Raw genomic sequence first — 144,179 nt, forward strand, 5'->3', positions numbered from 1 at the left:
GTGCTTTCTAACTGGATGACGAAACCACCTTCACATTGGAACCAATCCCTAGGTTAAACCATTGGGCACTTGTAATTAGGTTGATGAACCACTTAGTGCTTGTTAAGTTCTTGCTTCCTAGATGAAAAACCACCTTCATAGTGGAATCAATCCTTAGGTTAAACCATTGGGTGCTTGCATTTAGGTTAATGAAGAATTTAGTGCTTATTAAGTGTTTGCTAAGTGGTTGATGAATCATCTTCATGGTGTAATTCAATTCTCAGAAACTAAACAACACACTCCCCTCTATAATTTGGGTGAAGCCCCTGTTTTTTCAATCCATAGAGTAAGTGGGTCACCAAGGTGCTAACTGCCAAAGAGTAGTTGCTGAACAACCTAGAGAGTGGATTCCTTCTCCTAAGTCCATGACCAAATCATTAGTGTGAATTTTCCTTTGTGCAAGCATCCCCTAAAACTCTAGATCTGGCTTATGGTTGGTCAGCTACAAGAAAGTTACAATGTAGTTTTCCTATGGTTGTATGGAGAGTGGAAGTCCATCCTCCAGTTGGCAACTAATTTAACTCATTCAAATAAGTATAAATATTTATGTATAGTTTATTAGTGAATGATAATTTATGCTTAATATGATAACAAGTTGATATACATTTTTGTATGATTCATGAATGAATGCTTAAATCTTTATGTATCCATGGTTTACAATTTCTTGATATGTTCATTGTTAGGTGAATATCTAGTATTGTTAATTCTATTCTAGAGCTCATAAATTATAGACTATGTCATTTGTTGGGTGTTATATAAATGTCTAGTTAATGTTGAGAATGCTTAGTCTATGAATGACAAGATAATCTTGAGATTTTATGCATACTTTTACATATTTATGTGTGTTCTAAGATTCATTGTTTAAAGTCGCACTTGTAGGCTTCTTGTGTAAGCATGTAACTTGCATGCCCCCTTCATATGGAATTGAGAAATTCCTATCTCATTGAAGAAATTGTTTAATCTAAAATAGCTAGTAAGGGATAGAATGCTTGGACTTGTATAATCAACCTTTTGGGTTGTGTCTTTCTTATTTAGGATCATGCGCTAGCCTCCTAACCCTGCATAGGATTGTCGTGCATTCCTAACACCTTAAAATATGGAAGCATCCCCTAAAGTTCTTCTCAGACTTTTGTGAACCTTATGTTCTCCTCATTAGTCTCAAGATCGAGAGAGAGACCGTATATGCTGAGAAAATTATCATCAATCAAGTCTGTTTAGTGATGAAACTGTTCACCGTCGGTCGGTGTTTCCAGAGTGTTGTGCTTTAAAATCTAGCGGTGGGCGAATTCGATTGAAAAACATTCATCATCAGGCCTCTTAGTTAATGGATCAGCCACTCGATATTTTCTCAATGTAGTTAAACTCCCTAATAGTCCAAAGGTCGAGAATGAAGACAGAGATAGGAAATTATTTATCATTTGACAAAATTGTAAGGTATATTTTTCCAAATATACTATGTCTCATGTCAGAGTGATCATCATTAATGATTTCTCACCTTGAATGGTGTGATCATGGATCTGCAAGATTGATTTTTGTGATAGAGCCCCTGAACCTGTCAGTGCTTAATTCTTAGGCCCCATTAACAAGCGATCATTTTGAATGGTGTGATTGCATGAATGGGCTAGATCTATAACCCAGCAAAATCATGAGCTCCCCCTCGCCTATGGTATGTTATTGGGGGGTCACGAAGCAAACTGCCTGGGTTGATACCAATGTATGTGGACAACCTTGACCTATCGCAGGGCCCCCTACCCTATTTATTGAAATGGGTGTAAACCCTTTTTGAAACCACCTTAGGTTGTTGACTTTTGAAGAACCTCCCCTACGGAAACCACTATGATTTTCAAAATCTAGATTCAAAAATAACATTGAAACTTTGTATAACTTGAAGGTTCAGGTCTGGTGGAACCTGTGTACTGGGATTGATGTGGAAAGCACCATAGGTACCTAGTATCAGTCACATGGATGCCACATAGGGAGCCTAGGTGACATGGATCTGCCTCTAATGACGTGGCATATCCACGTGGATTACACATGGATGTCATGTGGGGATTACCTGCTAATGTAGCATTATCTAATTACTTAAACTTCAAATGGGCATAACTTTTAATCCAAGAGTTAGATTGAGATGAATTTTATGTCATCAAAAATATTCCGATGAGTTGGACATGATGGTAAGAATAAATTTTAATTCCACAACCTTTGGAAAAGTAGGATTTTTATAAACCCATCTTCAAGACGAACTTTAAGGTTTGGTCAATTCAATAAGAAACACTACCCGTAACCTAAGATAGTAAAAGGGGGTGGAAGGGATCATTACATAGTGGATCAAAGCTCAGATTCAACACTCAACCTGAAAATGCTCACGAATAGAATTTAATATAACATGTTAGTTATTGTATATGTTGACTTCCTTTAGATTTACAACTGATGTGTTTGATAACCTTGCTAATTTACTTACATATCTTTTACCTATGTGACTAACATGAATTCCAAGTTAGTGAACAACCTCATATCAGCAAGTTTAGTATTAACAAGCCAAGCAAATTAGTTACTATATCCATGTCAATATTAACTAATAGTTGTGTGTGTGACAACACATAAGAAAACACAAGTTCCAGTCAGAAAGAAAAGAATGACCAACATAATAGTGCAATATAGCACAGATAGATCCCAACATAATCAAACAGAGGAATCACTTGAGAAGAGGTTGAAGGAGAATTACCCTAAATGGATGGACACTCTCAAGATATTGAAGGATAAATTGAGAAGTTGTAAAGTATAAAATGAAAATATTGTCATAACACAAGAGAATCAAGAAGAAGTGAATGCAATAATTTTGTAGATTTTATCATATTTGTAAAGGAAAAAAAGCACGAGCTTAGTGCCAGCTATCTAGGAAAACAAAAATACAAGAAAAGTCCATCAAAAGTACAAAAAGATGGATTGGAGACTAATGGAGAAGAAAGAAGTAAGTCAAGGAAAGGACATAAACAAATGAGTGAAGGCACAATGAGTGAAAATGCCCCACTCACCACTCTAGGAAGGAAGTCCAACAACTATGACCAGATGTTTAGCACTGCAACTAAAAGACACCATCAGCAAAGGAGAAGTGAGATGCATGTGATGTTAGAGAAGTTCAAGAAGATAAAGACCCCCACCTTCGATGGAGAAAATAAGAAGGTTGAAGAGGTAGAATCCTAGCTGTTGAAAATGAAGTAATACTTTAAAGTACATGACTAATTTGAAAACATGAAAGACAAAGTAGCCACTTTTAGCTTGAAGGGAAAAGTTGATATTTGGTGGGAGGATTTACGAAATGTCAAGGGAATTAGAGAGAAGGAGTTGTCGTGGAGAAATTTTGAGGAATCTTTTCATGAGAAGTACATGTTTGAGAGATACCATGACAACAAGGTTAAATAGTTCCACATACATATGCTACGGAAAATTACCACGAATGAATACACCAATAGAATTTTAGAATTGTTACAGTATGTGCCATACATTAAGGATGAGAAGATGAAGATTCAAAGGTACCTCAATGGATTACGCAAGATTATCAAGACATGATTGAGTTTGATGATATAAGAACAATAGAAGATAACATCCATAAAACAAGTACTACTATGATTAGTATAAGCATAAGGCTAAAGTCCAGACAAATTGGAAGAAGAAGACAAGACCATAGCAAGTTCACTACCCTTTCCAACGGGGAATTCCAACAAAATTTCCCTGATGACAATAGAGATTGATCCACTAAACCAGCAAGAGAAGAGGTCGAGGGGCTCAAGAAAGGACCATTCCAATGTTGGGCATGTGGAGGAAACCACTTGCAAAGATATTGTCCTCATCAACAACAACAGAATGAAAAAAAAATTGTACAACATGCAAGAGGTAACAATAGTGAACGATGTCACTCAAAATATACCTTGAATTTATGTAGTGTTGGATAACCAACAAGGAAATCATCAAGCTTCAATGGTCGAAATGGAAGGTATGTTCATTGTAAACACACCCCTCCTAACCCAAAACCAGACCATAGTTAGAAAGAGGTGGTTACTCTGTTGACTTAACTCCCATAGTATAGTTATGGGAATGGGATTTAGAATTTTTTACTTTTACAACTTTTCCAAAAATTCAAATGGACAAGATCATTGCATTCATTTTGTCTAGACGATTCCAATGATATAAATTTCATCTCAATCTGACTTATGGATCCAAAGTTACGACCCTTTAAACATGGACCAATTCCACCCCACCAGGGCATCATGACCTCCACGTGGCAGCGCCATAGAGGCCCACGTGGCAGGTGATCAGTATGTACCCATTGTGATAGACCCACGTGGCACCTTACGCACAGAAAGTGTGGACAAAGTCCACGTGGCAAGCACGTATTCCAAGGGAAGTCGGTGTCATCCCTCCTTCCACCATGATGTGATTATTATTTAATAAAAATTCGGGCCCGACCTCCAACCTAGGTCAAGTTTAGCCCAACGTTCCATTCACTATAATTTATTGTGTTGGTTGTTATCGCCTAGATTGACCTCAGGCTGAAGGAAGGCAATTCTAGGGTAACCACAAACCAAGCTTAACCTGGTAGCTAGCCCTACCAGGTCGAGAGAGGGCTCTCTCCTGATGAATCTCAGTCAGGATGACTGGATTAGGTAAATATTTTAGGCTAGGTATAGTAGCTCGAAAGGTTTTTATTGAATTTTGTTGGTTTTTTCTGGATCAGATGGAGCTGGGCAATTTAGGTCTGGGAAATTAGGTCAGAATGCAGGGTGTTCTATGGGGCAAGGTAGGTATAGGCTTTACCACTTGAAATTAAGTGAGGTGAGGTGTCTAAGACTGGTGAGGAGCTAAGGAGGGCATGTGGCAATCATGGATCCTTCTCAAACAGCAGAAAACATAGAATACTGAATGATTTACCAAGGTAGAGCACTGCAAACAATGGATTCTACCTATCTATCTTGATATCATGCAATTAGAAGTAGTGAAATAGATGATGGCATACATAAAATATGTAAACAACTGATAACAAAAGAAGAAACTATTCTAAAACACCATACCAAAAGGATCCCATAAAAATAGCTGCAATTCCTGTTAATTTCCTTGCCAAACTGCTTACAATGGTGTATAATCAAACTCAGAGCATCCAAGTGAGAATAAACCCCTACAAATGAGAAAGAAAATACATAATAGAGACATTGCAATCCCTCATCCTAACCATCATGGGTCGAATCCATGAGAAGAGGGGGTGTTTCAACCATTTCCCAACAAAGAACTGGAATATAGGCAGTCAAACAACTTGCCTCTAAAAAAGGGGAAATTGATTCATTTACCTCAAAACCACCTCTAACTAATGAATCTACCCTATAACACTATTTTACCATTACATTTACATGCCATGTCATCAATTACATCAGTGAAATCATCCATGAAGAGAGAGAAATCAAATTCACAGTCAAAACAGGCGAATTTTAGTTCCCTGAGAAAAATGGCCCTAAGCGTGGCACCATTGTCCAGAAGCGTAGCGCCACTTTCAGGTCACTTTTGGAGGCCTTCAGCATCCAAATTGAGCCCATGATAGCTCATTGGAAAGGTCTTCAAGTCTAGTTTCTGGAACACCTATAATTTTTGAATTTGGAGGTCATTTGCCCCCTCAAAACTTGAATATCCCAAGACTGCTTTTGTGTGTCCAAAAAGAGGTAGAGAGGTCATTTTTTAGTGGTTTTTGGACCTTTTGGTGACCTAAATTTTCTCCAAAACTTTTGAAAATTTCCAGGGTGCATGTCCTCATCACCATGAATCCAAAAATGCAAACCTTTTCTCCATATGATGCTCCAGGAAAAATTCCTATGTTATAAATTTCAAAAATGCAAAAACTTCTCAAAATTTGCCCAAATTTGGCATGGGACACCACCATCAACTGCTTTGATGGGCTAGGGAGGCTTCAGCCAACATCTTCAAACTATCTTTCTCTTTCTTGCCCTCTAAGGCTCTCCTCAACCTAGCTTTTAGCTCTCTAATCCTCATATTATATATTTTCTTGCGGTTCATGTAATGGTAGGCCATGTGTCAGAGCATTTTCTTATCCCTGTTGGCCTTGTCAATGAGCCCTTCAAGATGTAGGTTGACTCTTTCAAGCCAAGATTCCCTATCTTGTTTAATTTCTTACTCAATAGGAGTCAAAGTGATATGAGCCTCTTTGTAACTTTACCTCTTTGTCTTTAGTAGCTCAAGTTCCATGAGGACCTGTTTATGACTTATTTGTTTGTTTTCTTGCTCCAGGGAAGTGATGACAAACTTATCTCTCTCTAAGTTGTCCGTCAAAGCTTGTATTTGGGTTTCTTTCTCTTGAATAATGACATCTTTGACATTTTCCCTCACTTGAGCCTCTAGATCAATTATCTCAGTGTCATGCTGCTCGGACTCATCATCATGCTTCTCCAACTGAAATTCCCTTTCTTGGTCATCATCCAAGTCATCTTCTTGTACCTTTTCCTTGCCTTTGCTCAGCTGCTCAACCTGTACCTGTTTTTTCGATGTAGAAGGCAAAGCCCCTTCCACACCTTGTGGAGATAACATTTTCCTATGGACTAATGAAGAAGACAAGGTCCCTTCCACTTCCCATGGAGCAAACACTTGCCTGGCAGCTGCAAACAACTTCCTTACCTCTCTATGATTGGTCAAGAACACCAGTATCTCAACAGTTCTAGTCTCTTTGGCCTTCTCATCTGTCTTCACCTGAGCACTGCTGGAAGGTATTCCTTGTCCATGTTTGCTAAGTTTTGAAGTTATGTACCCCTAGAGAAGGTATGGAAGGAGTGAGTATGGGTGATTTAGGAGTGAGGGGATGGGAGATGACCTTATGGGCTGGAAAATGAATGAGGGAGTAGGAATGATAAAAATGAAAGGGAGGGCTTGTTTTGTTTGAGAAATTTCCCTTTGGGAAGAGGGATAAAGGGATAGGAATGATATGGAATAAGGATAAAGGGATAGGGAAATATTTTAGAGTTGTAGTGATAGGTGATAGGAGGAACAATGAGGGTTTAGGGTTTTAGGCATACTAGGGGCAAATTTAGGGTTTCATATTTACCATGGGAAATGATGCTTAAAAGTTTGATTTGAAAACCAAAACTGAAGTGAGGGAGGTCAAATTACTTGCAATGAAGGTAAGAGAGAGAAATTTTGAAGTTTTGAGGGTTTTTAAGCTCTCCTACCAAAAGCGCAGTGCTACTGCCAAAAGCGCAACGCCATCTTCAAGACAACTTTTTACTGCCTTTCGGGTGTCCAAATTAGGCATGGGATAGCTAGTTGGAAATCTTGTCGAGTCTACTTTCCATATCATCTTGAATTTTTTAATTCGGAATTCATTTGCCCTGTCAAAAGCTCAATCTCCCAACACTGGTCAAAATGTGCAGAATGAGGCTGCCAAAATGCATAGTGTTGTTGCACTCAACTTTTGAAAGTCTTCCTCAACTCAAAATTGAGTTAATGATAGCTCATTGGAAATATATTTGTGTCTAATTATCATTTGACTCATCAAGAAAGTCATTTGGTCATTCCATATAGGAGAAAAATTGATTTTACCAAGGTCACTCTAGAGGTGCATCAACCCTCCTGAGGAAAATGATGTTTTCGACATTTCTCCCAAACCATGAAACCTGTGTAAAAAATGAAAGATTTTTTTCTTCTTGGGTAAATTATGGACAAAAACCTCTCTCACTTTTTTCAAATTCATCTTCTATTTCTCAAAAACATCATTTGAATAAAACCTATCCCAATATGTGGAACAGGGGATTTGTAGAAATGAAGGGAAATGAAGGGGATAAGGGGCTTCTAAATTCTTGAGAAAATTTTGGAAAATAGGGAGGGATGTTAGGAAGTAGGGGAAAGTGGAATTTCAAATATTGAGTGAGGGGAAGGGGTCCAAAAGGGAAAAACACAGGCCTAGCCTAGAAAATTGTCAAATTGTAGCAATAAGCTAGGGTTTGTGGGAAAATGATGAATTTGAGGGATATCAGTGATGGGAAGTGCTTAAGAAGGTATATTAAGGATAGGGGAAGGTGTATGAGCATCAAGATACAAGTTTTGTTGATGATTTTACCATCCAAGAAAAATTACCTTCAAAACCCTAGGAGAGGGAAATGAGCCTTACCCAAGTACAACTGAAGCACGAACAAGGTGTAAAATGACCCATTGGAACCTGAAATGATGATGACAAATTTTTGAATGATGGTACACTCAGCCGAATGGTGACATGGACTGACACTTGGAAAACTTTGGAAGGAGTGAAAACAAATCCTAGACCTAATACCTAGTGACCAAATTTTACTTGAAGACTCACTGAAATGACAAAATTTGACTTTGACACCCTAAGACCACTTTGTAAGAGCATGTTTGATCACTGGTGGAAGGCTTCAAAGACTGACACTAACATTGGTGTCGGCCCAAATTCCCCAGTGCTATAATGTATTGTGTTGGGATCAACCTGAATCCTAATCGCTAACATGCGGGTTGTGGAGAGCCAAGTCAGCCCGTTATAGGTCGGGGCAAAGCCCGCTGGAGGTCCTACCTCTTGGGTGACTACCTGACCCTTGAGCTAGCTGACCTACTAACAAAATTTGCAAATTTTAACTTGAATTTTACGAGTTTCCAATGCTTTAACAGAGTTGTAATTTTTCTATCTTTTCAAACTTTCTAAGCACTGCTCTTAGAACCTTATGACCATTAAATTCATAAGAAATTTATGAAAAAACTTTTGAAACAATAAAATATAAGAAAGGTAGTAAGTCAATAGCACTCTTAAGTACATTTTCTTCATAGATTTACAAATAGTTGTAACAACTCATTAACAGAGTAGGAAACTTATTTTATTGGCTCAATAACTCTAGCAATTGAGAAAATAGGTGAACCAAACTCATCTACTCATGCATGCTTAATTAAATGAAAAAATGAAAACACAAGGGATGGCATCAAGGTTCCTTCCCTTCAATCATGAATGTACCATTAGTATGCAACATGTCTACCAAAATTTGTGCAGCAATTTAAGCATGCAATAAACACAAGAATGCATTTTTTCCACAATGTCCACTGACACTACTGAGCAATCATTTCTACTGGTGCAACCCAGCGCCATCATAATGAAATAAACCCTACATCCAGGATGTTATTTTAATACCATGTATCTCATGCAATCATGTTTTCACATCTTCATGTAGCTTGCAATAAGCATTTTACACACAGTAAACATGCATAGTGCTAGTAGGAGCCTGTAATAGACAAAATCATATCACTGCATTAAAAAAATATTTTCAGGATGGTGAATGCATGAACATAACCATATTAACCACATGTTGTTTCAGTACCTTGAAACAATGACAAAAACACATTGGTCAATCGTAAATATAATGAAATCATAAACCTTGCCATCAATAAACACCATTTCAGACCAGCAATGTAAATAGGCACATATATATATATATATATAGATATATATATATATATATATATATATATATATATATATATATATATATATATATATATATATATATATATATCTATATATATATATATATATATAGATATATATATATATATATATATAGATATATATATAGATATATATATATATATATATCTATATATATATATATATATATATATATATATATATATATATATATATATATATATATATATATATATATATATATATATATAGATATAGATATATATATATTCATGATTTCATGAGAAATACTTATCTCAAAAACTAATGGGAAATGGAGTATGGGCTATGACTCTCAACCCAACCGTAGACAACACCAGCCAACTCTCACTTGCAGCTATCACCTCTGAGCCAGATTCTAGAGACTGAGGTATCTTTTGCTTCAAGGGTTAAACACAACCATTAGTTGAACCAAGGACTCTAGAGATTCATCTACCTCTACCCACTAATTTATTTGAAATCAGCAAAGTGCACAATGATTCTAGAGACTTGTTTTCTCCACCCTTCAAAACTAAACCACCCAAATCAGGGATTCTAGAACTCACAATAAAATCAAGATGTATCAAGGAAACATCCAGAAATACTCCAGGAATTTTCCAGGACTAATTCCTCCACCCCATCCCTTATGGATTTCATGAGAAACATCATCTCCACCCTCTTGGCCAATGGGGAAACGAGAGGTAATTAATTTCTCACCGGGTGATTTCTTCTGTCTCCCTTGCCAACCAAAAACTCATTCATTTTTGTTGTTCAACCTTCTCTTGGCATTCGATTTTCTCTCCATCCTATTGTTTCCTACGCTCTCCTCATATTCCCTACTATCCCCTTTTCCTCTACGTTTCTCCTTTTTTCTCTTGTTGTTTGAGTTTTTTTTTTTTTTTTCCAAAGATTTGACTTCCTCTCACTTCTATTGTCTTGTCGTTTTGACTGTTCGAATTCCCTGTTGAACTACTATTTTCCAGCAGTTCGATTTTCTTTCACTTTCTCTTGACTCCTTCTAACAGTAACTCATGCCAGTAAGATCTTGTCAACCAATGTCAAATGTGCCACTTGTCTAGTTGTTCCCAAGGTTGTTTAAATGCAATTTTTTTTATTGTAGTGAGTGGCTAGCATTTCTAGCTAGCTGGAAGTATGCCCATTTTTTTATTTTAAACTTCATGTACCTTAACATTATTTCCAACAAGTAATCACCCCATCAAGAAATCACCCCAACTCTTTAGAATTTGTGTCCCATTACTCATCCCATTTCATTTTTTATTAAAAATATTTACATTACATACATAAATGTAGATTAATTGGGGTTGTCACAAACCCCTCCCCCTTAGGGGAACATCAACCTCGGTGTTCAATGACACGTATACAACAAAAACACACTAGAAAAATAGTCATATTATTTGATAGAGCTTTATATACCCATATCTTTCCAGTATTTACAATATTATATGCATTTGCTTCAACCAGTGAACAAAAGATATGATAAACATCAAGTTATAATTCAACCATATTTCAGTGGTCCTCTTTGCAATATTTGGATGCTTTAATGTGTTCAATCCACTTTGGATTTGTCTTTATCCTTGGATTATTGTCTTCCTCCAATGTCCATTACTGCAATCCTTACATTCCTTGTTTCTTCAATGAACATTTATGAGCTCATTATATTCGAGCACACTCTCAATGTGCTTATGATCCCAACCAGAAATGTTAATGCCCAAAAAACAATTTATTCCTAGACATTCCCTCCTCTGCTTCCAAGTCCCTCTGGAAATATAGTCACCCCATTATGTGTAGTCACTCACCTTCCGAATTCAAGCATTTACTTCATTGTTTCCCATTCCCTCGGGTGATCCATTCCTTAGCAAGGTTTCCTCACATCGGAAGGTCTCAAAACCAAGGCATACTCCTACCTCAAAACCATCATACCAGTCATTGCATGCTTATGGAAATCAATGGACACTATTGGGTTCTAATGTCCCACAATGGCCATGTTCCTAAAGTCCTTTACCAACAGAATTTTGCCTGCTCCAATTCCTTTTATTGGTTGTGCTATCAACCTTGCAGCCAACTCCAACCACCCAAATCGGGCACTCTTCCATGCATTCCTACATCAAAGCACACAAATTTCCATTAGATTCACCATAAATAATTGTAATAAATTCAAGTCATACCTCATTGCTAACTTATCAATGAGGTGGCATTGTCATTCTATTTTGGTCCTTGTCACCACAAGTTAATTTAATCCATAGATCAAATCATCATGTATACAATATCACATTCAGTTAGCTCAAAACCCAATCATCATAAATTAGATTTTCATAATTAATAAATTCAAAATAAAAATGAATGAAATATTGATGCTTATCTTAATTTGTTTTCTATTGCTTGTTTGCCCCTCACTAAACAAACTGTGCAACCAACAAGCATCAAGTGGCCTTATCTATTCTTGTACTCACACTCAATCGATTACCAAACCTGGAAAACACCCATTGTCTTCTCTTCTCTTCGATTCCGTACACATACTAGATCAGTTGCTAGATCGGCAAGCATCTAGTGCCTTCTCGTCTCTTCTCTTCCATACGTAGGATCGGTTTCCCAAGGCAAGAAGGGAATCCAGAGACTCACCTCCACCCTCAATCATCAAGGGAATCCAGAGGCTCCCTCCACCCCATGATATATATATATATATATATATATATATATATATATATATATATATATATATATATATATATATATATATATATATATATAGCCCATTTTCTACCCTGGGAGTATGGGCACTACCAAACCAGGTAGTATTATTTCTTTAGAATATTATGAACAGGAATCCAAAGGCTCACCCACCTCTTCTCAATACATCACAGCACAGGGACCTAGACAATCCCATACTTGTTTACCCCAAACATGTAACATAACCTAACGTAACATAATTCATAACATGAACACATAGCACAAAACACGAGCACAGTGCCACATATATGTATACACACGATTAACACATTGTAACATAGAATCCAGAGACCACATTGACTCTATGTATGTGAACCAGATCTTACTACCTCTAGTTTATTTCCCGTGCTTCACCACGTGGATCAACAATGCAAATATAGGGTCTATGGTTTTTTTTTTAATTTTCCATACTTGTCCCAACATGCCACAGATCATACTGTTTTCCTTTTGTTGATATATCCTTTAACATTACTTGTTCATAATATAAACCTAGAATAATATAAGAATCATTTTTCTCATGATATTACAATCATAGATCATTCAGAGGTATTTCGCCCACTTGATTCCCGATAAAACTAGGAACCTTTTATGCCCTTCACATCTACATTAACCAAATTAAAACAATCATTCTTCCACAAGAATGACACCTGAAAACCCTGTCAGACAATGGAATTTTCATAAATATGTATATTTATCAACATGATCATGTATACAATATATGATTACATGTGTCCATAAGATCAAGGTTATGAGAATTGCCTTTATCCGTGCAAAACATGTACAAAATTGAGAACAACAGTTCCGAACTTGGCCAAGGCATGTGTTACCTCAATCCCATTTACTTTACATTTCCTTTTCTCTACTACCAACATTATCAGCTGATATTATTGTTGTTGCAATAACCAATAATTATATGAACTTCGTATTTCGTATTCACGATGTTCACACCTAGAACATCATTCCAAAGGAGTTTTCGGTAGTGGCCTTTCCTTCCCACTTTCCCAACAATGTTCCATGTTACCTCGAACCCATTAATTTACCACACCATTACTCAAATTACCTTTCTTGTTACCTTTTTCATGTTTGTCCTACCACTGTCCATTTATGCCTATGGACCCCAACTAGCCCAACTGGCTATCATATGTTTCTTTCTTGCCTTTCGCTGCCCTTTTTCATGCATTGGGCTTCATATGGGTCTTACATTGTCTATCGGGTTCCACTCAGCTCTTCCCCAGCTCCATTAGTTTTCCCCTTTCCGCAACAATTTCACAAGACCCCCAAAACATAGAAGGAAAGAGCAAGAAGAAAATGGAGGAAACATAGAATATCAAACAATAGTGAAAAACCATAAACAAAGTGGCATGGCCATGCACAAATAAATAGTCAAAATGACATATCAAACATAGTGGAAATAGAGGAGTATGAAACATCAAATGATCAACAACCATACCCACTCAACCCCATGAATTCCAGTTTTTCAATATTTCATGAATAAAAACTTATTCATATCCCTCTTCAAGATTTCATAGCGACCATTTTTCAAACTTGCACTTCCCTTCCAATTTCTCTCAGAAGGGGTCCTTCAATACTTATCAAATGGTCATGAGGGAAGGCCCCCTCTTTTTCCCTCTCTTATAGCAGTGAACCTTGTTTCCTCAATTTCTTTAGAGCTCTTGCCAGCTACTATTCTTTATTTTGCTAAAGACTCTTAATATGTTGCCATGCACACACAATTATTAGTGCATTGATAAATAAAACAATATACGAGTTGCCTTGCCCTATTGTACCAAGCACATTGCCCTACAACAGAACACATATCTCAAACTATATATTAGTCACATGTCTCAAAATCCAGGACATAAATAAGCATATTTTATCTTACATAAATTTTCAAAAAACTAGAATTGCTACATGCACATGCACATATTAGCTCTTAAAAATTTTCAATTCCCTTGACGAGTTCATATATAATTGGAAACCAACTACTATGTCCAAACTAGTTGTTATGTAACCAGATCACAAAATAGAAAAACAAGTAGATCAACAACTTCAAAATAAGCCTCTTCAAGGGGGAAACCTCCTTTTACATCATATAAATGAATAATTCTTGGATGCTACAAATGATAAGACCTCCTTGGTATATATAGGATTCTAAAGGGTCACAATATAATCAAAGCCTACATAACAAAAATAATGTAAGGGCACAATAATAACAATAGTGGGCTTCTATGGGGCACAATAATAACAATGTGGGGGCTACAAGGGAACAACGATAACAATAAGGGAGCTACAATTACAATAACAATAATGGGGCTACACTAATATTATAGGTATCTAACATGCCCCTCTCCTTCAAAAAGAGTGTTGTCCTCAATGCTTGAGCAGTTTTGGATGCTTTTGTATGCAATTATCATCCTCCCATGTGGAATCTTCATTGGGTAAGTCCTTCCACTTAATGAGACAATCTGAAATTGATCGATTTTATAGTTGCAAGGTTCTTGTTTCTGTGATAGCTTCCGACTCCAATATGATTTTTCCTTCCTTGTCAAGTTTTGGCAATATTGTTTGAACTAGGATCTTGTCACCAATAACCTTGTTTAAGCATGAAACATGGAAAACTGGGTGTACCCGAGAAGATGCAGGCAGATCCAATTTGTATGCCATAGTACCAATATTTTGCAACACCTTGTAAGGACCATAGTACTTGGGTGATAATTTATTATCCTTTTTAACTTGCTTAAGGGACATTTGTTTGTATGGTTGTAGTTGTAAAAATACCCAGTCAGCTACATCAAAACTTATTTCACTGTGAAATTGATCTTTGTATTGTTTCATTCAATTTTGCACCATAGTGAGGTTATCCTTTAAGAGTTGGAGACTTATTGTTGATGCTCGATGTGATCTTCCACTGATTGAACCTTATAATTTTCTCTTAAAGATGATGCGATGGATAGTGGATGATATCCATAAAGTGCCATAAATGGGGTCATTTTTGTTTCGATATGGAAAGAAGTGTTACAATACCATTCAGCAAGAGGTAACCACCTAAACCATTGTGTTTGTTTATGTTATGAAACCAGCTCAAGAAAAGATAGAAAAGATAGATCAACGCCTTAGAATTCAGCCTCTTCGAGGGGGCAACCTCCTTTTACATTACATAAATGAACAATTCTTCGATGATTCAAATGACAAAACCTCCTTTCTATATATAGGAGTCTAAGGAGTCACAATATAACCCAGCCGACCTAACAATAATAATATAAAGCCACAAAAATAACAATAGAGGGATTCTATGGGGCACAGTAATAACAATATGGGTATAATAGGGGCACAACAATATTAACAAGGGATGCAACTACAATAGTAATGGGGTAATTACTAGTATTATAGGGACCCAACATGCCCCTCTCCTTCAAAAAAGTGTTGTCCTCAATGCTTGAGTAGTTCTGGATGCTTCTGTATAAAATTTACATCCTTCCATGTGGAATCTTCAGCGGATAAGTTCTTCCACTTGATAAGATACTCTGAAATTGATCGACTTCGTAGCTGTCGAGTTCTTGTTTCTGTGGCTACTTCCGATTCCAATATAATTTTTCCTTCCTCGTCAAGTTCTGGAAATATTGTTTGAACTGGGAGCTTGTCTCCTATAACCTTCTTTAAACATGAAACATGGAAAACTGGGTGCAATCGAGAAGCTGCAGGAAGCTCCAATTTGTATGCCATAGTACCAATCTTTTGCAACACCTTGTACGGACCATAATACTTTGGTGATAATTTATTATCCTTCTTAGCTTGCTTTAGGGACATTTGCTTATATGGTTGTATCTGTAGGAATACCCAATCACCTACATCAAAACTTCTTTCGCTGCGATGTTGATCTGCATGTTGTTTCATTCTATTATGTGCCAACATGAGGTTATCCTTTAAGAGTTGGGGGACTTGTTGTTGATGTTCGATGTGATGTTCCACTGCTTGAACCTTAGAATTTTCTCTTAAATATGATGTGATGGATGGTGGCTGATATCCATAAAGTGCCATAAATGGGGTCATTTTTGTTGTTGTATGGAAGGAAGTGTTATACCACCATTCAGCCAGAGGCAACCATTTGACCCATTGTGTCTGTTTATCAGATACAAAGCAACGAAGATATCCTTCCAAACATTTGTTTACTATCTCAGTTTGCCCATCAGATTGAGGATGATAAGATGAGCTATGAGCTAACTGAGTACCAAGACAAGAAAATAATTTTGTCCAAAAATTTCCAGTGAAAATGGGATCTCTGTCACTTACAATAATCTTTGGGTTTCCATGTAGCTTTTGAATTGTTTCCATAAATGCAGTAGAAACTGTACTGGCTTTAAATGGATGTGATAATGCACAAAAGTGTGCATACTTGGTAAGTCTGTCAACTACCACCATGATGACACTCTTTCCCTCAGACTTGGGTAAACCTGTGATAAAATCCATTGAAACCTCCTCCCAACGTTGGCTTGGAATGGATAAAGGTTGTAATAGACCCGGTGTCTTAATTGTTTCAACTTTATTTTGTTGGAAAACCAAACATTCTGCCACAAATTTTTGAATATCCGATTTAAGGCCATCCCAAAAAAATTCCTTCTTAACCCTGTGGTAAGTTTTTAAAAATCCTGAGTGCCCTCCTAAGGGAGAAGTGTGCAATTCCATAAGAATCTTTTGTTTTAGTTGGGAATTCTTACAGAGGTATAAGCGATCTTTGTACCATAAAGAATCATTTTTCCAGCTAAATGTATCAAACGTACTGGAATCTTGTTGTAACTTTCGAATAAGTGCCCACACTTCTTCGTCATTCTTCCATTCCTCCCTTGCTTCGTTTATCCAATCTGGTTGGATAATAGAAATGGCACACAACAATGCTTCCACATCCTCATCCTTTCTTGAGAGTGCATCTGCCACCACATTTTGCTTCCCTTTTTTGTAGATGATTTCAAAGTCATAACCCAACATCTTTGTGACCCACTTTTTTTGCTCTTCAGAGGATAATCTTTGTTCTAAAAAGTATTTAAGGCTATCATGATCCGTTTTTACCTTGAAGTGTCTTCCCATTAGGTAGGGTCGCCATTTCTTAAGTGCATGGAGTATTGCCAACATTTCCTTCTCATAAATAGCTTTGTGTAAAAACTTTCCCTTGATTGGACGACTTTCAAAAGCAATGGGTCTTTCATCTTGCATTAAAACAGCAACAATTCCATTTCCTGAAGCATCACATTCCACAATAAAGGTTTTTGTGAAGTCCGGTGTAGCTAAGACCGGTGCTTGGCACATTGCCTCTTTAAGATGTTCGAAGGCCTTTGTTGCTTCTGGAGTCCATGAAAATGCATCTTTCTTCAATAATGTTGTTAGAGGTGCTGCTATTCTCCCATAATTCTTAACAAACTTGCGATAATACCCTGTCAACCTGAGAAATCCTCGCAGATGCTTTATGGATGTGGGGATTTTCCATTCCTTAATGGCTTTAATTTTGCTAGGGTCTACCTTAACTCCTTCATGAGATACAATATGACCCAGATATTCCACCTCTTGTACTCCAAAGAAACATTTGGATCTTTTTGCATATAATTGTTTCTCCTCCAATAGTTGTAGCACCCTGTCAACATGTTCAACATGATCCTTCCAAGACTTGTTGTAGATTAGTATATCATCAAAAAATACTAACACAAATTTTCTAAGGAATGGTTTGAAAATGGAATTCATCAAACCTTGAAATGTTGAAGGTGCATTGGTAAGGCCAAAAGGCATGACCAAAAATTCATAATGACCCTCATGAGTTCTAAATGTTGTTTTCGGAATGTCTTCCGTCTTCATTCTGATTTGATGATATCCTGAATGAAGATCCAACTTGGTGAAGTAAATTGATCCATGCAATTCATCCAGTAATTCATCAATGACAGGAATGGGAAACTTATCTTTAATAGTGAGCTTGTTGAGCTCCCTATAATCTGGACACATGCGCCATGATCCATCCTTCTTGTGCACCAATACTACTGGAGCAGAGAAAGAACTTTGACTCGGTTGAATTATACCAGCCTCTAGCATTTCTGCAACCATACGTTCAATTTCACTCTTTTGGGCATAGGGATATCTGTACGGCCTGATGTTTGGAGGAACACTTCCTGGAATCAGATGAATAGCATGATCATGATCACGAATAGGTGGGAGACCTTTGGGAGTCTCAAATACCTTGGAATGATTGTCCAAGACTTTTTGGAGATCTGGAGAAATAGATGATTCCAATGTGGAAACATCTAGCGAACATAATTGTGCAATTACACCTCTTTGTTCCTTTTTTAGAAGCTTTGTCATACCGTTAGAGCTGATTATCTTTCCCGGTTTCCCTGCAATACCCCTTAATTCAACTTCCTTTCCTTCCACAGAAAATTTCATGAAAAGTTCTTGAAAATTAAAAGCTATTGTACCCAAGGATTGTAGCCATTGGACTCCTAGTACAACATCAACACCTCCCATTGGAATGGAAAGCATTGGGCTAGTCAATACATATTCTCCCATGGATAGCTTGATATTATGGCACTTTCCTGAGCAATTTATTGTTCCTCCATTTGCAACCATCACTTGACACTCTGGTGCTGGATATAAGAAGCAATTCAATTCTTTTGCTACCTTACAATGAATAAAATTGTGGGTACTTCCTGAATCAATCAACACTATTACCTTTTTCTTCTTGATTTGTCCTTCTATCTTGATGGTTTGAGGAGTGGTAATTCCCGCCAATGCATTACAAGATATGGTCGGATTCATTTCTTCTTTATCTAGGCTTTGTTCCTGGAGTATATCCTCTTCTTTTGACCTTTCTTGCTCCTTTTCTTCTTCCTCTTCACAATCTATGTAGAATAATTTCTTCTCAGCACACTTATGACCTTTAGTGTATTTGCTATCACAACTGTAACAAAGCCCTTTTGCTCTTTTTTCTTCCAATTGTTGTGGTGTCAACCTTATAGGTTGTGGAAGACTAGGGGCAACAACACTTCCATCTTTATAGTTGTGAGTGGTATGCTTCCTGGTTGCCATAATTTTGCTTTCCATTTTTCTTGCTAACCTGAATGCCTTCTCTAATGAATCAGGTTCCCAAAGGCGAACATCATGTTGGATATTATCCTTTAAAGTCCCTATGAACACATCAATCCTATGCTCCTCTGGAATATTTTTTACCCTTATGTTCAATTTTTGGAACTCCTCAATGTGCTCCATTATTGAACCCTTTTGTTTGAGACTTATCAATTGGCTAAAAAAAGTGTTGCTTTTTGTATCCTCATAATGTGCTGTCAATTCTTCTGTAAAAATTGCCCAAGTGATAATTTGTTTACGAGATAAAAGCCATTGATACCATACAAACTGATTTGGTTCCAAATATAAAGTTGCAATACGTACCTTTTGTGTGTTTTGCACATTATTGAGATCGAAAAATTGCTCCATCTGTAATATCCATGTTGCGGGATCCTTGCCATCAAACTTCCTCATATCGATTTTTGGAATATGGTGGGTCTTTGATCCAACATTAGAGTCTATGAAATCATGATTAACATTTCTTTTGTTCGCATCATGAGTTTCCTTTACTACCTTTTCACCATTAGTAAGTATTTCTTGTAGAAAATTTGTCAAATCTGTCTTCAAATCTGCCATGTCTGTCTTCAAATCTACCATGTCTCTCTTCAAATATGTCTTCAAATCTATCTTCAAATCGTCCATCTTAGCTTCCACGCCCTTTATCTTAGATTCCACGCCATTTATCTTAGCTTCTATTAGCTTTTGTGAGAGTGACATTTGTTGCACTTGTTCTTGTAATTTTGATATATCATGTAGCATTTCTTCCTCTTCTTCATGAGTCATGCTAGAGCTTTCAGGTTGCTTACTAGGTGTTTGCATTTTCTTTCCTCAGGTTATCAGTTACCAATAATAAAGCTCTACTATGCCCTTTGAATTCCTTCAAAATAAATTTTCAAACCAAGCTTAAGCAAAAATTTAAAAAAATCTACACACCTTTTTTCACTTTGTAGGAGCTTGATATTGCCTCTGATGTATCTCTATACTTTCTGATCATCTAGTTCTAAAATTGCAGCTTGCAGTAGCCCTCTGTGTCCTCTTTCCAATGCCACCAGTCTGACCCAAATTGGATTCTCCAAGGAAGAGTTATGCCAAATCTCTCACAGTGACTTGATTATAGACTAGTTCAGTAGAGTGAACTTGTACGACGTGCCATGAGTCACTGTTTCGACCTTTGGCTCTGAAAAATATCTACAAGAAACTACAGTCTGTCCTCTTTCTGTAACTTCTTATGAAATTTAAATCCGATGCTCAGAGAGAATGTTATGACGATTTTCCCCAGGTCACCTGTTTGGAATGTAATTCAGGAGTCTGCAAAAAGACCAACTTCCTCATATCATATCTCCGCAAATATAGTGCGACAAGCTCTGAAATTCGGACACAAGGTTCAACGCGATGTCTTCTCAAATGGGTTTTTTTTTTCTTTTGAAACGTCGCAGAAAAAAAGTTATAGCGAAAATGCCATGATGACCTATTTGGAGCAGTGAAACCCTAGAATCCAAAGCTCTGATACCAAATGTTATGAAACCAGCTCAAGAAAAGATAGAAAAGATAGATCAACGCCTTAGAATTCAGCTTCTTCGAGGGGGAAACCTCCTTTACATTACATAAATGAACAATTCTTAGATGATTCAAATGACAAAACCTCCTTTCTATATATAGGAGTCTAAGGAGTCACAATATAACCCAGCCGACCTAACAATAATAATATAAAGGCACAAAAATAACAATAGAGGGATTCTATGGGGCACAGTAATAACAATATGGGGATAATAGGGGCACAACAATATTAACAAGGGATGCAACTACAATAGTAATGGGGTAATTACTAGTATTATAGGGACCCAACAGTTTATCGGATACAAAGAAACGAAGATATCCTTCCAAACATATGTTCACTATCTCAGTTTTCCCATCAGATTGAGGATGATAAGATGAGCTATGAGCTAATTGAGTACCAAGACAAGAAAAAAATTCCATCCAAAAATTTTCAATGAAAATGGGATCTTTTTCACTTACAATAATCTATGGGTTTCCATGTAGCTTTTGAATTGTTTCCATAAATACAATAGCAACTGTATTGGATTTAAAAGGATGAGATAATTCACAAAAGTGTGCATACTTGGTAATTCTATCAACTACCACCATGATGACACTCTTTCCTTCAAACTTGGGTGAACCTGTTATAAAATCCATTGAGACATCCTCCCAATGTTGACTTGGAATTGCTAAAGGTTGTAACAAACTTGTTGTCTTACTTGTCTCAACTTTATTTTGTTGGAAAACCAAAAATTCTGCTACAAACTTATGAATATCAGATTTAAGGCCATCCCAAAAAAAAATCCTTATTGACCCTATGGTATGTTTTTAAAAATATTGAGTGCCTTCCAAAAAGAGAGGTGTGCAATTGCAAAAGAATATTTTATTTGAGTTGGGAATTCTTACATAGAGATAAGTGATCTTTGTACCATAATGAGTCATTTTCCTAGATAAATGTATCAGATGTACTGGGATCTTGTTGCAACTTTTGAATGATTTTCCACACCTCTTTGTCATTATTCCATTCCTCCCTTGCTTCAGTTATCCAGTCAGTTTGGATAATGGAAATGGCATAGATCTATGCTTCCACATCCTCATCCCTTCTTGAGAGTGCATCTGCAGCAACATTTTTCTTCCCTTTTTTTAGATGATTTAAAAGCCATAACCCAACATCTTAGTTACCCACTTTTTTTTCTCTTCTGAAGATAAGCTTTGTTCCAAAAATAATTTAAGACTATCATGATATATTTTTACCTTGAAGTGTCTTCCCCTTATGTAAGGGCACAATTGCTTTAGGGCATGTAGTATTGCCAACATTTACTTCTCACAAATATGTTTTTGTAAATACTTTCCCTTCATTAGACGACTTTCAAAAGAAATGGGTCTTCCTTCTTGCATTAAAACAACATCAATTCCATTTCCTGAGGCATCACATTCTACCATAAAGATTTTTGTGGAGTCCGAAGTAGCTAAAACCGAAGCTTGGCACATTGCCTCTTTAAGATGTTCAAAGGACTCAGTTGTTTGTGGAGTACAAAAAAATACATCTTTCTTCAATAATGTTGTTAGAGGTGCAGCTATTTTCCCATAATTTTTAAAAAACTTGCGATAATATCATGTCAACCCGAGAAATCCTCGAAGATGTTTTAGGGTTGTGGGGATTTTCCATTCCTTGATGGCTTTAATTTTGTTATGATCTACCTTAGCACCCTCTTTAGATACAATATGACCCAAATATTCCACCTCTTGTACCCCAAAGAAACATATGGAGGATTTTTCATACAATTGTTTCTCTTCCAATAGTTTGAGCACCCTATCAACATGTTGAATGTGATCCTTCCAAGACTTGTTGTAGATTAGTATATCATCAAAAAATACTAACACAAATTTTCTAAGGAAGGGTTTGAAAATGGAATTCATCAAACCTTGAAATGTGGAAGGTGCATTAGTAAGGTCAAAAGGAATGATCAAAAAATCATAATGACCTTCACGAGTTCTAAATGTTGTTTTCAGAATGTCCTTTATCTTCATTCTAATTTGATGATATCCTAAACGAAGATCCAGCTTGGTGAAGTAAATTGCTCCATGTAATTCATCCAACGGTTTATCAATGATAGGAATGGTAAATTTATCTTTAATAGTGAGCTTGTTGAGCTCCATATAATCCAGACATATACACCATGATCCATCCTTCTTGTGTACCAATATTACTAGAGTATAGAAAGTACTTTGGCTAGGTTGAATTATACCTGCCCCTAGCATTTCTGCAACCATACATTAAATTGCACCCTTTTTGGCATAGGGATATATGTAAGGTTTGATGTTTGGAGGAACGCTTCCTGGAATCAAGTGAATAGCATGATCATGATAACGAATAGATGGGAGGACTTTGGGAGTCTCAAATACCTTAGAATGATTGTCCAAAATTCTTTAGAGATCTAGAGAAACAGATAATTTTTGTGTTTGAACATATAGTGAGCATAATTGTGCAATTATGTCTCGTTGTTTCTTCAAAATATTTTTCATGCCATTAGAGATGATTATCTTCCTTGGTTTCCCTAAAATTCTCCTTAATTCAATTTCCTTTCCTTCCCAGGAAAATTTCAAGAAAAGTTCTTGAAAATTAAAAGCTATCGTCCCCAAAGATTATAACCATTGGAATCATGATACAACATCGGCACCACTCATTGGAATGGAAGGCAATGGACTATGCAATACATATTCCTCCATGATTATATTGATATTATGACACTTCCCTCGGCAATTTATAGTTCCTCCATTTGTAACCTCACTTGACACTTTGGTGTTGGATATAGAAAGCAATTCAATTCCTTGTGGTTGCCTTATAATGAATAAAATTATGGGTACTACCATAATAGATCAGCACTATTACCCTTTTTTTTTGGATATATCCTTCTATCTTGAGAGTTTGAGAGGTAAATCCTGCCAATGCATTACAATATATGGTCGGATTCATTTCTTCTTTCTTATCCTCTTATTTTGATGCTTCTTGTTCCTTTTCTTCCTCCTCTTCATAATATATGTAAAATAATTTCTTCTCAACACACTTATGACCCTTAGTGTATTTTCTATCACAACTATAACAAAACCCTTTTTCTCTTTTTTCCTCTAGTTGTTGTGGTGTCAACTTTGTAGGTGGTAGGAGGCTAGGAGTAGCAACACTTCCATCTTTATAATTGTGAGGGTAATACTTCCTTGTTGCCATAATTTTGCTTTCAACTTTTCTTTCCACCTTGAATGTCATCTCCAATTAATTAGGTTCCCAAAGGCAAACCTCATTTTGGGTGTTATCCTTTAAATTCCCTATGAAGACATCAATACTATGCTCCTCTGGAATATCATTTACCTTGATATTCAATCTTTGGAAGTCCTCAATTTGTTATGCTATTGAACCCTTTTGTTTGAGATTTATCAGTTGGATAAAGAAGGTATTTCTCTTTATATCCTCGTAATGTGCTACCAATTCTTCTGAAAAAATTGTCCAAGTGACAATTGATTTACGAGAACAAAGCCATTGATACCACATAAACTGATTTTGTTCTAAATATAAATATGCAATGTGTACCATTTGTGTGTGCGGCGCATCATGTAGATCAAAGAATTTCTCCCTCTATAGTACCCATGTTACCAAATTCTTGCCATCAAACTTCCTCATATCTAACTTTGGAATGTGGTGGAACTTAAACCCAACATTGGAGTCTCTAAAATCATAATTCATAATCATTTTGTCCTCAACATGATTTTTATGGATTTCCTTGTCACCACTGGGAAGCCTTTCTTGTAGCAACTTTGTCAACCGTTCCAACTTGACATTTATTGCATCCATGGCTACATTAAAAACTCCCATGTTTTCTTTTAAACCATCCATCTTAGCCTCCAGTTCATTTTTGTTTACTCTTTGCGAGAGTGAAATTTGTTGCACTTGGTCTCGTAATTTTGATATATCATGTTGCATTTCTTCCTCTTCTTCATGCATTCTTCTTTCTTACTAGGTGTATCCATTTTTTGTTTCAAGGAATTTTAGAATCAAGCAATGATGTGCGTGTGTGTGTTTCCTTTGAATCACTTCAAACTAATTTTTCAAACGAAAGTTATGCAAAATTTTAAAAAATCACATATTTTTCCTGCTTTTAGGAGCTTGATCTTGAAACTATTGTATATCTGTAATTTGGGCCTCCCAAGGTATTAAATTTTTTCTTGTAGTGTCCCTATGAGTGTTCTTTCTAATGCCACAAGTCAGCAAATATTGGATTCTTCAATATAAAGTTATGCCCAATCTCCCTCGATGACCTAATTATGGACTAGTTCAGTGGAGCGAACTTGTACGAATTCCATGTGTCATTTTTCAGCCTTCAGCCCTTAAATTAATACACAAGAAACTATAGTCCATGTACTTTCAGTCACTTTTTACAAAATTCAAATCCTATGCTCGAAAAGGAAGTTATGATTATTTCCCATAAGTCACCCGTTTGAGACTGAATTTTGGAGTATGTAGAAACCCTAACTTCTTCAGACCATATCTCAAAAAAATAGTGAACCAAGATCTGAAATTTTTACAAAAAGTTCACCAAGATTTCAGCTTCACGTGGTCGAAATTTGAACATCTAAATCCTCATAAAAAAAATTATAGTGAAAATTCCAGGACAACCTATTTGAAGTAGTGAAACCCTAGAATACAAATTTATAATACCAAATGTTATGTAACCATATCACAAAATAGAAGAACAAATAGATCAACGACTTCAAAATAGTCCTCTTCAAGGGGGGCTCCTTTTACATCATATAAATGGACAATTCTTGGATGCTACAAATGACAAGACCTCCTTGGTAAATATAGGATTCTAAGGGGTCACAATATAATCTGAGCCTACATAAAAAAAAAAAATGTAAAGGCATGACAATAACAATAGTCGGCTTCTATGGGGCACAACAATAAAAATAAGGGACTGTAAGAGCATAAAAATAACTATAATGAGGCTACACTAGCAATAAAAATAAGGGGGCTACACTAGATTTATAGGGACCTGTTGACGGGCTAGAATTCTCTGCCAACAGCAAGGGGGACCTCCCCGGTGTAGGTTCCCAACTAGAGCCTGCACCGTTTGTGATAGGGGTCCCTTCCGGTATGTAGGCCCAGCTGCCATTTAGTTTTGTTGAGCTTGCTTCGGAAGGAGGTGAAATATAAACTCAATTGAAAGCATGTACCTCAATAAATACAAGGAAATAATTGACAAATATTTTATGCCACATAAACCATGAATAGCCAGACTATAAACAACATAAATCTTATGTAAAGTTACTATTAGCAGGCTTCAAATAAGACTCATGTTTGCCCAGATAAAATGCTTAGTAATTGTAAATTAGTTCACAATGATCAAACATTTATGAGCATAAACAAAGGTGCAATCAAATAGATTATACCAATACCAAAGAAATAGTTCACCGGCATGAGCATAGAGTTAGTGAATCAAATACCATTCATACGAAGCAACACAAATTTTGGAGTATGAGACAGCATATGATGAAACCGCACATCAAACAGCGTTCAGGAACATCCGATCCATCAAGTGAATAAAATACTCATGGCATTAGCACATAGAAGATCTGAAGAATCCAATAGTGGAAACGTACAAATACTCCTTGTATCAATTAGGACATAAATTCTCTTAAGTAATGTATATATATATATCTCCAAGAGAGTCCTTCTCAAAAGCCCCCTCCCACAATAAAAATGAGGCATGAGGGTATATTTATAGGGTGAGAGTGACTCTTGGCCTACCCTTGACACTTGAACTTCCTCGTGACTTTTCATCTACCTGGTGACTTTTGGTATTCCACATGACCTTTCATATTCACAAACATGTTCTATGCTACTACAGAAGATGGCAATATCTCTCTACCTTCCTTCTGCCTTGGAGCTAGCTTGACTTCAATATCTGTTGTTGACCAAGATCATGCATTTCCGCAACAACGATCCTTTGGGTCATTTTAGCAACAAATAGGCTCAAGTGTCTGCATAAATGACAGGGACTTGCCTTCGCCACTTCAATCCTACACATGTACAAAATCATAAATTAATCATCAAGAAAAAATGTACTTTGATGAAATATAAGATATAAATATCACAATTAATACGAGCCAGAATTCGTAGCCTTGACATCTCTTGCAATTTCATGGTCACAAATCTATGCATTGATACGTTCCATGTCTTGGCATCAATCGTTTCTTTCCTTGAGTGGTTAGATTATCATTGTTATATCACCTTTCACACTCCTTTTCATCCTCGTCGTACATGTTGGGCATTGTTGCATTGTGTTGTTTTTAAACATTTGCAAAGGTGCTAAGTAAATGGCCGGTTGAGGCCTATATTTATAGTCTTAGGTCACGCATGTGGGGTCGCATGGGTCACAGGGCCTGATATAGGTTAGTGTGTGATCTTTGTGACCCATGAGACCTATGCAACCTCTGAAACCTTTGTGACCTCTGTTATTTGTGCGACCTATGCTATCTGTGTGACCTATACGACCTGTGCAACCTTGCGACTTGTGTGACCTATGCGACCTATGCAACCTGCGACCTATGCAACCTATGTGACCTGCGACCTTGCGACATGTGCGACCTATGCGACCTTTGTGACTCGCGGAGTCACATAGTCGCACGAGGGACTAATGGTAATGAAGGTGACTTTGCGACTTTACCTATGCAACCTATGTGACCTGCGACCTTGCGACATGTGCGACCTATGCGACCTTTGCGAGTCGCGGAGTCGCATAGTCGCACAAGGGACTGACGGTAATGAAGGCGACTTTGAGAATTTATGACTTTGTGACTCGGAAGGTCGTCGGGTCACGGGGTCACATGATAGTTGAGCAGTTAGAGGTGTGACTACGCGACCTTGTGACCTATGCGACCTGTGCGACGTTTGCGACCTGTGCGACCTTTGCAACATGTGACCTGTGACCTATGCGACCTGCGATCTATGCGACCTTGCGACCTACAACCTATGCAATCTGCGACCTTTGCAATTCGTGGAGTCACATAGTCGCACGAGGGACTAATGGTAATGAAGGCGACTTTGCGACTTTGCGACTTGTGCGACCTTTGGGACCTGTGAAAATTTGCGACTTGTGCGACTTGGTTTGACTTATGAAAGAGGCATGAGTCTTTTCTAGACCTTTCAGGGGTTTCTCGGCTTCCGAATAGACTCTAAGGATGGGCAGTAGCTACAAAAAAGGTGAAGGGGATCTGAAATTTAGAAGAGTTGGAAATTTTTGGAGGGGTTGTTGCAGTGGCTACAATAGACCTAAGATCAACAATCGGCTATTATGCCCAAACCAACATCATTAATTCCATTCAACCTCTTATACCGAGACCAATCGGAAATTTAAATTCAGCCTTTATGTCAAGACTAGAAATCAAGGCATCTGTAACCTTGAGGGAATTAATTAGAAATAATTTATCATACCAACATTAGCTCATTCCTTTACTCATTAATTTTCATATTTACAAAATGTGTCATGCATGTGCATACAATCTCACACATAAAGCATGTTTGAAGTTTCTCAATCACAGTTCCAAACCCAGCACCTACTTACATAGGCGAGAAATCAACCTACCCTTTATCTTCGCGTTGCTACAATCAGTAGGAGTGAGAAACCACCAGTCTTGTCACTCTTCCAGTAGAGTTGTGATTCCTTTGTCCACAAGGTCTACACAAGACCTTTTCCTTTAAACTAATCCAATTCGAATATTGAACATGGATGCCCCATCTCATAGTGAGATAACAATCCTCTCAGACCTCAACCAACCATTTTCACATGCTACACCTTGTTCCTTAAAAATGAAGGTTTTAACCACAAGAACAATACTTCATAAGGTAAAACATAACATCAGCATGTGAACAACATTCAACCTCCACTAAGTTTCTTAGCATAAACAACATACAGACCATGGGATCTCCACATCCCAACTATCCTATAATACATATGTTTATCATTTGCTTAACTAGGCGGTGCTATGCAAAATACACCACACACAAGGATTTTCCCCAATTCCCCTATCACATAAACATTCTCATGAGTACTTGTTTGAAGTATGCAAGATCACATCACCCAAACAGTGGTGATTATATGTTACAATTAACCATATTCGTTGCCTTACTAGCAGTTCTGCACAATTATAGAAAATGACAATTCTCCAAGGTCACAACCACCAGTTGTCCAAACCTTTAGGATGCTAGCCCGCAAGCACATGCATTGCCAAGGCATTTATCACAATAACATGTTGAACATCATTGCCATTAATTTTCAATACAAATCAACATTATGAGTAGGATACCATCATACTCACATTCATATATGATAATTGGAGTTGAGCTCCACCCATAAACCAGGGATCCATGGATTATTATCATGCAAGTAGTAATTAAATTATATATCGTCTTTTAACACCTAACATTAGTTTAGTTAATTTACTAAAAATCATTATGAAAACCCTTTTGTGGTAATTTTGTTGTCACTTGCCCATGATAAAGCCCATCTAGCCCAAGTGTTGAACCTACATGCTGTAATACCACCTGTAAACACACCCCCCCTAACGCCAGAACCGAATCGAAGTTAGAAGGAGGCAGTTACTCTGTTGACTTAGCTCCCAAGGTTAAGTTAGGGGAATGGTATTCAAAATTTTCAACTCTTTCATAAGTTGAAATTTGCATTCATCTCGTCGAGACGATTCCAACGATATAAATTTCATCTTATCCTAACTTACAAATCCAGAGTTATGACACTTTAAAGATGGACCAATTCAACCATACCACATCATCATGACCTCCACATGGAAGCCCCACAGAGGCCCATGTGGCAAGTGATGAATCTGTACCCCACTGTGGCGGACCCATGTGGCACCTAATGCATGGCCACCATCGACAGGTCCACGTGGAAAGCACGTTTTCTAAGGTAAGTCGAGACTGACCCTCCTTCTACCGTGATGCAATTATTCTTTAACAAAAATCTAGTCCCGACCCCTGAACTCTTACCTCGGTCAAGGTCAACACAACTTCCCTGACACTATAATCTATTGAGTTGGGGTCGACCCGTCTCCCGATTTGGCCGACCTCTTGAAACCTCTAACCTTCGGCTTGTAGATCACAAAGAGATAGGTTGGCCCGCCATAGATCGGGGCAAAGCCCACCGGAGGTCCAGCCTCTTGGCCGACTTCCCAACGCTCGACCTAACCAACTTGTTAACAAAAGTTGCAAATTTTAACTTGAATTTTACCAGTTTTAAGCGCTTTAACAAAGCAATATTTTTATATATTTTCAAACTTTCAAAGTACTGGTCTCAACACCTAATTGCCATTAAATTCATAAGAAATTTATAAATAAATTTGTGAACAATCCATCATAATCATGGTAGCAAATCAATAACACTTTTAAGTACATTTTCTTCACAGAATTGTAAAGAGTTATAACATCTCATTAACAAAGCAAAAAATGTATTTCTTGGCTCAACAGCCCTAGCAGAGGAGAAAATAGGTGAACCAGACTCATCAGCTCATGCATGATTAGTTAAATGACATAATCCAAACAAAAGGGATAGCATCAAGACTCTTTCCCTTAAATCATGAATGTACCAATTAGTATGCAACACGTCTGTCAAAATTTATGCAGTAATTTAGGCATGCAATCAACACAAGAATACACATCTTTCCACAATGTCCATTGACACTACTGAGCAATCATTTCTACTAGTGCAACTCAACACCATAATAATGAAATAATCCCTGCATCCAGGATGTTAGTGTAACATCGTGAATCTCATGCAATCATGCTTTCACATCTTCATGTAGCTTCCAAGATGTTAGTGTAATATCGTGAATCTCATGCAATCATGCTTTCACATCTTCATGTAGCTTCCAGGATGTTAGTGTAATACCGTGCATCTCATGCAATTATGCTTTCACATCTTCATGTAGCTTGTAATAAGCATTTTACACACATAAAATAGGCATAGTGCTAGTAAGAGTCTATAATAGACAAAAATGATATCGTTGCATTAAAAAAATATTTCCAGGTTGTTGATTGCATGAACATAACCATTTCAACCACATGTTGTTCCAATCCCTTGAAACTGTGACAAAAACACATTGGTCAATCATAAAGACAATGAAATCATAAACCTTGTAATCAATAAACATAATTTTAGACCAGCAATATATATATATATATATATATATATATATATATATATATATATATATATATATATATATATATATATATACACACACACTTGATTTCATGAGAACATGAGAAATACTTATCCCAAAAATTAATGGGCAACTAAGTCTGGGACTATGACACTCCACCCAATTGTAGACAACTACAACCAAGTCTCACTTGTAGCTATCACCCTTGGTCCAAATTCTAGAGACCGGGAGATCTCTTGCTTTAGGTTTTAAACACAACCATCAATTGAACCAGGGACTCAAGAGATTCATCCACCTCCACCCACCAACTGAGTCTAAATCAACAAAGTACACAGGGGTTCTAAAGTCTAGTTGTCTCCACCCTTCAAAATTTAACATTGTGGTTCCACCCAAATCAGGGATTCCAAAACTCATAATAAAATCAAGATACAATAAGGAAACATCAAGAAATCCTCCAAGACTTTTCCAGTACTAATTCCTCCACCCCAACCCTTAATGATTTCCTAAGAAACACCATCTCCACCCTCTTGGCCAATAGTGACTCAAGTGGCAATTAATTCCTCACTTGGTGATTTCTTCCTGCTCCCTTGCCAACCTAAAACTCATTCATTTTTGTTGTTTAGCCTTCTTTTGGAATTTTATTTTCTCTCTCTCCTATTATTTCCTGCGCTCTCCTCCTTTTTCCTACTCTCCCCTTTTCCTTTGCATTTTTACTTATTTTTTCTCTTATTGTTTGAATTTTTTTTCTTCAACGATTTGACTTGCTCTCTCTTATGTTGTGTTGTCCCTTTAGTTGTTCAAATTACCTGTTGAACTACTCTTTTCTAGAAGTTGATTTTTTTTTCTCTTTCTCTTGCCTCCTCCTTACAGTAACTACTACCAGGAATATCTTGTCAACCAATGTAAAATGTGCCACCTTTCCAGTTGTTCCCTAGGTTGTTTAAATGCAATTTTTGTTTACTGTAGTAAGTGGCCAAAATTTCTTGCTAGTTGGCAACTTTCCCATTTTTTAATTTTAAACTTCATGTACCTTAATATTATTTCTAGCAAGTAATCACCCCATCAAGCAATCACCCCAGCTCTCTGAAATTTTTATCCCATTACTTAGACCATTTTCTTTTTCATTAAAAATATTTACATTGCATATATAAATGTAGATTAATTTGGGATGTCACAATCATTAACCAACTGGTTTCGATTTTAATTTACCCAACCTCAAATCCCAGTTAATATGACATCCCTAAAGTTGTAAAATATTGTGCCTTGCCACAAAGGACACATGTCAAGTCGTGGCTAGTCTAGCTAGCAACAAGAGCTAAGAAGAGGGTAACAACTGGACAACATGCCCACAACAACTAATCTCAACATACTTCAGTTGGGTTCATACGAAATTTTAATTGGCATGGAATCGATGGCAACCCATTGAACCAAAGTGGATTGTTACAACAAATCACTAGAGTGCCTCGATGATAAAGGTGAAGGAAGGACACTACAAGGGAAGAGAAATCATATATCAGTCATAGGATTTCAGTGTTACAAGTGATGAACTGCAATTGAAAGGGATGTCCCATGTTTATGATCCAAGTAACCATTGTCACAAAAGGAAAAAAACTCATAGTCAGGGATACCCTATCGTAAAAAAATATAGTGATGTATTTCAAGAAGAAATATAAGGATTACCACAAAAGAGAGACATTGATTTCTCCATTGAATTGATTATAGATTCATTACAAGTTTCTAAGGCCCCATATCACATGAGCACGCTAGAGCCGGTAGAATTAAATCTACAACTAAAAGAGATGTTGGACAAAGGGTATATTAGACCAAGTGTGTCACCTTGGGGAGCCCCATCACTATTTGTAAAGAAGAAGGATGGTACATTATGATTGTGTGTTGATTATCGGCAGCTAAACAAAGCAACGATGAAGAATAAATACCCACTGCAAAGAATTGATGATCTTTTTGACCATCTGAGAGGAGCCATAGTATTTTCTAAAAATAGATTTAATATTTGGTTATCACCAAGTCAAAATTAAGGATGAGGATATTCATAAGACAACTTTCTGAACAATATACAAGAAATACAAGTTCGTGGTGGTAATGTTCGAACTTACAAATTCTCTAACCACATTTATGTGCTTGATGAATATTGTCCTCAACTAGTACCTGGATAATTTTTCTAGTGTTTGTAGATGATATCTTGGTTTACTCAAAAACCATAGAAGAACATGAAGAGCATTTAAAGCATTGTTGTAGTTACTAAGAGAACAAAAATTGTATGCAAAACTTAGGAAATATGAATTCCTAAGTCTCAAGTACAATACTTGGGGCATGAAATTTCAAGAGAAGCAATTGTTGTGGACTTCGAGAAGATAAAGGCCATCATGGAGTGGCCCACTCCTAGAAATGTCACAGAAGTTAGATATTTCATGTGATTATTCCAGTATTACTGTCAGTTTATTCAATGTTGTTTTAAAGATTGGGAATCTAATCACAACCATCTAGAGGAAAAGAGTCAAATTTCAATGGAAATCATTGTGTATAGCTAGCTTTGAACAACACAAGAACTTGCTCACACATGCACCTATCTTAAGAATCGCTAATTTAGAGAAGAATTTCTTAGTTTACACAGATGCTTATAAGCAAGGCCTAGGTGGAGTATTGATGCAAGAAGGGCATGTGATATGTTATGAATCGATAAAATTAAATGAAATTAAAATAACTACGTCACCCATGACCTAGTACTTGTAGCAATTGTGCATGCATTAAAGATGTGGATGCACTACTTTCTTAGAAGAAAATTTGTGTTGATGTTAGATCACGACAAGCTGAGAAACTTGTTTGACCAGCCTAAGTTAAATGCAAGACAAACTAGATGGTTGGCTTTGATCAATGAATTTGACTTTGATATAAATCACAACATAACAAGGAGAAAAAAGTAGTAGATGCACCTAGCAAAAGTCTGCAAGTATCCCACTTGGCAGTTATGAGCACTTGTGATCTTGACATCAAAAAAAGGATCAAAGCAGCACAACAACATGATGAATAGAACTTAGCTTTCCGGGAGGTGTCGGTGAAGGTTATCCAGGCTGAACTTTGTAGGGAGGAGTGCTAGGGTTTTTCTGCAAATGGCGGAACTGTAATTCTCTGCCGGCTAGGCCTGTCTCAGGCCACGCGGGAGGTGAGAGGGGACAGGCGGACCTCACCTGTCAGGGCCTGCCTTCCCTCTTGGACTTTTTTGCGCCAGCCATGATTAGCATTTACCGAGGTTGGAAAAATGTGTGGTTTTATCCCTAGCCTGTATGCAGTTAACATTTTTCTCAGTCTTTTTCACCATTCGATGCAGTTTTACTTTTATCTTTCCATGGGTTTCCAGTTCCTACGGTGTCGGGCTAGGGTTTGTTTCAAATAGTAGGGATGGGGCTCGACCGTGAACTTGTGGATTTAGAACCAGCGCCAGAGGATTTGCTCACTATATGGGGGCATGAAGTTTCTATCCAGAACCTTGAGCGTTTTTTCCCTAAGACGATTGCGAAACACGGGTTTTCTACCAAAGAGGAAGGTGCAGTTTCTCTCCCTCTCAGTTATGTACTCCTTGATCCGGAAAACATTCAGAAGGCAGATCGCGTCGTTTTACCCTCCAGGGGTGGTACCTCAAAGGGTGAAAACTTAGATAGGAACCACCTTGCTGTTATCGGGTCTCTTCCCTTCTCTTCGGGGTTAGACCTCTCTGATCTTACAGGGTTTCCTCCTCTTTCCGGAGGGCTTGAGGATGTGGTGGCTAATTGCAGTTTGCATGTCTTGAAAGGACCCTTAGCTGCAAAATATAAGACTGGAAAAAGGCCTGTATCAGGAGCAGACCTCCCATGGGCATCTGGAAGTGAAAGTAGGGCCCCAGCACAAAGCAAAAATCCAGAATCAAGCTCTAGAGGTGTAAATGATCTCTCTGTTCAAGTGAGGTGGGATTTTCATCAGAGCGACATCCTGGTCGGAGCAACTGGCGATGGATATGGATATGTAATCCATCAGGAGCCGTTGGGAGTCAGATTAGAGGCGAGCACACAGGGGGAGGTTGAACCTGGGGGCGCCACGGGCGTAGAGAAGTCTCAACTTGAAAAGGACCCTTTGGTTGAGGGACCGACAATCCGTGTTTTCAGTGTAAACAGAGACTCGGAGGAAAGGTGCCAGGGTTTGCCTGGGGTAGAGGGTTTCGATGCCCGACCTCCCAAGGAACCAGGGGAGGGTGAGGTGCAGGCAACTAAGGTGGGTGGGAAGCGCAAAAAGCAGGGTCCCATTAGAAAGAAGGAGCCACGGCCTTGCTGCACCCTAGGAGTGGATATCCGAGTAGAAGAGGCAATGGCAGCCACTGAGACAAGGCTTGTAGGCAGAGTGCGAGGGAGGAAATTCACGGCTGATTATATCTAGGATTGGGTTCAATCAGACTGGATAAATGCACCAGGTAAGACAGTGGAGATTAAAGCCCTGGAAAGAGGATGTTTTACTTTGCATTTTTCCCACAAATATCATGTAAATTGGGTTCTTGACAGGAATTGGTGTTTTGGCAAACACCCAGTTCTCCTTCGTAGATGGACTCCTATGTTTGATGCCTAGACCGAAAAACTGAACGAATATCCAGTTTGGGTCAAATTGCTAGGGCTACCTCTTCAGTTCTGGTTTGATTCGGTATTCACCTCCATTGGAAACACACTAGGGAAGTTCCTGGAAGTTGATAGGTCTTTTGAACAATCTGATGATCTTAGTGTGGCTCAGATCTTAGTAAGCCTTAACCCTCGAGAAGGGCTTGCAGATGCCATGACTTTAAAATATAGAGAGATGGAGTTCCTGCAAAAGTTGGATTATGAGAACCTGCCATTCTGATGTCACAGATGCCATAAATATGGGCACTTGGCCAAAGAGTGCCCTATGGGTCATCGTAGTAGAAGGAACCCTTTCAAAGAGCCCAGAAAGCCGACGGTTTTTCCTGTTCCTAACACAGGCATGGATCTCCCAAAAGAACCAATGGAGGAGGATTTAGAGGATGGTTTGGAGGTCGTGACCTCTAGTGCCCCTTTGCAGCAGATTGCTTCCGACCGGATTCCTGAGCAAGTACCTGTGTTGACCGCCTCTCAGGTTACTACAAAAGCTGGGACAGTGGGGGCCTCACAGGTGGGTATGCCACTATCTCTCCCCTTTTCCTTATGTTTATCTGATCTAGATCTTGTCTCTGCTATTTCGATGCCTGGCCCCTCCAGTCAACTTCAGATGGAGTTTTCCTTTTTAAATTAAATTCCTCACTGGTTGACAGTCTAGTTGTTTCGGTACCACCGCCCTCTAGAGTCCCTCCTTCCTCTATGGTTGAATCTCTGGTCCCTTGTCAATCTATGGAATCTGTTCCCTCCCCGACTGTTCCCCCATATAACCTGAGATCGTTGTCAACTCATCCTGGGAAAGAGACAACTCCTGGTGGTCAAGAGTAGGATCTGGTGCCAATCGGGCCCAGGAAAGCAAGAGGTAGGAAATACAATATTTCAAAGGCCAAGCAGAAGTAAATAATTGATATTGTTGATGGAAAACAAAAATCCTTGACTGGGGTGCTTAGAGCAGGAAATCCACCCCCTGATATTTCGAAATGATCTTTCTTTCCTACAACTGTAGGGGGTTAGCTAGTCAACCTAAAAAACTAGCTTTAAGGGATTTGATCAGACATTATAACCCAGATATTCTTATGCTTCAAGAAACCCTTGGTAAAGGGGAGGAAACTATAGCACTCTTATCTAAACTGATGTCAGGCTGGCTTTTTCAGGATGTTGATGCAAATGGCCGCTCTGGTGGTTTGGTCACAGGATATAAAGTAGTAAATCTTAGAGAAATTTCTGCTTGGGGCCTTGAACACACTCTGGCGTTGGAACTTTACTCTAAGGAGCTCTGCCTACCCCTTCTAATCCTTAATGTTTATGGGCCCTGTCAAGAAAGGGAGTTGTTCTGGTCCTCCTTTTTCCAAAAGTCCTTTCTTGGCCATCCTCATTTGATCATCAGAGGAGACCTAAACTTCTCTTTAGGGGTCTCGGAATCATGGGGAGCAAATGCCAGAGCGGACCCCCTAACTGATTTTTTCCTTTCCAAGATTGCCTCTTCCCATCTGATCGACCTCTCGCTTCTTAAATCCAGACCCACTTGGTGAAATAAAAGAGTTGGTAATGATTGGGTGGGAAAGAAACTTGATCACTTTCTCTTGGGTGAAGTTCTATCTGAGAAATTGTCCATTTTTCGGCATTGGGTGGGCGAAGGGGGCCTGTCCAATCATTTCCCGATACTGATGGAGGCAAAAGGAACTCTCAAAAAACCTGGGTCCCCTTTCAAATTTAATGCCTCTTGGCTGGCTGATGACTCCTTTGTATCTCTGTTCCATACCACTTGGAGGAAGGATGGGATAGTTGAGGAGGAGGGTTTAAGTCGAAGTAAGGCGTTCATGAATACCCTGAAAAGTTTGAAAGTTGCAACCAAAAACTCGGCTTCCCAAAAGGCTTTGAAGGAAGATGAGGATTTAAGGGTTATAAACGCCGAACTTGAGCTCTTGGAAGATCCGGCAGGGGGAGGTTATGCCACCATGGACTCTCGTGACAGAATCCGGGAGCTTGAAGCAGCCAGAAGGAAAATTCTTCAAGTAAAGGAGGAAAGCTGGCGTTTAAAGAGCAGGGCTATCTGGCTCCAAGCGGGGGATGAGAACTCAAAATTTTTCCAGCAATATGCTAAAGGAAGGAAGAATTTAAATACCATCTGGGAAATGCCAAAAGCAAATGGGGAAAAGGCTCAGTCTTTTGAAGAGCTTGCCTCTCTTGGGGTAGCTTTTTTCAAAGACCTTTTTAGAGCCCCAGCAGAAGCATCAATTGCTGAAGTTATAAGAGTAGCTCAATTTTTCCCAAGATTCATTGAAGAATAAGGAAATGATCTCTTGATGGCTCCAATCTCGAAGGATGAAGTGGAAGCTACCCTAAAATTGATGCAAAAGAGAAAAGTTTGGGACTGGATGGATGGACTGTGGAATTTTTCCTCCACTTCTTTGATTATTTGGGTGAAGACCTGACTGCGATGGTGGAAGAATCTAGGGTCTCAGGTTTGTTCTACCAGCCTCTCAATGCTACCTTCCTGACCCTCATTCCCAAGTCGGACCACCCTTCCTCTTTTAATGATTTCCGTCCCATCTCACTATGCACATGCTTATACAAGGTTATTGCTAAGATTGTTGCCTCCAGGCTGAAACCTTTCCTCTCCAAAAACATTTCTGTGGAACAGTTCGGTTTCCTGGATGGGAGACAAATTCACGAGGCTGTTGGTGTTGCCCAGGAAACCCTCCACAGCCTTAAAAGAAGCCAGAAAAAAGGGGCCATCATCAAAATTGATCTCTCTAAGGCCTATGACAGAATCAGTTGGATGTATCTAAGGCTTCTCCTAACTCATCTTGGGTTCAGGCATGACTTTGTAAGATGGATCACGGCGTGTGTTACCTCGACTTCGATTGTAGTTCTGATTAATGGTGCTGCTTCGGAATTCTTCAACCCGCAAAGGGGCCTACACCACGGATGCCCTCTCTCCCCCTTGTTGTTCCTGCTAGCAGCAGAAGGTTTAAGTTTAATCATCAAAGTGGCGAAGAGACACGGTGATCTGAAAGGGATAGAAGTTGGGCTTAATCTCTGGGTGACCCACCTTCTTTTTGTTGATGATATTCTAATTTTTAGTGATGGGAGTCGGGAGGACTGCTGTTGTCTTAAAAGGATTTTAGACCTTTTTTTAAAAGCCACGGGTCTGGTCATAAATGAACAGAAATCTTCCATCACTACAGCAGGACTCTCAACTCTCGAAGTAAACAAAGTAAAAGAGTTACTATTGTTTGAAGCAAAGTCCCTTCAGGATCTGTTCAAATATCTCGAGTTTATGCTTAAACCTTACTCCTACAGGGCTCAAGACTGGATTTGGCTCTTGGCGAAAATTGAGGACAGAATGAAACATTGGAGTTTTAAATGGTTGTCAAGGGCAGGCCGGCTAGTTTTGATTAAATCTGTGGTGTTGGCTATTCCAGTCTACTGGGCCAGTCTCATTTGGGTGCCAAAATGCATTCTGCTGAAAATAAATAAACTTTGTAGCAGATTCTTATGGGCTGGCTAGAAGAAGGATCACATCTCTCCTTGGGTTGCTTGGGATAAAATTGTCATACCAAAAAGATGGGGTTGATGGGGGATTAAGGACTTGTTTCCTTTCTCTCAGTCATTAGCTGCTAAACTAGCATGGAGGCTAATTATTTCAGACAATATTTGGACTGTTGTCACTAGAAGGAAGTATATTGACCCAGTCTCGCCTCTGGAATGGATCAGACAGCCTATCAAATCATCAAAGAACTCCTCTGTGGTATGGAAAGCTTTGGTGGCAGCTGTACAGATTATTGAAAAAGGTTTGGCATGGAAAGTGGGTGACGGTAGATCAGTAAGGCTAGGCAGGGACCTGTGGGTGGGCTGCTCGGACACCTTTGCCCTCTCAAGAGATCTGCTCGAACACCTAAACAACAGAGGTCTCTTCTCTCTTAGTCAAATTGGTGATAATTCAAACTCATCTATTTGGAGGCAGGAGGGGTTTTCAGGGGAGGCTCTTGCTCTAGACGAAAGATGCCATAATGAATGGGGGGCCTTTCGCGCAGGTTTGTTGAACTCTCATATTCGTATTTCAAATGAGCCGGACGAGTTGAGATGGGTGCACTCTCAAACTGGCTTCTACTCTCCAAAGAAGGGATATGATTGGCTTATGTCTCAAAAGGGGTGGGAGGAGCCAAACTGGTGGGACAAGCCATTGTGGAAATTGAAAGGGCCAACAATGACTCGGCTGTTTTTCTGGTGTGTTCTTCAAAAGAAAGTACCTACTTGGGATTTTCTCCAAAAAAGGGGGAAAATGGGTCTTGGGTGGTGTTCCTTGTGTAAGGAGAGCGAGGAAACCCTCCAGCATATCTTCCTTTCCTGTCCTTTCTCTAAAAGCCTCTGGAATGAAATGTTAAGACTGACTAAGGTCCCCTTCTGTTGGGAGGTAGAGGAGATACCTGAGGCTTGGAATAATTGGTGGCAGCAGGCTCCCAATGATAAAGTCAGATCGCTGCCCCTGTTGGTTGTTTGGGGAATTTGGCTAGCCAAAAATCACCAGATTTTCAAAGACACCTTCTTCCCCATTGCCATATTAGCAGGTGAAGGAGTGGCCATATATGAAAGCATACCACTCCCATCCAATTCTCAGAGCATCAGGCCTGTTCAGGTAGAAGAAATAAAGGGCTTTATCCCGTGGGCTTATTTCGATGGAGCCTCAGATATAAACAAGAATTGTGGCATTGGTCTGGTCATACACTTTCCCTCAGGGAACATCCTCAAAGCCTCCATTGGACTTGGTACTGGAACAAATAATTTTGCTGAGCTCAAAGCTTTACATTTACTTCTTTGTTGGCTCTCTTTGTGCAATGAGCGAGAGTCTCAGATATTTGGGGACTCTCTGAATTCAATCAAGTGGGCCAATGGAATGCATCTTTGGAGGAATTTTCTTTTAACTCCCTTGCTTGCTGAAATTCTTTGTCTTAAAAGTTGTTTTTCTGAGCTAAAAATTTGTCACATTTACAGGGAAAGAAACACAGAAGCAGACATCCTTTCTAAAAAAGGCACTGAGTAGGTTTTCGGCGCATGGTCAGTAGAAGAAGTGGTCGATGGGGTGGCAAGGGGACTTGCTCCTCCTGTTTTTGCATAATTCGGGAGCAGCCAACAGCTCTTCTTTCCTTCTAATCCTTAGTTTTTTTTCTTGTATAATTTGTTGTAAAAAACTCTTATGTATATGTACAAACTGTAATGGGACTTAGCGTTGTTTTCCTCATAATGGAGGCCTGAGCACTTGTCCATACTTGATATTAAAACTTTAATGCCAGCATAGTGTCTACTCGCTGGTTTTTTTTATTGTTGTGGGCTTCCGTCTACTCCGTTTTCGGTTGTTTTCCTATATGGAAGCCGGGGGTAGGGTACACCACAGTTTTTTTGTTATATTATAGATCGGTTTTGACAGGGCTGTAGGGTGGAATTTCTGAAATTTCCTACAAACAGCCGCTAATGGTTTTCTCTGAAAAAAAGGAAAAGACAATGCACTGCATATGCTATGTAACCCTCTGTTGAGGGCCCCGAAATCGGGTCAACAACAAGGGGGATACCCACCCGGTCGGGAACCTGGTTGGCGGCTCCTTGCCCGTTTGGTGTGGCGGGTCCGACTGGGGATGATGGGACCAGCTTCCCAATCTAAAAGATGTGTGTGTGTGTGTAGATTTTTAAGACACTAATCTAAAGGTAATTTTAAACTAATTTAATTCTAGACTCTAAACTGACTCTATGCTACTGTAATCTAACAAAAACAGCACATCTAATCTATACTAACCCGGGGTAAAAATTCTTTCATTATGCGATCTAAAAAGATTTCATACAACAACTGGTAATAAAGATCATTCAGCTATCATAAGAATATAAATCAATTTAAGATGAACCATTCTGCATAAGAAGTTAGGCAAAACAGTTGTGAACAGCATATCGCATAATCAGTTATTCATATGTTAAGCACAAACAAATGATCCCACCGTACAAAAGTGCCAAATGGTAATCCAGACATTCATACATTAACATATAAACAAATCAGCTGTATATCACTCTAAGAATATGAGCAGAAATTAATCAAGAGATAAAAGTACCATTTATGACTGATTTCACTCACAAACTTCAAGCAATAACGATTTATCTCTACTTACTTCTAACATCTACTAAGAGTACAGAAGTGCAACATCAGTAGCAGACATTAAAATGCAAACATAAATAAATCTCGATCCATCCATTCATCAAAAACCCCCTCCGAGGGTGCAAAAGTGCATGTTCTGAGGACAAGTTTTTTGACAAATTTCCGGACCCTTCTCCAAATGCCATGAGAAGGGTTAAATACTACTAACTAACTAATCTTAATTACACAAATTTAGGGAACGGCTTCAAATGACCGCCCTTTTTCTAAAGCAAATTTATTTCTAAAAATTGAATCTAATTTCTAACCGTTTCTGTATCTGCTCCTTAATGCTGTAAGCAATGTGAGGTTCGCCTGGAAAGAGTCGGCTGGTTGTCTTTTCCTTTTGCTCGGGCGATGAAAGTAGAAATAACAAAAGCTGGCACCTCTTTCTGACAACTCAGAAGATATTTTTAAAAATCTCCCTCTGACTGGGTGTTTTTTGCTGTGTGTATACTTAGTATAACCCAGATTTCTTTCAAACTGATTGTGCTGTTGCTATTTCGGTTTCCGGCCGTGTGAATGACTCAATGAGTTAGGGATTTCATTGCCTGAACAATCTTACGTATTGAAAATTGCTTCCATTCTTTGTTCCAGGTTTTTCTGAAGCATCATCCCTTTTCAGCGTTTTTCTTTTTGCTTTACCCAATCTGAGCTTCAGGATCTTTTGCAAACATGCTGCTTTTGTGCGCCTTTGACTCTGAGTCTTGGATAGTCTATTTTCATCAGTGTCTGTGGAGTGATACTCTAGACTCCGCGGCTCTGTTGCATGCGGCATTCATTTGCGAAGGCATCTCCTCTCTGTTCTTCAAGTATTGGTGCTTTCCCCTTTTCCTTGGATGTTTCCTGCATATAGATTTATATTAGTTGCTGCCTTACAGTTTACGCAAAGGAAAAGAGATATGAAAAGATTGACATGAAAGCTTTAAACTCTAATGAATGCATAATCATGACACTCATAAGGACTTGACTCTTCGAAAAACGCAACATGATCATCTTTGGATACTCAGGCATGCCATCATTAATTTCACTTAAGGTGAGCGCTCGATTTTGGGTTTACAAATCATGCCGAAGAAACTTTGCGATGAGTGGTTTCTGCGATTTGTATTGCAGCAATTAATAGTTTCATTCATCGCAGATCGCAAATCGCAAGATCGCGGTTTGTAGGATCGCAGATCGGAAATCGCAATATCGCAATTTTCATTTGCTCGTTGTGTGCTGCTTTTGCGACGTTTGCGATACGCGACGTCGCACATCGGCCGTCGGCGATTCCTTCTCATTTTCTTTTAAGGGCGCTTTCAAAATATGCGATGCAATGAATTTCGCATTGCTTCTTTGCAGCTTATTTATGCGCATAGGAAAACTCTTCACTCTCTCTCTGCAATGCGATATAGCTTTTAGGGAGTTAAAATACAAAAATTTGGATAAAAATATTTTTGGGATTTTTGTTAAGGGTCCCCCTTTGCTTGATATTATTGCTAATACCAAACAAAGAGGGGGGTTGTTGTTGACCACAACAATGGCGATTCACTGTGAAGAACCAGTTATCTCTGCTTTTCTATTGACATTTCCACTTCCGAAACAGAAAAGTTTTCATATGTCTAAATTTTTTTATGGACAGATAGAGTAGATTACCCCTCATCCTGTCAATGGTACTTTGTTTCAACCCTTCTTTTATTCCAATTGTCTACTTCCCTAGGCTTAGTTCTTGCATTCATACCAGACATTACTCAATTCTTTTTTAAAAGATAAAATAAGGTCTTCTCTGCGCGCTGGCTTTAAAATATGCTCATTTGTCGTAGGTAGAGCCTCTGCTGCCCGCAAGCGTCCATAGCCTCGACAGGGTTACCATGTTATCCAGCAATGATCATTTTTCCTGCTTGAGGTTATTTACAACATTTCAGAGAAAAATCTTTTTTTGGCACTTTTTCCTTTTTTACTCTCTAAAGAACAATGTCTTGGTTTTGTGGCCAAATTATGACACAGTCATTCACTTGATTTACACTTTTGCTGAACAAGCTGGCTCGTGATGAGACCCCTTGTCTTTTGATTGCAACAATCTTGAGTCGTTGCCCTGTTTTGATAGACAGTTTTGGCAAAGTCAGCAAGTTATAATATCTGTGATCATGATAAGCCGGCTCGTGATGAGACCTCTTATTCTTTGAGATATAGTGCTTTCTCAGATTGTTTCTCTGAATGCTGTGGTTTCCTTTGGCAGGGAGGAAGTCATTGTTTTTCCTTAAGAAAGCTCTGGACGACAATAATAGAGCTTTGAAAATCACAGCTTTGCAGAGAATATTTATTTTATTATTGATGATACCTTTCATTGTGCTGGGATAAAACAATTTTTAACCAAAGGTTGATTTCATCAAAGTCTTTCGAAAGGTTGAAACTAATATCATTATTCAGGCTGAAGTTAACTCTATTTGTCAATAATAAAAATCAGATTTTTCGAAAAGTTTTGCTATTTGTACAAGTGAAATCAAAGTCTGATAGAGAGTTAGTGTGCTCTTTCATGAATCTTATTCAATGATCATTTACAACCGGTTTTATTTATAAGAAAGAGAAAACAAAAATAAAAGAAACTAAAACTATCCTACAAAAAATAGAAGAGTGATTTTCTATGGAAAATACATTTTAAGAATCTGTCCATTCACAGGCAAAGAATCTCTTCTACCTGCCAAATCCTGCAACACAAACGTCGATGGGCCTATGACTTCTACAATCTGAAAAGGACCAAGCCACAGCTTCTGAAATTTCGTATGTTTGCCCTTTTCTTCATGAGCCTTATCCCATTTCAAAACTAAATCTCCCATCTGAAAGTTCTTTCTGGTTATGATGGCTGAGTCGAAAGAGGATTTTATTAGCGCTTGGTGGTGAGCATGGGTTTTCTTAGCTTGTTCTCGGCGTTCTTCTAGTTTGATTATTTCCATTTGTCTTAATTGCAAAGAGGAAGTAGATATTTCATCGATGTGTTGTACTAGAGACAAAGAGGGAATGACTAAGTGAGTTGGAAGAACCACTTCTTTCCCATAAACTAAATTAAAGGGAGAAGTGCCGATTGAAGCTTTCTTCGTGATTCTATCTGCCCATAAAGCATTTACCAGCGCTTTGTGCCAATTCTTTTGGTTTTGGTCGACTGTTCTTTTGATAATCCTGATTAGGTTTTTGTTTGTTGATTCAGCCAACCCATTACCTTGCGGATAGTAATTAGCAGAATATTTCAATTTGAACCCTCTTTTTAAGGCAAACTTAGTCATTGCATTTCCAGAAAAGTATGATGCATTATCAAACATTAAGGCCGTTGGCAATCCAAACCTAGTGATGATAAATTGATCTATGAATTCAATAATGTTTTCAGAATTAACTGTCTTGAGAGGAACTGCTTCTACCCATTTAGTAAAATAATCTGTTGCCGTGAGGATATACCTATGCTGCTTAGAAGAGTGAGGAACGATCTCACCTATTATGTCCAAGCCCCATTGGTTGAATGGTTGCTCGATGTTGACCGGCTGTAATGGCATGGACGATTTCCTTTGTTTCCCTGCAGCAGTCTAGCAGATTTGGCATTTCCTTACGTAATTGTATGAGTCTTTGAACAGTGTGGGCCAATAATATCCTGCACGTAAGATCTTATGCGCGGTAGTCTCTCCAGCATAGTGTCCACCTGCTGGTCCATCGTGGAGTTCCTGTAAAACCTTTTCGGCTTCAGTTTTCTCAAGACACCTAAGAAGTACAGAATCATAATTCCTTTTAAACAGAAAATCATTTACGAGCTGGTATTGTTTAGCTTTCAACCTCAGAGCTCTTTTCTTGGTGTGATCCAGGTATGATGGAGCATACCCGTTCTTAAGATAATAAATGGTGTCTGCATATAATGATTCTGCGTCGTTTAGGCTTACCTCATACGTGTGTACCTCTTCAGATGAGTTCTCTGGAATTTGCGATGCTCCAGCTAACATCTTGCAGAAGCCTTGACCTCTTACGATGCTTGCTGGTTTGATCTCAAGATCATATTCTTGTAGCGCGGTAATCCAATTTGCTCTCTTTTCGCCCACATCCTTTTGTACCAAAAGGTTTCTTACCGCTGGAAACGGTACTACGACTTTGGTATGGGCTTTAAGTAAGAAAGGTCTGAAATGTTTGATCGCTTTGAAAACAGCATAAGCCTGTTTCTCCATGTCTGAGTAATTAAGTTCAGCACCTTGTAAGTTCGAGCTAAAGAATGCGATTGGAGCTTCCGCCTTTTCTTGATTTACTTGAGTCAAAATCGCGGCATAAGATTTCTCTGAGGCAAAAGTGTATAAGATGAAGGATTCTGAAAAATTTGGGGTAGCTAAAGATGGAGCGTTGATGATAGCTTGTTTGATCAAGTTGAATGCTTCGTGCTCATTTATGCCCCATTTAAAATTTGAATTCTTTTTTATCATATTTTGTAAAGGAGAAATAATACGTGAAAAATCGGGGACAAATCTTTTTACAAAATTGATTTGTCCGAGGAAAGATTGCATGGCCTTTTTGTTATGGGGTATGGATATTTCGGAAATTTCTTTGATTCTGTCAGGTTCAATGTGAATACCAGATTTTGACACTATGAATCCGAGCAATTTCCCTTCACTTAATGCGAAAAAAGATTTCTTTGGGTTAAGTGAAATTCCATACCTTAAGCATCTTTGAAAGATCTGTTTCAAATCTTTGAGATGGTCGCTTCGCTTCATGGAGTACACTGTTATATCATCCAGGTAAATCACTACTGATTTATTGACCAAACCTTTAAACGCGATGTCCATGGCTCTCTGAAAGGTAGCGCCGGCATTGATCAGACCAAATGGCATCTTCCGATATGCGTATGTGCCCCACTTGGTTCGGAATGTGGTTTTCAACTGATCATCGGGATGCACCAGCACTTGATTGTATCCTGAAAATCCATCCAGGAAAGACATTAATTCTGAGCCCGCTACTGCCTGTAGTATTTGCTCCATAGGTGGGAGGGGAAAATTATCTTTCTGACAGGCTTTGTTGAGATTCCGAAAATCAATACAGATTCTAATATCTCCGTTTTTCTTCCTAACAGGCACCATATTGGATACCCATTTGGAGTGTCTGACGGGAAAAATTATTCTGGCTCTCAACAATTTATTTAGCTCAGTCTTTATCTGATTTTCTAAGTTGGGGTGGATTTTTCTGAGCTTCTGTTGGACAGGTTTTTCATTGTCAATCATAGGGATAGTGTGTTGAATGATAGAAGTGTTGTATGTTTTCAGCTCATCGTAATTCCACGCAAAAACGTTTTTGAATTGTCTCAGAAGACAGATATATGCTGATTTTTCTTCAGGAGCTAGGCCGTGGCCCAGATTAACGTTTTGCGGCTTCTGATCGGTTCCTAGGTTCACTAATTCATAGTTCAGAGTTGAACTGTAGAGTTTAGAATTGGCAGACCTTTTAAACCGACTTTTCAAATCATATAAATCTTCTAACTTAACCACCGATTTAGGTATAGCGTTATCAGTGCTATTTTGCTGAATTTGGTGATCATGATGGTCTTCGTCAATTATTTGATTTGAGTAGGATCCTTCAGAAGTAAGGAAATTTACAATGTCTGGATCGTCATTGAATACTCTCCAGTTGGTGATGTTGTCAGGGATGGATGGTTTAAAGATTAATTCTATTGAAAACCTATCGGGACTAAAATCTTCGGAGGGAATCAATCTAGAGGCTACGTTAGCTAACAGGTCTGCGCTCGCATTTTGGAGTCTTGGGATTGACGAAATATTGAATGCTATGAAATGTGAAGTCAGATCTTGTACTAAAGATTGATAGTGCTTTAAATGACTTGACAGGCAATGTATGGTGTTACGTACTTGTTTGACGACAATTTTGGAATCTCCAAAGACTTGAAGATACTTAACATTCAAGCCGATTGCTTTGTATAGGCCTTGCACCAAGGCTTCGTATTCCGCTGTATTGTTTGTGCAATCGAACTCAAGTCTGCATGTAAGCATGGTCTTGTTCCCATCTGGGTTAATCAGAACGCATCCTGCTCCTGCTCCCTCATTAGATTTAGATCCGTTAAAATATAATTTCCAAAATAAAGATGTATTTACAGAACTATCTAAAAATTTAAAACACTTTGAATCATCAGTTTGGGAAAAAATTTCAATTTGGGACACAACTGAATTTTCTAAGTAAGGTGAAGTGTGAGCATTGAAATTGCCGAGGAAAGAATCTACCGAGTAATTGCCTATGATACTGCTGTTTTATGCTATTGCTTCGTTTTCTCCTTCCAATTCTGTCACTATGTACTTTTGGTGCAATTCTCATTCAACCTTTATCTGATTGGGTTTGCCATTGTAGGGTAACCACATGTGCGACCAGTCGGTTGAGAAATATCTGTGGAGTTTCTCGGACCAATCCCTGCTAAGAATTAAACCATAGAATTCAGGGATATCAGCTACTAGAATGTCGATAACCTGACAGACTTTCGGGTTAGACGACAATCTTATGGTCACCTGGTTAAGTTCACCAATCACTTCGACTTGAGATCAATCAAGTTGAACTATGCGCACTGCAGATTTCTGAGGTTGAACATTCAATTTGGCACATATTGATCTGGGTAGAATATTCGTTGAAGCACCAGAATCAATCAGGCAATTGTGCACGTTTTTATTGAAGATTTCATAAGTGAGGAGAAAAGGAGGAGTATGGGATCTTGACCTTCCTCCAATCAAGGCAATGTCATTCGGATCAATCTTATTGATCATGTTGGTTGGAGGTCTTCCCATGTTGTGGGAAGCTACAGCTGTAGGTAAAGATGTAGTAGGCACGGCATGTAGTTCTTTCATCATTATTTTCTGTTGATGTTTCAGTTTGCTCAATTCGTAAAGAGTGATATTAGCCCTAGTCTTTTTCATGTCATCGATAATGTTATACTCCATTTCATCCGACACTATCAGTGTTCTTGATGGAGGTGCTTGATCTGATTGGACTGGGCTAAGTTGGGTCGCTCTAGCGGTTGTTTTCTTTGTTGCGACCTTTGCAGGGCTTGCGCCCTTCTGTTTAGGGGTAATTTGGGGAGGATCAAGTTGATTTTTGCTTCGTGTGCTAACCGGAAATGCTTCTTGATCCTCTTCTTGTGGGAGGATGAAATCCCACATTCCTTGTAGTTCCACAACTTCTTCATCATCGGTCTTCCCTTCAGTGGTATTCTCTTCTTCTTCTTCTTCTTCTTCAGATTCGACGTTTGAGACAGCATTGGGTGGTTTCACCTCCATGGGAAGGTTTCTTTTAAAAGATCTGTAGGGCTTCTTTGAAGAAGTTTCTGCTACTTGCTTTCTTATGTCAATCATCTCGTTGGACATGGCCTTTAACACCTTTTGTAATCCTTCCATATCGAAAGGATCTCTCGTCTGCTCTTCTTGGTGTCTTCTTTGAAAGAGATCTTCTTAGATTTGCATTCTTCTATTGCAGATCTCTTTTCTAGGGCAACTACGTGTTTTTCTACTGCTAGCGCCTCAGTTAAGTTTTCAACTAAGGTCTTCTTGTTTGCCCTATCTACGAAGATAGCCAAGTTAGATGGTAAGGCCGTGATGTACCATTCACATCTTACTTCCTTGCTGGGTTGAGAAGCAGCGGGAATCTTGTTGAGGATCTTATTGAACCGTAAGTTGAAATCTTTAATGGGTTCTCTAGCCTCAGCTTTAAGATTAGATAGGTCATTTATCAATGTCGTTGTTGATCTGTCATCGCCGAACTTGGTGAGGAATTGACTTTGAAAAATGTCCCAACTTGTGATGGACCCGGAGGGTAACGAAAAGTACCATGACCCGGCTATTCCTTGCATTGTGTAAGGAAAAAGTCGGACGACAGCATCTTCGTTGGTAACTCCGTTGAGATTAACAGAAAGCATGAAATTATTGATATGCTCTTCATCTAGCATGCCTGTTTCTGGATTGAATTTAGGTAGCCACTTCTCAGGATGGGTCGGTATTGGGCTCCGGGGTGGAGGCATTAAAACCGCCCCAGGATTGTTCCATGGAGACTGGGCCATCGTTGAGCCGCTAGTTAATGAGAGTGCAGAAGACGGTCCCTGATGCTGAGAAGATGAAGGTATTATGATCGTTGATGATTGAAGAGGAAGTGTGGAAGATGGATGAATGATTTGGGATGAGGATGTGGGTGGTTGACTTCGCGGTGAGGGTGTTGAAATGGACGAAGTGGATGAAAGAGTCTCACGGTCAGACTCTGGTGGTGCTTTCCTTGCTCTTTTCCTAGTAGGGAGAGGGAGTTCACTTGGTTGAATACCAAATTTTTCACTCTTCAATCTGGTCAGAGGGTGAGCAGGATTGTACTGCGAAGTCACGCTGCTGTTAGATTTATCAGACCTATGAGAAAAAATAGAGAATCCCTGGAGTTTACGAATCAAAGTTTGAATTTCAGGGGGTTCAATAATGAGTTGGTCTGATATATTGGAGTAGGTAGTAGCGGTGGATACTCGAGTGACTTGTAACTCCGGGTTTAACCGTAGTGGAGAAGTCGGGGGAGTTGATGAGGGTGATTTACTCTCAGAATGGCATTTAGATTTTGACTTAGTTGTCATTCATAGTTCGTGCCCTCCTTCTAGCGCCAAATATGTTGAGGGCCCCGAAATTGGGTCAACAACAAGGGGGATACCCACCCGGTCGGGAACCTGGTTGGCGGCTCCTTGCCCGTTTGGTGTGGTGGGTCCGACTGGGGATGATGGGACCAACTTCCCAATCTAAAAGATGTGTGTGTGTGTAGATTTTGAAGACACTAATCTAAAGGTAATTTTAAACTAATTTAATTCTAGACTCTAAACTGACTCTATGCTACTGTAATCTAACAAAAATAGCACATCTAATCTATACTAACCCGGGTAAAAATTCTTTCATTATGCGATCTAAAAAGATTTCATACAACAACTGGTAATAAAGATCATTCAGCTATCATAAGAATATAAATCAATTTAAGATGAACCGTTCTTCATAAGAAGTTAGGCAAAACAGTTGTGAACAGCATATCGCATAATCAGTTATTCATATGTTAAGCACAAACAAATGATCCCACCGTACAAAAGTGCCAAATGGTAATCCAAACATTCATACATTAACATATAAACAAATCAGCTGTATATCACTCTAAGAATATGAGCAGAAATTAATCAAGAGATAAAAGTACCATTTATGACTGATTTCACTCACAAACTTCAAGCAATAACGATTTATCTATACTTACTTCTAACATCTACTAAGAGTACAGAAGTGCAACATCAGTAGCAGACATTAAAATGCAAACATAAATAAATCTTGATCCATCCATTCATCAAAAACCCCCTCCGAGGGTGCAAAAGTGCATGTTCTGAGGACAAGTTTTTTGACAAATTTCCGGACCCTTCTCCAAATGCCATGAGAAGGGTTAAATACTACTAACTAACTAATCTTAATTACACAAATTTAGGGAATGGCTTCAAATGACCGCCCTTTTTCTAATGCAAATATATTTCTAAAAATTGAATCCAATTTCTAACCGTTTCTGTATCTGCTCCTTAGTGCTGTAAGCAATGTGAGGTTCGCCTGGAAAGAGTCGGTTGGTTGTCTTTTCCTTTTGCTCAGGCGATGAAAGTAGAAATAACAAAAGCTGGCACCTCTTTCTGACAACTCAGAAGATATTTTTAAAAATCTCCCTCTGACTGGGTGTTTTTTGTTGTGTGTATACTTAGTATAACCCAGATTTATTTCAAACTGATTGTGCTGTTGCTATTTCGGTTTCTGGCCGTGTGAATGACTCAATGAGTTAGGGATTTCATTGCCTGAACAATCTTACGTATTGAAAATTGCTTCCATTCTTTGTTCCAGGCTTTTCTGAAGCATCATCCCTTTTCAGCGTTTTTCTTTTTGCTTTACCCAATCTGAGCTTCAGGATCTTTTGCAAACATGTTGCTTTTGTGCGCCTTTGACTCTGAGTCTTGGATAGTCTATTTTCATCAGTGTCTGTGGAGTGATACTCTAGACTCCGCGGCTCTGCTGCATGCGGCATTCATTTGCGAAGGCATCTCCTCTCTGTTCTTCAAGTATTGGCGCTTTCCCCTTTTCCTTGGATGTTTCCTGCATATAGATTTATATTAGTTGCTGCCTTACAGTTTACGCAAAGGAAAAGAGATATGAAAAGATTGACATGAAAGCTTTAAACTCTAATGAATGCATAATCATGACACTCATAAGGACTTGACTCTTCGAAAAACGCAACATGATCATCTTTGGATACTCAGGCGTGCCATCATTAATTTCGCTTAAGGTGAGCGCTCGATTTTGGGTTTACAGATCATGCCGAAGAAACTTTGCGATGAGTGGTTTCTGCGATTTGTATTGCAGCAATTAATAGTTTCATTCGTCGCAGATCGCAAATCGCAAGATCGCGGTTTGTAGGATCGCAGATCGCAAATCGCAATATCACAATTTTCATTTGCTCGTTGTGTGCTGCTGTTGCGACATTTGCGATATGTGACGTCGCAGATCGGCCGTCGGCGATTCCTTCTCATTTTCTTTTAAGGGCGCTTTCAAAATATGTGATGCGATGAATTCCGCATCGCTTCTTTGTAGCTTATTTATGCGCATAGGAAAACTCTTCACTCTCTCTCTGCGATGCGATATAGCTTTTAGGGAGTTAAAATACAAAAATTTGGATAAAAATATTTTTGGGATTTTTGTTAAGGGTCCCCCTTTGCTTGATATTATTGCTAATACCAAACAAAGAGGGGGGTTGTTGTTGACCACAACACCCTCTTATATCAATAGAAGGTTCAATTTTTCTGTAGAAAAAAACATGATGAATATTTTTAACATATAAAGGAATCCTTACAACGAGAGTGGGAGGGAACACCCAGTAAAGTATACAAGATAATTGAGGATGATAGGTTCTTGTTTAAGGATGGATGGTATGTACCTTGTATGGGAATGTTTTAGTGGCTACAACCACCCTCCAAAATTTTTCCTTAGCTTCATTTTGGAGCCTCCCTACCAACCATCCTAGCAGCATCTCTTGCACTGTCAAGTACATAGGCTTCATTGTTTTTTTAGCAGCTTTCCAACCTGTGCATGTTAGTTTGTTTCTCTCCCCTCACAGGCTGTCTTTCCGGACTTAGACTAGGTGCTGGTCATGAAGCTCCCCAAGAAAATTGCGCAATTCTGGAGGGGAACCAGCCTTGCCTCTAGAAATTGCGCAAATCAGCTAGCCAACTTGTTTAGCTCAAGAATTGCGCAATTTTTCCTGTCAAGCTTCCTCTAAAAAATTGTGTAATACATCCCAAGACAGTTTCTCAGCCCAGGAATTGTGTAATCATGGGAGACAATCACCTGTTCCTCCCAAAAATTGTGCAACCCCTCTGGGACAACCAGCTCTGCTCAGCCCAGAAACTGCACAAATCCCTCTCCCATGCTTTCAGGTTGTTTATTGTGCCTTCAGGTTGATCGATTCCCTCCGGGACCAAGCAAAATTGATTTGCATGCATGGCCTGCTATTCCCGAAATAGCAAAAGGAAGCATGCAAAAGGAAACCCTAGATCTAGGGATCTATTTTTAGCATCTGGAGGTTACATGCAAATCTCATTTTAGAAACCTCTCGCCAAGTGTTGCTTTTTCCTAGATTTGTGGCATGCGCGTCATAACCTCGATCTTATCAAAACTCATCAACCGAACACTGTAGAGCTCATTCCTCACATCGACCTTGCAGCTCTAACATCCCACATTGCATCTAGGAGTCTTCAGCACTTTCAGCTTAGTTGTTTTAGGATAAATCTGCTTTTCATGTCTTGCACTGCATTTTGTCGCTTTTTTGTTTCACTTTGTGTGAGTGTTGTCTACTTGATTTCAATGAGCGCTTGCTATCATTTTGATGTATGTTAGCTTGTAGAAGCACTGTTTCAGTTTTCGTTCGCATCTCACTGTTGTCGCATGCATGACATTGTTTTTGCACCGACGATCATCGTTGCAACGACTCGCTTCACACACATGCATGCTTTCCTGTTTTCTGAATCTTGCACTTGATGTTTACATGCATGATCATTCACTCTTGTTTACACTCAGTATCACCATGCATTCAGACTTCTCATGTTTTTAGTCGCCCGTCGGCGGGTATGGGCTGCTTTAGTGCGGACCTTCCCTTGCCCGGATAGCATTGCACATTTATGGAAGTGAAGGCTTTTCCTTCCCTCTAGAAATTACGCAAGTTTGGCCTAGCGCTGACCTCTAGGCTTGCATTGTGCAATTCTAGGAGGTAGTGCCTTCTTGGCCCCAGAAACTGCACAATGCAGTTTGTTGGTTTACTTGTCACTGCTGACTAAAACTGCGCATTGCACAGTTTCAATCCTTAGCAGGCCAGGCTGGACTGTGCATTATGCAATTCCAGTAGTCAGTCAGCCTCCCGACAGCCCAGAATGTGCCTTGCGAAGTTTTGGCAGTCAGTCTCCTAGCCTCCTAGTGAAAATTGCACAATCTTCACAAACAGTCACATAGGTATGTTGCATGTCAGTCCTCCAGTTTTTTTTGGTTTTCGGCTGACAGGTTGCTTGTCACGAATGTTGCTATGTCTCTAGGTATCACAGGTGTTCATTTGCCTCTCAGTAGCACAGGTACAATGGCTTCTAGGAGATCAAAGTCGAAGACATCGTTCAGAGCACAATTGGGGATGCAGTCGATCAAGTGTCTATGAACTTACCTATCTATGAAGACATCAAGTTGTTCATGGACAAGGATATCAAGATGAAATGACAGCAGTGTCACAAAATGTAGCACCATCAGCAGCAGTAGAAGGTAGCACAGCTGCATGTGAAAAATTCAAGAGGAGATTTGTTGACAGTGCAGAGGTGGAACAAAGTTGAAAGCTCAAGGAGATCCACATGTGATGAAAGTAGCTTTGGAGATTGAGGCTATGAGGTGACGGCGTGAAAAGAGGATTGTGCGAAAGTAGAGAGAGACACAGAGAAGGAGTTGCAGATGCTAAAGCAACAATTCAAGGAAGAACAGGAGTTGCACAGACAACAGAAGGAGTTGCAGTAGGACCAGGCACAGCAAGAGGCGCAACATGCTCAGACCAATGAAACTGCGCCCATACAGGTTATGGACCGACCGAGAAGCTGGCATGGAGTAGCCCGGGTGAGAAAGTTTGTCGATCGCATGCAAGGGTATTCAGGAGAATGGATGTCATTATGCGCATGCATGCGATCCCACCCATTTGGCACACTCACCGAGGCAAAGACAAGAAGCAAGTCTGACTGGAGATGAACATGTATTTTGACAAGTTGATGTGCATGGTCACCAGCACACACTTGGAGATCAGCACAGACACTATGCATAGTATGTTGTTGGTTCAGCTGCACTCAAGACGTGATACGCATGTTAATCAAACGAGTTTAACAGAGGATCCATATGAGTGTACTTGGATGCAATGGAGGTCGAAGTTCGCTTTCAGCAGGGTGTCACCATTGAGCGCATGGACACAATCTCGGATGACCAAGCTTGACATCATTTCCCCATCTTCGGTCATCGCAAGAATGTCAAAGAGTTTGTCTTACCACAATTGTCTGAGAGTTAGTGATAGCTTGCATGGCTTGCTCAAGCCTATTTTGTCTCACATGGGTACATGTGCAGATTGTATGTAACATCTTGTCAAGTGGAAGTTCAAGTGTCGATAGTTGAATGTAACAGTCATAGAGTAGTTGAAGAGTCATGAGGGTAGGTGAAAAATCACAAAGGGGAATGTCAAGGGTCACCACACCCTTTGCTATATATAGTCCCTCATAACCCATTGTATAGGCTTTTGGTCAGCCAAGCTTCCAATAGGAGTATCTTATAGATATCTTGGAGGGTATTGTAACGAGCCTTGGCTTCTCTACTGTGCAGAGCTAGTATATCTCTTTGGAGGAGCAGACAAAAGTGACTGTAACATTCCGTTGTCGAGACTAGTGGTTGGTCATGTTTGTATTGTATGATTGGAACTTTCACTTCTTAATGTAACAAAGTCAACACGTTTCATGCATATGCTGTTATTGTATTTCAGCTAACTTGTTTACTCTAATGATATATGTATCTATTTTCTTACGCACGCACATATGGACTCTTGTTAGGTCCCTATACTACTAGTGTAAACCCTTATTGTTATTAGTACAACCCCCTTATTATATTGTTGTGCCCATGTAGTCCCCATATTGTTATTATTGTGCCCCATAGAAGCCCACTATTGTTATTATTGTGCCCTTACATTATTATTGTTATGTCGGCTCGAATTATATTATGACCCCTTAGACTCCTATATATAGAAATGAGATCTTGTCATTTGTATCATCCAAGAATTATTTATTTGTGTAATGTAAATGAGGTTGCCCCCTTGAAGAGGCTGAATTCTAAGGCGTTTATCTTTCTTTTCTATCTTTTTGTGAGTTGGTTTCATAAAAACTTTCATGTATAAGTATGTATTGAATCTTACTAAAATGTGTTGTTGGTTTAACCATAACTTTGGATTGCCAGCTTACTTGCCTTCCAGTTTGTGATGCATCTTTGATCGCGTGTTCCCTTCTTAACTCCATGCTTTCACAGGTTTCCAAGGGGCACACTCACCTCACCCTTCGTGTGTTAGAACCATTCATGCACCTTCCTTTACTTGTTTCATATGTCACACCCTTGCTACCAATAGGGACATCTTACTTGCCTCTGCGCGCAATCGTGGTCAAGGTGATACCATACGAGCCACTGCTGGGACTCCTACACCAAATGGTATGAGGTCTAATTCGGACTTCTTACCGAGGAGATCCCCTGACATGTTGACGGGTCCAGCACCGTCAACATTTCTGGCACTAGAAGGAAGGCCAAATGAAAAGTTGTGTCCTCTCATCCTGTTTTGAACCTTTTCACATCTATCATGGATTCGATCATACTCATCCCTCCATGATGTCTTTTGCATGTCGAACCTCTCAACATCACGAGGGAGTTTTTTGATCTCTTGTCTGAATTCACGTATGATGGTGAAGGCGAAGTAGCCTGGCCTAAGTACTTAGAAGACTTCTATGTATTCCTTGAGAATGCAGACAAGTTCTATGCAAAAGAGGTCAGTTTGTTGCTATCATACACACTTCGTGAATCCCCACAACAGTGGTGTTGGAGTCTGCCTCCTGGCAGCATGCACTCACTTGACTAGTTTTGTGATCTCATTGAATCTACTTTCCATCATTTTGATCCATAACTTCTTGACAAAAAACTGTTACAACAACGGAAGGCCCCGCATGAATCGCCTATGGATTTTTGGTAGTGCTTTTGTGATTTGTAGTTTCAAGCTCCAAAAAGCCAAATGAAATTTCCATATCTTTGGGACAGATTCAAATACTATCTTAAAAAATTAGTCAATCCCAAGAAGAAGTTCAAGATCAAGCCCCACTCAGCATACTTCGATGATGGAGTTGCGTAATCACGGATGGACACGGTCGCTGTTACAAGTGACTGTCTATCGTCCTATCATCAAACAGCTTCACCAGCGCAGAGTGATGTGGGAGAGCATGCACACACATTTGTTCAACCGTCACATCCTCCCCACATTTCTCCTTCCAATTTTCGCATAAGCTTGGTTGCGATTCCAATAGGTTATCACGTGTATTTTGTACCTCAACCTCCGTCTTTGTACTCGGATGATCCTCCAGATGGCATTGTCTTGTGTTCTTCCATTCTAGACTTTACACTTGTTGTGAATGAGGATCAAGCCATCGACGGAGTTAGTGTTGCACAACCAACATGTGTTGTCATTCATGAAGAGTATGACTGGGAGCTTGAACATCCACTAGCAGTAGAGGACCATCCCTTTCTTTCTGTACCTCCTCCGGATTTTCCTGACATCCTTGATGATCATGCCATCCCTAATTTTTCATGTGTATATCCGTCCGCGGATGCACCTATTGTTGATCATTCACAAGACACACCGTATGTTAGCCCATCATCCAACAATGGAGAGGACCAATCATTCACTAAAAATCCACTTGATTTTTCATCTACTTTTTCCAGAAACGCAGAGGGTGAACATTCTTTCTTCTCATCTACCCCTTTGTGTGATTCATCTAATCATGAGGATACCGACAAACATCCTGAATTTTCTGATCTTGATTGTCGTGATCTCTCTACTTCTTCATACAATCACGATATTGATTCAACTGTTGTTAATATTTCAAAGACACTGGTCTACAATGATATATTTGTTGACGAAGTCGAAACTCCGCAGACTGTCGAGGCGCTTCAGCCTGAGCTGATGGTTATGTCAGGTCCTCACTATCCTGAGGTTGGTTTCACTTCCAATCAAGAAATTGTTCAAACTCCTGAGGCTCCTCATCACTCATATGTATGTACTGAAGATCAATCTAACACTTAGATTTCGCTTCCTCCACATGAACTACATGACCCCATCACTCATGCATTGGAGGAATCTTACACAGCAAGCACGAGTGTGTGACATAAGTTGTCTTTGTTTCTTTCGTTTACTTGCGTGTCACAGTCAAGAGTGTGCATATGCTTAACATCTGCAGGCAGTGTCACATGGCAACATGGTAATTCCACTGACCACATGTCATGCACTCGCACTCACTTATGTTCTGTGGACACAGTTAAACCCAACGTGTGTTTAGTTTCACTGTTATATCTTTTATATATGCTAGCTCACACAGTTGCGTTGTTCGCAAACCATGCCTTCACCAACATGGGTCAACCAATGCGTAGGTAGCTACATTGGAAGTATCACTTCACTTGAGCAGACCCATGCACCATTAGCTTAGGAGTAGGAGTAGTGTTTTATTTACCTTGTTTGCTTGCATGCATGTTTGCTTACTCGCTTTGCATGTTTGTTTGTTTGCCTGCTTGTTTTATTACCCACTTCACTTACGGATTTACTTCTGATTTTTGCTTTTTTTTCTGGTTTGTTTGCTTGTTTGCATTCGTAGGTTAGTTTCGCATGGACCGTGTGTGACTCTTGAATCAAGAAACGAAAAGTACAAGAGGACTTGTGTAGTTATCAATACTTGGTTATATGTCGTCCTACCTCTATATGAAGAACTTGTTATCTTCAGTCCATGCTATGCCAATGGAAAATACATAGTGTTCGAAGTGAACCTTGGCAAAAACACAACGCTTGCATGTTAACTAATGTCACCTACTCTAGTCAGTTGTTTTTGGGTTAATCATTGACAACTCAGTCAAGTAGAGTAAGGAGAGGGGGAAAACCTTAACAAGCACGTTAGAAGTATATATAAAATACCTCTCTAAAGGAACATCCTCTTCTTCTCTCAATAAGTCGGGATCCCTCTTCCGCCTTGGAAATGAATAAGTGTTATGCACAATTACGCAAAATGAAAAAGTGAAAAAATTCAAAAATGAAAAATGAATAAGGTGAAAGAAGAGAAAGGCTTCCTATGCAAAGAGGTGATGCAAGTAACTCCATCGGGGTACTAACCAGACTCGCTAGTAGTGGAGCGATGCTTATGTTCCTGCATGACTTCGTCAGGGTACTGTCTAGGCCTACTGGCGACAGAGAAACACCAGAGATGAAACTAAAACTCTGATGACCATACTACTTATGCACCAATATACCCCTCATCTCGAATTGAAACAATTGTGTTGGATTGGCTTTGAATGTGTGTCAACCGACCAAGAGATTGGCAGATGCTACGTATTACAATCAAGAAAGTGTGCAAACCAAGATGAACAGATAACTGAACAATACTTCCGGAGGTGTTATACTTGCTTTTCACGAACAAGGTCCATTCAGAGAGCTGGAGTTCTACCAGTGTGTTGCCAAGTGTTGTAGCGGCTACAACCACCCTCCAAAATTTTGCCTTAGCTTCATTTTGGAGCCTCCCTACCAACCATCCTAACAGCATGTCTTGCATTGTCAAGTACATAGGCTTCATTCGTTTTTCAGCAGCTTTCCAGCCTATGCATGTTAGTTTGCTTCTCTACCCTCATAGGTTGTCTTTCCGGATTTAGACCAGGTGCTGGCCAAGCAACTCCCACAGAAAATTACGCAATTCTGGAGGGGAACTAGCCTTCCCTCCAGAAATTGTGTAAATCAGCTGGCCAGCCTATTGAGCTCAAGAATTGAGTAATGCTGCATGTCAAGCTTCCTCTGAAAAATTGCGCAACTCATCACAGGACAATTGCTCATCCCAGGAATTGCGCAATCCTAGGAGAAGGTCACCTGTTCCTCCCATAATTTGTGCAACCCCTCTAGGATAGCCAGCTTCGCTTAGCCCAGAAACTACACAAATCCCTCTCCCAGGTTTTCAGGATGTTGCATGTGCCTTCAGGTTGACTAATTCCCTCCGGGACTAAGCAAAAATGATTTGCATGCATGGCCTGTTATTCCCGAAATAGAAAAAGGAAGCATGCAAAAGGAATCGCTAGATCTAGGGATCTATTTTTAGCAGTTGGAGGTTACATGCAAATCTCATTTTAGAAACCTCTTGCCAAGTGTCGCTTTTTCCTAGATTTGTTGCATGCGTGTCATAACCTCAATCTTATCAAAACTCATCAACCAGACACTACAGAGCTCATTCCTCACATCGACCTTGCAGCTCTGACATCCCACGTTGCATCCAGGAGTCTTTGGAACTTTTAGCTTAGTTGTTTCAGGGTAAGTTTTCTTTCCATGTCTTGCACTGCATTTTGTTGATTTTTTGTTTTGCTTTGTATGAGTGTTGTCTACTTGATTTCAATGAGCGCTTGCTGTCATTTTGATGTATGTTAGCTTGTAGAAGCATCGTTTCAGTTTTCGTTCACATCTCATTATTGTCACATGCATGACACTATGTTTGCACAGACGATCATCGTTGTGGCGACTCACTTCACACACATACATGCTTTCCTATTTTTTGAATCCTACACTTTTTGTTTGCATGCATGATTATTCACTCTTGTTTACACTCAATCTGGGCTACTTTAGCCTGGACCTTCCCGTGACTGGCTGGAATTGTGCATTTATAGAAGTGAAGGCTTTGCCTTCCCTCCAAAATTGTGCAAGTCTGGCCCACCGCTGACCTCCAGGCTTGCATTGCGCAATTATGGGAGATAGTGCCTCCCTGGCCCCAGAAACTATGCAATGCAGTTTGTTGGTTTGTTAGTCACTGCTGGCTGAAATTGCGCATTAAACAATTTTAGTCCTCAGTAAGCTAGGCTAGACTATGCATTACACAGTTCCAGCAGTCATTCATCCTCCCGACAACCCGGACTATGCCTTGTGCAGTTTTGGTAGTCAGTCTCCCAGCCTCCCAGTGAAAATTGTGCAATCTTCACAAACAGTCACATAGGTATGTTGCATGTCAGTCCTTGTTAGGTCCCTATAATACTAGTGATTACCCCATTACTATTGTAGTTGTATCCCTTATTAATATTGTTGTGCCCCTATTGTCCACATATTGTTATTACTGTGCCCCATAGAATCCCTCTATTGTTATTTTTGTGCCTTTATATTATTATTGTTAAGTCGGCTGGGTTATATTGTGACTCCTTAGACTCCTATATATAGAAAGGAGGTTTTGTCATTTGAATCATCAAAGAATCATTCATTTTTGTAATGTAAAGGAGGTTGCCCCCTCGAAGAGGCTGAATTCTAAGGAGTTGATCTATCTTTTCTATCTTTTTGTGAGCTGGTTTCATAACATTGGGTATCAGAGCTTTGGATTCTAGGTTTCGCTGCTCCAAATAGGTCATCGTGGCATTTTTGCTATAAATTTTTTCTACAACGTTTCAAAAGTAAAAAAAAAACCCATTTGAGACAAAATCACACTGAACCTCGATTCTGAATTTCAGAGCTTTTCGTGCTATATTTGCGGAGATATGATCTGAGGAAGTTGGTCTTTTTGCAGACTCCTGAATTACATTCCAAACAGGTGACCTAGGGAAAATCATCATAACTTTCTCTCTGAGCATCAGATTGAAATTTCGTAAGAAGGTACAGAAAGAGGACGGACTATAGTTTCTTATATATATTTTTCAAAGCCAAAGGTCGAAACAAGGACACGTGGCACATCGTACAAGTTCGCTCTACTGAACTAGTCTATAATCAGGTCACTGTGGGAGATTTGGCATAACTCTTCCTTGGAGAATCCAATTTGGATCAGACTGGTGGCATTGGAAAGAGGACACAGAGGGCTACTATAGGTCACAATTTCAGAACTGGATGATTTGAAATTACAGAGATACATCAGAGGCAATATCGAGCTCCTACAAAGTGAAAAAAGGTGTGTAGATTTTTTTTAAATTTTTGCTTAAGCTTGGTTTGAAAAATTATTTTGAAGGAATTCAAAGGGCATAGTAGAGCATTATTATCGGTAACTGATGCCCTAAGGAAAGAAAATGCAAACACCTAGTAAGCAACCTGAAAGCTCTAGCATGACTCATGAAGAAGAGGAAGAAATGCAACATGATATATCAAAATTACAAGAACAAGTGCAACAAATGTCACTTGCACAAAAAGTAACAGAATCTAAGATGGATGGTTTAAAGAAAGATGTAGAAGCTAAGATGAATGATGTGGAAGCTAAGATGGATGATTTGAAGATAGATTTGAAGACAGATTTGAAGACAGGCATGGTAGATTTGAAGACATATTTGACAAACTTTCTACAAGAAATACTTACTAATGGTGAAAGGGTAGTAAAGGAAACTCATGATGTGAACAAAAGAAATGTTAATCATGATTTCATAGACTCTAATGTTGGATCGAAGACCCACCATATTCCAAAAATCGATATGAGGAAGTTTGATGGCAAGGATCCCGCAACATGGATATTACAGATGGAGCAATTTTTCGATCTCAATAATGTGCAAAACACACAAAAGGTACGTATTGCAACTTTATATTTGGAACCAAATCAGTTTGTATGGTATCAATGGCTTTGCTCTCGTAAAAAAATTATCACTTGGGCAATTTTTACGGAAGAATTGATAGCACATTATGAGGATACAAAAAGCAACACTTTTTTTAGCCAATTGATAAGTCTCAAACAAAAGGGTTCAATAATGGAGCACATTGAGGAGTTCCAAAAATTGAACATAAGGGTAAAAAATATTCCAGAGGAGCATAGGATTGATGTGTTCATAGGGACTTTAAAGGATAATATCCAACATGATGTTCGCCTTTGGGAACCTGATTCATTAGAGAAGGCATTCAGGTTAGCAAGAAAAATGGAAAGCAAAATTATGGCAACTAGGAAGCATACCACTCACAACTATAAAGATGGAAGTGTTGTTGCCCCTAGTCTTCCACAACCTATAAGGTTGACACCACAAAAATTGGAAGAAAAAAGAGCAAAAGGGCTTTGTTACAGTTGTGATAGCAAATACACTAAAGGTCATAAGTGTGCTGAGAAGAAATTATTCTACATAGATTGTGAAGAGGAAGAAGAAAAGGAGCAAGAAAGGTCAAAAGAAGAGGATATACTCCAGGAACAAAGCCTAGATAAAGAAGAAATAAATCCGACCATATCTTGTAATGCATTGGCTGGAATTACCACTCCTCAAACCATCAAGATAGAAGGACAAATCAAGAAGAAAAAGGTAATAGTGTTGATTGATTCAGGAAGTACCCACAATTTTATTCATTGTAAGGTAGCAAAAGAATTGAATTGCTTCCTATATCCAGCACCAGAGTGTCAAGTGATGGTTGCAAATGGAGGAACAATAAATTGCTCTGGAAAGTGCCATAATATCAAGCTATCCATGGGAGAATATGTATTGACTAGCCCAATGCTTTCCATTCCAATGGGAGGTGCTGATGTTGTACTAGGAGTCCAATGGCTACAATCCTTGGGTACAATAGCTTTTAATTTTCAAGAACTTTTCATGAAATTTTCTACGGAAGGAAAGGAAGTTGAATTAAGGGGTATTGCAGGGAAACCAGGAAAGATAATCAGCTCTAATGGTATGACAAAGCTTCTAAAAAAGGAACAAAGAGGTGTAATTGCACAATTATGTTCGCTAGATGTTTCCACATCGAAATCATCTATTTCTCCAGATCTCCAAAAAGTCTTGGACAATCATTCCAAGGTATTTGAGACTCCCAAAGGTCTCCCACCTATTCGTGATCATGATCATGCTATTCATCTGATTCCAGGAAGTGTTCCTCCAAACATCAGGCCGTACAGATATCCCTATGCCCAAAAGAGTGAAATTGAACGTATGGTTGCAGAAATGCTAGAGGCTGGTATAATTCAACCTAGTCAAAGTTCTTTCTCTGCTCCAGTAGTATTGGTGCACAAGAAGGATGGATCATGGCGCATGTGTCCAGATTATAGGGAGCTCAACAAGCTCACTATTAAAGATAAGTTTCCCATTCCTGTCATTGATGAATTACTGGATGAATTGCATGGATCAATTTACTTCACCAAGTTGGATCTTCGTTCAGGATATCATCAAATCAGAATGAAGACTGAAGACATTTCGAAAACAGCATTTAGAACTCATGAGGGTCATTATGAATTTTTGGTCATGCCTTTTGGCCTTACCAATGCACCTTCAACATTTCAAGGTTTGATGAATTCCATTTTCAAACCATTCCTTAGAAAATTTGTGTTAGTATTTTTTGATGATATACTAATCTACAACAAGTCTTGGAAGGATCATGTTGAACATGTTGACAGGGTGCTACAACTATTGGAGGAGAAACAATTATATGCAAAAAGATCCAAATGTTTCTTTGGAGTACAAGAGGTGGAATATCTGGGTCATATTGTATCTCATGAAGGAGTTAAGGTAGACCCTAGCAAAATTAAAGCCATTAAGGAATGGAAAATCCCCACATCCATAAAGCATCTGCGAGGATTTCTCGGGTTGACAGGGTATTATCGCAAGTTTGTTAAGAATTATGGGAGAATAGCAGCACCTCTAACAACATTATTGAAGAAAGATGCATTTTCATGGACTCCAGAAGCAACAAAGGCCTTCGAACATCTTAAAGAGGCAATGTGCCAAGCACCGGTCTTAGCTACACCGGACTTCACAAAAACCTTTATTGTGGAATGTGATGCTTCAGGAAATGGAATTGGTGTTGTTTTAATGCAAGATGAAAGACCCATTGCTTTTGAAAGTCGTCCAATCAAGGGAAAGTTTTTACACAAAGCTATTTATGAGAAGGAAATGTTGGCAATACTCCATGCACTTAAGAAATGGCGACCCTACCTAATGGGAAGACACTTCAAGGTAAAAACGGATCATGATAGCCTTAAATACTTTTTAGAACAAAGATTATCCTCTGAAGAGCAACAAAAGTGGGTCACAAAGATGTTGGGTTATGACTTTGAAATCATCTACAAAAAAGGGAAGCAAAATGTGGTGGCAGATGCACTCTCAAGAAAGGATGAGGATGTGGAAGCATTGTTGTGCGCCATTTCTATTATCCAACCAGATTGGATAAATGAAGCAAGGGAGGAATGGAAGAATGATGAAGAAGTGTGGGCACTTATTCGAAAGTTACAACAAGATTCCAGTACGTCTGATACATTTAGCTGGAAAAATGATTCGTTATGGTACAAAGATCGCTTATACCTCTGTAAGAATTCCCAACTAAAACAAAAGATTCTTATGGAATTGCACACTTCTCCCTTAGGAGGGCACTCAGGATTTTTAAAAACTTACCACAGGGTTAAGAAGGAATTTTTTTGGGATGGCCTTAAATCAGATATTCAAAAGTTTGTGGCGGAATGTTTGGTTTGCCAACAAAATAAAGTTGAAACAATTAAGACACCGGGTCTATTACAACCTTTATCCATTCCAAGCCAACGTTGGGAGGAGGTTTCAATGGATTTTATCACAGGTTTACCCAAGTCTGAGGGAAAGAGTGTCATCATGGTGGTAGTTGACAGACTTACCAAGTATGCACACTTTTGTGCATTATCACATCCATTTAAAGCCAGTACAGTTTCTACTGCATTTATGGAAACAATTCAAAAGCTACATGGAAACCCAAAGATTATTGTAAGTGACAGAGATCCCATTTTCACTGGAAATTTTTGGACAGAATTATTTTCTTGTCTTGGTACTCAGTTAGCTCATAGCTCATCTTATCATCCTCAATCTGATGGGAAAACTGAGATAGTAAACAAATGTTTGGAAGGATATCTTCGTTGCTTTGTATCTGATAAACAGACACAATGGGTCAAATGGTTGCCTCTGGCTGAATGGTGGTATAACACTTCCTTCCATACAGCAACAAAAATGACCCCATTTATGGCACTTTATGGATATCAACCACCATCCATCACATCATATTTAAGAGAAAATTCTAAGGTTCAAGCAGTGGAACATCACATCGAACATCAACAACAAGTCCTCCAACTCTTAAAGGATAACCTCGTGTTGGCACAGAATAGAATGAAACAACAGGCAGATCAACATCGCAGTGAAAGAAGTTTTGATGTAGGTGATTGGGTATTCCTACGGCTACAACCATATAAACAAATGTCCCTCAAGCAAGCTAAGAAGGATAATAAATTATCACCAAAGTATTATGGTCCGTACAAGGTGTTGCAAAAGATTGGTACTATGGCATACAAATTGGAGCTTCCTGCAGCTTCTCGAGTGCACCCAGTTTTCCATGTTTCATGTTTAAAGAAGGTTATAGGCGACAAGCTCCCAGTTCAAACAATATTGCCAGAACTTGACGAGGAAGGAAAAATTATATTGGAACCGGAAGCAGTCACAGAAACAAGAACTCGACAGCTACGAAATCGATCAATTTCAGAGTATCTCATCAAGTGGAAGAACTTATCCGCTGAAGATTCCACATGGGAGGATGAGAATTTTATACAGAAGCATCCAGAACTACTCAAGCATTGAGGACAACACTTTTTTTAAGGAGAGGGGCATGTTAGGTCCCTATAATACTAGTGATTACCCCATTACTATTGTAGTTGTATCCCTTATTAATATTGGTATGCCCCTATTGTCCCCATATTGTTATTACTGTGCCCCATAGAATCCCTCTATTATTATTTTTGTGCCTTTATATTATTATTGTTAGGTCGGCTGGGTTATATTGTGATTCCTTAGACTCATATATATAGAAAGAAGGTTTTGTCATTTGAATCATCAAAGAATCATTCATTTGTGTAATGTAAACGAGGTTTCCCCCTCGAAGAGGCTGAATTCTAAGGCGTTCGTCTATCTTTTCTATCTTTTTGTGAGTTGGTTTCATAACAGTCCTCTAGTTTGTTTTGGTTTTCGGCTAATAGATTTCTTGTCATGAGTGTTGCTATGTCTCCAGGTATCCCAGGTGTTTGTATTCCTCTCAGCAGCATAGGTACAATGGCTTCCAGGAGGGTAGAGTTGAAGATACTGTTTAGAGCACAACTGGGGATGCAGTCGATCAAGTGTCTATGAACTTTCCTATCTATGAAGACATCAATTTGTTCATGGACAAGGATATCAAAATGAAATGACAGCAATGTCACAGCGAGTAGCACCATCAGCAGCAGCAGAAGGTAGCACACCTGCATGTGAAAAATTCAAGAGGAGGGTTGTTGACAGCGTAGAGGCGGAACAAAGTTGCAAGCTCAAGCAGATCCACCTGTGATGAAAGCAGCTTTGCAGATTGATGGTATGAGGGGATGGCGTAATAAGAGGATCGTACGAAAGAAAAGAGAGAAATAGAGAAGGAGTTGCAAGTGCTAAAGCAGCAACTCAAGGAAGAACAGGAGTTGCACAAACAACAGAAGGGTTTGCAACGGGAACAGGCATAGCAGGAGGTGAAACATGCTCAGACCGATGAAACTGCACCCATACAGGTTATGGATCCATCCAGCAGCTGGCATGGAGCAAATGGGGTGAGCAAGGTTGTCGATCTCATGTAAGGGTATTTAGGAGCATGGATGTCATTATGCGCACGCATGCGATCCCACCCATTTGGAATACTCACCGAGGCGAAGACAAGAAGTAAGTCTAACTGAAGCTGAACATGTATTTTGACAAGTTGATGTGCATGGTCACCAACACACACTTAGAGATCAACACAGACACTATGCATAGTATGTTGTTGGTCCAGCAGCACTCAAGATGTGATGCGCATGTTAATCAGACGAGTTGGACAGAGGAGCCATATGAGTGTACCCAAATGCAACGGAGTCAAGAGTTCACTTTCAGCAGGATGTCACCATTGAGCGCGCAAACACCATCACGGATGACCAAGCTTGGCATCAGTTCGCCACTGTCGGTCATCACAAAGATGTCGAAGAGTTTGTCTTACCACAATTGTCTGAGTGTTAGTGATAGCTTGCATGGATTTCTCAAGCCTATTTTGTCTCCCATGGGTACATGTGCAGATTGTATATAACATCTTGTCAAGTGGAAGTTCAAGTGTCGATAGTTGAATGTAACAGTCATAGAGTAGTTGAAGAGTCATGAGGGTAGGTGAACAGTCACAAAGGGGAATGTCAAGGGTCACCCAACCCTTTGCTATATATAGTCCCTCATAACTCATTGTACAGGATTTTGGTCAGCCAAGCTTCCGATAGGAGTATCTTAGAGGAAGCTTGGAGGGTATTGTAACAAGCCTTGGCTTCTCCATAGTGCAGAGCTAGTATATCTCTTTAGAGGAGTAGGCGGTAGTGACTATAACATTCCACTATCGGGACTAGTGGTTGGTAATGGTTGTATTGTATGATTGGAACTTTCACTTCTTAATATAACATAGCCAGCACGTTTCATGCATATGTGTCACACGGAATTGGTCAAGGGTGCGGACACAGCTGACCTTCCTAGAAGTCTAAGACATTCTAATGACAAACAAGACAAAATGGAGTGATCTTTCTCTAAATACACCTTTTACAACATATAAACTACAAGTGTTTAGGCTTACCTTATTCCAAAACGCTGTTGTTGAAGTCCGTTCTTGACGATCCGGATGAGCTCCTCCTTCAAGTCAATTCCTGCAACCACAAACAATCAAACAATTACCAAGCACTTGCATTTCATATAATAAAACATATATTCAACATGCAGACCAAGGAACACATGAAATAACTCATTAACACAAGCTATTGAGAAAAATAAACCAGTTTGTATTAATAACGAAACAAAGAAACTCTTACAACCTGGCCTTGGTGTTGTGCAAGTTCCTCCCAGGGTCCATCAAGGGTTTTCCTCTACTTTGACAAAGCTCACCCTCTTCCAAGTAGAATCAAGTAAAGACAATCTCTCCTCACAAAGGCTCTAATGGAAGACCTAAATCCTGCAGCATTTACCCAAAGAAAATGTATAGCTCCAACCTCCTCTCCCTCTGGCTCAATGTCTTTATTTATAGTGTTGTAAAGAGGTTATTCAGGTCCACTATCAATGGGATCATCCCCCTCTTTGGGTGGGATAGCTCCCTTATTGATGGGATAAGTTCCCCCTTAATAGAGATACATGAACCAACTGGAGGCGCATCCATTTCATCAAACCGACCTCTAGAATGTTCTAGAAGTAACCACAAGTAACTTTTTTAAGATGAAACTCGCGCATTTTGCCTTTTACAGAAGGACGCACCTGTCCCTTAACATACAGAGCGTCCAAGGACGCACCTTTTGTGAACATGGTCAGCGTCCCCGCAGGTAAGGCTAGAGAGAACCTGCGACCCCAGAGATAAACATATTTTTTACAAGACTTTCTCTCTTCTTTGAGTTTGAGATGGATAACAGAGGCATGAGACTTGCCTAAGAGGGTAGCATGACTGTTGATTTGAGCCATACTAACTGTAAGTGGTCATGGTGACATTTTTTAGTGTAACAGATTGCCCCCTAAAGTGCGAAGCCTGGAATAGATTTAGGGTTTTGTAATTCTAGGAAGGGTGAAGCGCTTTATCATTTCAAGGATTGTCTTGTGGATGGCCTGGTTGGAACCTGCAATTTTCAACACAAAATACATGTATAAGATTATATCATCACTGAGGTAGGCATTCCCATACTCAGATTCAAAACTTTAACTAATGGACTAACTACTCTGATACAGGAATGATCTTGCAGTACATCATTTTTATAGACTTTTGTAGACACAGTATGGACGCAGCCATCTGTTTATGATTAGTCTACATAGATAATGAATACAAAACTCCTCGCAGCCTGGATGGTAGAAACTAGATCCAGGGTCTTCACTTCTACTTCCCGAATTGGTACGATTCTAGCCATGTGATTAAATGATTCGATGTCGAACATGTTAGAAACCACTTGATTACCAGTCGATGATGTAAACCGTTAACAAGCGTGAGAGAGACCACTAGTAATGTCAATGGTTCTCAAAGTACCAAGCACAACCCGTGAAATGTGAATAGATGTTTTGATGTCGAACACTTCACGGAATCCTTTGATCGAAAGTCAATGATGTAAACTGACGTCAAAGGCGAGAAACCTGCCATTGATGCATGCAGACTTCAAGGTGCTGTCGATTCCTAAGTCATCTTTCTAGATAATGTGCTGATGTCGATAGAAAGTGACCCGTTGCAGGCAAGCCCGCAACACGAAATCATTGTTCAAGTTGAAGAAATGTTGCTGTAAGGACTGACTCAGGGATGGTCAAATGGATGACAAGTATTTTGCAGATGAAAGTTTTTGCTTGCAGACCTCTTGAACACATAACGACACGACAGATGGCTTGGTGACGAATAACTCAAAGTTAATCCCCGGAACCCGGTTAAAGACTTTCAAAGTGGTTTGGTCAACTGTGAGGTAAAAGATTTCCCAACCCAGGTGAATGAAAAGTGTCGTGTTCAAGAGTGGTAATAAAGTTTCTTTTGAGATAAAAGGTAACAAATAGGCTCATTCTTCTCTCTTTTCCCCCACCATTTCTGGCAAGTACCTCTTTATTTTTAACAAGCTTGAGGAGGATAACATATGCTTGATTATAAGCTCATCCTTCGGACGAGTCCAACCTAGTTTAAATTCGAACACTAGGAAGGAGTGGTTCGTTCCTGTTTGTAATTGAACAGGTCCTTTACTGTAAAAGTTTAACGAGCCCAGTATAGGAGAAACTCGGCGTTTTTCATTTTTAGAGAGTCTGAAAAAACAAAAGGAGACTCCATGTTGAACTTTTTCGTACATTTGTGTCCCTCAAGCCCGAAAAAGTATAAAATAATACCTGGGGGAACCGCTTGATCTTGCGACCAAGGAGTATTTTCATGATTAGTGTCTTTGACCTGAAAAGTAAAAAGCGATCAAGGACACGTCGTTTTATTTCCTTATCGAGTTTGAAACGACGAAAACCCGGCAATCTTTTCCTGATTTTGCGGTCAGAAAAGAGCTAAAAGGGGACCGTCTTTTAATTCCGTTTTAACGAGTGTAAAAGAAACGCTCGGCAATCTTTTCATGTTTTAAGAGTCTGAAAAGGGCTTAAAAGAGAACTCCAAGGTTTCACTTTTTCGTAAGTTTTAACGAGCTCGAAAAAGGGATAAAAATGTACTCATGGTTTTCAATTTTTCGTAAGTTTTAACGAGTTTGAAAAAAATGATAAAAATGTACTCATATGGCCGACTTTCAATTTAATTTACGAGTAGGAAAAGACGGAAAGAACTCGGCATTTTCATTTGTTTTACGAGAATGAAAGATAGCAAAATAATCTCGGTATTTTCATGAGTTTAACGAGTCTTGAAAATAACTAAAATTGACTCAAGATAGGTTTCATTTTTACAAAAGCTTGAAACAGAGAAAAACTATGCTTCAAAGTAGTTTCATTTTTACACAAGCTTGAAACAGAGATAAAACTGTGCTTGATGCCCCCTAAGCATAACTGCTAGAGTGCATGCCCCCCTAGCTTCATTTCATTCAACCATTTGGATGAAATGAAGGTTCATGTACGAGGTCATTTGAAAGACTCGACCTAAAACTGTAAGAAAATTATGCAAAACACTGAAATAACTAACCTAAATATACAACTTAACATTTACGAGATCTAGTCAATCTCTCGACTCAAGTAGAGGAGGATTTGTTTCATTTTTTAAACGAGCTTGACACAGGAAAAGAACTATGCTCGGATTCGGTTTCATGTTTACACAAGCTTGAAACGAAAAACTATGCTTGTTACAAGTTCACATGCCCCCGGCATAATGATGCAAATCAAGGTACATGCCCCCCAAGCTTCATTGCATTCAATGAGGTGGATGGAATGAAGCTTTACTTTCAAAATCTTTCCGCACAGTGCGTCTTTGGACGCGCTGTTGCCGTTTGCACAGAGCGGGCCCGCGCCTGTTCTAACGGGTTGCCTGCGTCTTCCTGTAAAAATTTAGGAAAACTCCATTTTTGCTTTAATTGCTTTTAGATTTTGTTTTTTCTTAGTGTTTTCTGCCCAGATCCTTTAGTACCCTGTCAAAAATTTTCACCTGAACTTGTTTCATTAGCATTCCTGCTTTTAGCTTTCATCAATTGGGTGTTTTGAGTCTCTTTTTTGAGAAATTCTTAATTTGATTTCCTTTGGTCATTACTTGGAGGTTTCTCTCAGTCTTTTCACAATTTTGCATCTTTTTGCTTTTGTTTTTGCAAAAAAATTTCCCCCTCATTCGCCGGGGGGGGCTAAATTGTGTATGAGTGTTAATCGCCTTTGAGTGTTTTTATGTTTTGATCTTTGGAACTCTCACCCAATTTTCTCGACTTGCACTTGATTGGTTCTTAGATCACATTAGAATCGTCTTGTGTCTGAGAATTCTCTTGCATAGATCACATTTGCATAATTAGAATTCTCATTTTCGGAATATGAATGAAAAATGTGCATAGATTACATTTGCATACTTTTCGAGTGAATTGTGCATAGATTACAATTGCATAGTTTACATTCTGGAAAATCAATCGTAGATTTAGATCAGTTTTCTTTGATTTGAATTTACACAAAAATAAAAATAAAAAAAATGGTTTGGAATTGATTTGCATTAGTTTTTCTTGATAAAATTAGTGCATTAGAGAATTTGTTATATTTTCTCTTAATGATCAATTTTTTGCATTGTTGGAAGTGAATGGAAACTCTCTCCTTACTTTAGTTAGGATTCATCGAATTGAAAAGATTACATTATCATATTCGATTGCATTCAGTTGAGTCGGGTCATAACACCATTGGTTTCATCTCCATTTACCCATTTGAGTAATAACAGCCTTAATAACACAGCGCTTAATTAAAATTCATCTAGTAATTTTTACATTTCTAGGGCTCTGAAACACCAACATAGCTTAGGCTAGGGTCTTGGAGTAGGTGAGTACTTAACTCTCCAAGACTACAAAACCAAACAGATAGTTTATCTTGAGTAGAATAAATCCAATTGTTTCAATTGCACTCTGGGAAAGCTCCTCTTAAAGGAGAAGCACGAGCTCGTGTCCGAACCAGTGAGGGGATCATTCCCCCTCGTTGGGAACGACGCCAGACAGTACGTATTACAAACGGTAAACCTCGGATTAACCATTGTCGAGGAGCCAGGGGTCACTTATCGGTAAACCTTGGATTGTTGTCAAGGAGCCGGTAAGGGGATTGAGCTTGCTACTCTGCCCTTGCGTGCTGTCGGAGTTTAGACTGTTCCCCCAGGTGTATTTGTTACTGTTGGTGACCTTAGTGACCATAATCTTTAGGGTTCTACCGAGGTGACGGTGGAGGGAAGGTCCCACTGTACCTGGAGCAGACGTCGGTTATACTCACTTGGATTTTCCGGGGGGTTCACTTCACTTTGAGACGGTTAAAGTGGAGGAACTTGTGCCGGTCTATTCATTAAGCAGGTTGCCGGGGTAACTGTTCCACCCGCCATTTCTGTACTGAATTCTGCGAGGTTGGGCTTCATCACCAACTAGTGTTTTCGGTCCGGAGAGCTTACTGTTTGTGTGTGGTTTGACTCCTAGATTTGATAGCGTGTGTTAATTTGTTTGTTTTTACTTTTAGAGACCATAGGTGTGAATTGTGAATTTTAATTGTTAGGTGTGAATTGTGAATTGTTAATTTTAGTTTTAAATTGTTAATAAAATTCACTAAAGTTGAATATAATGGCAAATGTTCCGGAATTTATCAACCTAGGAACCCCTCCTAATGAGAATCCTAGTACTTTTCCTTATTTTGGAAATGTTGGTCCTCCTTATATGGCTACTTTGTCATTACCTGGATTTACAATAGGTTTACCGATATGGTTATTTTCAACTTCGTTGGCCCAAAATACTCCAATTGTTCCACCTCAACTGGATGCTTCACCTCAACAGAGTTCACCATCTCAACATCACCAACCTTCTGTTGACCCTTTACCTTCTTCGCCTAATTTTTCTTCCTCCATTTCTTCCTCTTCGCCTGGTAAAAGCCTTGATGCTAGTAACCAGGAGGCTAAGAAGAAGAAGAAAGGGAAGAAGAAAAAGAAGAAGAAGAAGCCAGATAAGAAAGAAGTCAACCAACCAATCACGACTGTAAGTGTTAGTGGTGTTGAGGAAAATTCCGACATGCATCGTAAACCCAAATACCCTTGCAGGCTTTGTAAGGGTGACCACTTCCTTGTCAATTGTCCTGGTATTCCAAAGGTCTTGGAAGTATGGTCAGAAAAATCTCATCAACTTTCCGTTGATCCATCAACCAGTGATAGTCAGGTTCCTGGGAAAAAGGGTAAAGTTAGGTTTCCTTGTAAGTTATGCAAAGGGAGTCATCAAACTCACATTTGCCCTCACATGGATGAAGCCTCAACATTGTTGGAAAAACTTACTGTTCCACAGCAAGAATTTCCAACTGGTTACCGTAAACTTTCTCCCAACCTGCCGTCAACTGACGGAGTGATTGATCTAACTTCAAGTAGAGTCAATCACACTCTTCCATTGGAGAGTGAAACTCATGTCACTCAGGTTGATGATCCATTAGTTGATCATGTGGTCGATTCAATTTCACATTCGGTCGATCACACTCTCCCTTTCGAGAGTAGATTTCATACCGCTGATGTTCTTCTTGTTACATCGGATTCTTCTACGCCGGGGGGCATTTCACCTGTTTTTACAGAACCCCCTCCAAGCACTGAGGTCTTTTCCTTTGATTGGAATAGACTAACAGAACCTCGTCTTCCTTCCTCCATCTCTTTCCAAATCATTGTCAAGGCTGGTGGTAGGGACATACATCGTACTCAGGTAGATGAGGGTGCTTCTGTTAGTATTTTATCCTCAACTGTTTGGAAAGCTTTGGGTTCCCCTCAGCTTACGCCTATTACGCAGAATCTGAAAGCTTTTAACAGAACCATTAGTGAACCTTTAGGGATCCTTCCTAAGTTTTCTATTACCTTGGAAGGTAAAACTGTCTGTATTGATCTTATGGTAGTTCGAGGTCCCTTGGATTTCAATTTACTCCTTGGGCGAGACTATGTTTATGCGATGAAAGCTGTCGTATCGACACTCTTTCGCGTGATGTCTTTCCCTCACAATGGCAGTATTGTGACTATAGACCAGCTTTCATTCCCTAGTCTTGTTTCAACTACCAATAATATGACACCCCTAAATGTTCCTGATTCTAAAGTGGTATCTACCCTGCCACGGGTTAATTATGTGGCAACCGATCCCATGTTTTCAGTTACCAATGTAAGTGAGCCTCTCACTGGTTGCTCATCTTCCTTTGATTTAGATACGGTAATTGACATGGAAAACTCTATGGGATTATTTGAACATGATGTTCTTATCCCTTTTGAGTCCCTTGACATGTGTTCCTTCCAAAAGACTATTCTTCCTTCTGATGAAGACCTCTTGGAAGCCATGATCGAGGTGTGTCCATTGACATGTCTTTCTTCCAGTTGGAAGCCATGATCAGTGAGAACGAGGATAGTTTGTTCCTCTCTCAACCTCGTTAAAAAATGAAATTGGATGTCGCGAGGAAAGTTCCTTTTACTGTGTCAACCTCGTTAAAAAATGAATCAGTGTGTTCGAGGATAGTTCCTTTTCCTGTGCCAACCTCGTTAAAAAATGAAACAGGCTAGTATGAGGATAGTTCTTTTACTGAGTCAACCTCATTAAAAAATGAATCAGCTAGATTTTAGGCTATATAGATTGTAGAAAGTAGGATTATGAGGATAGTTCCTGTTACTGAGTCAACCTCGTTAAAAAATGAATCAGGCACGAGGATAGTTTTTTCCTCTCTCAACCTCGTTAAAAAATGAAATTGGATGGCATGAGGATAGTTCTTTTACTGAGTCAACCTCATTAAAAAATGAATCAGGTAGATTTTAGGATATGTAGGTAGATTGTAGAAAGTAGGGTTTTGAGGATAGTTCTTGTTACTGAGTCAACCTCGTTAAAAAATGAATCATGTATGAGGATAGTTCCTGTTACTGAGTCAACCTCGTTAAAAAATGAATCAGGTATGAGGATAGTTCTTTTCTTGTGTCAACCTCCTTAAAAATGAAACAACTCCCTTTTCAAGTTAAATATTGAAAGTAAAACTTCATTCCATCCATCTGATTGAATGAATGAAGCCTGGGGGGCATGTACCTCATTTCGCATCATTATGCTGGGGGCATGCGAACTTTTTGAGCATAGTTCCTTGTCTTGTGTCAAGCTCGTTAAAAAATGAAACAAGGGTAGGTTAAGTAGGTAGATTGTAGAGAGTAGTCATGAGCATAGTTCTTTGTCTTGTGTCAAGCTCGTTAAAAAATGAAACAGGGATTTTAGAGCATAGTTCCTTGTCTTGTGTCAAGCTCATTAAAAAATGAATCAAGGTTTTTAGAGCACAGTTCCTTGTCTTGTGTCAAGCTCATTAAAAAATGAATCAAGGTTTTTAGAGCACAGTTCCTTGTCTTGTGTCAAGCTCGTTAAAAAAATGAATCAAGGTTTTTTAGAGTATAGTTTTTTGTTAGGTAGATTGTAGAAAGTAGTTATGAGCATAGTTCCTTGTCTTGTGTCAAGCTCACTAAAAAATGAAACAACTCCCACGATTCTTTCCAAGATTTTGAAAGTAAAGCTTCATTCCATCCACCTCATTGAATGCAATGAAGCTTGGGGGGCATGTACCTTGATTTGCATCATTATGCCGGGGGCATGTGAACTTGTAACAAGCATAGTTTTTCGTTTCAAGCTTGTGTAAACATGAAACCGAATCCGAGCATAGTTCTTTTCCTGTGTCAAGCTCGTTTAAAAAATGAAACAAATCCTCCTCTACTTGAGTCGAGAGATTGACTAGATCTCGTAAATGTTAAGTTGTATATTTAGGTTAGTTATTTAGGTTAGTACTCAGAGGGTGCGTCCTTCTGGAAAAGTTAAGAAAAACCAAATCTAACTAAATCTAAAGCTAAGCCACCCAAATACTAATTCTCACAGTCAAAAACCAGAAAATAAAAATGATTTTCTCAGAGCAAATTTCACACAAAGGAAAAGACTTTCTCATTAATGGATTCCCCAGTGGAGTCGCCAATTTGTCACACGGAATTGGTCAAGGGTGCGGACACAGCTGACCTTCCTAGAAGTCTAAGACATTCTAATGACAAACAAGACAAAATGGAGTGATCTTTCTCTAAATACACCTTTTACAACATGAAAACTACAAGTGTTTAGGCTTACCTTATTCCAAAATGTTGTTGTTGAAGTCCGTTCTTGACGATCCGGATGAGCTCCTCCTTCAAGTCAATTCCTGCAACCACAAATAATCAAACAATTACCAAGCACTTGCATTTCATATAATAAAACATATATTCAACATGCAGACCAAGGAACACATGAAATAACTCATTAACACAAGCTATTGAGAAAAATAAACCAGTTTGTATTAATAACGAAACAAAGAAACTCTTACAACCTGGCCTTGGTGTTGTGCAAGTTCCTCCCAGGGTCCATCAAGGGTTTTCCTCTACTTTGACAAAGCTCACCCTCTTCCAAGTAGAATCAAGTAAAGACAATCTCTCCTCACAAAGGCTCTAATGGAAGACCTAAATCCTGCAGCATTTACCCAAAGAAAATGTATAGCTCCAACCTCCTCTCCCTCTGGCTCAATGTCTTTATTTATAGTGTTGTAAAGAGGTTATTCAGGTCCACTATCAATGGGATCATCCCCCTCTTTGGGTGGGATAGCTCCCTTATTGATGGGATAAGTTCCCCCTTAATAGAGATACATGAACCAACTGGAGGCACATCCATTTCATCAAACCGACCTCTAGAATGTTCTAGAAGTAACCACAAGTAACTTTTTTAAGATGAAACTCGCGCATTTTGCCTTTTACAGAAGGACACACCTGTCCCTTAACATACAGAGCGTCCAAGGACGCACCTTTTGTGAACATGGTCAGCGTCCCCGCAGGTAAGGCTAGAGAGAACCTGCGACCCCAGAGATAAACATATTTTTTACAAGACTTTCTCTCTTCTTTGAGTTTGAGATGGATAACAGAGGCATGAGACTTGCCTAAGAGGGTAGCATGACTGTTGATTTGAGCCATACTAACTGTAAGTGGTCATGGTGACATTTTTTAGTGTAACAATATGTTGTTATTGTATTTCAGCTAACTTGTTTACTGTAATGATATATGTATATGTTGTCTTACACATACATGTATGGAATTTTCTGTATAAGTATGTATGAATCTTACTTAAATGTGTTGTTGGTTTAACCATCACTTTGGATTTCCATCTTACTTACCTTCCAGTTTTTTATTCATCTTTGCTTGGGTGTTCACTTCTTAACTCCATGCTTTCACAAGTTTCCAAGGGGCTCACTCATCTCACCCTCCATGTGTTAGAATCGTTCATGCACCTTTCTTGACTTGTTGCATATGTCACACCCTTGCTACCAACAAGGACATATTACTTGCCTCTGTGCGCAATCGCGGTCAAGGTGATACCGTTACGACCCACTACTGGGACTCCTACACCAAACAGTATGAGGTCTAGTTGGGACTTCTTACTGGGGAGATCCCCTGACATGTTGGCGGGTCCAGCACTGTCAACAGGGTGACTTGAAGAATCTCATAATGGATGATTTCCACAAGACACATTACTCTGGTTATCTTAGTTTTCATAAAATGATAACATCCATGAAGAAGATTTATTATTCGCCACGTATGAAAAAAGAAGTTTGAATGCATTACCAAGTGTCTAGAATGTCAATCATTTAAAGTGAATTTTAGACACCCAATAGGATTTTTGCAACCAATTATAATCCCTGAGTTGAAGTGGGAAGTCATGTCCATGGAATTCATCACAGAATTTCAAAAAAAAACCCAAGGTACATGATGCCATTATGGTGGTTGTGGACAAATTGAGCAAGGAAGCTCACTTCATACCTTTCAATTCCACCCACAAGGCCATTGACATAACTTATATTTTCATGAAGGAGATATTTATATTGCATTCTAGACCCAAGAATTCCACCTCAGAATATGATGCCAAGTTCACATCAATTTTTTGGAAAACATGATTTGCTAGCTTTGGGACTCACGTAGCATTTAGCACGGCTTATCATCCTCAAATTGATGGAAAAATTGAAAGGGTGAATGGAATTTCAGAGGATATGTTGAGAATGTATGTTATGCATCAACCATGGAGGTGGGAATATTTCTTGCCATTAGCTGAATTTGCATACAACAATGGTTACCAAGTGTCACTAAAAATGAGTCCCTTTGAGGCTTTATATGGTAGAAAATGTAATATGCACATTATTTGGGATGACCCAGTAAAACGAGTGGTTCTTGCACCTGACACGTTGAATGAAATGGAATAGGAAGTAATTAGTATCAGGAAGAAATTGAAAGCCTCGAAAGATAGGTAGAAGAGTTAGAAAAATCAACAAGGAATGCACAAACAATTCCAACTGGGTGATTATGTATATCTTCGCATTAAACCAAGGAAGAGCTCACTAAAAGTGGGGTCCTATGCTAAGTTAGCACCCATATTTTATGGACCCTTTCAAATTTTAAAAAGAGTGGGACTAGTGGCTTATAGACTAGGCTTGCCACACACTATAAAGACACGCGATGTATTTCACATATCCTTGCTTAAAAAGTATGAATGTGACATTAATTATGTGATTGAATGGTATGTGATACATGTGGACTTTGAGGGAGAGTTTTAACTAGAACCACTATGCATTCTAGATTAGAGGTAGACCATGCTCTAGAATCAAGTAATCGAGTAGGTGCAATGGAAGCAATTTGGACTAGATGAAGAAATTTGGGAACATGCGGATCAAATTATTGTAGCCATTTTTGCTTAGTATGTAAATGAATGTAAAGAGTTGTAAATATAAATCTTAGTTTTTGTTTTTTTCTATTTATAGAACACTGAGGACGGTGTTCCTTTAAGCGGGTGGGGTTTGTAACATCCCCCTTTTTACCCCTACTTTTATAGAATCAAACGTAACTACAACTCCAACATGGAAGAACTCTAGTTGTTGATCCTTTGTTTTAACAATTGTTAAGTATTAATTAAATTTAACTAATCTCATTGAAGGAAGGGACAACCTCCAAATCAAAGTTCGTAGGGATGTTTCTTATTTTGTTTGCATAACTTGAAAAGTCATTTGTAGCTAAATTAAATGTCAGAACCACTCACAACTGAGAAAATCCATTTTACCTGACAGGTTTTAATGTGATGCAATTGGGGTTGAACTAGAGTTGGCATATTTGATGACAATTCATTTATGAAGAGTAAATATTGGAATGGGAAGTTCCCATTCTCATCCTTCCCTCTCGAAAATAAGAGAAACAACCTAGAAGGTGACGATGCCAAAGAGACAAGGTGATGTTGTCTCAATTGTGTGAAGGGACGCGAGAGCGATTCAATATATACGCACAATAGAAATGAATTTGGGATTCAATTTTCTTGTTGGATGAGAAGGAATTTACTCAACGGATCATTATTTAAAGCCTCCAATGGAACTGGATTCTTTTCCCCTTCTAAATTCTAAGGTTTTGTGACCTTGAGCCAATAACCTGTGTCTTTCGGTTTTAACTAACTTGACTATGATTGTGGCCACTAAAATCCTTGCATGAGCATGTGTTTTTGGTGTGAAAATGTGTGATTGGATTAAACAATTGGGTGTTGGCAGTTAGGCTGATGAACCACTTAGTGCTTTCTAAGTGCCTGCTAACTGGTTGATGAACCATCTTCATAGTGGAATCAATCCCTAGGTTAAACCATTGGGTTCTAGTAGTTAGGTTGATGAACCATTTAGTGCTTGTTATGTGCTTGCTAACTCGTTGACAAACCACCTTCATAGTGGAATCAATCCCTGGGTTAAACCACTAGGTGATTGCAGTTAGTTTGATGAACCACTTAGTGCTTGCTAACTAGCTAAGAAACCACCTTCATAGTGGAATCAATCCCCAGGTTAAACCATTAGGTGCTTGCAATTGTGTTGATGAAACACTTAGTGGTTGTTAAGTTCTTAGTAACTGGATAATGAACTACTTTCATAGTGGAATTCAATCCTCATAAACTAAACAACACACTCCCCTCTATAATTGAGGTGAATCCCTTGTATTTAAAATCTAGAGAGTAAGCGGGTCACTAGGGTGCTTATTTCCAGAGAATAGTTGATGAACCACCTAAACAATGGATTCCATCACCCGAGTGCATGACCAAACCATTGGTGTGAATTTTCCATTATGCAAGAATCCCCTCAGACTCTAGATCTAAATGAGGGGTGGTTGGTTGCAAGAAACATTACAATGTACCTAACATATGGCTGAGTGGAGAGTGGAATTCCCTCCTCTAGTTGTCAGCTGATTTAACTCATTTAGATAATTGTAAATATTTATGTATAGTTGATTTGTGAATGATGAGTTATGCTTAATATTTTTCAAACTATATATATATATCTAACAAGTTGATATATGCTTCTATATGATTCATGAATGAATGCTCAAATCTCTATGTATCCATGGTTGACATTTGTTTGATATGTTCATGGCTATAGTAATATTTAGTATTATTAATTATGTTGTAGAGATTAAAAATTACAGATTATGTCATATGTTGAGTGTAACATGAATGTTTAGTTAATGTTTAGAATGCTTAATCTATAAATGATGAGATGATCTTGAAAGTTTATGCATACTTATACATATTTTTGTACATTATAAGATTCATTGTTTAAAGTCACACATGTAGGCTTCTTGTGTGAGCATGTAACTCATATGCCTCCTTTGATAGGGAATTGAAAATTTCCTATCTCACTAAAGAAACAATCTAATCTACAATAAAAATTAATATTTGGAATGCTCATACTTGCATAATTGGCCTTTTGGGGTTATTCCTTCTTGTTTAGGATCTAGTGCTAGCCTTCTAACCATGCATAGGACCATCACATGGTCCTAGGGCACGTAAGATCTTAGATCGACCCTTGAAGGTCTTCTTGAACTTTTTTGAACCTTATGCTCTCCCTTATGGTCCCAACACCAAATGATGAATTGCATGTGTTGGGAAAATTATTGTATTCTTTGATATGAAGCTTATGTGATCCATCTTTTTCTTGAGATTTAATATTGTTCATATGTAATATTAAATTTTATTAATCTTATTTGACTTTCTCTAACATTCATATTTGGAACATGGTGCATCTTGGCTATTTAAACCTATGTATAGAACAAGTTTTTTCATCTTTGTCCTGATGATGAACCACATTAGATGGGTCAAAACGTCGACCAGTAAAAAGTTGATGTGTTTAATCTGGAAGAAATGTATGTCAAGACTGCTTGTTGGCACTGCCAAAGTGTTGTGTTTTGAAATTGGATGGTGGTGACAGAGTGGTGGTGGCAATCGACTACAAGACATTTTTCATTAGGCCCATATGTTGGTGTATCAGTCGTTGGAGATTTTCTTGGCAAAATTAAACTCCCCAATAGTCTAAAGGAAGAGAATGGAGACAAAGAAGGGAAATTATCTGTCATTTAACGAAATTTTAGTGTATATTTGTCAAAATTACTCAGCCTCATATTGAAGCGATCATCATTAATGAGCACTCACCTTGAATAGTGTGATCATGGATCTGTAAAATCGATGGTAAGTGGAGCCCCTGAACCTATCGGTGTTTAATGCTTAGGCCCCATTAACATGTGATTGTTTTAAATGGTGTGATTACATTGAATGGGGTAGATATATGGCCAATCAAAATTGTGGGCCCCCTGGTCTACATTACATTATCCCTAGGGGGTCGCAGAGAAAATCACCCGGGTTAATGCAAACATACGTGGCTAGACCTAATCTATAACAAGCCCCCCCTACCTTGTTTTCTAAACCAAGTATACCCCCCCACCCCTCAAAACCACCTTTGGTTATTTACCTTTGAATAACCTCCCCTGTGGAAACCACTCTGATTTCCAGAACCTAGAGATGGAGATAACACTAAATCTTTATATAAGATGAAGGTTAGGGTCTAGTGGAACTTTCATACCGAGATTAACATGGAAAGTTCCACGGGGACCTGGTAGTGGTCACGTGGATGCCACATAGGGGGGTTGGGTGACATGCATCTTCCTCTCATGATGTGGCATAGACCTATGGATTACATGTTTGGATATCCTACAGACGTGGCATTATCCAATTGGTTAAAATTTAAATGGTCATATCTTTCAATCTGGGAGTTGGATCAAAATGAAGTTTATATCATCAGAAATATCTCGATGAGTTGAACACGATGGTGATATAAAATTTTAATTCCACAACCTTTGGAAAGTAGGATTTTTGTAACTTCGTCCTCAAGATAGACTTTGGAGTTCGATTCAGTTCAATAAGTAGCACCTCATGCAGCCTGAGATAGTACAAGGGGGTGGGAAGGAGCATTATAGTTTTTGTCCACTTTTTCTATAAATACTTAAAGAGGGATGAATCAATATTTCATGCCATTTTTGTTTTTTTCGATTTAAAATTCTTTTACAAATCAGAAGCACAAGAAATTCCATGACACAAGAATTAAAAAACAAATAATTATTTGAATAATTTTAGCTCAAAATATAATAATGAGTATACCAATCCTCTTATACAAATTTGGGCTCCAACATGTCAAATAAGGACACCAATCCCTTTCACAAACCAAGGCACCAACCTAGTAATGAGGACATCAATCCTCTTGAACAAGTCAGGTACCAACCTAGTAAAAATGAGGACACTAATCCTCTTAGGCGCCAACCTTTTCAAATCGTTCCAAAAACTTACCAAAAACTTGTTCAATATAAGTACCAATCATGATTCGAAATTGCTCCAAAAATTGCTTCAATAAAGCTTCAATATAGGCTTCTAAATAAATCAAATAGTTTCTTCAAGACTCCTTCAAAACTGAGTTTAAGATGGATTCGAAAGTTTCTCCAAGGCTCCTTCAAAACTGACTTTTAGATGGCTTCAAAGCCTACTCTGGGACTCCTTTAAAACTAACTTTAAGATGGCTTCAAATTACCAAAACAGGGCCAAGCCTCATGCTTTCCACAAGGTCACATATAGAGGCATCACAAGACCAAAAATAGGTTACTTCAAGGTAGAGATTAGATCCTATCATAAGGAAAATTTTAGGTTGTTGCAAGGCCAAAATGTAGAGGCCTCAGGGTTGAAAGAGGGCCTTCTATATGGTCGAAATAGGGCCTACTACAGGGCCAAAATATTATGAGAAAAAAGGTTGAGTTTCTTCCACACTTGCTTCAAAGAAATTAACCAATACAAAACTCCAGAAAATAAGAACAAAAAAAATTCTAAAGATGATTTCCTTCAACCTTGTTTTACTCCTTGGTTCATGAGATATGAACCTCTTCTTCTATCACTCAAATATGTCTAAGTACTCTTGCTTGCTTCATCAAATATGTTGACCAAAATGGGAGAGGGGAAGACCTATTAATGGGTCTTGTTGACCCTTAAATAGGGTTGACTTAACCCAAGAAGGGTTGACCTACCCTATTGGAAGGCCAACTTGACTGGGTCCAAATAATTCACCTTTTAACTTTAAAAATCCATTATCCTCAACAAAGAGGAGTTAGGGGGCAAGCCACACCTCATTGGAAAGGCCTTGAGATGATATTTAAGCTTGTAATATTATCTTCCTTAGCTAAATAACAACCATTTTCTCAACAATATCCCCTTTCATTATTAATGGCAACGTTTTGACAATCGCATTCCTTGGATATATGCTAATCCCCTTGGCTTCCTGCTACTCCCCCTTTGACATCAATAGCAAAGGGATGCTCAATTGGGATGCAAGAGAGATGACACCCAACTTCCAATAAATATTTTAAAATGTTTCTCAAGACAGAGGTTTGGTGAAGATGTTGGCAATTTGTTCCTTAGTGTTGATATATTCCATTTTAATGCTATGATCAACAACTTTCTCTTTGAGAAATTGGTACTTGATTATAATGTGCTTTGTTTTTTAGTGCATGAGTGGGTTTTTAGAGATATTGATTGTGCTAGTATTGTCACAAAAGATAGTCATGGGCTTATTTATTTCCATTTTGACATCCTTCAAGGCTTCTTTCATCCCTAGATTTTTTGTACAACGGTTTTTTTTTTGCTATATATTTGGCCTCAACTTTGGAGATGGATATAGATGATTGTTTCTTAATTAACCAAGATATAAGACAATCCCCTAAGAAAAACCAAGATACAAGTCAATTCCCTAAGAAAATGCATTTCCATTGGTGCTCTTCCAGTCATCAATGCTTCCTACCTAATCTGCATTGGTGTATGTTATCAAGGTAATATTTGTGCTCTTAGGATACCATAGTCCAAAATCAAGGGTGCCTTTTAGATATTTGAATATCCTTTGTATAACTTGCATGTGAGATTTCTTCAGAGTTGCCTGAAATCTTGCCACCATTCCAACTGTCTACATGATGTTTGGCCTTGAAGTTGTCTGGTATAAGAAGCTTCCAATCATTGATCTATATATAGTGGCATCTACATTAGGAGATTCATCATCCTTACTTAGCTTACAACTTGTAGGCATAGGGTGTACTTACAATAGCACATTCTTCCATTCCAAATTGCTTAAGATTTTCATAAGATATTGTGTTTTTGTTATGAATATTGCAACATTGGTTTGAGTTACTTGAAGTCCAAGGAATAAGGACAAATATCCAATCATTGACATTCCAAATTCCTTTGACATTTCTTAGGAAAATATGTGACTCATTTTATCATAGTTCTTACCAAAAATCAGATCATCCACATATACCAACATGATCAACAAGTTATCTTCATCCTTTTTCATGTATTGGTTTCTTCTTGAAACTCCTCTCTTGAATCCTTTTTGTTGAAGGTAGTGATATAATCTGGCATACCAAGCTTTTGGAGCTTGTTTTAACCCATACAGGGCCTTCTTCAATCTGCACACATAATCTTTATTCTCTGACAAGTCAAAGCCTTCAGGTTGTTTGATGTATACTTCTTCCTTTAAATCGCCATTTATAAAGGCTAATTTTACATCCATTTGGTATACTTTGAAACCTTCCGAACATGTAAATTCTAAAAACAGTCTGATAATCTCTAACCTGGAAACCAAAGCAAAGGTTTCTTTGAAATAAATTCCTTCAATTTGAGCATACCAATATTGCCTTGTTTCTGATAATTTGTCCTTCCATTCATTTTTTTTAATACCCACTTGGTTCTAATTATGTTTTTATCCTTTAGACGAGGCATAATATTCTGGGTTTCATTTTTCTCAATATGGTTTAGCTCTTTCTCCATCGCATTTATCCAGTGTTGATCCATACTTGCTTTAGTACAATTATTTGGTTCTATTTGGGATAACAAAGAAATATCATTCTTCTTTGGTGTATTTTTCATTCTTCTTTTTGTTTGTATCCCTTCGTCCATATCTCCAATGACCTGGTTTTCTGGATGATGCTTCTATACAAACTTGAATGTTGTCTTGGTTGGAGTATGTTTCTTTTTCTTCTACTAAGTTTTCTAATTGCAACTCTTCTTTTGCCAAAATTTCCTCCTAATATATAAGGGTAAGGTCTTCTTCATTTGTTAGACTTGCTTCCTTTTCAAGTAGAGCCTCTTCTATTTTTACATCAATGCTTTCTACTACCTTGTGAAGTCGATTATTGTAGCATTTGTAGGCCTTACTTCGTAGTGAGTATCCAAGAAAAATCCCCTCACCTACTTGGAAATCAAACTTGCCTAGTGATTTATCATTTATTTTCATGAAGCATTTGCTCCCAAATATTTTGAAGTTTTTCACAGAAGCGGGCCTTCCTTTCCATAGTTCATATGGAGTCTTATCGTTGTTTACCCAGAGTTGTGTCATGTTTATTATGTATATTTTTCCCCAATCAACTCCTTCCATAATTTAACAGGTCACTTGGCTTCCAATAGAATGTTCTTGCATTCTCTTGTAAAAATATGTTCTTTCTTTCTACTGCTCCATTTTGTTGTGGGGTTCTAGCAATAGAAAGTTTCCTTTTGATTCAATTTTTTTCACCGAACTCATTGAATTCTCCATAAGTAAACTCTCATCCTATATTAGTGTTTGAATATTTTGGTGGTATTGATCTTGAAGTTGTGATGTCAAAAATTGTTCCACAGTAGACATTTTAATTGTCGATGTTTCGAGTCTACACCAAGATCCATCGTCGGGACAATGTTGAGTAAGTGAGAGAGAAAAATGGTTAGAATAAATAGGAGAGAGAGCTAGCAAAAATGGCTGACTTTTTTGAGAGCAGATTCATAAAAGGTTAAAATAATTTGAAAAATTAATTAATGTATTAAATTATTTTAATTTAAAAGTATATAATTAATGTATTTAATAATTATAATTAGAAAATAAGTAAAATATTCAAATATTATAATTATTAAAGTTTATGTTTAAATTCTTATAGCTATAATTTTGCATTAAATATTTATATTAAAATTATTGAATAAGTTCGTTAATAGATAATGTTATTAATAAGGAATATAATAGGGTGACATTAAAATTTTAGTTAATTTAAGTGATTTAGGTAAAATTAAGTTAATTAAGTTAAATTAAGATAATTAATAATGTAATCATTTGAATTATCATATTCCTTAATTAGTATTTTTAAAAGTTAATTATATTAGTTTTATTAATTAAGGGATAGAAGAGTGCTATGTGTAGTATGTTAAGGTTAAGGAGGGATGATCAGTTGTGGTTGATTTGGAGATTATGGTTTTTTGTGAGCAGGGGGATCCAACTTTTGTTGACCTCTAACTCGTTGTCTTTGTTGAGATTGCTGGGATTCTTCGTGATTTCCAGAGCCTCACGTATTTTTCTTTTATAATAATGGTTCTCCTTAGAGATTATTTCCATGTCTTCCAGGCAAACATGGTGACTGGTCTTATAAGAATGTTCTGTAAGAGATGAGGATTTAATTCTCCCTTTCCTGATGTCCGCCTCATGTTCCTTAAGTCTGAATTTGAAGGATCTTACTATCTCTCCAATGTAATATTCGCCACATGAATACTTGAATTTGTAAACACCTTTTTGTTGGAAGTAATCCAAGCCATCCTTTATAGATCTCATCTTTTACTAGATAGTATTTAAGGGCTTGAACGAGGTTGGTATGCCTTTCTTTCTTAGAACCCTAGATAATTTGTTAGTAACACCTTGGATGTAAGGGAGATATGCTTTTTCATTTAGGGCTTGGGAGTTGGATGAAGGGGGGGTCTAGCTGTGGTTCTGGATTTAGATTTTAGGATGGCTTTATTAATGTCTTTGTACTTATAGCTAGTGTTTAAGAATAAATTATTCATATATTCTATTTCTTCATCTATATGTTCTTTGTCTGAAATCCTTAATGCTCTAGTAAAGAGTGTGTTGGGCACCCCCATATTCTGGGTCGGATGGTGATTTGAATCAGCATGGAGGTAGCTATCTGTGTGAGCCTTCTTCCTGAATACTTTGTGACCCAATGATCCATCCCTTTTTCTTAAAAGAAGAATATGAAGGAACGGAATGCAATTGTTTTCCTCTGTCTCCATAATGAATTTAATGTCAATACAAATGTTGTTAAGGTGGTTTATGAAGTTGATTAGCTTAGAGACCCCATGTGGTTAATCCACACTAGTGTCGTCAATGAACCTTATCCAATATTTGGGTTTGAGAGGGTACGTTTCCAAGGCTATCTTTTTAAATTTTTCCATGAAAAGGTTGGCTAATATGGGGGATAATGGAGACACCATAGCCACCCCTCTAGTTTGTTCAAAGTATTCTCCTTGGAAGGTAAATAACATAGAATGCAGATAGACCTCAACAAGCTTAGCGGTTTATGGGTCTGTAAATTCCTTGAAAACTAGGATAGCTTCTTCTAATGGTATCTTTATGAATAATTGTGTTACATCGAAGCTCACAATCATGTCTTTAGGGTCCATCCTTTTTCCTTTGATGAGTTCCACATAATGGTTTCTCTCTTTAATGTAGGAATAAATTTTGTCATTAAGCAGGGCAAGGGAGTTGTCTACATATTTTTCTAATCTGTGTGAGTTAGCTCTCTGTGAGGTAGTTATCAGCATGGAGGTAGCTATCTGTGTGATCCTTATTTCTCCTCCTATATCTAATATTTAGCACTTGATCTTCAAATCACTTTCATTTTCAACTAATGCTTTGAAATTTTTGAAACAATCTAACGCTTTTGATTTATATTTAAGGAAAGATACCCAAATCATTCTAGTATAGTCAACTATGAATAACATAAAGTACCTTTCTCCCCTCAATGTTGGAGTTTTGGTTGGACCGTATAGATATGTGTGGATGATTTCTAGTGGCAATGATGTTGAACATTCCTTTGAATTGAAACTGGTCTTGGTTTGTCTTCCATATTGACATGATACACAGATAGAATTTGTTGGTTTTGAAATTTTGGGCATCTCCTACTGCTTGAGTCTTGATGATCTTAACAATGTTATTAAAGCTTAGGTGTCCCAATCATTTGTGCCATATCTAGATTTCCTTTGATTGACTCATGTAACATCTTTCTTCTTGAATTTACCTAATAAGGTATACATTATTTGTTGTTCTTACCCCATTTTCCCACGATACTTCTTGAAGATGATCTCCCTATTTCACAATGTTTGGCATGGAAGATGAGATTTTATCCTTGAATGCACATTTGGTTTATTCTCAAAATATTCTGCTTACGACCTTCAACATATAGGACATTATGTGTTTTTCCCTTGCCATTGTTGAGACTCATTGTGCCTATTCCAACAATTCGAGTAGATCCATTATCTCCGAAGGTCACATTTCCTTCCTTCTCTTTGATCAATGAGAAGAAATTCTTCTAGTCTCCTATCATTTGCTTAGAACATCCACTATAAGCAAACAATTGACTCTCCATGTTCTGAGCATACATAACCAGTCAGTATTTCTCAGGTGCAAATTCTTCAGTCTTCCTTTTTCAAACTCCTTTTGACTTTAATGGGAAATTTTGTGCTTCATGACCTGGATTGTTGCACCTATAACATTCTATACTATTCTTTTAAATAGGAAAAAAGGAATTATAATTTATGATTTGGTCCCAGCTTTTAATGTCAAAACCCTTATTTTTAGGAGGTTTTTTATTAGCCCTATAAGCCTTGAAATGTTTTTCCTATTGACCAAATTTTTACCAAAAGAAACAGTAACTAGGGAATATAGTTTGATACCTGTTAGTATAAGCTTTTCTTGATAAATCATTTCTTCCAAGGAATGGTTGTCTCTTTGGATTTTCATTCCTTGGTTTATCTTTGTTTCCTGCAAGTTTGTTGTGGGGAATGTTATGATACCTTTTAAGGACATCAAAACTTGTGGGTTTTTTGACATTGTTTTTTATGAAGCTCTTAGGATTTTCTTCATGATAGAGTACTAGTGTATGAACAAGAGGATTCACCTGTATATCCAAGCCCAAACTTGTCATATGGTGGCCTTTGATAGTTGGGAATGGTGTCCAAGGTTTGGTAGATTTTCAATTTTTTGTTGACTTTGTCCAACAACTTTTTTAGAGATACTACTTTAGATTCCAATTTTTCACAAATTTCTTCCTTTTCCTTTAGTTTATTTCTCAATATTTCTTCTACTTTATTAGCTTCCTCTTTCTCATTTTTGATAGAGACTATTTCCTAGGATAACGTTCCATTATTTTTTGAGTCCATCATTTTATTCTAAGGCACTAATATATAAATCATCCATACCTTCAATTATTTATTCTTCTCCTTCCATATTTTTTTCTTCATTTGAGACATTCGTGAATAATATTTCCCTATTTTCATCATACTCTTTCTCGTCAAAGACATCATTGTCTTGCTTGGAGAAGAAATTCTTCTTTCTTGAGCCTCCCTTTTTTAACATCGTTTCCTTATGTTCTTCTCCATCATCAATGTCATCTTTAATAGGACACTTGGTAACATAGTGTCCTATCTTACCACATCTTGAACAAATGAGAGGAGCCTACCTTTAAGCTTGGATCCTTTCTTCAGCCTCCTGACTAGATATTCCATTTCTATATCAGATTCATCATTGGTGCAAACACTACTCTTATCTTTACTTGATGATTTTGATGCAATCACTACTCGTGCCTCTACTTGATGACTTTGATGTTATTGTTCCCAATACTGTAACCATTGGATGCCTAATACAACATCAACACCACCCATTTTAATTGTAATTATGGGACTATCTAATAAATAATTACCTATATTAAGATCAATAATATGGCATTTCCCTGAACAGTTTATAGTACTTCCATCTATAATCATTACTTGAGACTCTAGTCCTAAAAATACAAAGCAATTAAGAAGTTTTGGTAATTTGCAGTTCATAAATTTATGGTACTACCAAAATCAATTGACATTGTTACCTTTTTAATTTTTATATATCTTCCTATCTTTAGGGTTTGTGGAATATTGATGCATATTAATGCATGACAAGATATGGTTAGAGTAGTCTCTCCTAGTTGTAGATCTTGAGATGCTTCCAATTCTTGACCTTCTTCCTTTTCATAGTCTATGTAGAATATTTTCTTCTCGCTACATTTATGACCCTTACTATACTTGTTATCATAATTGAAACATAGAAATTTTTCTCCACTTTCATCCATTTGTTAAGGAATCGACCTTGTAGGTTCAGTGAGGTTAGTAGGAGCATGGATCTCTTAATAATTGTTAGCGACTACTCTTCTAGTATCCATATTTTTACTTTCAACTTTCCTTTCCATATTGAAAGCATGTTCTATGGATTTAGGTTCAAAATATACATAGCTCATGTTGAATTCTCTCCTTTAGAGTTCCCATAAAGATATCTAACAAATTATTCTATGAAATTATCTTTACCCTAAGACATTTTTTTGAATTATTGAATGTGTATTGTAATTAAACCTATTGAATGTATTATATAATTCAGCCTATTAAATGTATTCTATAATTGGACCTATTGAATGTGTTATATAATTGGACCTCTTTGCCAATTTTTTTATAATTGACTAAAGAATGTACCTCCCTTAATATCCCCATAATGTGATATCAATGTACTTCCCTTAATATCCATCAAAATTGACCAAGAGATAATGGAATCCTTTTTTCTTTCACAAATCCATTGATACTTGACAAATTTACAATTTATAAACGCAAAAATCCAAGAGTTACCTTTTTTTAGGTTCGTACCGGGTGTACATCAAATAATTTCCCATCCAAAATATTCATGTTATAGCCTATCAAACTTCCTGGTATTGATCTTAGGAGTTAAGTAGTTCCTTGGTGCTAAGTTGAACCCCCTATGATGTGGATCTTAAAGTGATGAATAATCTCAATTCTAGGAATCCATCCTTGTGTTCTCGATATTTTTTAAAATATTCTCCATATGCAACTAGGGTTCAACAATATTTTTATCCTTATTTTTAAGATTCCTTATATCACCTTTAGGTGACCTCTCATCTATCTATAAGAAAATGACTGACATATAACTTTTGAATTCTTTTGTCTTCCTTTCCATCTATTCATTATTTTCATCCACCTTCTTTTCCATTTATTCCTTATTGCTATCCATCTTCTTTTTAATCTCACTCTATTTCTATTTGTGCATTTATGGAGTCAACTTTTTTCATTGACCTACCATTCAATTTATTAATTTGGTTGTCCAATTTGGATAGTTGGTTTCATATCTCTTCATTTTCTTCGTGAATCAAGGATGTTTTATTTTAAGATTTAACTGGTGTAGTGTGTTTGGGAACACCCTTAGCCATGTGGGAAAACAATAATAATGGTCCTCTTTTTTCTCTTAATCACAAATTTTGAAGCACCAAAAACAATTCTTCCAATCAAAAGTTATGCCAATTGTAAGTTACGTACCTTTCAAATACTAATTTGGAGTGTATCTAGATGATCAAACTTTACCCTTACATATATATGAATCATAAGCTCTTATGAGCATTACTTTTTTTCTTATAGTACTATGATATATCTTCTTAAACTCTTAATAAGTTAGTCTGAAACTTCACCAAAAGAGGTTATAACAAAAATTCTCAAATGACTCATTTGAGACTAATAAAAAACCATAATGTCCACAAGGTATATCTTATAAAGTATAATGATTCAAAATCTTAAAAAAAAAAAAAAAACATACATAATTTGCTATGTCTTCTTGGAATTTTGAAAGTGTTTGACTCTTAAACTTCACCAAACAAAATTTATAGCAAAAATTTCAAGATGATTCATTTAAAATTGATTTCAAGATTAGTCACAAACCTTATCTTCCATAGACTATGTACCCTTAAGTATAATGAACAAAAACATAAAATTTTGACCACTTATACCTTGATATTTCTTCTAAGTCTCCTCAAATTTTCATGGAACTTCCCATAAAAAAAGTTATAGTGAAAATTCCAAGATGGCTCATTTAAAACTAATTTCAATATTAATCACAAACCCTATAGTCCATGATTATGTCTCTAATCTAGGGTTAATGGATTGGGGTTTATGAATTCTTCGGAATGTATGTAATGTATTGTAGCATTTAAAGGAATATAATGAAAAATAAATCTAGTTTTCCTGGTTTGGGTTCCAGGAGAAAATATCTGTGTATATTTTAAAAGGTTAAAACCTACATCTGGTATCAGAGTTGTTTCAGCTTCAAGGGGATGCATTTCTCAAGTCTGTGGTAAACCCTGTTATAGTGGGATATCTATGCGATCAATTCTTGCGGTGAAAGGAGATAGTGAATAGTGGAAAGATAGAGATCAAGAAATTCAATGGACAAAGTTTTGAGCTATGGAAGGTCAAGATGGAGGATATGTTTGGTGGATAGAGATCAGTGGATCATTGTAGATCCAAGTACGACACCAACAGGAATGTCGACAAAAGACTGGGAAAGGTTAGATTGGAAGGTGAAGAGCACAATATGATTATGTCTCTCAAATTTAATATTGTTGAATGCATTAGGGGAACCACAACAAACACTTTGTGGGACAAGTTAGGGACTTTGTATCAATCTAAGTCTCTGGTGAACAAATTGTTCTTGTGGAAAAAGTTGTATAACCTAAGGATGAAGGATGGAGACTCAGTGACAGAGCATATAAATGCCTTCAATACTGTAAGTCAGTTGTTATTTGTTGATATTAAAATTTCAGATGAAGATAAGTGCATCAGTCTGTTGTGTTCTCTACCGACTCGTGGGATAGTCTAGTTGTTGCTATAGTTAGCAATATAACTACCTTGAATTTTGATGAAATAGTCTCATCCTTGTTGTCGAAGGAGATGACACGAAAAATATGGAGAGCCAAAATGGAGATATCTTATCTATAAAAGGGTGGTCTCATAAAAGAAATAGAATAATTCCTCAAGTGGGAGATCTAAATCTCTAAGAAAACCGGTAAAGGTATGCTGGAAATGTGGAAAAGAAGGGCACTAAAAATAGGAATGTAAATCTAAAGCTCCTGAGAAAGGAAAGGGATCTAATGATGCTCCTTTTGCAGAGGCGAAAACCACCTCAGATGAAGGTGGGGATGTGTACTTGGTTTCTTCTTCAAGTACACACATAGACCATGAGGCATGGTTGATTGACTAAGGTGCATCCTTTCACTTCACTCCCCATAAAGAGTGGTTTTGTGAGTACGAGAAATATGATGGTTGAGGGGATGACAGGAAAGCTATAATCATAGGACATGGAAAAGTCAAGCTTAAGTTACAAGGTCGAAGGATTAAAACACTTCCCAGTGTTCTGCACATTCCTATATTGGTAAGAAATTTAATTTACGTAAGCAAGATGGATGATGCAGGTGTAAAAATAATGTTCAAGAAAGATACCTTGATCTGATTAAGAATATTAGTTTTATTGTGCTAAGATCCTCCTCAGATTATAAACAAAATGTTATTCATGTGCTTAAGGATTCATGAGTTTATTGCAAGTGAAAATGAGTTTTTATGTTACTTTCATGAGCAATTTAACATAAAATAGAAACTAAAAAATAGCATATAAATGTATATACATCACAAAAGGATCATGATGAAGGAGTTCACCCCTCTTGGGCTACGTCTCCTTGGTCTAGCTTCCATTGGCTTGGGCCTCTCTATTATGCTCAAATGTGTAAAAATATGTGTTTACAATGCTCAAATGCTTTTGAAACCTGCTCCAATGAGTCCAGCATGTCCAAAAATGGCTACCTAGCCTCTTTTTGCCTCCAATTTGGTTGAAAACTTGAGAAGTTATGACCTCTCCTAGTTTCTCCACTATTCACTCTACAATTTGCGCAAAATCCGACACCGACCCTCATTTTCGCCCCATTTTCCACTAACGGACCACCAAATCCGCTGAAATCCAGGTGGATTTGTTGGATAATTAATTTGGCCACTGATGCCCAAAATGCAAAAATTTAGGGTCATATGGGGGGCCATGCGCCCAGAGGCTAGCCCTCGACATTAGCCTCCTCCCTCCGGCAGTCACATAAGTTGTTGGTGGTTAACGATAAGGCGTTCACATGGGAATTTTCCTTCGGTGATCACATAAAATGTTGGTAGTTATCATAAGCGGCGTTCACATGGGGGCGGTTAAGGTTGCCGCACTTCCAAGCTATGTCGGCGTTGAGCTTTAAATAACACACGCCATTATATGATGTTAAGAACTGCACACATGGTGTGTTGGTAAAGTTGTTGTGTTAATGTTGGGAGGTCACGGGTTCGAACCCCGCTACCTCCGCCCGGTCCATCGCAATAATTTTGGTGGCCTCCCGGGCTGCCACATGGCATTCTTCGGCTGGGCCATGTTTCAACCTGTGGTTGGCCATCATTCCAACCAATGAAAAACCACAAAATTTCGACCAATACTAATGTGCCATTTGGCACGATACAATTTGCCGAGAAATGCTTTGACCAAGTCAACGTCCAAATCACCTGCCCAGTCAGCGCCACGTCAACAGTACGGACTACTGACTGGGATGTCCCTTTTTTTAAATGAGCCTATTTGGAAAAGTGAACAAAACTCGTTTCAAGAGTCATATGGAGTCAGTTTTGCGCGAAACAAGTTGCATCGGATTCAGGATGACGAGCACCACGCAGTCGTCCAGGTTACACACCAATCCGAAAACTTTAAAATATGAGCTATTTTTTTGAGCACCTGATCATTCCTCCCCACTAGAAGCCTTTTGGACCCCAAAATATCACTTTCAGTTGTCTAGTAGGTGAGGGTACAATTCCCTCACCTTTCCAATCTCGATCCATTCATCACTGACTTAGAACTTGTGATCTACACGATGATTGTCATGTCTTACTTTGTACTTGCCTTTGCCCTTTTCAAGTTGATCTTGCACTGTTTGATGTACCATTTGGAGTCATTCAATGAACTCTTTGGCTTTGTCCATGTTACTATCAGTAGCAACATCCTTCTTACCAAGATGATACAACACATTATGATGCAAATGGTAAACAAATTCCTCTACTTGATTCCTTTGACTCAAGCTTGAATATACATCTTGAAGGTCTGTATTTTACTGAACATAACTTTCATGTAAAAAAAAATGACGTTTTAGGAAATTATTTATAGAAACTATAGGCCTAGAAAGTACATCAACAAACTTGTCGCTTATACCTTTCTTATACCTTTTGACCAAGTGGAATAGTAGAAGAAAACCCATCCAATGAAAGTGCCTTTGTCGCTGCAACTTAAACACTACACCATTGTAAATTTCTGAATGAAATGAAATGGGCTTACCACATTGCATAAAGACTGCGCCCATGGCATAGTCACATACATCAACCTAAAACTCAAATTACTTTTTCAAGTTTAAAAGAACAAGTATAAATGTTGAATTAATCTTTTGTTTCAAAGCATCAAATGCCCCTTGTTGTTTGCCTCCCCAATGGAAGACCCCTTGCACAACTGCCAAAGAATGAAAATGAGCTACAATAGAAGAAAAATTAACAAAAAATTTCACCCAACATTGGGTTGCTTCCAAAAAACCTCTTATCCAAATGACTATCTTGAGCATTGACCAATCCATAATGGCATCAATCTTGGAGAGGTCTAACTTCAGCTCACCTTCTCCAATATCATTTCCCAAGTACATCAAATAAGTTTTATCCAACATATACTTTGACATCTTCAATAACAAATGTTCTTGACATATGACATCAAGTATTTCTTTCTCACACATGACATGTTCATAATGAAATTTTCTGAAAATGAAAATGTCATCCAAGTAGACTATCATGTCTAGAAATGTCTTCAATACATCTTTCTTCATATGCATGAAAGTAGTAGGAGCATGGAAAAGAAGAAAAAGCATAACAATCCATTCAAACAAACCTTGCTTGGTTTTGAATGTCGTCTTCCATATGTCTCCTTCAAACACTCTATTTTGATGATAGCCACTTCTTGAATCACATGCAATGAAATGCTTACCATTCTTCTTGGGCACCAAAACAAGAGGTGCACCACATCATAAAGGATATGGTCGGATGATCCTTTTGTTCAAAAATCCTTGGATTTGCTTTGTTATTTCTGCACTTTCCCTTCTTAACATCCTGTGCATGTCAATGTTAGAAAGAAGACACCTTTGTTGCAATGGTATTTCATGTTGGATTCTCCTCTTGGAAGGAAATCCCTTTGCTTTCTGAAACACCCCATCATCATGGTTAACTACATCAACCAAATCAATTTTCAATTTTTAATTACAATAATAAAATGCTTCATAATCAACATCAACATTGGGTTTGATCATAAGAAGCACTAAATTCTTGCTTCAATTCACTAGTCTTTTCATTTTCCCTGCATTAACTAATGAAAGATTTAGTTTCTTGCGATAAGCTCTCACAATATACTCCACACCATCTTTGAACAAGTGGTACTTGTTTTCATGAAGATAGAATATTTCTTTTCTATCATAGAGGTAAGGACCAACCAAAATAATTCTTGATATATCAAGCGGTACAACATCTAATTCAACTTCGTCAATGAAGTTTGTTGTGATTGCAAACCGAAGAATACATTTTCTTGTAACCTGTAAGTTCGTTTCCTTTCATATCCAACCCAATGGATATGGTTTGGGATGTAAAATGGTTTCAAGATTAAGTTTCTTAACTAAATCATCAAATATCAAGTTGGCTTAATACCCACTAGAAAAAAGTGTGTCGAATTTTGTATGTTTTGAGATTACCCTTACATGAAATAATTCAATCCTTGTTTCTTCATTTGGAGTACTAGTGTGAAAATTTGATATACTAGTGTTAGTAATGAATTATTTTCCTTTTATCACCATGGTTGTAATTTTAGTTTCATCACCCGAATCAGATCCCAAATCCTCTTGAATGACAGCAGTTGTCTTTTCTTTTCCTTTATTGTTGAATTTCTTTGGTTTCATCTCAGGATGAAGCTTCCAACAATTAGCTTGATCGTGACCCTCTTTGGAACAATGTTTACATATTGTTTTCTCTCCTTCCTTTTTAATCGATGCATTTTTCTTTCCCTTGAAACCCTTTTCTTTCTCTTTACCCTTAAATGGCTTTTTACTACCTTCGTCTGAAGTGTTTTTCCCCCTTGCCTCAAGATGAGTGGCTTGCACACACACATCATCTAAATTATTGGGATTAAACATGAATATAGTATGCCTAAGGTAACTGTGTAAACCCCCTATGTACTTCAGCAATGTGTCTTGTGATTTAAAATCTACACCTAACATTAGAGACCTTCTTTTTGAATTCTTGGGTGTAATCTTGCACATTTTGACCTTTAAGTTGTCTAAAGTTCTACCAATTCATGATGGCTTTCTGCATATAAGCTAGAGGGCATAATTGTCTTTTAATTGCAGCAATGAAATCAGAGCAAGAAATTGAGATATTATCATGTTTTTTTATCTCCTCTTGTGTCTTTGATTCCCACCATACTAGTGTTGCACCCTACATTCTCAAGGAATATAACTGAATCTTTATGTCATCCTCTTGAAGGTTTTGAATTTTGCAATAGACCTCCAACTGGTGAATCCAATTATCAAACTTCTCTGCATTCACTTCACCATTATACATGGGCAACTCAAATTTAACATCAAGTTTTAGAAAGGGTGATTTACCAGTTCCTTTTGAGGTATGCTGATGAGTATGAGTAAGGGTTGTGCTAGTGGAAGAGGATGAAGATGCCTGTGAAGAAGATGATGAAGAAGATGGTGGAAAGGGTGGAGGTTTACCTCCATTTCTATTACTTCCTCCTAAACAACCTTCTCCTTCGGGGGGTTGGGAGGTTTCACCCTGCAGCCTGGTATTCCTCTCTTCATAGAGGACCTTTACCATCTATGTCATATCAAAGAAAACCTTCCTGAAGACCTTCTCATCTTCTATCGTGTTTGTGGGTTCTTCTTCATGAGACATTCTCACTGGGGACTCAACTACAACTTGAGGATGAACTGGTGTTGGAGATTGTGGCAACCTTGCCCTCCTTCCACTTGACCCAACTTCAGGGCTTCCAACCAACTTCCCTTCTCCTCTTTTGAGTTTTAACCTTGTAAGCATGACATAAACTTGCAACCAGTTAAATCCTTCTTGCACAAAGAAAACCTAGTGCTCTGATACCAAATGATCTTATAAGAATATTAGTTTTAATGTGCTAAGATCCTCCTCAGATTATAAACAAAACGTTATTCATGTGCTTAAGGATTCATGAGTTTATTGCAAGTGAAAATGAGTTTTTATGTTAATTTTATGGAAATTTAACATAAAATAGAAATTGAACAGCAGCATATAAATGTGTAGAGCATCGCCAAAAACACATCACAACAGGAACATGATGAAGGAGTTCACCCCTCCTAGGCTACATCTCCTTGGTCCAGCTTCCAATCGCTTGGGCCTCTCTATTATTCTCAAATGTGTCAAAAGATGTGTTTACATTGCTCAAATGCTTCAGAAACTTGCTCCAATGAGTCCAGCATGTCAAAAAATGGCTAGCTAGCCTCTTTCTGCCTCCAATTTGGTCGAAAACTGGAGAAGTTATGACCTCTCCTGGTTTCTCCACTATTTGCTCTACAATTTGTCCAAAATCCGGCACCGACCCTCATTTTCACCCCATTTTCCGCTAACGGGCCACCAAATCCACTGAAATCTGGGAGGATTTTTCAAATGGTTAATTTTGTCGCCAAGGCCTAAAATGCAAAAATTTAGGGTCATATGGGGGGCAATGCGCCCAGGGGCTAGCCCCCGACATTGGCCCCCTCCCTCCGGTGGTCACATAAGCTGCTGGCGGTTAACGATAAGGTGTTCACATGGGTGGTTTCCTCCAGTGGTCACATAAAATGTTGGTGGTTAGCATAAGTGACGTTCACATGGGGGCGGTTAAGTCTGCCCCACCTCCAAGCTATGTCAGCATTGAACTTTAAATAACATGCGCCATTATATGATGTTAAGAACCATGTGGTGTTTTGGTAAAGTCGTTGTGTTAGTGTTGGGAGGTCGCGTGTTCAAGCCCTACTACCTCTGCCCAGTCCAGACAAATACTTTTGGTGGCCTCTCGGGTTGCCAAGTGGTGGCCTTCGGCTGGGCCACGTGTCAGCCCAGTGGTTGGCCATCATTCCAACCAAAGAAAAACCACAAAATTTCAACCAGTACCAATGTGCCACATGACACGATATAATTCGCTGAGAAATTATTTGACCAAGTCAACATCCAAACCACCTATCCAGTCAGTTCCATGTCAAAAATATTGACTGTTGACTGGGTTGTCCCTTTTTTTTAATTTGCTTGTTTGGCAAAGTGAACAAAACTCGTTTCTGGAGTCATATGGAGTTTTTTCGTGCGAAATGAGTTGTGTCGGATTCAGGATGATGAGCACTACGTGGTTGTCCAAGTTCCACGCCAATCTAACAACTTCAAAATTTGAGCTATTTTTTTTAGCACCTTATCATACCTGCAAGATGGTTCGGGGAGCATTGGTATTGTAATAGATTTTGTATTGGAACTATGTATAAGATTCTTAGTAGCACTGTTATTGATGGGTGCAATTGTTCTGTGGTTCCTGAAAGTGAAGCAAAAAATCTAGTGGTCTCTGGAGAAAATACTATGTTGTAGCATCAAAGACTGGGACATATTGGAGAGAAGGTCCTTCAAATACTACATGGTAATGGTATGGTAGAAGGTATGTCTAATTTCTCTCTGGCTTTGATTTCTATGAATATTGTGTATATGGGAAGTAGAATCATGTGATTTTCCCTCTGGTGCTAAAAGGGTGAAAGCGATATTAGAGCTTGTGCACAGTTATTGTTTGGATCTGTGTCAATTCCATCACTACGTAAGTATGTGTACTGTGTTTCTTTTATAGATGAGTTCTTGAGGAATACATGGATATATTTCCTCAGGAACAAATCTAAAGTCTTTGATAGGTTTAAATAATTTAAGGCTCTAGTGGAAAATCAGACAAAGAAGAAGATTAAGGTGTTGAGGACAAATAATGGTGGAGATTTTTGCAAGAAGGAATTCAGAGAGTTCTATAAGAAGTGTGGTATGGCATGGTAGAATACTAATCCATACGCACCTCAACAAAATGTAGTTGTAGAAAGAATGAAAAGTACATTGATAGAAAAGGCAATAAGTATGCTCAGTGGTGTCGAGTTAGGACAAGAATTTTGGACAGAGGCAGTGGACATTGCATGTTATCTATTTAATAGATCACCTTCATCAACGTTGGAAGATAAGACTCCACATGAGGTATGGATTGGTAAGAAACCCTCTCTCTCACATCTGATGGTATTTGGTTGTGATGCATATGTACATGTTCCAAAGGAGAAAAGAACCAAGTTGGATAGTAAATCTGAAAGGTGCGTATTTATTGGGTATAAGGATGGTTTAAAAGCTTATAAGCTTTGGAACGTTGAAACAAGGAAGGTAATGTACAACCGAGATGTGGTGTTTAGAGAGGTGAAAGATGCTATTAAACATGAATTCCTTCAAAATGAAAACGAACCAAAGAATATAGAGTTTGAATTAAAGGAGGAAGAATCAGACTCTTTAGAATAACAAGAATCAGAAGAGGAAGAGTTGCACACTCCAGTTTTGAGAAGATTTGTTCGAGGGAGAAGGAAGCTAGAGAGGTATATTCCATCTGCTTTTTTTTCAAATTTTGCTTTATCTATTATTGATGATGATCCCAGAACCATTAGGAAGGTAGTAGATTTAGAGGATGGAAAACTCTGGAAGGAGGCCATGGTTGAAGAAATGACATCTTCAGAGAAAAAAATGAGACTTGGGATCTAGTGGAGTTGTCGAATAGAAGGAAACTCATTGGCAACAAATGGGTGTTTAAGAAGAAGATGAATGCAAAAGGCAAGGTGGAGAAATACAAATCTCGGTTGGTATAAAAAGGTTATTCCTAGGTGTCAGGAATTTATTCTTTCTCGTGTTTCCAAGTTAGCCTCTATTATATTACTTTTATCTATTGTTGTTGCCTTTGATTTTTAGGTAGAACAGATGGATGTGAAGATAACCTTTCTTCACAGGGATCTGGAAGAAGAGATATACATGAAGCAACCAGAAGACTTTGCAGTGAAGGGTAAGAAAGAACTGGTATGTAGGTAACAAAAATATTTGTATGGGTTAAAGAAGTCACCAAGGATGTGGTATCAAAATTTGGATACATATAGACAGGGACTTGGCTTCACAAGGAGCAAAGCAGATCACTATGTGTATTTTAAAATAATTGGTGACAGTGTTATTTATCTAGTCTTGTATGTGGATTATATGTTGCTTATTGGAAATGACAAAGAAATTATCCAACATTTGAAGACCCAATTATCCTCTAAATTTGACATGAAGGATCTTAGTGTTGCAAACTATATTTTGGGCATGGAAATTAAATGAGATCGATTAAAGAGGAAGCTCTGGTTAAACCAGAGGAACTATGTCCAGACAATATTGTAGAGGTTTAATATTCAAGATAACAACACGTTAAGGTTCCTATTCTTATAGGTGTAAAGTTATCTGTTGAACAATGTCCCAAGACACAAGAAGAGGTAGAGGGCATGTCTTGTGTTCCATATGCGAGTGCAATTGGTAGCCTGATTTATGCAATGGTATGTATTAGACCATACATTGCACATTTAGTGGGATTATTGAGTAGGTTTATGTCAAAACCAAGGAAGGAGCATTAGATGACAACGAAGTGGGTTTTTAGGTATTCGAGTAGCACTAGTGATTATGGTTTGTGCTATCAAGGAAGACCAATATTGGACAGAGTGTTGTAAATGTGTGGCTTTGTTGATGTAGACTGGGATGGACACCTGGACCAGAGAATATCTACAAGTGGGTATGTGTTTAACCTATTTGGAGGAGTGGTCAGTTGGATGAGAAAGAGATAGTTTGTATTGGCACTTTCAACTACATAGGATGAATACATGACAACCACTCATGCAAGGAAGCAGTTTGGTTGCATATATTATGATCAAGTATGGGGTTGGTACAGTGAGATATAAGGATAAACTGTGACATCCAAAGTGAAATTATCTTGGCAAAGAACCCTACTTATCATTCAAATACAAAGCACATGTTCAGTATCACTTTGTGAGGGATATGGTTGAAGACAAAAAGGTGTTCTTGATAAAGGTGGACATTTTGAAGAATGTTGCAAATGCATTGACAAAGTCTATGAGAACTTAGAAGTTTTATTGGTATATATAAACAATGGACATTGAATCTCAAGACCAATGACTTGTGCACTCTTGCATCTCCCTTATGTGGAAAGGAAATAATAAGTCGTAGAATGTTGCGTATGTGTTGTATTTTTTCCATGTCTAACGGCAGGCATTGTTATGTTGTGCTAGGTGTAGTGGGAAGGTCATGGGGGGTGGGAGCCCCCCCTACTAGGGGGTTTGAAAGGAGGCGGTATCCCCCTTGCATGGGGTCTATGGCAGTGCTCAGGAATTTTTTTTAATGCGAACCCAAGGATGGTGAACGGACCTACCTATGGTTTTGTGCATGGTTTTCGCACATGGTTTTGGGGATGATGGTTTTTTCCCATGGTATTTTGTAGATTTGGTCAAGGGAGTTACAATTATGTTCTAATCCAAGGTTAATGGATTGGGGTTTATGAATACTTCAACATGTATATAATGTATTGTAATATTGAAAGGAATATAATGAAAATTGGAATGGTTTTCCCAGTTTGGGTTTTAGGAGAAAATATATGTGTATATTTATGTTCTCGCCATTACATATTTTTATGTTTTAATAATTTGTTTGCAAATAACTCCTATAAAGAGTTGAAACCTACAATTATTGTTAGATGCAGGGGAACTGCACATATCCATTATTAATGGAATGGGAAGAAGTATGAAGAATAACAACAAACATTTGAAGAATATCAAACCTTTCATTTGATTGAAAGGCTTGGTATTCTTCAATTAAGCAATACATGATAACAATCTATTAGAGTATTATTCACCTATTGAAATATATTCAACAACGGCTAGATCCAGAGGAAATTTTTGAGCATTACATTCGTGCATAACTTCCATACCAAGGTTATCATGATTAATGATATCGACCCAAGTGTTAATTACATGGACTTGAATGTCAACCACTGATTGGTTGAAATTGAATCCATTTAGGTTAAAATCCATAGTGATTATGCCTGTAGTGGTAAATCAGATACCTACTACGGGCCAAATAGCTAAGAAGAAATGTAAATAACGGGAGTTGTGGATTGATTCTCAATAGTTTCCCTGATCAAACTGTAAGTTACCAAAGAACCATGCATAGCAATGAATGGAGAGTCATTGAATACGCTAGTTACACCCAACATGTGGAATGTATGCATAAGGATATTGTGCTCAACCTAGAATACAATCATGAAATTGAAAGTACCATAGATTCCTAGAGTTATATCGTCAAAGAAGATTCCTTGACCAATAGGGTAGATCAATAAAATGACAATAATAACTGCAACAGGAGTTGAGTATGCAACAACAATCCAAGGACACATACCTAGATGAAATCTAATCTCCCACTCACGACCCATATAGCAAGTTATACCAAGTAGGAAGTCTAGAATGATTAGCTCATAAGGACCCCTGTTGTATATCCATTCATCGATGAAAGTTGCTTCCAATATGGGATATAAGTGCAAACCAATAGATGCAAAGGTTGGAATATTGGAACCAAAGATAATATTGTTTCCATAAAGAAGAGAACTGAAAACAGGTTCACGAATACCATCAATATTTACCAGAGGAGTTGTGATGAAAGAAATAATGAATACAAAGGTTGCAATCAATACTTTAAGGATCATCAAGACACTGAACTATCCAATGTAAAGACAGCCTTCAGTGCTAGTGATCCAATCGCATAAACAACTCCATAAATTTTCACTTTTGTGTCTTTCTATAATTGTGGTCATGGTCAAAACTTCATTTATAAAATCATCAAAGGCTCCCAAGCATAAGGCTTGTTATTTTACAGTATAAAATGATCCATGTATCAATGTCAACCAATATCTAGGATGGAATTTAAACAATCGGATAGATATTGATCTATATTATATGGATAGAATATAGACGTATTTGAGATAAACTATATTTTTTACATATATTCCACACTCTATATATTTATCTATGATTAGATACTCCATCAAATTCATTATTCCTGGTTCCAGGAATGGTAGATTAATTGTAATGAGAATAGATAGGATCAGATCAATATTTTTTGTTTGTTTATTATAACAAAGTGCAACACAATTATGGAACCAAATTCTTAATAAATTGATGAGTGGGATAGAAATTATTTATCGCCTTTCCAGAAAAACGATAGTGCAATAGTTCTCTCCCTATGAATAGAAACAAATATGAAAAGGAACTTGATTGGATCCAGAACCACAATAAGTGGATAGAGGTGCCTGTCAGAAATTTGATCCAGGTTTCTCGGGACTCGAACTTAGAGCTCGTCGGATGGAGCGGATGATCTGCTCCTTCAGTATCGATAAGAGCGAGAAATATCTCCCCAAATTGTTGTTGGAATTCTCATTGCACACGAATTTCCTCATGTAACGTATCTATTTCCTAATCATTTTAGTTCTCGGATAGAAAAATCAAAGGATTATGAATAGAGGCAATTACTCAAAGAGCATTTCATTGATCAAATAAGTTTTCTATTTTCAAATCCTATATATTTTTCCAAGAATTATATATATTGAGTTAATGTGTATTGCAATGATTAGTATAACATGGAGAGGATGTTGTGATATCATATAGTCGTAATATATAAATATATATGTTTATATCCATTTCATATATGGCCATGACAACGCTGAAGGTTTGTGTACGCCGGGAAACATATATATATATATATATATATATGTATGTATGTATGTATGTATGTATGTATGTATGTATATGTATATGTATATGTATATATATGTATGTATGTATATATATATATATATATATTATATATATGTATACATATATATACATATATACCTATACATATACATATATATATACACATATATATATATATGTATACATATATACATATATATATATATATATACATACATACATAGATATATATATACATATATATATATATATATATATATAATATATATATATATATATATATATATATATATAGAGCCATGCAAACATAGGTGATGATGAGGAGTAATCATGTAGGGAAAGGAACATGGCCTGCCATGTGGGCACCACATGGAGACCACGGGGTGCCCGTGGCAAGAAAGAGGAAATTGGCACTTTTTAAATTAATGAACTTTGAAAGAGCGTAATTTTAAATCTAGGAGTCTAAATTGAACAAAATTTTATGTCACGGAAAACCTCTCACTGAGACGAGTGTGATGGTAACATATATTTTGAGTTTGAGAACTCGAAAGAAAGTCCAAAAAAAAAAATCATCCTTCTCTAACTGTACCAGGGAAGTTGGGTTAGCAAGTGAACACTTCACCAAGGGTAAGGTGGCATGTATACAAGTGGTATCAGAGCATCCACATTCAACACTTGGACTTGATAGACTATATATATATATATATATATATATATATATGTATGTATGTATGTATGTATGTATGTATGTATGTATGTATAGGTATATATGTATATGTATATGTGTAGATATATATATATATATATATATATATATATATATATATATATATGTATACATATATCTATACATATATACCTATACATATATATATGTATACATATATGTATATGTATACATATATATATGTATAGGTATATATGTATAGATATATGTATATATATGTATACATACATATATATATATATATACATACATACATACATACATACATACATACATACATACATATATATATATATATATATATATATATATATGGAGCCATGCAAACATAGGTGATGATGAGGAGTAAACATGTAGGGAAAGAAACATGGTCTGCCATGTGGGCACCACATGGAGACCACGGGGTGCCCGTGGCAAGAAAGAGAAAATTGGCGCTTTTTAAATTAATGAACTTTGAAAGAGCGTAATTTTAAATCTAGGAGTCTAAATTGAACAAAATTTTAGTCACGGAAAACCTCTCACTGAGATTAATGTGATGGTAACATATATTTTGAGTTTGAGAACTCGAAAGAAAGTCCAAAAAAAAAATCCTCCTTCTCTAACTGTACCAGGGAAGTTGGGTTAGCAAGTGAACACTTCACCAAGGGTAAGGTGGGGTGTATACAAGTGGTATCAGAGCATCCAAGTTCAACACTTGGACTTGATAGACTCTATCATGGGCAAGTAATAGCAAAATTCTTGCAAAGGGGTCCACACTTTATAGATCCATATGTGGTTAGATACTCCATCAAATTCTTTATTCTTGGTTCCAGGAATGGTAGATCAATTGTAATGAGAATAGATAGGATCAAATCAATATTTTTTGCTTGTTTGCTATAACGAAGTGCAACACAATTATGGAACTGAATTCTTAAGAAATTGATATGAGTGGGATTGAAATTCTTTATTACCTTTGTGGAAAACCCATAGTGCGATAATTTGTTCCCTGTGAATAGAAACAAATATGAAAAGAAACTTGATTGGATTCAGAACCAAAATAAGTGGATAGAGGTACCTATTATAAATTTGATTCGGGTTGCCTGGGACTCGAACCTGGAGCTCTTCGGATGGAGTGGATGATTTGCTCCTTCAGTATTAGTAAGAGTGAGAAATCTCTCCCAAAACAGTGCTTGCAATTCTCATTACACGACCTTCCCCATGTAATGTATCTATTTCCTAATCATTTTAGTTCTCGAATAGAAAAATCAAAATGATTATGAATCGAGGAAATTACTCAAAGAGCATTTCATTGGTCAAATATTTTTCTATTTTCAAATCCTATATCTTTTTTCAAGAATTAGCTAGGGAATTTATCTGGGTAAGGCTTTATATATGTGTGTGTGTGTGTTGGGGGGTGTTAATGTGTATTGCATTGTTTAGTATAATGAGGAGAGGGTGTTGTCATATCATATGGTCATAATATATAAATATATATCTATTTGTATCCATTGCATATATGGCCATGACAGTTCTGAAGGTTTGCATATGCCCGGGAAACATACATAATTAATGGAAAAAAAGAGGAAAATGGCCCTTTTTAAATTAATGAACTTTGAAAGAGCACAATTTTAAATCCAGGAGTCCAAATTGGAAGAAATTTTATGTCACTGGAAACATTTCACTTAGATGAGTGTGATGGTAACATATATATTGAATTTTGAGAGCTCAAAAGAAAGACCCAAAAAAAAAAATCCCACTTCTCTAATTGTACCAGAGAAGTTGGGTTAACAAGTGAACACTTCATCAACGATAAGGTGGGGTATATACAAGAGATATCAGAGCATCCAGGTTCAACACTTGGATTGTATGGGCTCTATCATGGGAAAGTAACAACATAATGAATTCATGCAAAGGGGTCTCATAATGTTTTTTTGAAAATTAACTAAATAATTGTTTAGGTGTTAAAAGTTGGTTTGTAATTGATTTATTACATGCATGATTGATAATTACCTTGTAATTCAAGTACGCAGCCTAGTACTAATGCATGGATCCTTGGACCAAGTGTTATAGACATTTTTGTGCCCTACAACCCCAAGCATGAAATTTCCATAAACCAAGGGCTCCTAAGTCCCTAAAAGTGTTGTTCTAACCCCTAAAGTAACAAGGTCAACAGATTACAGCTTCTCCCAGAAGTTCTCCATGAGAAACTACTCAGAATTGGTCAAAACTGGATCATTGCACTTGCTCCATGGCCAGAGTGCGATGCATTGCACCTTGTACACACGGGAAGTGCGTTGCATTTCAAAAAGCCCTTCTATGGGGTGCAATGGACGAGAAAAGACAAGTGGCGGAGACAGTTTGTGAGGTGGATGATCATGGAATCTTCCAGAAACTTCTCCTGGGACACTTGCCTCTCAAAATCGCCCAAGGATGAGTAAGAGATCAATGATATCTCCAAGTGGCATCAATAACTATCAGAGAGAAGACATTAATCAAAAACCTAGAGCTGACTCACACCTCTGCAAATATCTATATATAGATCTATCATCCCAGAGATCCAGAGGGGGGAGGCTGGAATTTTGCATATTGTAAGGAATTGTTGTTGGTTTCTAGAGACAAACATCAGATTGTTGGGTGATCTATGCTTTGTTTGAGGTGAAGAGGGGCTTCTTTGCTGGGAGGTTGATGCTGGGTCAGAACAACTGGTTGTAACTCCTCCTGGATCTTTTCTTGTTTATCAATAAAAGCTATTTGAGTTTTCCTCCATGCTTTTGTATCATTGATGCTTGTTACATTTGTATGGTCAATTTAAATCTAATCCTAAGTTGTTTATGAATATAGATCCATGTCTTTGTATAGTGCTATGCTTCTGTGATCTTACAGGTACTTTGTGAAGCTGGGCGTGCAAGGGAGCAGGTAGCTGGAGACTATCAAAGAGGAGAGGGATCGAATCAAAGGATTAGCGCAAGACAGAGGTTGGTTCTTTCTATTCCTCTCTATCTATAATTCATAAAGGAAATACAAAAGTAGCTTTTCTCTATTTGTTTCTAAGGCAGCTGTCACACCTTAGTGGGATAGAGCAGTTCTAAATAGACACTTTTCCCTGTAACAAAATGGTGACTCCGCTGGGGAACTAATTAGTTTGTTTGTTTATCATTCTTCGTTGTTTGTTTCATAAACTTACAAGTAGCATTTGAACTGCATTTTCCATAACAAATGCAAAGTAGATAACTGCTACTTCAATCCATCTACTGGATCTGTTTATGATTTAAACAACTGATTCACAAACTATCTGATTGCCCTTGTGATAGCTCTTAGATCCTCCTTAGATCTACCCCTGATTGTTGCATTACTGATTGCTTTTTACTCGGCCAAAAACCAAGAACTGAACTGCAAACTGTGACCCGGAACCCGAACAGAGTCTTGTTTCTGGTCCAGCGCAGGTACTATTCAGAGATTCTGAATTTCAACACACTTCCCGAGTGGACAACCTGCGCTGCATTTCAGATTCTCTGTGTTACAGGTGCACTGATCAGACTAGCTCTATGCAGCTATGGTTTCTGTGCTTCATTCTTTCCAGTTCTATTCCTGAATTTTGCTGCCTGTGATCAGTATATCTCTGTCTGAGACTCCTTTTCCTTGTTGTAATTCCGCCTCCTTTGTACAAAAGAACTGTAGATGTTTTTGTGTGTTTGTTGAGTCGTTTACAATTTTCCTTTGCAAAAGCAGTATAGTCGTGCTGTCGTCCTTTGATTTGAATCTGTCGTAAGTGTCGATTTCAATCATAGGAAAGAGTTTTATTGTTGTTGATGGTCGATTATCCTGATACTATTGCTTTTGTTCTGAATTTGTAATTTTCTAGTGTCAAGAACAAGTATTCATTTCAAAATCGTAAGGTGTTGTAATCGTCTCCATTTTTTGATTTCGAAAAGAAACTTGTTTATGTTTGTCGCTTGAAAAGAAATTTAGATTTGTGCATCAACTTTCTTTTTAGCATCCATATACTAAGAAAGTCGAAAAACAAATACATGCATGTGCATTTGCATACAGACAGTCTGTTTGGCTTGATTTAGGAAAGTGCATTTTACAGTGTGCTCTTTGCTCTTTGTGAAAAGGTTCTGTCTTTCTTTTCCCTAGTAGCTAGGATTTTCATTGCACAAAAGAGATAAAAAGTTTGTTTATCATCTTTAGATTGCATTTTAGGAATTACATCTACATCTCGTGGTGAACCCGAAAGGAAAACTTCATAAGCAAGATCAACTTAAAATAAATTCAATGAATCTAACAACGCTTTGGAACTTAACGCACAACATTTAGAGGTCTAGGCTAGAGACGTATTTCGGCGTCGTAAAGCCTGGTAACTGTTGTTCTCACTGATGGTTGGGTGATTCCTCCACTTTGAGACGATAAGTGCCAGTATGGACTTGTGCTCCCACGTACCGTCGAGTATATTTTGGGCGACCCCTATAGGCTTAAATCCTTTATCCATAGGAAGCCGTGTCTGCCGCCCTATCGATCGCAATGCACTGAACACAGCATTCGGGAAGATTGACTACCGTACCGTAAAAAGTATTCTGCAGTTTTGCAATTGGTTTGGTACTCCCTCTACCTAGACTTCCAGAGCAGTCCCTTTCGTTCCTTTTCAGACTCCTTAACGGAAAAGGTCCATCTGAGCACTTGTCACTTCAGGCTCATTAAAAATCGAAGGAGACTAGAGTCATCTTTTGTTTTTTCTCGACTCTTAAAAACTGAAAAAACAAGTTGTGTCAAAGCGTCTAAAATTTATTTTAAACGGAATATTCATTACCCCTTTCCTACGTTGATCTTGGGTTGAGAAAATGGAGTCCACCAACCAAGTAATTCCCCTTGGAGGAAATCCTAGTCCCTTCTCCTCTTGGGGAGATGTTGGTGCACCCCATATGGCCACATTGTCGCTTCCAGGACTGACAATTGGTTTGCCTGTATGGCTCTTCTCAACCTCTGTCGTTCAGAACACCACTATTCCTGAACAATCAAATCAGAAAATAGACGAGTCTAAGAGTTACCCACCAACCTTCTACTTCCTCTAATTCTTCCTCTCCCCCTTCCTCTTTGCTTGATGGGGCTGGTAAAGCCAAAAGTCAAGTACCTAAGGAGAAGAAGGAAAAGAAGAAGAAAGAGAAGAAGAAGGAGGAGCCAAAAGCGAATGGGGGAAAACGAGTGTCGTCTAACGAAAATCCACACACTGCATCGACCAGGCCTAAATCGCCGTGTGTCATTTGCAAGGGAGACCACTATCACAGAGATTGTCCTTGCATCCCTCGGATCTTAAGGGACTGGTCTCCCCGTTTGCACAACCTGGTGTCGTCAACCTCTGATGATCATGTTGAAAACACACCGTCAACTAGTGAAAGTGAAGCCCCAGGACAAAAAGGAAAATATAGATTTCCTTGTAAATTGTGCGAAGGCGATCACGCCGTCCACCATTGTCCCTTCTTAGACGAAGCTAAAAGAGTTTTGGATGATCGTCCGGTTTCACCGTTACGACTTCCTCCTGGATATAAAAAACTCTTGCCGAGTCCGTCACCAGTTGAAAATCCGGCTGGCCCGCTCAGGTGGTCGGCTGAAGCATCTATCATTGAAGATAAACCATCTGAATCCATACCAGACGAAAGTCAAAAGGTCGAGGCGGCAGTTGACCCGGTCTTGCCTTCAGAGGTTCCATCTTCAGATGATACACTCACTGAAGAGAACAAGGATGACACCGTCCAAATTCTCTTCATAAGCACAGACTCCAACGAACATGGGGGCAATTTACCCGTTCCTTTACCGCAGGAAGGAAGTTCGTCAGAGTCGTACCCGACCGTCTATTCGGTCCCACCTCCAAGCAACCTAGTTGTCTCCTTCGACTGGAATCAACTAGGCAGACCCCGTTTACCAGCTAGTATACCATTCCGAATTATTGTTCAAATATATAGAATGGTTATGGCTGGTACCATCATAGATGAGGGGGCTTCTGTGAGTATCCTTTCCTCAACTGCTTGGAAAGTGCTTGGTTCGCCATCGCTTTTGCCTGAGATGAGAAATCTGACAGGCTTTGATAAAGGAACCAGTCGACCGTTAGGGATCCTTCCAAATGTGCCCATAACATTGAGAGGGAAAACTGTTCACATGAACGTAATGGTAGTTCAGAGACCCCTGGATTACAATCTATTCCTTGGACGAGACTATATTTATTGCATGGGAGCAATTGTCTCCTCATTCTTTAGAGTAATGTGTTTTCCGCACGAAGGAAGAGTGGTCAAGCTCGTGGACCAACTTTCATTTCCCGGATCATACAGAGCAAATAGTCATATACCATCCCTGAATGGTCTTTTCACGCAAGAAATGTCTCAATCCCCAGTCCGTCTACCCGATGAGCGCGAGTGATTCGGGGGGACATGACTGAAACCCAGGGGGCATGCGCCCTGGTCTGCTTTGGCAGGAAAACTTCGGGTATAGGGTAGGTTTCCACGAGAGAATATGACCTCCGTACTCCCATCCGTGATTGGAAGAGGGAGTTGGACTGGAATAAGATCCTCTTGTCAAAGTTATGTGGGTTGGCGGGCATCGCCGCTCACCTTTGTTTATTTCGGTAGACATCGCCGAAGAAATGTTCCGTTTACGCGCTAGATAGAACAATCTTTGGGTAACCTGAAAGAGGTATACCTTTCCTGATAAAACAAATGTTTTGTCAGCTCGAATAGAAGGTGACCTTGAAACTCTATTTTATACCTGGGGGCATGCAAGCCTTTTGAAGTGCAAGCAAAGAACGACTATCTATTTTTAAAATTTGTAGGTCCTCTAAACCTTTAAACTCATAGGATTAGTCGTTTCCTAACTTGCATAAAGAAAGGATGTGGGGAAAATCTCTAAAAGTTGCCGTTTTATATGATACATTCTTATCACACGACTGGATTAATCAAGCAGTTTTAGCACATAGTTCAAGCTCATTAAAAAATGAACATAAGGCATGAGCAAATGTTTCCACCCGCGTTTAAGCTCGTTAAAAAATGAACTATTCCCCGGTAAATAACCATCGTGAATGTAGTACCTCAGTCGTTAAAGCCTTGGTCGTGTTTGCACCGTCACCTCCACTTTTTCATTAGCCGATCATTCACCTCCATTTGATTGTTTACCCATTTTGAGGAACAGCTGCGAAGAGTGATTTCACTAGCCATCCTTGTGACACTGCCGTGATTGGAAAATTCCAAACCTTACCTGGAATCAGTTGCTACCTGTTTTATCACTCGTTCCTCAAAAGACGAGTCTCCTTTAAGCTCTTTTCAACTGACTCGTAAAATATGAAAAGATTGCCAAGCCATTGGCCTCTCCAGCTCGTTAAAGGGACATGAAGTGCTATCCATCCTCTAGATTTTAATCTTTTTGGACCTGAGGGATTATTACACAAAAAGATCGAGCGCTTGTTTTGTTCAGCTCGTTAAAACTATCGAAAATTCATCCCTTCTGTATTGTTTTATACTTTTTCGGACTTAAGGGATTAGATGACGAAAAAGGAATTTTGGAGTTACCTTTACGTTCCTTTTCAGACTCTCTAAAATTGAAAAGGACAGAGTTGTCTTTGTCGTTAGACTCGTTAAAAAGATTAATAGCGACAAACTTGTCTTTAGACGAGAACGAGTTTCATTATCGCTAGCCTCGTTAAAACATAGCAATGGGTTTGCCCGAAGGGAAAATTATAGAACAAGCATATGTTATCCTCCTCAAGCTTGACAAAAATAAAGAGGTACTAGTCAGCAATGACTGGGGAAAAATTGGGAAGAAAACTCAAAGAAACTTTGTTGGTAGCAAGTCGCTCTTGAACATGACACTTCCACTTCGTGTCCGAGTCGGGTTAGGTTGTTTCATTCACCGGTCACATCACCATGGCCACGCCATACCATCCACATTTGGGGTTAATGCTACCAATCCATCACATCAGTGTCACCGATATGTTCAAGAGAAGTCATCCAGAGAAGTCACCTGTGTCTCACCCACTACCATACATTATACTCCATTCTTTCATGACCGCCACCCTGAACCTTATATCACCAGATCGTTTTCACCTCCATTAAAATCATTTGCTCCATTCCGTTTCATTGATGTGGGATTCATTAAGGCCCTCCTGTGACGGATCACTTCTTGTCGACATCAGCTCATTATCCAAGAATTTGATCTAGGAACAGCCCATTCAGTACTTTGAAGCTTGCATGCCTCAATGGCAAGTTTCTCACTTTCGGCGACAGGTTTACATCAATGGCCTTCGACCGAAAGATTTTGCGCGGTGTTCGACGCCAAGTCCTTTATTCACACCACGTTAATTGCACTGCAGTACCGTGAGGGTCATTATCATTATCGGTGATTCCTCTCGCGCTTGTTAACAGTTTACATCATTGACTGGTAATCAAGCGATGTCTTTCCATGTTCGACTTCAGAACATTTCTCACATGGATCGACTTGTACTTCGAGTGAAGATCAAACGAGATTGAAGACCCCGGATCTAGTTTCATCCATCCGGGCTGCAATATATATTCAGGGAAAATAAAGACATTAAATGTACATCATTGCTGCACAGGTAATCATCCACTCAAAAGGATGATGGCTCTATCAGAATCATCAGTCTACACTCAGACGATTGTCTGTCCTATGTACATGAAAATGAATTTATAAAGTTGAGCATGGGAATGCCCGCCTCAGCTAGATCATGAAAATAGTATGAAGATAATGTATTGTATTGTATCTTATTACAGGTCTCCTCCCAGCATTGAAAGAACTTCGGATCCTCATAATAAAGCATTTCACCCGACACCAAAAGGTTAATGGCCTCATACTTTAGGGGGCAACTGTTATAGACATTTTTGTGCCCTACAACCCCAAGCATGAAATGTCCATAAACCAAGGGCTCCTAAGTCCCTAAAAGTGTTGTTCTAACCCCTAAAGTAACAAGGTCAACAGATTACAACTTCTCTCAGAAGTTCTCCATGAGAAACTACTCAGAATTGGTCAAAACTGGATCATTGCACTTGCTCCATGGCCAGAGTGCGATGCATTGCACCTTGTACACACGGGAAGTGCGTTGCATTTCAAAAAGCCCTTCTATGGGGTGCGATGGACGAGAAAAGACAAGTGGCGGAGACAGTTTGCGAGGTGGATGATCATGGAATCTTCCAGAAACTTCTCCTGGGACACTTGCCACTCAGAATCGCCAAAGGATGAGTAAGAGATCAATGAGATCTCCAAGTGGCATCAAGAACTATCAGAGAGAGGACACTAATCAAAAACCTAGAGCTGACTCACACCTCTGCAAATATCTATATATAGATCTCTCATCCCAGAGATCCAGAGGGCGGAGGCTGGAATTTTGCATATTGTAAGGAATTGTTGTTGGTTTCTAGAGACAAACATCAGATTGTTGGGTGATCTATGCTTTGTTTGAGGTGAAGAGGGGCTTCTTTGCTGGGAGGTTGATGCTGGGTCAGAACAACTGGTTGGAACTCCTCCTGGATCTTTTCTTGTTTATCAATAAAAGCTATTTGCGTTTTCCTCCATGCTTTTGTATCATTGATGCTTGTTACATTTGTATGGTCAATTTAAATCTGATCCTAAGTTGTTTATGAATATAGATCCATGTCTTTGTATAGTGCTATGCTTCTGTGATCTTACAGGTACTTTGTGAAGTTGGGCGTGCAAGGGAGCAAGTAGCTGGAGACTATCAAAGAGGAGAGGGATCGAATCAAAGGATTAGCACAAGACAGAGGTTGGTTCTTACTATTCCTCTCTATCTATAATTCATAAAGGAAATACAAAAGTAGCTTTTCTCTGTTTGTTTCTAAGGCAGCTGTCACACCTTAGTGGGATAGAGCAGTTCTAAATAGACACTTTTCCCTGTAACACCAAGTATGGATCTCAACTCTGACTATAAAATTTGAATATGAGTATGATGGTATCCTATTAACCGCAAGGATGTTCAACATGTTATTTCAGCAATACATGCACTTGTTAGATGGCATCATGAAGGTCTAGACAGTCAGCAGTTGTGACCATGGAGTTTGTCATTTATTTAAGTTTGCATAATTGTCTGTAAGGCATTGAGTAAGGTTATTTGTAGCATACCATCACCATTGGTTGGGTGATGTGATCTTGCATACTTGGAATAATTGTGCATGTGAAATTCAGGTGAGATGAGGGATTTGTGGAAATCCCTATGTGAGGTGTATTTTGCATAACATTGCTTGGTGCAAGGAATGATACAGATATGAAATATGTATTAGTTGGAATGCAGAGATCCCATAGTTTGGATGTTGTAAGAGGTCAAGAACCTCAGTGGAGGTCGATTGTTTTTCATATGACGATGTTATGTTTTACCTTATGAAGGTTTGTTCTTGTGGTTAAGGCCTTCCTTGTTTAAGGAATAGGATATAACCTATGAGAATGTTTTGTTGAGGCCTGAAGAAGGTCATTATCACACCATGAGATGGTGCATTCATGCTCAATACTCAAATTAGACGATTTTAAGGTTAAGGGTATTGTGTAGACCTTGTAGAAAAAGGACTCATAGCTCTACTAGAATGACGAGACCAGTGGTTACTCACTTATATTGGTTGTAGCAATGTGAAATCAAATGGTAGATTGATTGTTTTCTTGTGTAAGTAGGTGTTGGGTCTAGCACTATGATTGAGTAATTTCATGTGTTCTTTAACTATGAAATTATATGCATGATCTAAAATTATGTAGGAACGAGATAGAATACAGATATAAACATAAACACAAAGATGCAACAGAAATAAATCTTCATTTCATTAATATCAAATAACCAAAAGATGCTTACATACAAAATGGAATTATACTAGCTAGGGCGATGGTAGCTTATCTCTGAGAAGAGATGTGGTGGCTACATAACTCTGAATTGTGTTACAATGAGGCTCGAAGGCCTATTTATTATTAAGAAATAATGGAAAACCCTAAAAATCCAAAAACCTAACCCGAGGAGATCAAGTGCCAAAATGGTGGGCCCCATTGGGGTAAATTGGTACATCAACTTCCCGAGGTCGTAATTTTGGCATACGATCTATGTTTGATGCACATGATACCTCGTTGGAAAGATTTATCCAAGGACTACAACTTTCAACTACAAACGTTAATGAAAGACTTGTGTTTGCCCATTTTCCAAAAAAAAAAAAATGTCGTTTAGGGCCTCAAAATGGCTATGGAAGTTCAGGACCCAAAAAACTACCATAAGTAGTAAAATGTGCTACAATTATGGAAAATGAAAGAAATATTGGTACAATGGTGGGGGTCCAAGTGGAATAGGTGGGTGGCCACCAATATCCACCTGGATCAGTCCTCCCCCCTTAGGAAGCAATGGACCCCATTGCATTGAGTGCCTCCATGAGATGAGGAAACTTCTACTGAACTTGGTCCCTAGTGAGCCACTTGCCTTGGTGAAGGAGCTAGTCAACTTTGACAACCCGATATAGTTGGACCTTTTGTTGGTGAGTTTTTTTATCTATATTTCCATGATCCGGTCAATTGTGGCATGTTCCATGTAGTCTGGGTTTAGATTTGTTGGTGTGAGTTGTTCTACAATGTCTGATGTGTCCAGTAATGGTGGAAAGTATGGCCAAAGGCGATCCACATTGAACATTAGGTGCAGGCCAAGGAATGGGGGAATGTTGAGCTAAAAATATTTGTCTCCCACACCCTTGGTAATGGTGTAAGTCCTGTATTAGAGTGGTATGAGCTTCCGATGGGCTCCAGTAAGCCATTATTTTAGAAAATTCAACCAAACTTTGTCGCGCACCTGAAACTTGTGTGGCACCCGATGTTGATCATGTTGTTGATTATAATTGGCATCAGACTTCTCCAAGATTTCATGAACCTGCTAGCATATGTGTTGGATGCGTTCAATAAATATGGTTGTTTTATCAGCCTCAGACTGTACATGTGTGGATTATGTCTGTGTAGTCGCATGAGGCATGGAAACATCAATCAGACACAATGGTTGAAATCCTAGACCCACTTGAAAGGGACTATGACCAATCAAGCTATGGAGAGATCTGTTATAATTGTGTTGCACATAGAGAAGACTCTCATCCCAGGTTCATGGATGCTTGGAGTTGTACATGTGGAGTATGTGCACTATCATCCTATTGACGACCTCTGTCTGGCCATCAGTCTGGGGATGGAATGCAGCCAACTTGGTGAGCTTAGTGTCCAATAGTGTCCAGAGGCTTGACTAGAATGTGCTCAGGAACTTGCTATCCTGATATGATATAATGGTTTGCAAAATCCCAAAATGTACCCACACTTGTTCAAAGAAGAGTTTGGTCATGTCCTCTATTGTGATACTCTTCTTGTAGGCCGCAAACATAGTCATCTTAGAAAATATGTCCACGACCACAAATACACAGTCATTACCATGCTTGGTAGAAGGGAGGTCAGATAGATATTCCATGGAGATGGATTCCTAAGGTTGTTGGGAGTAGGCAGAGGAGTGTATAGGCCTTGCTTCTTGATGGTTGGCTTGGCGATGGCACAGGAAATGCAGGATCTAATATATTTCCCAACATCTTGTCAGAGTTTTGGCCAATAAAAGTACAATTGTAGTACAACCACAGTTTTCTCCACATGGAAGTGTCCTGCGACCCAACTGTAGTGCACCTCACAAATTAGCTTGGCACACTCACTTGAATGAACACAAAGGTGGCCCATGTAGCATAATAATACGTCCTGGAGATGGAAACCAAGAACTTGTTTTCCATCCACTAGCATCTGGTATGTGGAGGTGAACTCTGGATCATTTTTGTACAGTTGCGGCCATCCAGAGGTCTCATGGCCACAAGAGTTGAGAACAGTAATCAGTGCTCCAACTACGGGTCGATTGAGGTAGTCTGCAAGATGATTTGTGCTGCCTTTTTTGTATTTAATATTCAAGTGGAATTTTTGCATATATGTAGACCACTTTTGATGGCGATCATTCTACAACTTCCCTTGTGTCTGTATAAACTAAAGAGGCCAGTGATCAATGTGGATGACCGTCTCTTTCCCCGGAATGTAATGCTTCTATTGTTGGCAAGGCTACATGATGGAATACATCTCTTTATAATAGGTGGGGTACTTTCTAATTGTATTTGAAAGTGTCTCACTACGGTAGGCCACTGGATTCCCATGTTGGGTGAGGACTGCACCAAAAGCATAGTCAGAGGCCTCTTTATCAATTTCAAATGGTTGTTGCAGCTCTGGAAATGTGAGTATTGGTCCATAGCAGAGGCGACACTTACCTCAATGAACATTTTCTGTTGGGACTCAGGCCCAGAAAACTTTGCTTTCACTCTGCCCTTGGTAATCTAACTCAAAGGCCAAGTGATATGGGAGAATCCCAACACGAACCTCTTATAAAAATTTGTAAGGCCCAAAAATCGGCTAAGCTCCATTAGAGTGGTCGGGGCTGAGAAATCCCTAATGACTTGGATCTTAGCTTAAGCCACATGCAAACCTCACTCATCTATGATTTAACCCAAATATTGGACCTGGCTCATGCCAAAGGTGAATTTTCCAAGTTGGCACACAATTTGTGTTGCCACGGGGTTTGAAGGAATTACCGAATTTGTTGCGAGTGTTATTCCCAACTCTTGCTTACGATGAGGATGTCATCCACATAAACAACCACGACTGAGTTGGTGAAGGGCCATAAGATGTCATCCATTAGACTCATAAAAGTAGCAGGGGAATTTATGAACTCGAAGAGCATAACCAACCATTCAGAAAGGCTTTCCTTGGATTTGAAGGCAGTCTTCCATACATATGTGGGATCTATTGGAACCTAGTGATAGCCATACTTCAAATTGATCTCACTGAGATACTTGTCCCCATTGAGTTGGTCCAGAAGGTCATCAATCTGTGGGATTGGATACCTATTCCTGACAGTAATTTTGTTTAGTGCGTGATAATAAATGCAGATCCTCCAGGTCCCGTCCTTCTTCTATACAAGTACAATTGAGCTCCCACAAGGCGTGGAACTTGGTCATATGTTCCCTTTTTGCAGCAACTCTAGGATTTGTCGCTTGATCCCTTCATTTTCCATAATGGAGCGATGATATATCGGCTCATTGGGTAGAGGTGCTCTCGGAGTCATATCGATCGAATGCTTGACCTGACAGTGCAAGGGTACCCCTGTGGGTGAGGAGAAGATGTCCCTATATTCTTCCACGACCTTATCCAGGGCTACCTCCAGTATCCTGTATAACTTATTGCCCAAAAAAAATAATAGCAATGTGAGGCCTTGACTCATAGACATCATGATGCTTCCACAAGTATGGTTGGCCTAATAATACATCACAAAATTCAAGAGGAGCAACATCACACAATACCTCATCCGTGAAGGGCTTGATGTTGTAGGGAAGCCGACATTGTTGGTTGGCGCGGAGATCTCGTCCTTGGTGAAGCCAGCCGATGGTGTATGACTACAAGTGTGGTGTGGTCGGTAGGCCCAACCTCTTCACAACCTCTGCTAAAACGAGGTTCTTTTGGCTCCCTCTATCAACAATGAATTGTAGCAGTGAACCCTTCACCTACATCTGTGACTGGAAGAGACGCTCCCCCTCCTCTAGATCTTCGGGCTCAATCTTTTGGATCTTGGTGGTGGTAACAGTGGCACTGGGCTCCGCATTAATAATATGCTTCCCCTTTTCATTCCCCTTGTCAGGTTCTGACTCAGAATCATATCATGCATCTAACTCTTAAGCCTTCATCTCGACCACCATTGACTGCTTGGCTCCACACTCACTTGTGTTGTGAGTGGGGCTCTTATGGAACTCACACCACTTTCCTGTGTCCTTCTTTGTCTTCATGATGTTGTTCTTTGCTTGCAGCTTCAACAAGTTGTCCTAGGTCACCCGTCCTTGGCTTTTTCCTTTGTTTTACGATTTGGGGGAACCTTTCCCTTGCTTCGAATTTGCAGATCCAAAATCTCGCTTCTCCTGTTTAAAATTTTGCTCGATCTTGATAGTGTATCAGTATGTGGTGCCAAGTGAAGAGAAGTCTAGGAACTCCATCTCATCTTGGATGTATTTGTGTAGATGACCGCGATACTTGAGTACTAGATGCCGATCAGAATCCTTGATATCCAACTTTGTGCGAAGGGTATGAAAAATATTTGTGAACTCCAACACGTCTTGGTCTACTCCATGCAGCAGTGTGGTCCACTTTATGTACTTATCTTCATAGCTCCCGATAGGGTAATACTGCTCCTTGATGGCATCTCACAAAGAATTCCAAGTGGCTGCGACTGAAAACAATGAGGGTTCCCTCTTGTCCCTCTACTCACAGTAGGTTTCCCACCAGTCCTTAAGGTGGGGCTTGACATTAAGGAGTGCAGAAGTAATATTTTCCCTATTGGAAAAATCATGAACCGAAAAATACCCTTCCAACAGATTTAACCATCTATCTACGACGTTTGCATCTATCTGGCCTTCAAATATGGGAATGTCAAAGTTGAGTTGTACCTTAAAGGGAGTGGTTATTGGATGAAGATGTGTCGCCTATGGGCATCCATTAAAGAACCTCGGAAAATTTGTTCATCATTACTTTCCTTTGTCGCTCAAGGGCTTCTTCAAGCGATATTTTGAAAGGATCTCCTGCTCCCTTGTCTTTCTTTTCTTCCACCATGGGAGGTCATCAGGGTTTGCGAGGTCAGACCTGCAAAAGTTCAACCAGTTCAAACCCGAACTCCTTACCCCGACCTCATTAGGGACATGCAAAGAAAAACAAAGAAAGAGAAAACCGCTTTGATACCATTGATCTAAACTTATGCAGGAATGAGATAGAATACAAATATAAACATAACCATAGAGATGCAATAGAAATAAATCTTTGTTTCATTAATATCAAAGAACTGAAAGATGCTTACATACAAAATGGAAATAGACTAGCTTAGGTGATGGTAGCTTATCTTTGAGAAGAGATGTGGTGGCTACATGCCTCTAAACTATGTTACAGTGAGGCTCGAAGGCCTATTTATTATTGAGAAACAATGGAAAACCCTAAACATCCAAAAACCTAACCCTAGGAGATGAAGCACCAAAACTGTGGGCCCCATTGGGGTAAATTGGTACATTAACATCCTTGGGGTCGTAACTTTGGCATGTGATCTTCATTTGACATGCACTATACCTCGTTCCAAATATCTATCTAAGGACTACAACTGTCAATTAAAGACTCATATTTGCCTGTTTTCCAAAAAAATGTCGTTTAGGGCCTAAAAATGGCTTCGGAAGTTCAGGACCCAAAAAACTACCTAATATAGTAAATTGTGCTACAATTACGGAAACTGGAAGAAATAATGGTACAATGTTGGGGGTCCAAGTGGAATAGGCGGGTGGCCACTAATATCCACCTAGATCACTGCATATGTGTGACACATTTCAAAAATATGAAAAATAATGAGTATGAGATGGTAGATGCTTATATGTCAATGGCCTATACTGACCTTAGAGACTGCAATATTAGAGTTTATCTCAACTTATCAGGCACTAGAGAACATTTCACATGATGAGGATTCCCTCACCGAACCATACATCTCAGATAATAAGGACATGGTTGAAGATGTCAATGATACTACTGAATATGATAGTTAAATTTATGAGATACTTGTGATTGTTGGACTTAAACAAAGAGGTTGATGATACATGTTGCTATGGTTGCTTGTGGAAAGGCTAATTCTTTGATTACGGTGACATTCTCAGTAAAGATATTGAATGAAGCCAATGAAGACTGATATTAACATATGGTAATAGGGGTCTCAGTAAAGAGATTGATAATAATTAAGGCCGATAATTTTGGAGAAAAAGGTCAAATTTTAATCTTGCAAAGGCATTATTATGCATGAGCTAATGTTGGTATGGTAAATTGTTCTAATTAAATTCCCTTAAATATTGTAGATGCCTTGATTACTAGCCTTTGTATAAAGGCTAAATTTAAGTTGTTATTTGGTCTCAGTATAGAGGATGAATGAAATTAATGAAGTTGGTATGGGCTTGATAGCTAGCTTCTAATTATAGTTGAACTCGTCAAAGGAATAAAATCATATGAGATCTTATATGCGGATGTGCATGTAATAATTCTGGTTTTTGAAAATTTACTTTGAGATAAAAATATGCTTATTTATGTCCTAGATTTTGAGACATGTGACTAATATGTAAATTAAGATATGTGTTCAGTTGTAGGGTAGCATGCTTGTACATCAAGGCAAAGCAACAGGTATATTGTTTATATTTATTGATGCACTAACAAGTGTGTGTGTATATGGCAGTGTATTGGAAGGAATAGCACGATAAAAGAGGCTACCATAAACTCTTGCAGAAGGCTTGAGATGAGCTTTTATTTATAAACCATTGGAAACACTAGGATTCATGGGTATTGAGTTATTGTGTCTATTGAATGATTTGTACGTTGGTGTTTCACGATTGGGTATTATTTTTGATCTACGATTTTTTACTATGATTGGTGCATGGCCATGCCACTTTGTTTATGTTTTTGTATTACTAATTGGACTTCTATGCTTCCTTCATTTTTCTTCTTATTCTTTCCTTCTACGTTTGGGGATCTTTGGAATTTGTTGGGAAAAGATGAAACTAATGGAGCTCAGAAAGAGCTGAGTGCAACCCAAAAATCAATGTAATACCCAAATGAAGCCCAAGACATGAATAAAGGGCAGTTGAAGGCGAGAAAGGAAAACATGACAACCAAGTAGGCTGGCTGTGTCCATGGAAATGATGGGCATTAAAAGGGATTTTTCTTAATCCTAAATTTATTCCATATGTGCTTATGTATTGAATACATGATTATGTTTATGCCTATATATATATATATATATGAGTTCCATTATCTAATTAGGTTGGCAGGGGTCATTCTTGTGGAAGAATGACGGTTTGATTTGTCTAATGCAAATGTGAATGGCATAAAAAGTTCCAAATTTATGAGGAATCAAGTGGGAAAAGTAACCTTGGCATATCTCTGATCTTAATATCATGTGAATATGGTTCTTATATTATGTCATGTTTATATTGTGAATAGGGAATGTTGAAGGATATATGACCAAGAGGAAAGCAATGTGATCTGCAAAATGTTGGGACAAACATGGATAATGAAAGAACACCACAGATCTTGGATTTGGATTATGGATGCATGCATGGAAGCATGGGAAAGACACCAGAGGCAGTATGGCCTGATTCATATAAATAGAGATGATATGGGGTTGTCTAGGCCCTTGTGTTGAATAATGAGTTGGGTGGAGGTGGGGCAGCCTCTGGATTCCCGATGATAATGTTCTGTCAATAGTAGACTACCTGGTTTGGTAGCAACTAAATGGTTTGGTAGTGCCTATACTCGTGGAGTAGCGAATGGGCTTACATATATATACATATATATATTCATCACGGGGTGGATGGAGCCTCTAGATTCCCTTGATGATTGAGGGTGGAGGTGAGCCTCTAGATTCCCTTGTTGCTTTGGGCAATTGATCCTATGTATGGAAGAGAAGAGAAGGAATTGAGTGCTTTTTGAGTTTGGAAACTGATCTAGTGTTTGTATGGGAAGAGCGAAGGCCATTGTACACTTGCCTAGTTGGACAACTGGTTCAGTGCGTATAAAGACATAAGCAAAGAACAATTTAAAGATAAGTATTAATACTTCATTTAAATTTTGAATTTCTAGATTATGAACCTAAATCCATGTTATGATTTATGATAGTTTGGGTTTTGAGCTAATTGGATGTGATATTTTTATACACGATTATTTGGTCTAGGAGTTAATTGACTTGTTGTGGCAGGAACCAAATAGAATTGCAAATGCCACCTCATTAATGAGCTACCAATGAGGTATCATTTAAATTTATTATAATTTCTTATGATGAACATAATGGAAATTTATGTGCTTTGATGTATGAAAGAATGGAAGATTGCCTGATTTGGGTGGTCGGAGCTAGCTACAAGAGAATTAGCAACAACAGTAAAAGGAATTGGAGCATCCAATAGTATGTCGGTAAAAGACTTCAGGAACAGGGCCATTTTCAGAGATTGTTACCCAATAGTATTCATTTATTTCCATAAGCATGTTATGATTGGTATGATAGTTTTGAGGCAAGGATATGCCTTGGTTTTGGGACCCTTACAATACAAGGAAATCTTTCCAAGGAATGGATCGCTCGAGGGACTAGGAAGTAGAGAAGGGGATTTTGGAACTCAGAAGGTGAGTGATTTCATGAGAGTGGGTGACCTGATTGCCTGAGGGATTGAGAAGCAGAGAAGGGAAGGTTGGGGAATAAAATTGTTTTTGGTCATTAGCATTGCTAGTTGGGATCATAAGCACATTGGGAGTGTGCTTGGCTTAAATGAGCTGGTAATTGTTCGTTAAAGGAATGAGAAGTGCAAGGATTGCACCGCTGGACATGGGAGAAAGGAAACACTCCAAGTAAAAGAATAAATCCAATTTGGATTGAACACATCTAAAGCATCCAAAGACTGAAATAGGACTATTACAAGATGGTTGAATTATAAATTGATGTTTATAATATATTTTGTTTTTCGGTTGAAGTAAATGCATAAAATATTGTAAATACTATAAAGATTTGGGTATGTAAGGCTCCATGAAATAGTATGAACGTTTTCAAGTGTGCCTTTTATATTGTATATGTGTCATTGAACATCGAGGATGATGTTCCACCAAGGGGGATGGTTTGTGAGATCTACTATCATTTTTCATTTGTGAAATGCACTATAAATATTTTATGTAAATAATTGAAAATTTTGGATTGAGTAAGGGACTCAAATTCCAGGGACTGGGGAGGTTACTTATTGGGATGCTCAGTTTTACTTGTTGCAGGAAAAATCTGAGTTATATTGATAGCCATTAAATATTGTTTGGTATGTTTAATGGGATGGTATGCCTAAACTAAAGAAGCAACAGTAAAATGACATAGGCCCATGCTTGCTTTGGAAAATTATAGAAGGAAAAAGGACAAGAAAACTTAAAGAGGAAATGGGAAGGCTGTTAGCTCACGGGGTGTGTTGGTCACCCACTACAATAGGCTAACCAACATAAATAAATCTAGGGGAAAACTGGACAGGTGGCACCCTCCTCATTGGCTAGAAAGACTGTGGCAGGTAGAGGTCATTGTCAAAAGGCAAGCAAGAGAGGAATTTGACTTGATGGAGATTCATGGGAATAGGAAGGAGGAACAGTGTGGCACAAAAAAGTAGCAGGAACATTTTTTTGAATTGTCAAGAAAAAAGAGTGGATTCAAGCTACTGAGGAAGAAAAAAGACAACAGAGAAAAAAAATGAGAGGATTCAAGCTACTAAAGAAAAAGGCGACGGAAAAGAGAGAGAGAGAGAAAGAATTCAAGTTGTTGAGGAAAGGAAGCAGAGAAAAATAGGAGAGGGTCTGAGCTGTTGGGATAACATGACAAAGAGGGGAACATAGATAATTTGAACTGCTGGAGAGGATTCAAGTTGTTGAGGAAATGCTGCAGAGAAAAACAAGGGAGGGTCTTAGTTATTGGATAGCACGACAAAGAGGGGAATAGAGGTCATTTGAACTTCGGGAAGAGGGAAGTGAAATTGTTGAAGAAAAAAGCAAAGAATAAAGTGTAGAAATAAAAAATAAAAAAATAAAAATCCAAGAAAACACGGAACATTAGGGAGACAACTTTTGGTTGGAAAGAAGTCAATAGGAAATTGCTCCAAGGTGAGGATTTAACTGCCTCTCGAGTCCCCATTGTCCAAGGGGAGGAGATGGGTTTTCTTTGAGTCCCTGAGGTTTGGGGTGGAGGAATTACTCCTGGGAATTCCTGAAATATTTTTGGAGGCTTCTTGATGTGTGCTCGCTTTTATTGTGGGTTTTGGAGTCCCTAAGTTGGGTGGAACCATAGTGTTGAAATATGAAGGGTGGAGACAACAAGCCTATAGAATCCATGTGCACTTTGTTGATAGTATCTCAGTTGGTGGGTGGAGGTAGAAAAGTCTCTAGATCCCTTGGTTCAACTGGTACCAGTGTTTAGAATTCCCGAGCAAAAGGCCCCTTAGTCTCTAGAATCTAGCTCGGGGGTGACAACTACAAGTAAGAGCTTGGTTGCAGTAGTCTATGTTTGGGTGGATAGTCATTTCCCTAGACTCAGTTTCCCAATATCTTTTGAGATAAGTATTTCCCTTATTCTTCAACGAATATAAGTTTACATTTACTGTTATGTATGATACTATCATTGTATGAGATATGATTCACAATCTCATTGTTTACATCATTGGATGTTGTGTTATTGACATTGCTTTTAAAGGTACTGGAATAAGACAATGAATTCATGTTGAAAAACTTACTATATTGATGATGTTCAACCTAAACTATATCTAAAACGATGTACAGTTGTATTGGTTACTTTATGATAGTAACCGGTATGAAAATCTCTTCATCTTTACAGTAACATGACCTTGATTTTACCTACAATCTCTTGTTCACTCCTGTCCACATTTCTAGGTAGGAATAATGGGGATTCCCTACTCTCTGTCTTATTTATCTCTTTACTTCATATGGTTGCCTTCCTAAGGCTTCCATTGAGATTTTTCTCTGGTTCTTGATCCACATTTTCACCTTCTCAAGGCTCAAGCACAAATCAACTTTGCTTCTAAGAAGGCTACGTCATAATTATTGGATCTTATGTTTTTAGTGACCCGAGATTGGACATGGAATGGCATCCTTGTTATCTAGATATTGAGGCTTGTTTTTTTAATGAACAAGTATTCTATATTGGTTGTTTAATAGCACCTGGACCTATTAATCTTGACAAATTCTAATGTTTTAAGAAAGTTGGTAGGGAACGTACTTTGTGCAATTTATTTAGAGACAACCGATGGTCTCTATAATATACAAGTTACCTTAGTAATCTAAGTTTTAAGGGGATAACGTACTTATCATATTAATCCAATTTGTAGTAATAAGCCTGTAAATTGTATGTATTATGTTCGGTGGTAGAACTGATATAGGTGACCTTGCTTTTGTTTCGCCACAATGATTATATTACCTAGTTGTTACTACAAGGCTTGAATTCCCTATTCAATGATGTAGTGGGTGTATTTCATTATTCCTGTACGCACATGTGAGAGGGTGTGCATTGGTACTTTTATGAGGAAATAAGCAACCTGCAGGTATGTAAGCAATAGTCCCAACATTAATAAGTTCTTGTGACGTCTTAATTGTAGTTGAGTGTTAAGTGTAGTTGTGTCTCTTCATCCAAACAAGAAAAGGAGGGACCTATGAGAAGGCAGTGGACTATAACTCGAGTGTAGTTGTAGCAACATGATAAGCTCTTTACAGTGCTTAAACTGGGCTAATCCATTGTCCCTCATGGATATAATTTTAGGGCGAGTTGAAAGTTCTCTAAGTGATATATATATATATATATATATATATATATATATATATATATATATATATATATCTAGAGATATATATATATATAGACATATATATATATATATAGACATATATATATATATATATAGACATATATATATATATATATATAGACATATATATATATATAGACATATATATATGTCTATAGACATATATATATGTCTATAGACATATATATATATATATATATATATATATATGTCTATAGACATATATATATATATATATATATATATATATATATATATATATATATATATATATATATATATATATATATCGATTTCGTTCGATCATACAAGCCGTCAAATGGGCGGCGAAATGATCGATGTGGTCCCTAACAATTGGTGTACACCATGGCTAATTCTATGACTTGGCATATATGTCGACATACAGTGCATAACTCGAGTTATATATATATATATATATATATATATATATATATATATATATATATAGATGATGACGATGACGACGAGTAATCATGTAGGGCAAGGAACATGGCTTGCCACATGGAGACAATGGGTGGCACGTGGTAGAAAAAGGAAAATGGCTCTTTTAAAATTAATGAAATTTTAAAGAGCATAATTTTAAATCCAAGGGTTCAAATTGGATGAAACTTTATGTCACCGGAAATGTCTCACTGAGACGAGTGTGATGGAAACATTTATTTTGAGTTTTGAGAACTCAAAAGAAAGACAAAAAAAAAAACAAAATTAATCCCACTTCTCTAATTATACCAGGGAGTTGGGTTAGCAAGTGAACACTTCACTGAGGGTAAGTTGGGGTGTTTACATATAGTGTCAAGGAAAGGAAGTTTCCATTACGATTATGCTCTGAATCAATAATGTAGTCCTCTTATTTGATGCATCAATGTCATTTTTTCCTATTATTGTGTAATGGGCATGTAAATCTAAATAAGAAAGCGTCATTGATGCCAGTCTTTTATAATACCAATAATATTTTGACTAGGAATTTTAAAGGAACAAATATTGCCTTAAAAACCACAACATAATACACCCATGCCAATAAAAAATAACAAAACTAGGGAGAACAATGCTAATTATCAAAATAAAATGACTATATCGTCCAATCATGAAAGAAAGAAAAATTTTACTTCATTTTTTTTCAATGCACAATAACAAGAGAATGGGTATTTACACTTTAAATCCCAAAACATCTTGGCCACAAAAAACCATGTAGCTTAACATCATAACATGAAGCCATACATGCATTTAAATAAGCTCCCCGTCTAGCAATATAAACTCTTAAACTTCGTGCCACCTCAAAAAAGAAATATATTTAAGAATTCCACCAATGATTATCTCTAAAAGTTATCTTGTTAAATAAGAAGCATTAAAAACACCACAACACTAGGTATAAATAAGATTTATGTTTGCCTAATCCAACACGTTACCTCCCAAACTTGCACACAAAGTGAAAAAATCCTTAAACACAAAGTGCATCACAACGGAACTCAAGAAGGTTGCCTAATATCACCATAGTAACTCTTCCTCTCACTTTACTTTGGCTCACTTCCACCACACAAGGGGTTTCCTAAAATAGAATTGCTAAGACTAAGATAAGGAGCCTCAAGGTAATGTGAAGAGATAGTTTAGCAAAACATTGTTTTTATAGCATAACAAAATAATATGATGGAAGATTGGGACTAGAGCTTATCCAATTTTGGGTGAAATGGAGTCAATAATTCACACCAAGAGAGATATTTTATAAATGGTTAAGACAAGTAGAGTTGTTACATGTTGCAATAAGCCTTAACTTACTGCTAAATGATGAAAAAGTGTATTTGGAGGGTTATAAATGTGCCATTCTCAACCATTTTATGAGAGAATGTCTTATAATGAAGAATTAATCCAACAACAACTCTTAATAAGATGATATTTGTATGATAATACATTCCTAAATAAAACAACAAAGGAGAAAAAATGGGGAATAACCCTTACATTAATGCTTCCAAACTGGTAAATACACCCCTTTCTTTTCCCTTCAAAACAAGCTATTTGCAAGTAACTTCTAACATTCACTCACAATAATCATAAATGAAAACAACCTTCACATATGATAAGAAAGAACCCTTGCACTTCTTATTAAGCCTTCAAAAAGGTATTCAAAATGCTCCAAGAGGAGAGACTCCTCACAAATCCAACCATGATTACAAATGGAGAGAGCTACTCTTTAAAAGGGGTTGAGCTCCATCTCCTCACACAATAAAAAAATAATTGTTTTCCTACAACCTTTAATCTCTTCAAGAAGAAAAATAAACATGGAGACTTTTAGATCCATATTTTCCTCCAAGGAAAATAATGCAATAATGATACCTCGTAACCAATTCTCATGACAAGTAAAACAAAGAATATAATAGTGAAAGTGGTTATATCAAATGCACCCTCCAATATGAACACCTCTATAAATTAGTGTTTGAAATCCCTAAATGTGATATAATACAACATGTGTATTCTATCCAAGGTGGGCAACTCAATCATTGAGGATGAGTTCATTCTCCAAGATGAAAACTATTATTAAACCATGAGAATGTCATAATAATATTGTAGCAAATGCATTAATGAAGGGAACAAGCTCATCAAATGTCGTGTCCCTTTCCAAGTGATCATCACAGGGGAATGACTCATTATCCTATCAAATTCTCGTAGGCTATAGTCAGAAAAAGGGGATTAATTAATTATTTAATGCCATCTATAAGGTGATATTGAGTAGTTAAATTAAAAAGGGATTATTAAGTGACATTTGATTAATTAAGAAATAAAATTTTATAAAGTCACTTTATATTATTGAGTGAGAAAAAGGTTAAAAGGGGAGATCCATGATATTTAATGACCTATGGTAATCACCCACGGTATTCTAACAACCCATAACATTAAAAGGAAGATTGGTACTCGCTCATGGGGATGGATTGGTGACTTTGTCTTCTTTTCTAATTTGAGATCTCATTGAGCATTTTGGCACAGATTATATTTGTGTCGAGATCATATACCCTAGCTAATTAAAACTAGTTTTGAGGTGGAGATTCAACCACCCTAGCTAGTCTAGAGGAGGAATCATTTAGATTCCTCATGGATGATAATTGGAGAATTTAATTGTAGGAGTTCATGGGAGTTGAAGGAGTAATGCCTCATGATTGCAACAAATCTTATTTTCCTTGAGGTCAAATTATTTCACTAAGTCTAGCAACCGGAGTAGACCAACTTGTTTATTGCCATAGATCAAATTATTTGAGGTCAAGTATTTGTTGGGATGAATTTGTTCACTAAGGTTGAGATTCAAGTAGGTTGAGAGTTTATATCTATAGGTCAAATTGTTCATTCATAGGTCGAGCCAAATAAAGGGACATTTATTAGGGTCAAATTGTAGGTCGAGTTACAACATCTTTGGAGGATGAGTTACAATCTCCTTGTTGGCCAAGATCGTACCCTATTTGTATGTCAAAATTCACTATGTCGGATTCCGAGTTTCTTCATTTTCTATAGGCCAATTGATTATCATCTATAAATCAAAACTTTGTTTTGTTGGCAAGCCGAATTAGTCATCATTGAAGGATGATGTTCATGTCACTTTACGCCAAGAATTTCTTGGGCAACAACCTTCTCTAGAAGTAAATTTTGTAGGGGTCAAATTATAATTTTGAAGACCATATTGCAGCCCGTTATCTAACCAAGTCATGCCCTTTTGTAGAGTTACTACAAGTGACAATATTTAAGTATTGGGCATGTTCTGATCAACATTAATAAATAAGATTGGGCAGAGATTTGTTGTTCATATTTGAAGAAGTATCCCTATGATCAAAATGTTTCCCTTGTTTTCATATTAAGTGTTAGAATAAATGTTTGCAAGTAAAGTGTTTGTCCAAATGCATGAAAGAGAATTTTAAGAATTATTGCATGTTGTTTAGCAAATTTAGAAAGGTACATTACATCAAATGAATAATAAGTTAATCATGCCACATCACATATGTAATAAAACCCATCCACATAGCATATGGATCCTCCAAGTTGAGGCATCCTATCAATGAGTGCAAATAAGGCTCCCCAAGATAGACATCCCATCAAACATGCCTAAAAAGGGTGTGCCATGAGCTAAGAAAAAGTTTCCATAAATGGCATTCATGGGCTTTCACGGGTGAGACATCCTCCTAAATGTGAAAGAGTGTGGAAAGAATGCTCCATGAGATGGGAGCCTTCTCAAATCTCTCCAACGCACGATCTCCAAAGCTTAACTACCCTCCACAAGTGTGAAAATAGTTACATCCAAGACTGAAAAGTTAATAAATAATATAATAAAGTCATGATCCACTTGCCAACTAATGACAAATCAAATTAACTCCGTGCATGAGGGGACAACTCCATCTAAAATAAATAAAATATTGGAACTAATGCATGGATGCCTAAACATATGCTCCAAGAATGTGAGTGGTCCACAAGAAACCCTAATCAAGTGTGAAATCATGAAAAATAAGTTAAATCACTCCAACAAGCAACCTCCAAATGGTTAAAATAAGGTCAAACTACCCCTTAGTAGTGGTAAATCATTCGCAATATGCATGATAGAAGGAGTTCTTCCTATAAACCATAGTATGAACCGTAATAAGGTGCAATGTGTGTCGAATAGACCATAATGACCTCGGGTGCTCATACCAAGAAATCTTCGACCATAATAAACACATAAAACACTTATTGGAATAATGTGGAAGGGGGTAATGTGTTAGGTACTCTCCAAGTGAATAAAATCAACCATGTAAGCACATAATCCTCATGTAGAATATATTCCCATGTGTTAAGGAATCAACCTATAGACAATCAATACCACTCCAACATATAGACCATGTCTTATAATTTAACCATGTGATGATTAGAATGACATTAAGAAAGGATCCATGTGGAACACCCCATCCTAGTGATAAATCAATAAGATAGCAGTGCCATTCACAATCACTAGGATGCTCCAATAAAAATATGATGTCATGTCATCACCTTGCATCACCATTGTCCAACCCCTTATGGGGTTAGCACCATCACACATGAACAAAGATATAATATTGTATCAATACTAAGAAGATGATCCATCAACAAAAGGCATGCATCATGAAGAAAACCAATAGATGAGATATGACTATGTCAATCAACCAATGCCAAAATGAGTTTGCTCCACCAAGACACCATCCAATGATAAATATGAAGATATACACCCCTAATCCATTAAAATTCCACCTGTAACATGTCGCAAATTTATCCACTATAATGAAAATTACAAGTGAAACCTCATGCCATGTGAGGTATCACACAACTTGAAAGGAAAATAATGCAATGATATAATGCCTAGAGGAAATAATTTTGGACAAATTGAGGATGCAAGCATATTACTAGACACCAAAGCTATAAAAACTAAGTAAATCACAACGTAAAACCATCCACAAGACTTCAACCACTTTCTCTGCCATTAGACAAACAAAAGATCAAACCTCACCATCTAAAGGCTCGAAATAAAAACAACACATGGCACCTAAAAAGATGAAATTAAATAATCAATATCAAGACAAATCATGAGTATTTATAAAAACAATATTACCATATACAATGTTGATACTGATATATCCTCCTCATAAGAAACAAAGATGGATCTCTAGGGCACAAAGTGTTCAGAAAGAAAGCACATACCGACAGTTACCTTCACGCTGATTCACACCACCACTCGGCTCAAAGATGGGTGTTCTTCAAACCCTTTTTACTAGAGCCTGTAGAATATCGGATGAGTTTCACACCGAAGAGGAGATTTCTTACTTAAGAGGAGTATTTACAAGCTTAGGATATAGTAATAAAGACATCATCAAGGCTATCCGAAAAGCCAGATCTGGAAGCAGAAAAGATAAATATGAAAATCCCCATATTGCTAATGCATACCTTCCATATATTCGTGGAGTCACTAACAAACTGTCCAAAGTTCTCATGAATAAAGATATCAAAACTTCATTCAAACCCTTGACGACTATTAAACAAAGGATGAAATATGTCAAGGATAACCCTGATCACCTCCAGCAAAAAGGTGTTTATATGATCAATTGTTCTTGTGGAGAATACTACATTGGGGAAACAGGTAGGTCCGTCAAGATCAGGCTTAAAGAACATGGTGCAGATATCCAAAATGAAAGAATTCGTTCTTTAGCTTTAGCTGAGCATGCAGGCAAGACAAACCACCATATCTGCCTTGAAGATACAAAGATCATTGCCAATGAAAAACATCATTTTAAACGTAAAGTGCGGGAGGCCCTTGAAATCATCAAGCACCCTCACAACCTTAATAGGGATGGAGGCTTAGAGGTTAGCATAAATTGGATTTCCCTTCTCCCCCACATTACCAAAGATTAAAATGTCTCCCCTTTCTTATCATCCTCGCCATTCTTTATCAATCCCTCAACTCCGCACCCTATCTCTCCTAGTTCACATTCTCCCTCTGCTTCTCAAATGTCCCTATCACCCCCTTTTATTTCCCAACCTTTTAACCCCGCCCCTCCTTGACCTAAACCTTCGTCACCCCTCCCCTAACCCTCTCTTACCCCTAAAAATAACATTAATTATTAATAATCAATATTGCTTATATAAACTAATAGCATGATTTTAATTAGATATCTTAACAATAAACTAATAAGCATAGGTTTAAAAAATCATAAACTAAAAATATTAAATAAAAAATCAATAGCTAAAAAAGTTTACAATTTCATTGAAATGAAATGTAATAATTAATTAAGAATATAAATTTATCTTTCCTAGCTATAAAAGTATCTAAAAATTCCCACTAAAAAAAGTAATAATGAAAATTTAAAATAAAATTTCTTATTAAAAGTAATAAGTTTATTAGTAATTAGATTTCTATTAATTAAGTATAATAGGATTTACATTGTAATATATTAACAATAAACCAAAACATCAATTTATAAAAACCGTAGTTTAATATAATTAATATAATGAATAATTAATACCATCCCACTAATCTAGAATTAAAATGACATAAAAATATTACAATTAAATTAAAATATAATTTATTAATTAATTGTCAAATTAATCCATCATTAGAAATAAGAAATGAATTAAAATAAAATTCTGATTAATAATAAATAATCCTCTCCTTGAGCTAGTTGGCTCCCCAACCCTTGCAGCATTCCATTTCATATTAATAGCTTCCATTTCTCTTCTTTGTAGATCCAAGTCCTGATGATGAGTCTTGTTCTAGACTTGAAACATAGACAAAGAAAAATGCAAACTCTGGATTATCCGAGCTCTCAAAACCAACAATTACACCACAGAAATCTCCAATTCATCAGTCTAAAGTGAGAAACTCCAATAAATTTTAATGCGGATAAAAAAATATAAATAAAATGTTGGACTTCATGTACCAAATTTTACTTTTTCCATGCTCCTATTTCTCTTCACACCGAGGAGCAAAATTTCAAACATATAAAATAACATGAATAACACAAAGAACATCATGAAAAAAACCTAACCTTTAAAGGCTATGTAACAAAGTGAGAAAGAATGTTTTTCCTAAATTTTACTTGGAAGACATGCATCCACAGAGCTATAAAGTCTTCGTGTAGTGTGCCTTTATTGAGTGGTTTTCTTTGCCAAATTGGATATGAAAATTTATGATATTTGTTATGTAAATTAACATTATTTTGATCTAGTTAAAAAAATTTATTACAGTGAACATCTCTCATCATATTAGTGAAGAATACCTTTAAATAGGCTATCTGGAGCCCAAAAAACTCAATCTATAAATTTACTATTTTATCTATAAAAAAAAAGTGTAAGCTTGGTGGTACCTTTCCATTAATTTTCGAAAATAAAGCAAGTCACATCCATATGTCTAAAGGTTAGGTGGCCTCAACCTGCCCCGAGGGAAACCAAGTCTGTTGGCCACCTAACCGCAAAATATGTCATCGAAAAACAAAAAATAATGAGTCTAACCAGCCATGCTATATATGTCTGAGAGTCATTATTCTTCCTATTTTCTAAACATTTATAAACATAACTACTAATATGCCTAGAAATTTGAACCTATGTCATACAAAACTATAATCAAAGATGCACTATTGCTAGTCATCATCATTTGAATCCACCAATGCAGGGTCCTTCACAGTGGAACTTGACAGCTCCATATGGGGAATACAAGGGATGTGCTGCTCTATTCAGTTGAGCAGACCATTCTCATGTTGATCTGAAAATGGGGTTCGTAGGCTTCTTGTCTAGCTTACAAGAACCTCTCCCACTTCCAAAGCTTGTATTTTCCCAAGTATTTAATGATTAACCAATGCAGAATTAAGAAATTATTGAAAATATAGGTGTATGCTTGTAGTTGTTGTTAACTGTTTATGTGCTTTAAAATCTGCTGTGTATGTTGATATTTAAATGTGCTTGAACATATACATAAATGCATATAACAGTGAATAATGTAGCAGTAAAACAATACACATAAGACAACAATTTAATGAGGAGTTCACCCAAAACTCTTGTGGGCTACGTCTCTGTGAGCTCTTGTCAATTTGACTTGGCTCTTTGGGATTATGGCTCAAATTCTTTTACAAGTCTGTGACTCAACTCCATATGGTTTACAAATGAACCAATGGGCTCAGAATACCATCTTACCCCTGGTTGTTGCTGCAAACAGATCCAAACTCCCTTGGACTTGATTCCTTCAATCAGTGCTCCTAGCTATCTTGAGCTTCTTCAAACACTGACTCCATCAAAATTCTGCATTTCCTCAACTGTTGAAGCTAACAGCACGCTCGAATTCAGACTAGCCCTGACTCTCTGACTCTCAGGCTCTTTGTGGGTCTCTTGGCCTCTTTCGCTCCACCTCCCGCTTCTTTGTGGGATTGTGGCTCTCTGTCCCTCTTGGGATTAAGGCTCCTTTGCTCTCAGGCTCTTTGTTCCTTGGGCTCTTTTGGATCATTATCATTTTTTGAGCTCCTTTTGCTGGCTCTGCAACAATGGGATTTATCCCCTGAGATGGCTCGAACTCCTCAAGTCCACCAAGAATAATGTTTCCAGCTCTCGTGGATGGTTACCAAAGCCTCTTTGGTTCCCAAAACGCCTTCCTCTGGTCGTGCCTCTCTGGTTGTGCCTCTGACTATTCCTCTCTTCCAGGCATTATACAATCATTGCTCAACGCCAAAAGGGGAGGTGGCCACCATTTCTGTAACGTAAGAGTGCCTCGGGCCTCTTGAAATTCTTCAGAATCCCAAACGCAATCGCTTTCTGTTTTACACAGGAAAATGTATTTTAAACAGAGAAAATCCGCCAAAACACAATTCCGGACTTGAAACATTATACAGAGGCATTTCGGAACCCTTTCAGGTCCGTAATATCGCATCAGGCTTAACTCCCTTTGTATTTCGTTTAATAAACGAAATATGCGAAAATGCATGTAAAACTGCCCTTTCAACAGACTTCAAAATATATCAAATGTTGTTTACTGCCCCATCAGGTCTGGCCATTGCATCGGGCATATATATATATATATATATATATATATATATATATATATATATATATATATATATATATATATATATAGATATCGGCCCCGCTGCATTGAGTTCGTCGATATAGGCAATCGTGGTATCGCATCAGCCCATCGCACTTCATGCCTTCGACTGTCACCGCCGATTGCGGTTGTCGATCCGCCTGTCACCGCCGATGCGATATGCCGATCGGATACATATCGCCGATGCCTGATCCGCCGACGCCGATAATCGATGATCACATGTCACATTGGCCTCGGCCTTTGTTAAGTCCTCCCATGGATCTATGCGATGTGATAAAGCGGCAATCGCTTATCGCAATTGCCGATGGCCCAAGGTCCTTCCCTTTGAAATAATTGCGATGCGATATTTCCTCTTAACAAATCAAACAAGGCCACGTGGCCCAATCCCGGCCTACCACGTGTCAGCTATGGATTGGCCCGTGAGCCTATACTAAAATCAAAATTTTCAATATAGTTCAAAATTTAATGAAATTGCCTCCTTTTCTAAGGACATTGGGCAATTTTCATTTGACAATAACTCGTTCATCCGGAGTCTGTTTTTCGCCCATTCAAGTTGCGTTGGATTCAGAATGAGAAGATCTATGCAATGAGACTATTTCCAGGAGCAGCCTTTGATTTTCATTTTCCTCTGATCTACAAAGGGTTTGTGCCATTTGGCACCTTTTACCTCTTATATGAAGTCTTTTAGACTTAGAGGTTTATCCAGGATCCATTTTTGGATCAGATGTTGTATTTGAAACTGAATATCTTGAAACTCTTTAGTCTAGTCTGAGTGCCCATGGGAGGGTCAATGTAGATCAGGAGGGAACTACTCTAAGGCTTTAGCCTTAATTCTCTTCATCATCCAAAACAAATGGAATATCTATTTATATTTAGATGATATGCCATGAGTGTGGCCTGGGTTCAGAATCAAAGTTTGCCAATCGTCTAAATCAATTTCAAAATCCTCCTCAGTCTGTCGGATCTTTGCTTCCCAACCTGCAATAAGTTGATTAATTGGATTGGAACTACTAGAGTGATATGCCTGAGCATCTTCATGTATAATATGGGAGGTTAACTTTCACCCACGTCCAATCCTCCTGGAAGAATTGGGTTTACTAGTCTGAGAAGGGGAGACCTTCCTCTACTTCCCATGGCCACGACCCCCATGACCATTATTACCTTTATTAGAGGCTTGAACCATTATTCGGCTTCTTCCAATCTGATACTGACATGTGTCAATCTCTAGAGGTTGACCCAATTAGGGTCGTAGCTTAGAAGCACGACGTTGCCAAGGGTCGCTCCAACTCTGCAGACGTGTCAAAGAAAACAAAACCAACCAAGGAACTAGCTCTGAATCATATTGTTAATTGGTTGCCAATACAATTTTATGGGCCCACTTCTACCATTGTTCCACCATTTCCCACTGTCGGGCCTGAACTGACTAACAACATTATCCACAGTCAAGACCCTTGAATTGTCCAGGCGAGTCTCATAATTTGTCGAATCAACCAATAGAACATTACACTAAGAAAAGAAAGAGAATTTGAGCTGATAGCTTCCCCGAGCCCACAACCCACAAACACCCTTACATCGAAACCATATGCAGTGAGCCCGGGCTGCAAAAACCAAACCAAATTATCCAGAAGTAAGCCTCTGTTAACAGGAATTAAGCCAAGATTTTCCCCTTGACCAGGACCGTCCCACAACCAGACAAGAGAGACAAACATGACATACCCTATCCAGCAGGCCAGACTGTCCTTAAAATGTTCCAATAGGACCCCAAACCTCGACCCTATAGCGACTAAGGACGGGGAAAAGAATACAGACAATCGTGGCTCGAATTTGAGCTTGCACAAAGTCAAAATACCCTTGAACCAGACAAAATTTACCATAGACCCAAACCCTTACAGTTCCACAATTACCCGAGCAGGGAGTACCATGACATACAAAACAGCCTGTCGGCCAAACCCTGTAAGAGCCCATGCGGGACAACCAAATCCCATACACCATAGACACTGGGACATACAAGACTAAAGACTCAACACAAACCAGAAACCATATGATGCCATGCTCCAGGAAATTCTGATTCTAGTCCCACCAAACCACATAACCATGCATCTCATAGATCAGAGGGCAGATACATTGATCCATACATGTAGAGGGAGCTAAATTAAGAGTGGAGACATACTAGTGGCCGATTCCAAGACCTAGAATAGATGACGACCTAAAGTTTCCCAGAACAACTAACCTGAACCAAATCCACAGTAGACGAAGGGCGCAGACCAACTTACCGAGCAAACCTGAATGAAACCTCACCTTAACGCATGTCGTAATGGCTCTACCACCATCAAGGTTGGCAATTAAACTTCGCATTCGCACCGCCACCTCTCCAAGTGCAGCATGCATGCAGAGGGTGGCCAAAAAGATCTGGGAGATATGAATTAAACTATGGGCCAAGGCGAGCCCAATGAGGCCAGCTCACACCCTGATTGGGGAAATTTTATCTCAGTTTTATTTTAATTATTAACTATTAATTCTTTTATTTTATTCTCTTTTAAAATTTATTTAAATTTCATTTTTTTAATATAATTTCACCATTAGAAAAGAATATCATGGGTCGTGCGATCCTGGTGCACAAAAACCTCCATCCATAAATTTAATATTTTATCTCAATTTTATTAAAATTATTAAATATAAATTATTATTATTATTAATTTTATTTTTATTTTTATTTTTATTTTCATGTAATTTGACTTATAGAAAAGAAGACCAAGGAAAAAACCATGGTTTGCAAAAACCTTCGGCCAAAAACGTAAATTTACTATTTTATCTCAATTTTATTTTAATTATTAATTATTAATTTTCTTTTATTCTATTTTTCTTAATATAATTTGACCAAGTAAAAATGTTTACATAACATATATATACTTGTGAGTGCGACATTTAAAAAAATATTCACATATTTAACTCATACACATCTAACACCTACACATCTAACATCTAACATCTAACGCCTACACATCTACCCCATACTAGGTTGTAGAGCGCCTCTTGGCACAATAATTGCTTGCGTCGAGAAGCACTCTCCAACCTAGTATGGAAGAGATGTTGTAACGTCCTGCCCTGTAAACATTTTCACTGGATCAAATTACATAAAAATAAATAAATAAAATTACAAAAATAAAATGAAATGTGAAACTAAAATTAATAAAATTAATAATTAAAATAAAATTGAGGTAATATAGCCAATTTACCCTTGGTGAATTAATTAAAAAATAATAAGCTATTGGTGGTTTTTGAGCTCCACATTTATGAGAACTCATGGTATTCATGTGGAATATAGTTTATTTAAAAGGGGAAAGTCTCCAAGTAAATTTGTCTTTCAACACTAATGCCATCCCATCAATTTTAATCCTTTAATATATTTTCTGATTTTTTTAATTAACATTGATTGACAAACATGTTTGACCTTGTTCACTTTATACACTGATAGGGTTTGGTTTAATTTTTTTATATTTTAATATTATTAAAACTTGAGGGAGAAGTTAATCTTTCCTTGAAAGTTAATTATGAAAAAAAATGATATATATTGGATTTTGAACCATGTTGACTAATAAGGATTGAAAATTCATTACTAAAAATGGAAGAAAAATAGTTTATATATCCTTGGGCTTTGGGCTTTGCTTTTCCTACAATCTATGATTTTTTTGTGGAACTAAATGTATGATGTACTTTTTTTAAAGGAAAAACACAGAACCCATTCTTCATTAAAAAATGAGGAAGATTTTTACATCTGCTTGGATCAAATACAGTTCATCAGTGCTGCTCAACAATGAGCCTTGAAGACCAAAATCCATCCAAAAAACAAAAACAGAGAAGCCCTCAGAGAGCATGGCAGCAAGCATACTTAGATGACATCAAAAACAGAAAGGAAAACAAAGATAGACATAGAACCATACAACTAGTCTAGGAGAGGCCACGAGAGGTAGGAAAACGCTGCCAAAAACCACTTATGAAAATTCAAAAAATCCCTGCCCACATAATGAACTAGCAACAAAGTACTCAAAATGGAAAAAATCAAGAGAAAGAGACAGGCTCTGCTTGGAGAGGGTGTCAGCAACAATATTATGTTCACGGAAGATATGCTGGAAGGAGATGTCAGAAAAGGTTGCCTTTAGATCCCTAATACAGATCATCCAATTGCAGAGGGAGGAGACCCCAAGGGTGGAGTGGCCCGAAATCCATTAAATCAAAGTAAGGAAATCCCCAAAGATTGAAATCTACTCAATGCCCATCCATAAGGAACATTGTAAGGCACCCCATAAAGCAATCATCTCGGCCCTGATGTTGTCTCCCCTACCACCAGACCAGCAGAACCTATAATGTGAAGAGGGGTCAATTCTCAGGAAAGCACCACAACCACATATGCCTCCCAAGGCAGCCCCATCAAAAAAACATATGGGAAAGATGCCAGACAGATCAAGCATGGAAATAGAACGGGAGGAGGCCTTTGGCAACCAAGGACCGATTTCCATGAAGAAGGCAACAATTTTTAAGGCAACCTGATATGAGTCAGAGAATTTGCCTTCAAAGATAATATCATTCTGAGCCCTCCATATCCCCCACAGTACATATAATGGAACAGACCTGTAAGCAGGTGCATTTTGAGCCCAAGTCATGAGGCAGGCCACAATTGAAGAGTCATCTCGAGTGACAGAAACACCTAGCAAAAGATATGTACAATCTGATAAATGTATGATGTACTTATGGGCTTTATTTTTCCCT

The sequence above is a fragment of the Pinus tabuliformis genome, chromosome 1_2 (assembly GCF_031772625.1).
Source record: "Pinus tabuliformis cultivar Carrire ecotype Pingquan chromosome 1_2, CPIR1, whole genome shotgun sequence".
Classification (NCBI taxonomy): Eukaryota; Viridiplantae; Streptophyta; class Pinopsida; order Pinales; family Pinaceae; genus Pinus; species Pinus tabuliformis.